This window comes from Aquarana catesbeiana, linkage group LG03 (genome assembly GCF_042186555.1).
Source record: "Aquarana catesbeiana isolate 2022-GZ linkage group LG03, ASM4218655v1, whole genome shotgun sequence".
Classification (NCBI taxonomy): Eukaryota; Metazoa; Chordata; class Amphibia; order Anura; family Ranidae; genus Aquarana; species Aquarana catesbeiana.
In genome coordinates, this window is record NC_133326.1 from 126,348,679 (window position 1) to 126,492,857 (window position 144,179).

At 42.2% G+C, this 144,179-nt stretch overlaps 1 protein-coding gene across 1 annotated transcript; it reads left to right on the plus strand.

The window, feature by feature from the left end:
* The first annotated feature begins 20,337 nt into the window (after positions 1 to 20,337).
* Positions 20,338 to 70,434, plus strand: SEC11A (SEC11 homolog A, signal peptidase complex subunit). The gene is made up of 6 exons (XM_073619186.1): positions 20,338 to 20,479; positions 38,811 to 38,920; positions 52,464 to 52,613; positions 53,647 to 53,766; positions 68,575 to 68,632; positions 69,887 to 70,434. The coding sequence occupies exons 1-6, from the start codon at positions 20,429 to 20,431 to the stop codon at positions 69,935 to 69,937; spliced, it is 540 nt and encodes a 179-aa protein (XP_073475287.1). The 5' UTR covers positions 20,338 to 20,428; the 3' UTR covers positions 69,938 to 70,434.
* Positions 70,435 to 144,179: the final 73,745 nt, after the last annotated feature.

A 144,179-nucleotide genomic window follows, 5' to 3' on the forward strand; every position in this document is an offset into this window, starting at 1 on the left:
TGTCATGTAGGCCAGCATAGGAGGATAAATAAGTATTTTATTACACACAGTATATATATATATATATATACACACACACACACACACACACACTAAAACCATGGATTGCGAGTATAACTTATTCCAGAAACGTGCTTCTAATCCAAAGCACTCGTATATCAAAGCAAATTTCCCTATAAGAGATAATGGAAACTCAGATGATTCGTTCCACAACCATTTATTCATATAAAAATGACTACAGCAATACAAAAAACAGTATAAAGTGTACTGTAAAATAAAACAAATTAACCTGCACTTCAGGAGCTACAGAGTATAAAAGAGAAGAGAGAGCTCCACACTGCCCTGACCTGAAAGTTGGCACGACTTTGCCAGGCAACTTCGATCCAAATCACATAAATTAAGATAAGGATCTGACTTGAAGGCAACTTCCATTAAAGTCTATAGGCACAAGTCAGATAGGAGTCGCCTTGAAGTAGTACAGGAACGTTTTCTAAAGTCTTCTTTCTAAAGGATTTCACATGTCACGCGACTTTATACTCTGCACTATATACTCTGCAGAAGAATTGGGCCTTAGGTGTTGGTGGTGCCAGAACACTGTAACCCCTCACAGTTACTCTTATTGGGCGCAGGAATGGGCCCTGCTGTTAAATAATATTTAAAAAATTGTGATTACATGCCTCAGTCAAACAGGTGCAGAAAAATTGGGCCTTGGGTGTTGGTGGTGCCTGAACACTGTAACTCCTCCACACAGTTACTCTTGTTGGATGCAGGAATGGGCCCTGCTGTTAAATATTATTTCAAAAATTGTAATTACATGTCCCAGTCAAATAGGTGCAGAAAAATTGGGCCTTGGGTGTTGGTGGTGCCAGAACACTAAGTCCTCCTCACAGTTACTCTTGTTGGGCGCAGGAATGGGCCCTGCTGTTAAATGTTATTTCAAAAGTTGTAATTACATGTCCTAGTCAAATAGGTGCAGAAAAATTGGGCCTTGGGTGTTGGTGGTGCCTGAACACTGTAACCCCTCACAGTTACTCTTGTTGTGCGCAGGAACGGGCCCTGCTGTTAACAATTATTTCAAAAATTGTAATTACATGTCCCAGTCAAATTGGTGCACAAAAATTGGGCCTTGGGTGTTGGTGGTGCCTGAACACTATAACTCTTCCTCACAGTTACTCTTGTTGGGTACAGGAAGGGGCCCTGCTGTTAAAAATTATTTCAAAAATTGTAATTACATGTCCCAGTCAAAAAGGTGCAGAAAAACAGGAACTTTTTCTAAAGTCTTCTTTCTAAAGGATTTCACATGTCACGCGACTTGGAGTCCCACAAGGCAGATCCCAAGTTGTGGCAGTATGAACCGAGCCTTTATACTCAATAGGGATGGGCCGAACACCCCCCGGTTCAGTGCGCACTAGAACATACTAACAGGCAAAATATTTGTGCGAACATGTGAACCCTATTAAAGTCTATGGGACAAGAACATGAAAAATTAAAAGTGCTAATTTGAAAGGCTTATATCAAGTTATTGCCATAAAAAGTGTATGGGGACCCGGGTACTGCCCCAGGGGACATGTATCAATGCAAAAAAAAGTTTTTAAAACAACCGTGATTTTAATAATGCTACCTTCGGATCTGGTATGGATATTAAGGGGAACTCCACTCCAAAATTAAAAAAAAAACAACCTGGGGTCCCCCCAAAATCCCTACCAGGCCTGATTTTAAGGGGAACTCTACGCCAAAATTTTTTAAAAAAATGTACCCCTACCCATTCCCTATAAAGTGCCAAAAAGTAAAAACAACAAAAATGTCCCACGATGTATATCCATCGTCAATCATGCAGCCCGACGGACCCGAAAAATAGAAAAAAAACAAAACAAAAATACTCTACCTCCATGGGAGGGATCCCGCCGACTGCTGTCTTTTCGCTGTGACAGCTCTTATATAGGCAAGGGCGGGTCTATCCACTGATGTAACCGGATGACCCCGCCCCTTCTGACAGCACATGTCGTCAGAAGGGGTGGGGTCAATCAGTTACGTCACTGGGTGGCCCTGCCCCTGCCTATATAACAGCTGTCACAGCCAAGAGAAAGCAATCCGCAGGACGCCTCGCATCGAGCGGAGGGTTTTTGTTTTGTTTTTTTCTATTTTTTGGGTCCATCGAACGACGTGATTGAAGATGGATAGACATCGTGGGACACTTTTTTTTTCTTTCTTTTTTAATAAAAAAGTTATCAAAAACTGTCTTTTGTGGTTTTTACTTTTTGCCACTTTTTTTGGTGAATGGGTAGGGGTACAATGTACCCCATACACATTCACATAGGGGGGTGGGATCTGGGGACCCCCTTGTTGAAGGGGACTTCCAGATTCCGATAGGTCCCCCCACCCGCAGACCCCCACCACCACCGGGCCAGGGTTGTGGGGATGAGGCCCTTGTCCCCCATCAACATGGGGACAAGGTACTTTGGGGGGGACCCCAAAAAACCCTCTCCATGTTGAGGACATGTGGCCTGGTATGGTTCAGTAGGGGCGCTCGCTCGTCCCCCCCTTTCCTGGCCTGCCAGGCTCCTTTTGGCATGGAGTTCTCCTTAAAATCTATGCCAGACCCAAAGGGCCTGGTATGGATTGGGGGGGGGGGGGGGCGCCACGCTGTTGTTTTTTTTTTTTTTTATTTTGGAGTGGAGTTTCCCTCAAAATCTATGCCAGACCCAAAGGGTCTGGTATGGACTGGGGGGGGGGACCCATGCTGTTTTTTTTTTTTCTTAATTTTGTCATAGCGTTCCCCTTAACCACTTCAATACACTATATTATATACCTTGCACTGCACTATATACCCTGCACTGACTGCACTATATACTCTGAACTGCAGTATATGTACTATACAGACTGCATTATATACTCTGAACTGCAGTATATATACTATACAGACTGCACTATATACTCTGCAGAAGAATTGGGCCTTAGGTGTTGGTGGTGCCAGAACACTGTAACCCCTCACAGTTACTCTTATTGGGCACAGGAATGGGCCCTGCTGTTAAATAATATTTAAAAAATTGTGATTACATGCCTCAGTCAAACAGGTGCAGAAAAATTGGGCCTTGGGTGTTGGTGGTGCCTGAACACTGTAACTCCTCCTCACAGTTACTCTTGTTGGATGCAGGAATGGGCCCTGCTGTTAAATATTATTTCAAAAATTGTAATTACATGTCCCAGTCAAATAGGTGCAGAAAAATTGGGCCTTGGGTGTTGGTGGTGCCAGAACACTAAGTCCTCCTCACAGTTACTCTTGTTGGGCGCAGGAATGGGCCCTGCTGTTAAATGTTATTTCAAAAGTTGTAATTACATGTCCTAGTCAAATAGGTGCAGAAAAATTGGGCCTTGGGTGTTAGTGGTGCCTGAACACTGTAACCCCTCACAGTTACTCTTGTTGTGCGCAGGAACGGGCCCTGCTGTTAACAATTATTTCAAAAATTGTAATTACATGTCCCAGTCAAATTGGTGCACAAAAATTGGGCCTTGGGTGTTGGTGGTGCCTGAACACTATAACTCTTCCTCACAGTTACTCTTGTTGGGTACAGGAAGGGGCCCTGTTGTTAAAAATTATTTCAAAAATTGTAATTACATGTCCCAGTCAAAAAGGTGCAGAAAAATTGGGCCTTGGGTGTTGGTGGTGCCTGAACACTATAACTCTTCTTTGCAGTTACTCTTGTTGGGTGCAGGAAGGGGCCCTGCTATTAAAAATTATTTCAAAAATTGTAATTACATGTCCCAGTCAAATAGGTGCAGAAAAATTGGGCCCTGTGTGTTGGTGGTGCCTGAACACCGTAACCCCTCACAGTAACTCTTGTTGGGCGCAGGAACAGGCCCTGCTGTTAAAAATTAGTTCAAAAATTTTAATTACATGCCCCTGTTAAACAGGGGCAGAAAAATTGGGCCTTGGGTGTTGGTGGTGCCCTAAACCAAAAATATTGTTGGAAGCTAGCATCGTCAAGATTCAGGAGGAATAAGATAGGCAGCATAGGCAGTCTTCAAGGGATCCCAGATCCCTAGCAAATTCAATCACATCATTTACATCACAATTACATCAGAGGCTTGATAGCTGCTGATCCAGGACTGATTAATTTTTATAAATGTGAGCCTATGAACAGAGTCTGTGGACAGCTGCACTCTTTGATCCATTACAAAGCCTCCAGCAGCACTGAATGTGCGTTCAGAAAGCACGCTGGATGCAGGATAGGCCAGTAGCTCGATTGCATATTGAGCAAGTTCTGGCCAGTGGTCCTGTCAGGTAACCTGAGGCCAGGTGACAGATCCACACCGTTGGGGTCAGGAGCGCACCGTTAAGGTAATGGACCCTATGGCTGACTGCTGATGTTGGAACTCTGGGTGGTTCAGAAAAGCAGGTCCACTGGAGCACCAACATGGATCCCACTGGGAGCTAGAGCATACGATTTCCCTGGGCGCGGAGTCTAAGAGCCAGCAGGTGTTCACCAAAGCCTCTAGTGGTGAGGATGGACTGCGCTGCAGCTGGCTCCAGGTCGCGGCCCCCAGGGTCTCCCAGCTCACGCTACAGGAGGATATAGAGGAAGCAGCAGCCCAGGACAACAAGGGATAGTCAGGAGAAAAGCCAAAGGTCGGGGCAACTAGCAGTCAAGGATAAACAGGGAACACGCCAAAGGTCAGGGTAACAAGCAGGCAGGTATAGTCAAAGAACAAGCCAAGATCGGTAACAGAAACAGACGTAGAGCACACGGCAAGCAGGAGACAGGAAACCAAACACACAATATTCCTCGGGCAAGGCAGGCTTGGACAGCACAGTGTTAAATAGTGTATCCTGTAGAGGCTAGGGTGGAGCCATGCTAAGGGAATATTACTGTCAGGACTAATACTCACCGAGGCCGAGATGCCGAGAGCGGCTCACCCTTACGCGCACCCTTACGACCACGCGCACCCACACCCCCGAAGTTGGTACAGGGCACGCGGAGGCACGGGCTTCCGGTATGCAGGAGATCCGTAGGTGTGAAACTGATGCACTGGAGTCCGTATATATTAGGCCAAAGGTCAGAACCGGGTATCAGGCAGAGGCAGGTCCGAATAACAGGCAGAGGTCAGATGGGTATCAGGCAATCAGGCAAAGGCAAGTCCGCTATGCAGGCAGAGGTCAGGGTATCAGGCAATCAGGCAGAGGCAAAGTCCGTTATGCAGGCAGAGGTCAGGGTATCAGGCAATCAGGCAGAGGCAAAGTCCGTTATGCAGGCAGAGGTCAGGGTATCAGGCAATCAGGCAGAGGCAAAGTCCGTTATGCAGGCAGAGGTCAGGGTATCAGGCAATCAGCGGAGTAGGTGTTAAACAAGCCAGGGGTTCGGTACACAGAGCAGTAGACAGGTCTCACAGGAACAACTAGGCACAGGGATCAGGAGGAGCTGATGACGAACCAGCAACCCGACTGGGTGCTGGAGCCGTCAGAAATAGTCTCCCCCCGGCGAGCGCGTCAGCATGACGCGCTACCGGGTACCCGCACGGGCGACGGCGCACACACGGGGACCGCCGTGCACGCCGCACCATCAGGCCGCGGACGGGTGTGCGGCGAAGTGCCAGTCCGCCGCGCATGCGCCCCGTAGCCCGGCGAGCGGAGACGCTCTCAGTCTCCTGACAGTGCCCTCCTCCTAAGGGCGGACACTGGACGCCCAGGCTAGCCATCAATTCCGGGTGATCTTGGTGGAAGGCTTGGATTAGCCGTGGAGCATGCAGGTTCCTAGCGGGTTCCCAAGAATTGTCTTCAGGTGGGTAACCCTTCCACTGGATCAGGTACTGTAGCTGCCTGCCCTTCTTTCTACAGTTCAGGATGGACTCCACCTCGAACTCATTTTCGCCATCTACCCTGATTGGCGGAGGAGGAGGCTCTCCTCTTCCCGGAAAAGGGCTAGGCACAACAGGTTTCAACAATGATACGTGGAAGACAGGATGAATCCGGTATGTCTTGGGTAGTGCTAGCTCAACAGCCACAGGGTTAATGATTCTCTTGACTTGGAAAGGACCAATGAACTTGGGTCCAAGTTTTCGAGATGGCAAAGGTAATTTAAGGTTAGTGGTGGATAGCCAGACCTCCTCTCCTAAGTCAAACTTTGGGTTCACCCTCCTGCCCCGATCGTACTGTTTTTTGTAGTCTTCCTGCGCTTTGTGTAATATGTCTTGAATTTTTTGAAAGTTGGATTGCAACGAGATTATCCTGTCCTGGACTGCAGGAACTGTCATTTCGGGGACGTCGTTAGAAAAGAACGTGGGGTGGAACCCACAATTTGCCCAGAAGGGTGTTTGGTTAGTAGAGGCATGAACTGAATTATTATACGCAAATTCAGCATATGGGAGAAGACTTGCCCAATCGTCCTGGGAACCTGAGCAGAAGCAACGGAGGTATTGCTCCAACGTTTGATTTGTCCTCTCCGTTTGGCCGTTGCTTTGAGGGTGATAAACTGAAGAGAGACAGACTTTGATGCCAAGGGACTTGCAGAGTTCCCTCCAGAATTTGGACGTAAATTGCACGCCCCTATCCGACACAATACTCCTTGGTACACCATGGAGCCTAACGACCTCTTTCAAAAAGATATTGGCTGTGTCTACGGCAGAAGGAGTGCCCCTCACAGGTAAAAAATGGGCCATCTTGGAGAGACGGTCGATAACGACAAAAATGGTAGAAAAATTTTCTGAGGTTGGTAGATCGACAATAAAATCCATGGACACATCGGCCCATGGCCGTTCCGGGATGGGCAACGGTTTGAGCAAGCCCCAGGACTTAGCGTTTTGGCCCTTGTTCCGTTGGCACAGAGGGCAGGACGCCACGTACTCCTTACAGTCCCGTCTCCATCCAGGCTACCAGAAGGAGCGAGAAAGTAGCTCAGACATCTTCTTTATCCCGAAATGTCCTGCCATCTTATGGTCGTGACACATCTTAAGGGTTAAAGGCCGTGTTTCTTGCGGTACGAAAATTTTTCCTCTAATCCAAAAAAGATCCTCATATTTCCTCAAGGAGTGTACTTCTGGTTCAGTACACGAGCTAGATGAGGATCTAATGGATGACATTAGGTCCGCCTGAGTTAATCCAAGAAAGTTTTGTGGAGAGAGGATAGTGCTTGGTGCTGGTGTTTGAGAATCTGTGGAGAACATCCGAGAGAGTGCGTCTGCCTTTCCGTTCTTTGCCCCAGGTCTGTAGGATATATGGAAGTTGAAACGGGAAAAGAAGAGGGCCCAACGGGCTTGTCGGGGTTTTAGTCTTCTTGCTGTTTGGAGGTATTCTAGATTCTTGTGATCCGTAAAGATCATGACCGGGTGTACTGCACCTTCCAGCAAATACCTCCATTCCTCCAAGGCGAACTTTATGGCCAGCAGCTCCCTGTCACCCACATCATAGTTGAGTTCCGGTGGACTGAGTCTCCTGGAAGCGAAGGCTACAGGATGTAGAATGGCTTTTGGTCCCTGTCTCTGGGAGAGAATTGCTCCAGTTGCGATCTCTGATGCATCTACCTCTAGCACGAATGGTTGAGTCGGGTCAGGATGACGAAGAATCGGGGCGGAACTGAACAACTTCTTCAATTTCAGAAAAGCTTCTTGAGCGGCTGGGGACCACTGAAAAGAACTGTGCTGACGGGTTAGTTGGGTGATAGGTGCCACAATAGCAGAGAATCCAACAAAAAATTTTCGATAGAAGTTGGCGAACCCTATAAACCTCTGTACCCCTTTTTTGTCAGATGGGGCCGGCCACTCTTGAATTGCCTGAATCTTCTGTGGGTCCATTGCGACCCCATTGGTTGAAAGGATGAACCCAAGAAATTGTATGGTCGATTTTTCAAATTCACATTTTTCAGCTTTCAGGTATAGCTTGTGTTGTCGTAGTATGGTAAGGACCTTTTTTACGTGTGCCTTGTGCATCTCCAGAGTGGAGGAAAAGATAAGAATATCATCCAGGTATACAAGGAAATCATCCAGGTATTCTCGGAATATATCATTCACCAGGTGTTGTAAGGTGGCCGGGGCATTACAGAGTCCGAATGGCATCACTAGGTACTCGAAATGCCCAAATCTGGACCTAAAAGCCGTCTTCCACTCGTCCCCAGCCCTGATCCTGACGAGATTATAGGCCCCCCGGAGGTCGAGTTTAGAGAACACTTTAGCTGATCGGAATCGTTGAAATAGCTCGGGAATGAGTGGTAGTGGATACCGGTTTTTAATTGTGATGTTGTTGAGCTGCCGATAATCTACACAAGGTCTCAAAGTACCATCCTTCTTTCCAACGAAAAAGACACCGGCTCCGGCAGGTGAGGACGAGGGACGGATGAAGCCTTTTTTGAGATTTTCATCGATATATTGTTTAAGAGCTTCTAGCTCAGTTTCTGAGAGAGGGAATATACGGCCGAACGAGATCTCGGATCCGGGCAGGAGGTCGATCGGACAGTCGTAAGACCGATGAGGTGGTAGGCGGTCAGCCATCTGTTTACTGAAGACCTCTTGAAACTCAAGGTACTCGGAGGGGACATGTTGGAGGTTGCCTGATGGAGCAGCAATCGTAACACAAACTTTGGGAGCCGTGAGAAGACAATGTTGAAAGCAATACTGAGAGGAGAAGGATACCGCCTTGGTGCTCCATTTAATCTGTGGGTCATGAGCCTGTAACCAGGGCAAGCCCAGTATAACAGGGAAGATGGGTGAATGAATCAGGTCAAGCCGTAGAAACTCCCGGTGGCCGGAATCAGTGGTTACCGGAATAGGTTGGGTTTCCTGGGTGATGGGTCCTGAGCGAGGAAGAGATCCGTCGGCCAGATGTACCCGTAAACCTTGATTTTTGGTTTGCAGAGGGATATTCAGACTGTGAGCCAAGGCAGCATCTATGAAGCAACTGCATGCTCCGGAATCAATGATGGCCTGCAAGCGGGTCTCCCCTTCCGGAAGCTGTAGGGAAATAAACAACATCACGTAAGTCTTTGGGATACTGTTGTTTGGATAGTTCAACACATTTGGCTGAGGGGACTTACTGGGCCTGATCGGACAGTTGCGCAAGAAGTGTCCGGCTCCTCCGCAATAGAGACACAGGTTGGACGGGCCCTGGACCAGGCCGAGCTGCATAGGTTCGACCTCAGGAACTGGTGTAGCAGCAGCCGTAGTTGAAGTCGGGGTCTGAGCTGAGTGGGGTCTTGGTAGCGCCCAGGTGGGGCGCGGGCCTTGGAAGCGCTCTGAGCGTCGCTCCCGCAGTCGCCTATCCAATTTCGTGGCTGCTTGAATTAGTTCTTCCAAAGAAGCAGGGGTTTCCATCCTAGCTAATTCGTCCTTGAGTAACTCGGACAAGCCTTGGCGGTACTGATAGCGTAGGGCCGGCTCGTTCCAATTTGTATCGGCCGCCCATTTACGAAATTCCACCGTGTAGTCCTCAATAGGTCTTCTTCCTTGGGACAGATGGTGCAAGATGGCCTTAGCTGTAGCCATACGCTGCGGGTCGTCATAGAGCTGGGACATACTCTCAAAGAAGGCATCGATTGTATTCAGAACTGGACTGCTCTGTTCCATCAAGCCGTGGGCCCAGGCTTGAGGTTCTTCAGACAATAGAGAAATCGCAAATCCCACTTTAACGATTTCTGAAGAAAAGGTTCTAGGCTGGAGGGCGAAGTAGAGGGAACATGCGTTTTTGAAGGCCCTGAACTTCTTACGGTCCCTTGAGAACCGTTCCGGTGTGGGGACCCTGGGTTCCGGGAGTGCCATGACGACGGTGGGGTTGGCGGAAGCCTGAGGAAGCGAGCCCCCACTGCTGGGTGCGGGAGCTGCGGCTGCAGAGGTCAGTGACCCTGTGATTTGCTGAAGGCGGTTATCAATTTGGGTATAGCCTTCCTGTAACTTCTGTACTGAGTCAGCGAGAGTGGATACCTATTGACACAGGATCTCCAGAGGAGAGCGCGCTCTGTCAGCCTCGGACATCTGGCTGGTTCGTACTGTCAGGACTAATACTCACCGAGGCCGAGATGCCGAGAGCGGCTCACCCTTACGACCACGCGCACCCAGACCCCCGAAGTTGGTACAGGGAGCTGGGGGCACGCGGAGGCACGGGCTTCCGGTATGCAGGAGATCCGTAGGTGTGAAACTGATGCACTGGAGTCTGTATATATTAGGCCAAAGGTCAGAACCGGGTATCAGGCAGAGGCAGGTCCGAATAACAGGCAGAGGTCAGATGGGTATCAGGCAATCAGGCAAAGGCAAGTCTGTTATGCAGGCAGAGGTCAGGGTATCAGACAATCAGGCAGGGGCAAAGTCCGTTATGCAGGCAGAGGACAGGGTATCAGGCAATCAGCGGAGTAGGTGTTAAACAAGCCAGGGGTTCGGTACACAGAGCAGTAGACAGGTCTCACAGGAACAACTAGGCACAGGGATCAGGAGGAGCTGACGACGAACCAGCAACCCGACTGGGTGCTGGAGCCGTCAGAAATAGTCTCCCCGCGGCGAGCGCGTCACACGGGGACCGCCATGCACCCGCACGCGCCGCACCATCAGGCCGCGGACGGGTGTGCGGCGAAGCGCCAGTCCGCTGCGCATGCGCCCCGGAGCCCGGCGAGCGGAGACGCTCTCAGTCTCCTGACAATTACTTAACCATGCAGGTGTGAGAGCACGGGCCCAAGGCTGACACACAGAGCAGGTAAGCAGACAGACAGGGCATGAAGGTATTACTGGCGATTCATGGCAGTACCCTCCCTCTTACAAGGCCTCCCCCTTCCCCTGCTTGGCACCAGGCTTGAAGGGGAACTTCAAATGGAACTTCCTCAGAAGACGAGGTGCGAAGATTTCAGATGCAGGAATCCAAGACCTCTCTTCAGGACCAAAACCTTTCCAATCCACGAGATATAGAAGAACACCTTTACAGAAGCGAGAATCTAAAATTTGACTAACCTCGTGCTCCTGATCATCCTTAGAGACTGGTAAGGAGAGGACGGGAGAACTTATTGAGAACTAAAGGTTTCAGAAAGGATACATGAAAGGAGTTTGAGATCCTGAGGCTTTTAGGGATCTGGATTTTAAAACAAACAGGATTCAGCTTTGAAATTATATTGTAAGGACCAATGAATCTCGGGGCAAATTTCAGAGAAGGAACCCGGAGTCTGATGTTTCTAGTGGAAAGATTGTCTCCTGGTCAGAAAAACCATTGAATTTGTTGGAAGCTGTCTGGAGGGATTCATAAACACCAACCCACATGGAATTGAATGATTCCTGAATGGTAGCCAAAGCTGGGATGTCGGAAGAACGGGTTATAGGAAGAGGGAGCTGAGGATGTCTTCCATAAACAGTGACAAAAGGTGTCTTCTGAGAACTGACGTTGACATGATTATTGTGAGAGAACTTGATCGTGATGAGCCAAAACCAAGGTACAGAGAAAGACCTATAACTCCTGATTAACCCTCTCAGTCTGACCATTGGATTGAGGATGGTAAGAGGAGGTAAAATCCAAGGTAATTTTGAGGGATTTGCAAAAGGGTCTCCAAAAGCGATAAAGTAAACTGAACACCCCTGTCCGAAACAACATGGGAAGGGACTCCATGAAGGCGGAAAATCTCTCGAACAAAAATGGGAATCAAGCCAGGAGCAGAAGGGAGACCAGGAAGAGGAACAAAATGAGCCATCTTGGAGAATTGATCAATTACCACCCAAATGACTGTATTCTTCTCAAAAGGTGGAAGATCGGTGATGAAGTCCATGGCAATGTGAGATCAAGGCTCCTTAGGAATGGGCAAAGGCATGAGAAGACCAGCAGGAGCTTGCATGGAGGACTTAAGGCTTGTCATGTCTGTGCCCAGTCTAATGTAGTCTTTAACATCAGAAAGAAGTGTAGGCCACCAGTAGTGGCGGCTGATGAGGAAGAAAGATCAGAGGGCTCCGGCATGACCTGCCACCTTGGAATCATGACCCCAACGAAGGATCTTAGTTCTTAGCTTGGTTGGAACAAAGGTCTTGCCAGGATGAATTTTTAAGTCCAGGGTAGAATGGGCAAGAACACATAAGGTAGGATTGATCGACTCAGGTTCAGAGGTGGGCTCCTCATCCTGAATGTCAAAAGACCTAGAGAGTGCATCAGCCCGACTGTTGCAGGAACAAGGTTTGTATGTAATAGAAAAATTGAACCGGAAAAGAAAAGAATCCGCCTGGCCTGTCTGGGATTCAGTCTTTTGGCATTCTTTAAGTACTGCAGATTTTTATGGTCAGTGAAAATTGTTATGGAGTGCGGGGAACCCTCCAAGAGATGACACCACTCCTCCAATGCCAAATTTATTGCAAGAAGTTCCCGATCACCAATAGCGTAATTTTTCTCTGCCTGAGAAATTTTTTGGGAGAAAAACGCACATGGTTGACGTTTGTGCTCAAAGGATTGCAGAAGCACAGCTCCCATCCCAGTCGAGGAAGCGTCCACTTCAATAAAAAATGGATCCCCAGGGTTAGGTCACCTCAACAAAGGTCCAGAAAAAAAGGCCTGTTTCAAGTCATGAAACGCAGAGACAGCTTCAGGGGGCCACTCCTTTGCATTCACACCCTTCTTGGTCAAGGCGATAATAGGCGCAGCAATGGAAGAGTAATTCCTAATGAACTGCCTGTAACAATTAGTGAACCCAAGAAAGCACTGTGTGGCCTTGAGGCTTGCCGGAAGAGGCCAGTTGGTAATGGCCGAGACGTTTCCAGGATCCATACGAAGATCCAAGCTAGAGACAAAGCATCCCAAAAACAGAACCTCAGAACAATCGAAAGAGCATTTCTCTAGCTTGGCATACAGATTGTTTTCTCTAAGGTGCTGAAGTACAATCCGGACATTGTTTTTGTGAACAAGCAGATTTTCTGAAAAGATGAGAATGTCATCCAGATAGATGACAACAAACTGATAAAGCAGATCCCTGAAGAACTCGTTGACAAAGATTTGGAACAGCTGGGGCATTACACAGACCAAAGGGCATGTTAAATGCCGTTTTCCATTCATCACCCCTCCGTATCTGGATCAGATTGTACGCACCCTTGAGATCCAACTTAGTGAAAATGGAGGCGCCTTTCGATCTGTCGAACAGTTCCAGTATTAAGGTTAAGGGGTATCAGTTTTTGATTGTCAGAGCGTTTAAGCCTCGATAGTCAATGCAGGGTCTTAAGGTCCCATCCTTCTTGGCTACAAAAAGGAACCCTGCTCCTGCAGGGGATGAGGATTTCCAAAACAACCCTCTCTTTAGATTCTCCACAACATACTCAGACATGGCCTAGGTCTCCAGAATGGACAAGGGATAAGCCTAGCTCCTGGGCAGGGTTGCGCCAGGAACAAGGTCAATGGCACAGTCAAAAGGCCTGTGAGGAAGAAGTACCTCAGCTAATTTTTTTGCAGAATACATCCCGGGAACTCACTATATGCAGCAGGAAGAGCAGGAGGTGCTGATGGTCACAGGAATTCTCTCCCTTGGGGTAACCTTGGGTAGGCAGGACAAGAAACAAGAGGTACCCCAAGCTAGGATCTGCCCAATAGTCCAATCAATGTGTGGAGAATGGAGCTGTGACCAAGGAATGCCCAATACAATGGGGGTTGAGGCTTTAGGTAGCACGAGAATGGATTTCCATGCCTGGTGGAGTACCCCTATAGACATCTTGACAGGGAGGTTCTTGGAGCAGATGGGCCCCCCAGGAAGAACAGTACCCTCAATCACCAAGATCACCAGCCGAGTGGTGAGAGGTGAAAGAGGAATTTTCAAGGAAGACGCCATTCCCCAGTCCATTCAGGTAGGCCGCTATGCATGAGGGGAAACGTCGACATGGAGGAGCACAGAAAGAAGGAGACGGGATGATGAAGGTGATTTTCCTGGGTCCAATATGCCACCTTCCAGATGTATTAGACCCGCATTTCTCAGACAGATAGAGCAGGTGTCCCGAAAATGACCTTTGCCCCCACAGTAGAAACACAAGCCCAGAGTTCTGCGCCTAACACGCTCTTCAGGAGGTAACCTAGTCCAGTCCAGCTGCATAGGTTCCACAGCTGGCAAGGGATGCCCCACGCATCGAGGAGATGGGAGCTTGGGCAGCTCCCTAGGGGCCTCTCCTGGAAGTGAATATTGATCTGATTGCAGAGGGAGATGACATCATCCAGACCTGAGGGAATGGTTCCTCCTGCCAACTCATCCTTCAATCTGTCAGAGAGGCCTTGTAAAAAGGTTGCAACTAAGGCCTCATTATTCCAGCTCAGCAGTTAAAATGCGAAAGTGAAGGGCATACTGTCCCACCAAAGAAGACTCTTGACTGAGACACAAAAGGGCATTGGCCATGGAAGAGACACAGCGTGGTTCCTCGAAAATATTCCGGAAGAGTTTCAGGAAGTTAGACAAGCTGGAGACCACTGGATCATTCCTCTCCCACAGAGGGGCAGTCCAGGCTAAAGCCTTGTTGATCAGGAGGGAGATAATATAGGCTACTCTTGCTCAATCAGAGGAAAAGTTTTGAGGCTTGAGCTCAAAATGGATGGTGCACTGACTAGGGAACCCCCCTGTAGGCCTTGGAGTCACCAGAGAAATGAGAAGGAGCTGGTAGATGCAATGAATTTGTGGTAGGGACCGTAAGCGGAGTAGGTACAACTGCCGGCTGCGATTGAGGTTGTTAAACCTGGGATCCAAAGGAGGCCTGAAGCTGTTTAAAGCGGGAGGCCAAACCCTGCAGGAATTGCATCACTTGGGTCCGATTAGACTCCCCTGTCCTGAGTCTGCAGACTATGCCCTGCAGCTGGTCAAGGGCAGGTAGCGCAACATCAGCCGGGTCCATGGCCCGAGCAAACTGTCAGGTCACCTGAGGCCAGATGACAGATGCACACTGTTGGGGTGAGGAGTGCATCGCTAAGGTAGTGGACCCTATGGCTGACTGCTGCGAATGGAACTCTGGGTGGTTCAGAAAAGCAGGTCCACTGGAGCACCAACACAGATCCCACTGGGAGCTAGAGCATAAGATTTCCCAGGGCGCAGAGTCTAAGAGCCTCTAGTGGTGAGGATGGACTGCACTGCAACTGGCTCCAGGTTGCGGCCCCCAGGGTCTCCCAGCTCACGCTCACGGTAGGCTACAGGAGGATAGAGAGGAAGCAGCAGCCCAGAATAACAAGGGATAGTCAGGAGATAAGCCAAAGGTCGAGGCAACTAGCAGACAAGGATAAACGGAGAACACGCCAAAGGTCAGGGTAACAAGCAGGCAGGGATAGTCAAAGAACCAGCCAAAATCAGTAACAGACGTAGAGCACACGGCAAGCAGGAGACAGGAAACCAAACACAATATTGCTCGGACAAGGCAGGCTTGGACAGCACAGTGTTAAATAGTGTATCCTGTAGAGGCTAGGGTGGAGCCACGCTGAGGGAAGAATACTTAACCAGGTGTGAGAGTAAAGGCCCAAAGCTGACACACAGACCAGTTAAGCAGACAGACAGGGCATGAAGGTATTACTGGCGATTCATGACAGGTCCATTCTCAAGACCCAGTAGATGCTCTGTTGGAAAGGTGTCCAAGTCTGCTCTTGCCCTTAGATATTCCTGCACCATATAATGCAGACGCTGGCGATGGCTGCTTGAACCTATCAGCCCTTGGCACTGAGGACTGAAAAATTGTTTAAAGGCATCAGTTAGCCAGCCACCTTCTCCACTGCTCTTCCTCTGACCGAACCAAGCCTCAGAAACACGTTGTCCAGCACCAGGAAATGGTAACCTCCCAGGGTCTGGAAAGGCGTTAAACAAACTTTTCTTCAAGGCCTCCTGAAGATGTTTCATCCTCTGCTCCCTCTGTGAAGGAAGGATGAGTTCTGCAGCTTTACCCTTGTAATGTGGATCAAGAAGGGTTGCCAGCCAGTAATGATCCCTCTCCTTAATACTACGAATCCTAGGGTCCTTTCGCAGGCTTTGCAGAATCAGGGAGCCCATGCAGCGTAAGTTTTCAGAGGCATGAGATTCTGAGTCCTCTGGGTCACTGAGGATGATATTGTCAGGCACTACCTCCTCCCAGCCATGTACAACTCCTTGGGTTTCTGGGGACTTAAAACCATCCCTTGAAGACTGCTGCATGTTATCCTCTACATCCATGCTGACACAATCCTCCTCCTCTTCTTCCTTTGTGTTTGGTGGCCCCACAGGAATGCTATCTGCATAAAGGGGGCCTTGAAAGGAGAGGAAGTCCTCCTCTTCCTCCCGCTGTTCTGCCCCAAGTGTCCTGTCCATGATTTCATGAAGCGTGTGCTCCAGCAGGAAGACTAGAGGCACAGGGTCAATGATGCATGCATTATCGCTGCTCACCATCCTTGTGGCCTCCTCAAATGGTGACAGGACAGTGCATGCATCCTTAATCAGAAGCCACTGGGGTGGCAAAAAGAAGCCAAGCTCCCCTGAGCCTGTCCTGGTGCAACACTCACGCATTTTTGGCCCTCTGCTGTGTGTGCAGCCGCTGCAGCATTGCCAATGTTGAATTTCACCTTGTGTCACAAATGAGGCGGTTGGTGGGCAGGTTGAATTTCTGTTGAATGTCAGCCAGCCGAGCACTGGCATTGTATTACCGCCGGAAATGGTCACAGACTTTTCTGGCCTGCCTCAGAAGTTCCTGTAAGTACATAGGTATATATAAAAATGGTATATTAATACAATCTATATATTATATTGTGGGACGTCCAATAATATATGCATACAGTTACACTACATCGTGAACAGCGGTGTTTACACATGCATGAAGTTGTTTGAATCAAAATACTCAAACGAATACAAATTTAAGAGAGTGTGTGTTGAAAGTGTCTACATATGAGAGTTTGATTTTCTATGTGTATCGATATGGACAGTTTTATTCCAAATACATGCATTTCGACTCACCCAGAGACTGTAAACGGAAGACGCCGGCTCAGAGGGACTTAGGTTAGGCCTTTCAGACATAGATTGCAAACAGCAACGGTGCGATCTACTGCATATGTGTCGAAAAAAGCCCACACCAATGACATTTTGGAAGTCAGTGGGGAGTCCGCAGCGCCCTGCACCTGTGGAGCTCTGTGGTGTGATGCAATAGGGTGGCTGCCCTTAAGCTGGCCCCTGGAGGACATCCTCGTTGGAGTTGTGCCTCTTCCTCCTCACTTTCCTCCTCTCTTCTCTCAGGCACCCAGGTACAGTCAGTGACCTCATCATCCCTTCCCTTCTCGTCACTGGAGCAAACTTGGAAGTATGCTGCAGGTGGGGGAACATGACTGCTTGTTTCTTGTCCTTCTGTGGCACCCCCTCTCTCTAGGCTCACGTTACTCTCTTTCTCAACCTGGGAACCAACATCAGAGCCTTCAAATTGCTGAGCATCCTCCATCAGCATGTAACCGTCACTATGGTCGAATAATACTGGGGGCTCCTCCATGCGTGGTGGTGGGGCTACGGAAGGAGTAACTGTGGACAAGGAGCCGGTAGAATAGGCCGCTTTGGCAGCTGCGTTGGAAGCCAAACTAATATGAGCCTGGGTGACAGAGGATGAGGAGGAGGAGGACAGCTTAGTTATCCACTCCACCAACTCTTCTGCATGTTGTGGCTCAATAACACAGCCAGCAGCAGAAAAAAAGGACCAGCGTGACCCGCCGACAGAGGCGTGACCCGCCTACAGACCATGTCCGCCACCACCACTTTTCACTGTAGACACAGAGGCTGCTTGCCCTCTTCTAGTGGCCTGTGAGCATCTGCCTCTCCTTGGTGGCCTTCCGGACATGATGGGGATTTTTTTTTCACACCACACTACACTGTATTATATACTCTGTACACCGCCTGAAGTGTATTATGTACTGTACACCGGCTGCACTGTATTATATACTGTGTACACCACCTGAAGTGTATTAGAAACTGTACACACTGTATTATATACTGTGTAGACCGCCTGCACTGTATTATGTACTGTACACCGGCTGCACTGAATTATAGACTTTGTACACCTCCTGAAGTGTATTAGAAACTGTGCACACTGTATTATATACTGTGTACACAGCCTGCACTGTATTATGTACTGTACACCGCCTGCACTGTATTATATGCTGTGTACACCGCCTGAAGTTTATTAGAAACTGTACACACTGTATTATGTACACCACCTGCACTGTATTATGTACTGTACACCGGTGTTCTGCCGAGAAAGTTCCGCTCGGCGGCTAAGTTCCCCCCTCTACTGCGCAGGCGCTGCGCCTGCGCAGTAGGATCCGGCGGAAATAGCCGAAGCGGAATGGCTGAAAATCAGCTGTACACGGCGCCTGTAAGAGGGCCCCTCGCGGGCTCGCTTCGCTCGCCACACTTCGGGCACGGCCTCGCTTCGCTTGGCTCTTTTAGATTCCTCCTCTAGGTCCACTTGGATGGTGGGGAAGGAACCTGGACCCAGAGCGCAGGCGCCGTGTACAGCTGATTAAACATTTTGAGCTTCGGCTATCTCCGGCGGCTGACAGAAGTCCGTACTGCGCAGGCGCTGCACCTGCGCAGTACAGGGGGGGAACTTATCTGCCGAGGGAACATTCTCGGCAAGACACCGGCTGCACTGTATTATATGCTGTGCTTGCTCGTCTATCAAGTTAAACTTTAGGAAAAAAAATTAAAATTTGCTGGTCTTGTAAAACGCTTGCAGACCAAGAGATACATGCACACGCACACACACACACACACCTAATCTATAGGCCATATAGGAGAGTAAGGTCCTCTCCCTATATATGATTTGAGAGCACTGTGGTAAAAATCCTGAACATAAGCAGCAGAGTTTAGGTCCACTTTAAAGGGGTTATAAAGTCTTGTTTAAAAAATAAAAATAAAAATAACAAACATGTCATACTTACCTCCTCTGTGGAAGGGTGGCCACTGATCCTCCTCTTCTGGGGTCCCTCCATGTGCTCCTGGCTCCTCCTCTTCTCCAGTGCCCCGACGGAGAAGCGACTTCCCTGGGTACACTCATGCGGGCGCGCTCCTGTGTCTTGCTGCTGTGTCCGTTAACACAAACAGCAGGATCTGCCCCCCCATTGGCTCCTGCTGCTGTCAATCTAATCCAATGGAGCGGGAGCCAATGTGATTTTTTGTGACATCGCATGTGATTTGCACCGCACTGCAAATCACATGCGATGTCAGTACAATGCGATTTCAGCCATACAGACTGTATGGCTGATATTGCATCGCATTCGGACCAAACTCGCACAGGACCCTTTTTTTGGTCCACACCAGAATCCAATTGCATGGGTGCGAACACCCATGCGATCCGATTCATGTCCGAACTGTCAGTTCATAGTGTGATATGCGAGCTGAAATGGGGGGTGTCATTAACAACAATGTATTAACTCCGGGCAGTTCGCATATGGCAACATGAACTGCTGTGCGAGTCCGGTGCGATGTGGGAACCCGCAGTGGATTCGCAGGGGTCCCCCATTGCACAAGTGTGAACCGAGCCTTAAGGGATGCAACCCTATGTGGAAGCAATTAGGTGGCAGCGAGAGAGAAAGTGTCAGAATTGGCCCTGTAGGCAAGCGGTTAATCATTTCTAAGATCCCTATCACACTGGAGGCGTTTTTCAGGCGCTTTAGCGCTAAAATAGCGCCTGTTAAAAGCCTCATCTGAAATCCCAGTTTGAAAGCCCGAGTGCTTTCACACTGGAGTGCTGCGCTGGCAGGACGTCAAAAAAAGTCCTGCAAGCAGCTTCCTTGAAGTGCGTTAGGAGCGGTGAATACACTGCTCCTAAAGCGCCCCTGCCCATTGAAATCAATGGGCAGCACCTGCAAAGCGCCGCTTTTAACCCTTTATTTGGCCGCTGGCGGGTGTTAAAAGAGCCTCGCTAGCGCTGAAAAAACTACGATAAAGCGCCGCTTAAACTAGCAGCGCTTTACTGCTAACGCCCAGACGCTGGCTGTGTGAAAGGGCTCTAAAGGGATGTAGATCTTGCAATTTTCCTCATTTGAAGACTGCAAGTGCATCAGCTGATTAAGTTGGTTCAGATCCACTCTGCAAACAACAAACAGCATTTTCTCAGAGCAGAAATAGGTAGCAATCTACAACAACGTTTGTTAAAATCAGTGCAATGTACATATATTACTCAAAGGGGATTTTTTTCTCAACAAAAGTGGAAGTACTCTTCAAGCTTTAAAAATGATAGCTAGATGCCAATTATTACTTGCTATGCACATCCCTGTCTGTAGGTCTAATAATATACATTGTCATCCACCTTGAGAACAGTTCTATGCAATCTATATAGACAGTAGTGTGTCATCAAAAGGAGCACTTCGCTATCATCATCATCATCATCATAGTACTGGCAGAGGACAGGAACTGCCAGCGACTAACATGGCGGTTTGATCCTTTCCGCTCGGAAGCGGAAGTAGTTTATTCTTAGGCCAGTTTCCGGTGCCGAGGTGCCTCCGGTTGGCGCCGGTTGAAGGAAGGTGTGCAAGATGTTGTCTGTGGACTTTTTGGACGATGTTCGGCGGATGAACAAGAGGCAGGTGAGGGATGAGAGGACTGTATACTGGATCAGGCTGTGTGTTCTGTACGGAGGTGACACTGGACATGCCACGTCCCATCCTCTATTATAGAGAACACAACCTTATCTCCAAGTCATACTGATCGGAGGAAGTCCATTAATAAGCAGTACAGGTGGAGTAGGGACGTGTTAGTACCCCGTATGTTTGTGTGTCCCATTGGTCAAGATTTCCCTTCACTTCCCCTCCTGGTGACACCACAGGAAGTGAGAGGAACTCTCCCCAAAGTGGGAGGAGTTCCCTTTATAACAGTTTTTACCAGAACAGGTGTACCCACTTGAAAGTATTTGTTTGCTCTACTTCTGTGAACTAAATTCCATCTCCATAATAACTGCCCCTGTGTGGGAAGCTGACAGCCATCATAGGTGGTGGAGGGATTCCCTGCTTGAATACGTGGCTGCAGGACTGGGAATGATTGGCTGACAGCTTTGACCACCTCCATGGTGGGATTGGACTCGTGTCTGAAGAACCCGCCTGAGCTCATCACTACTTCCTGGTCCATGGAGTTCAATGGGGGCTTCTTTGCAGCCAAAGTTTTTCATCACTGCTGTCTTTCTATGCAAGCAGGTTTGATACGCACACATGAGCCAAGAGATCCTTCATGTGACATGCTTCAGGTCTCAGCTTTGTATTTCAGGTCTGTGGCTTATCCACGCATCTGACGGATCTCACAGCACAATTCACTGAACACAGCCTCATGGAGGGGAGGCAAGCAATACGTCACCTGCACCTAGGTGAGGAATAGTGCTCTATGAATGGAGGAGGGGCGGATGAATGAAAGGGCCGCCTCCTTCAATCACAGAATGCTTTTCATTGATGGAAGCTGTAGTACAACCTCTATGAATGGAGGAGGGGCAGATGAATGAAAGGCCCGCCTCCTTCAATCACAGAATGCTTTTCATTGATGGAAGCTGTAGTACAACCTCTATGGAGGAGGGGCAGATGAATGAAAGGCCCGCCTCCTTCAATCACAGAATGCTTTTTCATTCATGGAAACTATAGTATAGCCTCTGAATTGAGGAGGGGGGTGAGTTTTAAGAGTTAGGACCGCACTTTACCGAGGAGCCTTGACAAGGCACTGCAGCTTCCATATATATTTGCAGATGTGTGCAACCAAAACCTCTGAATGTAATACTTAACTACTTGCTGACCAGCCTCTGCAGTTGTACTGTGGAAGGTTGGCACGGCTGCGAGAATCGCTGTCATTGTACGCTGGCCACACTAAGAATCTATAGGGGCCGCGTGTGACGTCAGAGCCGATGCGGGCGGCCGCGATGTCTGCCGGCCACCTGCGATCGCTCCACAGAGAGCCAGAACGGGGCTGTAAATAAACAGATCCTCGTTCTGACAGGGGAGTAGAGAGAGATCTGCTGTTCCTAGTGACCAGGAACAGCGATCTCTCCCTCCTCCAGTCAGTACACTCCCCCCACAAAAACCCCTCCCTAGGGAACACTTAACCCCTTTGATTGCCCCCTAGTTTTAACCCCTTCCCTAAACAATAGATAAAACAGTGTAGCGCTGGACTATTGAGGATACGCATATAATAATATATGCGAAAGAGCCAAGACCCATATGTTTGTGATTAAATGTGAAAAAAACTTATACCACCTAATCTGATACAATTACGTATCTATATATGTGTATTGTGACACTAAAAATTAAATCAAGTGCACCTATATATATCTAAACCGAAAGTTAATAAACAAATACAAATATATTGGACTAAAATAAATCCTGTAAATCAAACGTGACAATAAAAATTGGAATTACATCAACTTGTGGTAAGGAACTTTGTTCACTTATATATTATTAGTTGGTCTTTTGTGCTTGGTGATTACAATAGAAGTGGAAAAATTAAAGTGAATAATTAAAATAAAAAGTCCCAATAAATAATGAACCAAAAGTCCCAAATCGTGATAATATTCCAACACAAATTCCGGTTCAATATTCCACCGCAGCTGTTGCCCACCACCAAAGGAAGAGTTGGAGGCTTACCAGACAGCCTGCGACCACCCTTGTTCAGGGGGGTCAAAACAGGCTCAGTAGGGATGTAGAAATCCAGATGGTGTCCTCGCCCATGCTTTTCAGATGTTCTCCAGGTGTTCCTATGGCAAGCCAAGGGGGGCTTCCAAACAGGGTGTAGCAAGGATTTGCCCACCGGATGCAATAGGGATTGAATCAAAAATGCCCCAAAAAGAAAAAGAGAGAACTCCGATAGTGTAGGACAATCTGACTAATTTATTTAAAAAAGCATAGAAACAAATAAAACTTCTGACAGGGAGAAATGAAGCAAAAAACTCCACCGCCGTTTAAAATCCAATCGCGCATGCGCGATGCGTGCTCGCGTTGTGACGAGCACGCATCGCGCATGCGCGATTGGATTTTAAACGGCGGTGGAGTTTTTTGCTTCATTTCTCCCTGTCAGAAGTTTTATTTGTTTCTATGCTTTTTTAAATAAATTAGTCAGATTGTCCTACACTATCGGAGTTCTCTCTTTTTCTTTTTGGGGCATTTTTGATTCAATCCCTATTGCATCCGGTGGGCAAATCCTTGCTACACCCTGTTTGGAAGCCCCCCTTGGCTTGCCATAGGAACACCTGGAGAACATCTGAAAAGCATGGGCGAGGACACCATCTGGATTTCTACATCCCTACTGAGCCTGTTTTGACCCCCCTGAACAAGGGTGGTCGCAGGCTGTCTGGTAAGCCTCCAACTCTTCCTTTGGTGGTGGGCAACAGCTGCGGTGGAATATTGAACCGGAATTTGTGTTGGAATATTATCACGATTTGGGACTTTTGGTTCATTATTTATTGGGACTTTTTATTTTAATTATTCACTTTAATTTTTCCACTTCTATTGTAATCACCAAGCACAAAAGACCAACTAATAATATATAAGTGAACAAAGTTCCTTACCACAAGTTGATGTAATTCCAATTTTTATTGTCACGTTTGATTTACAGGATTTATTTTAGTCCAATATATTTGTATTTGTTTATTAACTTTCGGTTTAGATATATATAGGTGCACTTGATTTAATTTTTAGTGTCACAATACACATATATAGATACGTAATTGTATCAGATTAGGTGGTATAAGTTTTTTTCACATTTAATCACAAACATATGGGTCTTGGCTCTTTCGCATATATTATTATATGCGTATCCTCAATAGTCCAGCGCTACACTGTTTTATCTATTGTTTAGTTCATGTGCCCTTGTATTGGGGTTATTGTGTTTCAGCTGCAGGACTCACTTCACGTTTTTTACATTTTTCTTCACCTTTTAATAGAACACCGAGCGCAATTTTTTTTCCCTTGTCCTTAACCCCTTCCCTGCCAGTAACATTTATACAGTAATCGGCGGCTATTTTTAGCTCTGATCGCTGTATAAATGTTACTGGTCCCAAAAAAGTGCCAGATCTGTCTGCCGCAATGTCACAGTCCCACTAAAAATCACAGATCACCGCCATTACTTGTAAACAAAAACAAAAAATTAATAATAAAAATGCCATAAATCTATCCCCTATTTTGTAGATGCTCTAACTTTTGTGCAAACCAATCACTATACGCTTATTGCGATTTTCCCCCCCAAAATATGTAGAAGAATACATATTGGCCTAAACTGATGAAGAAATAATTTTATTTTTTTTTTTTAATTTTGGGATATTTATTATAGCAAAAAGTAAAAAATATTGTTTTGTCTTTTTCAAAATTGTTGGTCTTTTTTGTTTATAGCAGAAAAAATTAAAACAGAGGTGATCAAATATCGGCAAAAGAAAGCTCTATTTTTGGGAAAAAAGGACAAAAATTGTGTGTGTACAACGTCGCATGACCGCACAATTGTCAGTTAAAGCGACGGAGTGCCGTATCGCAAAAAAATGGCAATGTTTTCATTGGGTCATGTCGTCGCTCCGGTACTCCTAGATCATAGAGATTAGTAGAGGGCATCTTTCCTCCCCTCATCTGTTACCAGCCGCCGCAACCCCTGGATTGGTTCTTGGGGCTACCGATCATCCAGGTAAAAGATATAAAGTAAATATACCACGCTGTCTGCAATCAATGGAAAAAAGCAGCTAGCACAGCAATAGATCAATTGCAAAAAAATGAAAACCTGAACAATAAGTGCAGCGCTCAGAATAAATCTCAGAATAAACTGAAAAATATATATATATATATATATATATATATATATATATATATATATATATATATATATATATATATAGTGCACTTAAATGATCCAGGAAGAAACTCAAGCAACATATATATGCAAGCAATGTGTATAGACACTAAATATACAGGTGTGATATACTATGTGACAATCCAAATATGAGTGAAGGAAAACATTTTTATTTCAAAAATAAATTATAGTCCTTAGTGTTTGGACAGGTGAACCAAACAAATTGTAGATATCCAAAACATTGTTCAAAATAACTGACATTTGAACTGGATAACAATGTGACTAAGGAAAACATGCTCAAACTTGATAAGTGATCCACCACCAGAGAGTCAAAAGGCTATGTATATATATATTTTTCAGTTTATTCTAAGCACTGCACTTATTGTTCACATGATCATCCAGGTAATCCTGAGAACCACCGGTAAGCGACCCCTCCCTTGGCACGACGGGTTAAATTAGATCTACAGCAGTGGGATAAGGAGGTTTTCACCTGGTTTGGCAGAATCAAAATTATAAAAATGAATGTAATGCCAAGATTACTATACTTGTTTCAGACTCTACCTGTTAAGATTCCCCTAGGATATCTGAGAGCGAGGTTTGTGAGATTCATTTGGGCCTGAAATCAGTAATAGTGCGCAGGAACATTCTGACGTTACCAAAAGAGAGCAGGGGTCGGATTCCCAGATCCAGTAGGATATCACAAAGCGTCTCACTTAGCAAGGGTAGTAGAATGGTGCAAGCCCCATAGGTATAAGCCTTGGATATATCTGGAACAAGCAACGACGGACGTGCCATTGGGGGGGGGGCTTGTAATCTAAGGCGACAAGGAATCAGTAGGCTTATACATTTCTCGAGCAATAACCACGTGATGTCCAGGGAGGAGATTGAACGAGAGTTTTCAGTGGATTTGGACCCATTTAGGCGGATCCAGCTTAATGCTTTTCTACGGTCGGTGACATTGACACTGACTGTAGTACGTACTCTATCTAAATTCGAGCAAATATGCCTAAACGGGGAACCACAAAGACATCTACGCTCAATCCTATGTGCTTTGGTGATTGATTTAGAGGCCCCACAAGAACTCACCTTTTTACAAGCATGGGAAAGAGATCTGGGGGTAACATTTTCTCAGGTACAAGAGAACAGGATTTTATTGTTTACGCATAAGGCGTTGGTTTCAAAAAGGTATCAAGAAGGTGGATATAAAGTTCTGACTAGGTGGTATAGAACACTGGCAGTTTTGCATCGAATATATCCTCAGGTATCGAATGTCTGCTGGCGATGTCAGAAGTCTGAGGGTACATTACTACACATATTTTGGGAATGCACGGGGCTAAAATAATTTTGGACGATGGTTTCTGAAATAGTCAAAGAAATTACATATGTCTCTTGGAGAAAATCCTGCAGCTTTTTTATTGTTCGGCATTCCTTTATCCATCGAAAGGTACAAAACTCTCTCAAGACTTTTGCTGACCGCAGCAAAAGCATGTATCCCGGTTTTGTGGAAAACGAATGTATCACCAACAAAGGCACAATGGTTTACAAGGATAACAGAAATTCAACAAGTGGAAAATCTTACTTTATTGTTAGGAGAGCAAGATGAGAAATATAGGACAGTATGGGCTCCTTTTATGTTCTATAGGGAACAGAACCCCTAAAAATTCATAGCAACAAATAATCCTTGGGGGGGAGTGTTATTTTATTATTTATTTATTTTTTGTTTCTCTTTTTCTTTTTTTTTTTTTTTCCTATCTCTATTTCTTCTTGAAGATAATCAGAATTGATTCTGGTTAAGGAAAAATACCACAAAGGCTGCGTTGTTATAAATAAGATTAATTTGAAAGTATGAATAAGTAGGTTAAGTTGAAGATTAGGAAGCTGAATAACTGCAACTAATGGGAATTATAAGGAGGCCAGGATTAGAAAAAAAGAATGCTGTGTTGTATTGATGAAAATGTCTTATTACTTTTGTGAAAGGAAAAAAAAGAGTTTCCAAAAAAAAAACACCGGTAAGCGACCCCTGCCGCCGCTTCTAAAAGTGATCCAGCGGTGAATCCGCCGCTCGGACCACAATACCGGGGTTATATAGTTGGAGCCATAACCTTAGTATTCCACTGCCAGCTGAGGATGTCTTTTGTCTATGGCCCGGTCAGCAAGTGGTTAAAATACCTATTTACTATAAATATGTTTTAGTTTTCCCTGTAGGAAATAACCCTAAAATGCAAAGCAGACCATTAGTGGAAATGTTCCCTATTGTGAAAAAATAAATCATATTTTGTCTGAATTTGATGTGTTGAAAAATGCATGAGAGCGTTTCCCAAATGACTTGTGTATTGACATAATCGATATTCCTGTTTCTCCTTGTACATTCTGATTGTAATCCTTAAAATAAACCTGTCATGGGAGAAGTATGGGGACTGCCACTGCTGACCTCTTTGTGAAAATTCTGGTTTACTAGCCGTTAGCCGATTCACTGGCTTTAATAAAGTACTGTATGTTCAGCCGATGGTTGGCAATTCCTAGATCTATCAGTCTGTGATTATGGATTCACTTCACTAACAACCAGCTAGTACATTTACGTAGATCCTGTAAGCAATGAACTCAACCTTGCTGCCGTTTTTCCAGGTGGAATGTTTATAACGCAATACAAGTGCACTTTATTTAATCGGAGTCTAAAAACGATCTCTTAACACAGATCATATCATTATCTTGCATTTTTTTGAACTGGGTCCTTTTCTGATACTATATATCCAGTTCATGAGACTGTTTTGAGTAGAATTTATTTCGTAGGGTGGATGAGAGTTGTTTGGTTGTGGTGGCCACCTGTGTCCCATTAAGACTATTGTCTTAATTTTAATTAAATGTGTTGGAGATGTATGTGTGTGTATGTGTGTGTATGTATGTATGTGTGTGTGTATATATATATATATATATATATATATATATATATATATATATATATATATATATATATATATATAATCTCCGTATTACTTTTTTTCTACATTTTTCTAAATTTATTATGTGGCTATATGTGTATATTCAATTCACAATAACTAAGAAATTTTACTTTAATCCTTCTTCTTTCTTCTTCCTTTTTTTTTTCTTCCTCTTCCTTTTTTTCTTCCTCTTCCTTTTTTTCTTCCTTCTTCTTTCTTCTTTCTTCTTCTCCCTTCTTTTTTCTTCTTCTCCCTCCTCCCATCTTTTTTTCTTCTTCTCCCTCCTCCCTTCTTTTTTCTTCTTTCTTCTTCTCCCTCCCTTCTTTTTTTCTTCTTCTTCTTCTCCCTCTACAACATGAGGGCAGACAGTACACTTACAGTACAAATCAATACAGGAGGGATCAGAGGGCCCTGCTCCTTAGAGCTTACAATCTAGAAGGGAGATATATACAACCCCTGGCAAAAATTATGGAATCACCAGTCCCTGAGGATGTTCCTTCAGTTGTTTATTGTTGTAGAAAAAAAGCAGATCACAGACATGGCCAAAAACTAAAGGCATTTCAAATGGCAACTTTCTGGCTTTAAGAAACACTAAAAGAAATCAAGAAAAATAATTGTGGTGGTCAGTAACCGTTAGATTTATAGAACAAGCACAGGGAATAAATTATGGAATCACTCAATTCTGAGGAACAAATTATGGAATCACCCTGTAAATTTTCATTACAAACACTAACACCTGCATCAATTTAAATCTGCTTGTTAGTATGTAGGTAAAGAGGGTAAATCATCATGCAGTGTTGCACAAGATGTTGGTTGTTCACAGTCGGCTGTGTCTAAAACATGGACCAAATACATGGGAAGGTGGTTAAAGGCAAGCATACTAGTAGACCAAGGAAGACATCAAAGAGTCAAGACAGAAAACTTAAAGCAATATGCCTTGAAAACAGAAAATGTACAACAAAACAAATGAGGAACAAATGGGAGGAAACTGGAGTCAACATCTGTGACCGAACTGTAAGAAACCGCCTAAAGGAAATGGGATTTACATACAGAAAAGCTAAAAGAAAGCCATCTCTAACACCTAAACACAAAAAAACAAGGTTACAATGGGCTAAGGAAAGGCAATCGTGGACTGTGGATGATTGGATGAAAGTCATATTCAGTGATGAATCTCAAATCTGCATTGGGCAAGGTGATGATGCTGGAACTTTTCTTTGGTGCCGTTCCAATAAGATTTATGCAGACGACTGTCTAAAGAAAACATGCAAATTTCCACAGTCAATTATGATATGGGGCTGCATGTCAGGTAAAGGCACTGGGGAGATGGCTGTCATTAAATCTTCAATAAATGCACAGGTTTACATTTAAATTTTGGACACTTTTCTTATCCCATCTATTGAAAGGATGTTTGGGGATGATGAAATCATTTATCAAGATGATAATGCATCTTGCCATAGAGCAAAAACTGTGAAAAAATTCCTTGAAGAAAGACACATAAGGTCAATGTCATGGCCTGCAAACAGTCCGGATCTCAATCCAATTGAAAATCTGTGGTGGAAGTTAAAGAAAATGGTCCACGACAAGGCTCCAACCTACAAAGATGATTTGGCAACAGCAATCAGAGAAGGCTGGAGCCAGATTGATGAAGAGTACTGTTTATCACTCATTAAGTCAATGCCTCAGAGACTGCAAACAGTTATAAAAGCCAGAGGTGGTGCAACAAAGTACTAGTGATGTGTTGGAGTGTTACTTTGTTTGTTTTTCATGATTCCATAATTTTTTCCTCAGAGTTGAGTGATTCCATAATTTATTCCCTGTGCTTGTTCTATAAATCTAACTGTTACTGGCCACCACAATTATTTTTCTTGATTTCTTTTAGTGTTTCTTAGAGCCAGAAAGTTGCCATTTGAAATGCCTTTAGTTTTTGGCCATGTCTGTGATCTGCTTTTTTTCTACAACAATTAACAACTGAAGGAACATCCTCAGGGACTGGTGATTCCATAATTTTTGCCAGGGGTTGTATATGCTTATTATTCAGAGGAGCACCACCCCCGGAGGCTTTCCTGACTGCGTTAAATAGCTCCGGCTGACAGTGTGAACAGATTTGTTTTATTGGGTAGGCGTTTTTTATTCCCATTCGATCTGGACTAAATTGGATGAGCTTATAGTGTTCTCCCTTTTTTGTTGATGGTTGGCAAGGCTCTGCATTTGGAGTTCGAAGCTGTCTTCGTGTGGAGCGGGAGCAGAGCTGATCACACTTTTTTTTTTTTTTTTTTTTTTTTTTTTAAGGTTTGCTCAGAAACTGGAGTAGGGCAGAAATTTAGAATGGAGCTGAGTCTAGAGCTGGAATTCTTCCACTGCTCTTTTCAGTGCTACTTCACATGATTGGCATACATGTAAAATAGCATATGTCAGTATGTAATTTGTTTTGTGGTAGCAAAATCAATGGTTCAGTTTTTGAAAAAATATTCTACTTTCTTGGACTTATTTCTGTCTATGCAGTTTTGGTGGACCTCTTTTGTTATACCTTCGTGTGATTGTTAGGCCCCTTTCACACGGGTGGACCAATCGGGACATTCGTTTAGGCTGATTCACACTAGTGCGATGACAGACATCGCATGTGGTTTGCGGTGCAGATCACATGCAATGTCTGTGCGATGCAAATTCAGCCACATAAACTGTATGGCTGAAATCGCATTGCATTCGCACCAAAATAATGCAGGACCCTTTTTTGGTCCGCACTGGAATCATTTGACAGTTCGCACTGCAATCTGCGAACCAATCTGGGGGTGTCATTGCAGTAGTTTGCAGGCGTCAGTGTGAACCGCCGGCGCGTGACACGGTGCAGGAACCCACACTGGAATTGTGCTGGTTCCTGCATGGCATATGTGAACAGAGACTTAGTGATTGTAAACCATCACCTTGTAAAACAACCCATTCAGTTTAAAATGAAATACGAAACATTTTTGAACAGGTCTAAAAAATAATTATAAATACCTTTTTTATAAGTGATCGCATTCCCTCTGTTCTCAGCTGCATAAGAGCTGGGGGGGGGGGGGAGAAACAGCAGCACACTGATCTGCTCACTGAGTGGCGTGTCAGGACAAGTCTGATCATTGGAGAGCAGGCTGAGTTCCCAGCACAGCTAGAGAACTGACCACATTGTCCTCTCCTGCCTAGTGTGGTCAGTTTTTAATAGGAAAGCAGAGGGTCTGACAGGATCACCAGGGATTTCACATAAAGGAAGCAATACAGAGAGAACAGGATACGTTTTCATACAAGTACATGGTACAGCAGGCACATATCAGGAATATGAAGTGTTGGGGTAACAAACACTTTAATTCAATCACATTGACAACAGCATTTTCTTATCAGTAAGCCCCTACCAGTCTTCTTGAATCTGGCTTCTTTTTCTAATTGTTGTTTCCATCATACCCAGAGAAACACATCTGCATCTTTACAAGTTCACTTTTTGAGTCTTTTTTTTTTTTTTTTTTTTTATCTTCATAAGCATGTTATTCAGAAATGGTTGATCATATGTGACCAATAACTGATTCTAAGAGCTCATGCACACATGACGTTATTACAACTGCTGTTAGGGGCGTTTGACGTTTTTTTTAACTGGCTCTAAAAGTCCCTCCATGTTAACTTGTGTCCATGTACCCATAAACTGTCAGAGGTGTTTGGAGGCATCTAGGGGCAGTAAATAAAGACAGCCTGTGGTTCCAGGAGCAGTAAAAACGAAAAACGCTGCGTTTGTTTTTAGGCGTTTTTACATTAAGTATTTTTAATGAAAAAAGCTGGAAACCGCGCAGTAACGCTAATGTAAAAATGCGGCTAATCCTGAAAAACCGGGGGTTTTTAGCGCTGCTGTAGCGCTGACTTCGCGCTGACGTCCTGTATGCATGAGTCCTAAAGGTTGTAGTTTAAAAAATAAAAACCAAACATGTTATACTTGTTATGTTATATAATGGTTTTGTGCAGAGCAGCCCCAATCCTCTTCCTTTTTGGGTACCTGGCTCCCCCCAAATTATTAATTTTTTTTTTTATTAGTAATGGCGGTGATCAGCAATATTTTTTTTTAATTTATTTTTTTTTTTGTGACTGCGACATTATGGCGGACATGTCGGACATTTTTGACACATTTTTCGGACCATTGTCATTTATACAGTGATCAGTGCGATTAAAAATGCACTGATTACTGTGTAAATGACACTGGCAGTGAAGGGGTTAACCACTAGGGGGCGGGGAGGGGTTAAGTATGTCCTAGGGGCGTGTTTCTAACTGTAGGGGGATGGGCTCTGTGTGTGACGTCACTGATCTCTGCTCCAATGACAGGGAGCAAAGATCGAGTGACACTTGTCACTAGGCAGAACGGGGAGATGCTGTTTACAACGGCATCTCCCCGTTCATCCTCTCCGTGAGGCGATCGCGGGTATCCCCGCGGCGAACGAGTCTGCGGGACCCGTGACCCGGCTCACGGAGCTGGCGGCGCGCACGCAATGGCACGGCGGGGAATTCAAATGGATGTACAGGTACGCCCATTTGCCCAGCCGTGCCATTCTGCCGACGTACATCGGTGTGCGCCGGTTAGGAACCGGTTAGACACCGATTTAACCCTTCGATCGCCCTAGGTGTTTAATTCCTTCCCAGCCAGTGTCATTAGTACAGTGAGTGCATATTTTTAGCACTGATCACTGATTAGTGTCACTGGTTCCCACAAAGTGTCAGTGTCAGACTGTCGGCTGCAATATCGCAGTCCCACTATAAGTCGTTGATCGCCACCAATACTAGTATAAAAATTCCAGTATATACAGTGGATATAAAAAGTCTACACACCCCTGTTAAAATGTCAGGTTTCTGTGATGTAAAAAAGAAACGAAGATGAATCCTTTTAAAACGTTTTCCACCTTTTAATGTGGCCTATAAACTGTACAACTCAATTGAAAAACAAACTGAAATCTTTTAGGTGAAGGGAAGTAAAAATATAAAACTAAAATAATGTGGTTGCATAAGTGTGCACACCCTCTTATAACTGGGGATGTAGCTGTGTTCAGAATTAAGCAAATATAGTCAAACTCATGTTAAATAGGAATCAGTACACAACTGCCATCATTTAAAGTGATTAACCCCAAAAAAAGTTCAGATGTTCTAGTAGGTCTTTCCTGACTTTTTCTTAGTCGCATCCTACAGCAAAGGCCATGGTCCGCAACGGGCTTCCAAAGCATCAGAGGGATCTCATTATTAAAAGGTATCAGTCAGGAGAAGGGTACAAAAGCATTTGCAAGGCATTAGATATACCATGGAACACAGTGAATACAGTCATCAAGTGGAGAAAATATGGCACAACAGTGACATTACAAAGAACTGGACATCCCTCCAAAATTGACGAAAAGACAATAAAAAAATATCAGGGAGGCTGCCAAGAGGCCTACAGCAACATTAATGGAGCTGCAGGAATATCTGGCAAGTACTGGCTGTGTGGTACATGTGACAACAATCTCCTGTATTCTTCATATGTCTGGGCTATGGGGTAGAGTGGCAAGATGGAAGCCTTTTCTTACAAAAAAAAACATCCAGCTAAATTTTTCAAAACGCATCTGAAGTCTCCCAAAAGCATGTGGGAAAATGTGTTCTGGCCTGATGAAACCAAGGTTGAGCTTTTAGGCCATAATTCCGAAAGATCTGTTTGGCGCAAAAACAACACTGTACATCACCAAAAGAACATCATACCCACTGTGAAGCATGATGGTGGCAGCATCATGCTTTGGGGCTGTTTTACTTCAGCTGGAACAGGGGCCTTAGTCAAGGTAGAGGGGTTTATGAACAGTTCCAAATACCAGTCAATATTGGCAAAAAACCTTCAGGCTTCTGCCAGAAAGCTGAACATGAAGAGGAACTTCATCTTTTAGCATGACAACAACCCAAAGCATACTTCCAAATCAACAAAGGAATGGCTTCACCAGAAATAGATTAAAATTTTGGAATGGCCCAGCCAGAGCCCAGACCTGAATCCGATTTGAAAATCTGTGGGTTGATCTGAAGAGGGCTGTGCTCTCAATCTGCCCTCAATCAAGCCCTCTCAATCTGACAGATGTGGAATGTTTTTCCAAAGAAGAGTGGGCAATTATTGCCATGTCAAGATGTGCCATGCTGATATAGACTTATACCCAAAAATACTGAGTGCTGTAATAAAATCAAAAGGTGCTTCAACAAAGTATTAGTTTAACCACTTCCAGCCCAAGGACGTCATATGACTTTCAGTGGGGACATCTGAATGAAGCCTGCAGCTACAGGCATCTTTCAGATATCATCTTTTAGAGCCGGCAATTCTGTTCCACAGCTTGATCGTTCTTACAGGTGACGGGAGGGGACATCCTCCCGCCGCCCTCCAAGCTCTCCCGTGCCATCGGGGACCCGGAGAAAGAATCCGCCGCCGGATGAAGAGCATAGAGATTTCATCTCTATGACCGTCGGAGGCCCGGGCGCGACATTATGACTTCACGTCCGGGCCGCGGTTGTAAACAAAGCTGCAACCGCAGCTGGAAAGCATGGGATCGTTTCGTGTGGTTTTTTTTTTTTTTTTATCTGACGAATTCCAGTCTGGAGGAGAGATGTGGGGTCTTGTAGACCCCACATCTCTCCATAATGAGGACCTGTCCTGCACCATTCCTATTACAAGGGATGTTTACATTCCTTGTAATAGGAATAAAAGTGATGAAAAAAAAAATTAAAGAGAAAGTGTATAAATAAAAAATGAAAGTAAAATAAACAATAATAACAAAAAAAATTATTTTAAAGCGCCCCCGTCCCCGTGTGCTCACGCACAGAAGCGAATGCACACGTAAGTCCCGCCCACATATGTAGACGCTGTTTAAACTACACATGTAAGGTATCACCGCGTGCGTTAGAGCGTGAGCAAAAATTCTAGCACTAGACCTCCCCTAACACTAAACTGGTAACCTGTAAAAAAAAAAAAAAATTTCAATCGTCCCCTATTGAGATTTTTAAGTACCAAAGTTTGGCGCCATTCCACAAGTATGCGCAATTTTAAAGCGTGACATGTTGGGTATCTATTTACCCGGTGTAACATCTTTCATATTATACAAAAATTGGGCTAACTTTACTGTTTGGTTGTGTTTGAATTCACAAAAGAGTTTTTTCCAGAAAAAAGCATTTGAAAAATTGTTGCGCAAATACTGTGTGACAAAAAAAAGTTTCAACGATTGCCATTTTATTCCTTAGTGTTTTTGCTAAAAAAAAAACACATATAATGTTTGGGGGTTCTGAGAAATTTTTTAGCAAAAAAATTATTTTTACATGTAGGGGAGGGGTGCCAAAATAGGCCTGGTATGGAAGTGGTTAAGGGTGTGCACACTTATGCAACCATATTTTAGCTTTTTATTTTTACTTCCCTTCATCTAAATGATTTGAGTTTGTTGTTGTTTATAGGTCACATTAAAGGTGGAAAAAGTTCTGAAATTATTTATCTTTGTCATTTTTTTACATCACAGAAACCTGACATTTTAACAGGGAAGTGTAGACTTTTTAGATCCACTGTATAGCGGCGTTTGTAGACACTTTAACTTTTGCGCAAACCAATCACTATACGTTGGGATTTTTTTTTTACCAATAATATGTAGCAGAATGCATATTTGCCTAAATTTTTGAAGAAATTTCTTCTTCTTTCTTCTTCTTCTTTCTTCTTTTTCTTTCTTCTTTTTCTTTCTTCTTTTTCTTTCTTCTTCTTTCTTTCTTCTTTCTCTCTTTCTCTCTTTCTTTCTTTCTTTCTTTCTTTCTTTCTTTCTTTCTTTCTTTCTTTCTTTCTTTCTTTCTTTCTTTCTTTCTTTCTTTCTTTCTTTCTTTCTTTCTTTCTTTCTTTCTTTCTTTCTTTCTTTCTTTCTTTCTTTCTTTCTTTCTTCTTCTTCTTCTTCATTCTTCTTCTTCTTCATTCTTCTTCTTCTTCATTCTTCTTCTTCTTCATTCTTCTTCTTCTTCATTCTTCTTCTTCTTCATTCTTCTTCTTCTTCATTCTTCTTCTTCTTCATTCTTCTTCTTCTTCATTCTTCTTCTTCTTCATTCTTCTTCTTCTTCATTCTTCTTCTTCTTCATTCTTCTTCTTCTTCATTCTTCTTCTTCTTCATTCTTCTTCTTCTTCATTCTTCTTCTTCTTCATTCTTCTTCTTCTTCATTCTTCTTCTTCTTCATTCTTCTTCTTTATTCTTGTTTATTCTTCTTTCTTTCTTCTTCTTGGTTTTTTTTTTTTTTTTTTTTTGTTAAAACCCAATTGCCACCAAAAGAAATCTCTATTTGTGAGGAAAAAGGACATCAATTTCATTTGGGTACAGCGTTCCATGACTGCACAATTACCAGTTTAAGTAATCGCACAAAAATGCTTAGTTATAAAGGGGGGTAAATCTTAAGGAGGTCAAGTGGTTAAAGAGACCTTTGCTTAAAATAGATGACCACACTTCTTTAAACTCCTCTTTTCAGACCCTGGGAATCCTGTTCAACAGATATATAGATATATATATATATCTCTATTATAAGATGCTGCAGTCCTCCATAGTCCCATTTCTTTGAACACCAATCTTTGAAGATGTTTAAATGAAAGCAGAGCAGATTTCATTTGCATTCATCACCTTATCACCAAATTCTTGTTTACATGCAGGATATCTCAGTCTGTCGAAAGCTCCTAATGATCTATCTACTCATTTGTTGCAGGTTGTCACACATTTCTAAATCCAACAGCAAGTGACAATAGATGTAGCTTTTATTAAAATCTCGAAACTTCAGAGGAAAATAGGAACTGAGAGTAGCCGCTCAGTAAATGAATAACATCAGGGAGAAGACGTGTCATTTTTACATGATTGACTCGCTCACAGATTACCTCTAGCATATATTGGTTCCCCAGACTCAGCTGACACATTCCATTCAGATATTGCCTCCTAAATTTGAAATATGTGTATAGCTATAAGAGACATTACTTTATGAACTGATGAAACGTGTCGACATCTGACACCTCGCCCTCTTGACCATGTTGATATGGATATGTAGCTCTACCCTGTCTTGGGCCTGGTGCATGGCATTCCTTCCCTACCAGTAATTGAAAAAACAATCGGTGCACATGATGGGCAACCTGGGCTGGATGATCACTCAAAGCATTTATTCTTGGAAATACTGTTGCTGTACAGTTACAGTAAGCTTAAAGTAACTATTACATTCTCTGCCAGGGTATGCTGGAAGCGCCTGGATTTGCAGCTTTGGGCGCAGTAAAAGCATGGCACAACCTCCTAATTTTACAGCCCTCCAACCACAAGTATAAACTAGGCTAGAATGCTCCCTCATGCTTCCTTCGTCATTTCCGACAGCTTTCTCCAGGCCTTCTGGCACTTTATCTCCACACCTCATCTCTTCAGTCAGCCAATCCTTCTCTTTGCAAATTGCTTCCCTTTTTAAAGGGGTTGTGAACAGGAAAAAAAAAACCTGCAAGACAAAGGCATAATGAGCTAGTATGTATCGCATCCTTGCTCATTATGAAATATTTACCTTAGATTGGCTCTGTTTCAGCGGTCCCTGCACAACGCTGTTGCCGGCCACATTTCTCCCGGAGTTATTTCCGGGTTCGCGGGCTCCGGCGCTGTGATTGCACAAAAGAGTTAAGCCGGCCATAGATGGTTCAAATCTCAGCTGGGCCAGCAAGGATTCGAAACATCATAGGCAGGCTGATTTGTACCCAAGTTGATCCATTGATCGAATTGGGTGCAACCGGCATGTAAGATTTTTACATGCAGCTATAGCCACTAGCAATAATCATTGTGTTCTCCCGGCAGGGACAGCTCCCCATGCTTCCTGCCAGGAGAGCACAATAGTGCTGCAGTTAGAATTGAGCAGTTTTCTTTACTGCAAAATAGTGTCATCTATGGCCTGCAATTAGATTAGGATAGTGTCTTATCTCCCAGATATCCTCTCCTTTTTCTTTCAGTAGCAGCAGCTCTTGTAAAGCTTTCTGTTAGCTGTTCCCTCTAGCTGAGCCAAGACATACAATCAAGGCTGGAAATGCACACATTTTAATTCCAGAAAGTGACATATCGTTTTTGAGGCTAAACAATGGGGGAGAATTCTCATTAAGGAAATGGCTGCGCTGGGCTTCAACAAAATGGCAGCTTCCAACAAGAAGAAACTGGAGCAATTCTGGAGGAAATTACAGCACACACTAATTTTATCAAAATGTTATATAAAATGTATAATTCATGAAAAAATCCCTCCTAATATGAGGCCAAATAAATAAAATTAACAATTTTATGAAGAAAGTCCAACGTGCAAAAAAGGTCATATGTGCAGAAGGTACTCTTGAATGAATAAAAAGCAATGCAAGTGTTCACGTGCAGCCACAATCTTCACCACTGTGCACACCACTGAGAAAGATATTTAGGCTGCTTACCAGATATTTAGACCTCTGATTACAGGAGGTATAGCATCACTTTGGCTGACAAAACCACAATGGATGGAAGGCTTCCTCTGATCCCACAATTAGCCAGCAAGCTTCCATTAATACTGTATTGCTGTCATCCAAAGCTGCATCAGACCGACAAATCCCCTGAGTCAGTCACACCAAGGTATCGCGTGTAAGAGGAAGGGGTGCAGTATTTTAAATCAGTTTATTGGGGGGGAAACAAATAACTGCTCACATAGATAGAAATAACATCAGCATATCTCTGAGATCGTGTCCAGCGCCCCAGTGGGCACAATGACATAACTACTCTTCCCTATGCGTTTCGTCCAAACTGATATAGTTGCTGGGAAAATGGAGATTAGAGTATGTGTACATACGTTGGTCCAAGCTGGAGTATGTAACTATGTAAAAAAAAAATACCTGGAGTCCAGCTTCATTTATTTCTAAACCAGTAAGCCCAAACAGGCAAACATATCAGAAAAGTCACTTGACCTTACCTGTATACTTGTTCCAACTTTTGGGTTAAAAGTACTGAAGCAAGTGGTTAGCATGACACCCAGATGAACAACATCAGAGATAGAGGTCAGCAGTGACAGCTGGTTCATCTTAATACTGGTTTCTGTCATTATTTGCATTCATCTTTATTTTACTATATGAAAAGTATTTTGATCGGTGACCTCATAAAAGACAGTAAAAAGCATTGTGTTCTTTTCTTTTCAGCTGTACTATCAAGTGTTAAACTTTGGTATGATTGTATCCTCTGCACTGATGATCTGGAAAGGTCTCATGGTAGTCACTGGCAGCGAGAGTCCTATAGTTGTTGTTCTGAGGTATGTATAAGTATCAGTGCTTTTTATATACTCAGGGTGTTATGTTACTGTGAATTTCAGTTTATGATCTTTGTAAAGATGTTAGATTGCAACAATGCTATCCCCAATATTTGCCACCTTAAGAAAAAAAAAAAGATGTTGAGAAACATGTCTGGAGTTGTAAACGTTGCAAATACATTTTCTATTAAAGTGGTTGTAAACCATTACCAGTGAAGTAACTCAGGTGATACACAGAGATGAAACCTATCCTACATGAGTTGTACCTGTCTATTTGCAAAGTGCTGAATTATAGAGCTTGTTTTAAAGTTAAGAAAAAAGGGCGGAGAACTGAAGTTGCACTCTGCAGAGCTCAGTGAGCCGAGCTCTGAAAGCCGATTGGAGGCAATGGACCCTCTTCCCTCCACACAACACATAAAAACAGAGCTGAAGCTGTCAATCAGCTGGAGATCCCTCCCCTGTTACCTTTTATCTCTTGGTGTCATGAAAGCTTGTCAGAAGTGATTCCTGCTGATAGAGGAAGGAAGCAGCAGACAGGAATTACACTTAGTGCTCTGGATTCAGACAAGTACACACTATAGAGGAATGTGCTTTGTTCATATTTCATGTCTGAGGGTTACAACCACTTTATAGTTTTTTGTGTAAAATTATATCGGATCACTATTGTGCTGTTAAAGAGGAACTCCGTCTCCTATGTAAAAATTAAAAGTCAGCAGCTACATGAACTAGTAAACAGCCACTCACCTGTGCCACAGTCCAGCACTGTGCTCCGCCCAGCCGTTTTCACCCTGTGTTCTCTCTCCTTGGCTCCGGCATCTTTACTATGGGCACCCGGCTGTGACAGCTTGCAGCTTCGCAGGCGGGTGCCCACTGCACTGCACACTGGATGGTCCCTCAGTCTTCTGGGACCTGTCACGTGTCCGAGAAGACTGCAGGAGAGAGGTTGAGAGAAGAGCTTTCACTTCCGATCGCCTAGGTGGTCAGAGCAGAAGTGGGAGCGGATACACGCTCGCTCCCAAAAGCTCCATTTCATAAACCGGAGTGAGGTGAGGAAACCTTAGAGGAACTGCAGTCTGCTCACATAATTTGTAATAAAAACATCTTTGCCATTCTGAAGCTTCCCTCCAACCACTTTGCATATTATTATTTTATATATACTGTGATTCTGTACTTTTTACTAGACAAACAGGAAGTGGCCTGTAAGGTATTTACTGGCAGAAAAAAAAAGTTTTACTATCCAAAGTTAAAACAACAAGGAGAAGATTTAATAGATGGAAGGTTGAAAAAATGACTAAAGTTAAGCTTTAAGGCAGCACTTCCCCTTTTGGGTGGAGCGCCGCTTTAAAAAGATTTGTGACTGCAAAACACACAGCCTGAATAAATTGCAAAGATTTGATATCTTGGCCAGAACGGTGCATTTCACCCAGAAGTTTTTCTTAATTATTTTAATATTCTTCACTGCGAAGTACTGATTCCCTTATTAGTGTTTAGCACTGATGATATCAGTCATACAGGGAGAGATGGGGACTTGATGTTGCAGCCTTTTCAAATCTTGCCGATACACGAGGAGTGAACTCGTCAAGTCTAAGCTTGCTTACTACCTTCCCCTTCTCTGCATAAAAGAAGCCTGACATGATATGTGTACAGTATGTAGACTGCTATTGCTGAACTCTTCCTTTATTTCCTGGCTGTCGTCATGCTATGATATGACTAATACTTTGAGTAGTGACACTTCACAAGCATGAAGATAATGAATTTTGACTTTTCCCCTGTTGTGAATTGAGTGCCTGCTTTGGTTAGCAGATTGCAGTGGATTGTGGAGAATAAACTGTGTGTTGGTGGTTGAATTCAGGGTAAGATGCAATGCAGGATAAAGTCCCTTTTTCAATATATGTAGTGCAGTGAATCGACAGGCAAGTTATTTTTTTAAAGTACACTTGTCATATTGTGGTACAAATCAAAGTGGCACCACAGTTGTGTAGCAGGCTTCCTCTCCAGCCATGTCATACATTTTAATTTCCTTTGCTGCCTCTCTGGGCTGTCTCAATAGAATGTTAAAGTGAAAAGAAGTATTTCTATACTGCTAGGCCCTCCATACATTACCCAACACAGCATCATCCCCTGCCGTGCGCACACACCCCTGATAATACCTGGTCTTGTAAATAGAACAGGGAGGCACTGAGCACTGCATTCTAGGAAGAGGGAGCTGAGCACTTTGCCCCATAGAAGTTTAGCTTTTTTTTGGGCTGCCATGGTACAGAGGCATGTTTTGAGCCATGCATCTGTGCTGGTTTATTATAGCGCATGACCTGTTTCCTTGAAATGTTATATTCTATAACTCTTCTATGCCTCGCATGGTGTGACAGTCTCAAGTACAAATAGGCCTAAGGGAAATTTATTTTTATCAAAGCAGATAGTTCTCTCTGATACACTAATGTAGGAATGTTATCTACAATATCTCAGCACTGTATGTATATAACCTTGATGAATACCTTTACTAAAATTCTCCTAATAATGGAAACCATCTATGCTTTTCTAAAATACTGAAGAACTGTTTTAACAACCTCCGAACTGAGCCCGTAAACGGCTGTTTTGAAAGTATATGGCCCAGGAATCGTGGGACTGCTGCTCCTTGCATCTCCTTAAAGTGGAACTTCCACTCTTTCTTCTCCGCTATTTTTATTTTGGGGTGGGTGGGGAAGAGGTAACTAGTTTTCTCCTCCGTCCGCAACCTTCTGTGACTCATCGCTGGTCCCAGAAGGCTGCGGCACCATTCACTAAGCGCAGTGTGGCTCTCACATGCGCAGTGGGCTGTGAAGCCACAAGAAGTCACAGCTGGCTGCTCAAAGTTAAGATGCTGTGAAGAAACTGGATCGGGTGAGTACAGCGTTGGGTATCTGTTTATTAAAAGTCAGCAGCTACAGTTTTTGTAATTTTTAGGCTTCATGGTACACTACAGCTCATAAACTTGAGTTTTGGAGATCTTGGCATTTTTTTTCCAAAGTTCCTAAAGTCAACTTCATAAAAGCCTATGTGTCAATGTACACATAGGCTTTTAGTAGAATTTAGGAGCTGCTGCGGTTAGGGGAGCTTCAACCTCTCCCTCAACCTTCCTTTTCTGAACGCTGAAGAATCGTGTTCACGATAAGAACGTTTTGACTGCGGTCAAAGTAATCTATGTGTACATGAAGCCTTAAAGAAATGACTAAAGCTCCTCATTAACCTCTTGCCGACCTAGTAATGCATATGTGTGGCAGCAAAGAGAGTGCCGCACATATGCATCCGTTGGCAGCAGAGTTTCTCCACTTAGAGTGCACTTAACCTTGTATTCCCAGCACTTTGACCGAGCTGTCAACAGCTCCCAGTCTCTATTAATGATCAGGAGCCAGTGGGACTGGCTGCCAATCATGTGACCCCCTGTGACAGACAATCTCAGTGGTCCTGTGATCAGGCAGACCTTTGACTAAGGCGAGTGATGTGCATGGGATGGCGTGGAAAAACCCACCCTATTCCAGCAGAGAAAAGTAGGATGGGTGGAGAGGCGTGATCGTCCTCGAGAGGGTGAAGGTCCTCTTTAAGTTAGCCAATGCATGGTATCACTTTCTGTTACGAGTCAAATGGTTTTTTTTTTGTGTTCTAAAGGGAAATAGTTACAAAATAAAAAGCCAAGTAGACCATGGCAAAACCGTTCCAACAAAATACATAAAGGTAGCCAAAATAACACCTGGCACGATATATATATGACCGCTACATATCTTCCCAGAGTAAGGTAAATGGAAATGTTCAGTCATTGGGAAAACCAGCTTTTTAATAGCATAGGAACCAATAAACGGGTGTTAGCAAAATGCAGATAACTGACAGTATGGATATTGGCTCATAAAGGCCCAAAGTATAGCGGCCACTCTCGTTTGGTATCACCCCTAGGTACTTCAATACTGGGGTACTTTACATTTCTAAAGCAGGTTAGCCACACTTAAATAAAAAAAACTAATCAGAAATCTAAAGGAGAAGAAAGATTGGGGGGGGGGGGGGGGGCGTAGGGGAGGAAGAATTTGCCAGTCCAGGAATATTGTGCCATTCAATCAAGCATCCACTTTCATCCACTTTCGTTTAGTTTCTCCTGACTTCTGTGCTGCCTGTGCGCTACGTGCTACACACCTATGTGCTGCCTGTGCTCCATGTACTTCAGACCTCTGTGCTGCCTCTGCGCTACGTACTACAGGCCTCTGCGCTGCCTGTGCATTACAGTGGGGAAAATAATCATTTGATCCCCTGCCGATTTTGTAAGTTTGCCCACTTAAAAATTATAGACTCTTTTTTTTCTTTGTATCATAGGTGTATTTTAAATGATAGAGACAGACTATCAACCAAAAATTCAGAAAAAACACATAATACAAATGTTATAAATTCAGTTGCAGTTCAGTGAGTAAAATAAGTCTTTGATCCCCAAGCAAAACATGACTTGTTACTTGGTTGAATAACCCTTGTTGGCAAGCACAGAAGTAAGATGTTTCTTGTAGTTGGTTACCAGGTTTGCATACATTTCAGGAGGGATTTTGGTCCACTCTTTTCAGATCTTCTCTAAATCCTTAAGGTTTTTTTGGCTGTCTCTAGGTAACCCGACATTTAAGCTCCCTCCATAAATTTTCTATAAGATTAAGGTCTGGAGACTGGCTAGGCCACTCCATGACCTTTAATGTGCTTCTTCGCAAGCCACTACTTTGTTGCCTTGGCGGTATGTATTGGGTTATTGCCATGCTGGAAAACCCATCCACCACCCATCTTCAGTGTTCTGGCTGAAGGAAGAAGGTTCTCATCCAAGATTTTACAATACATGGCCCTGTCCATTAGATCTCAATGCAGCAAAGTCCATCTGCACCTTTAGCAGAGAAACAGCCCCAAAGCATAATGTTTCCACCCCTGTGCTTGACTGTAGGGATGGTGTTTTTCTTCCTCCAAACACAGCGAGTTGTGTTAGTGCCAAAGAGCTCAATTTTGGTGTCATCTGACCACAGTACTTTCTCCCAATCTTTCTCTGAATCCTTTAGATTTTCATTGGCAAACTTCAGACGGGCCTGGACATGTGCCTTCTTGAGGAGGGGGACCTTGCGGGCCCTGCTGTATTTCAATCCATGGCGGTGTATTGTGTTACCAATGGTTTGTTTGATGACTGTGGTCCCAACTGCCTTGAGATCATTCACAAGCTCCTGCCGTGTAGTTCTGGGCTGATCCATCACTTTTCTCATGACCATCCTTAACCCAAAACATTGCATGAAGCTCCAGACTGAGGGAGATTGATGGTTATTTTGTATTTTTTCCATTTGCGAATAATCGCTCCAACAGTCTTCTTCTCACCAAGCATCTTATTGATTGTCTTGTAGCCCATTCCAGCCTTGTGCAGGTCTACAATCTTGTTCCTAACATCCTTTGACAGCTCTTTGGTCTTGCCCATGATGGTGAGGTTTGAATGGAAGAAAGATTCTGTGGACAGGTGTCTTTTTTTTTTTTTTTTTTTAAATACACATAATGAGTTGTCGTTAGGAACACCTTCTTAAAGCTGAGTTCCACCCAATCCTTCCGCTTTAAGCACTCCTCGCCCCCTTACATGCCACCTCTGGCATGTCGTCATTTTTTGGGGGGGGGTAGTGGGTATCTGGTTCTGACAGGTACTTCCTGTTCCGCTTCCTCCTTCCGTTGACTCCTCTCCCCCTAGGCGGCCCCTCCCTCTCTGCAATCTTCTGGGACATGTCACAGGTACCAGAAGATTGCCTGGTCACTAAGAGCGCAGTGTGCAACCCGCTAGCTGGCACAGCTGGGTGCCCACATTAGCAATGACGGCCCCGCGGAGGGGGAGAGGAGGGAGGCTTCAGGCAGCTGCATCGCTGGATTCTGTTTAATTTTATTAAAAGTCAGCAGCTACACTTTTTGTAGCTGCTAACTTTTAATAGACTTGCAAACGAGTGGAACTCCGCTTTAAATTTACAGGACTAATCTGTGTACTACAGTCTGTGGGAGGCAGAATTTAATGTTGGTTGGTAGGGGATCAAATACTTATTTTACTCACTGAACTGCAACTCCATTTATAACATTTGTTTGTTCTGGATTTTTGGTTGATTTTCTGTCTTTATTTAAAATACACCTAGGATAAAAATTGACACTTCATTTCTTTGTAAGTGGGGAAACTTACAGAATCTGCCAGGGATCAAATAAATAATTTCCCTACTGTACATACAGCAGGCCCCTGCGCTGCCTGTGCGCTGGGTACTACTGACATATCCCTGCACTCTTCAAACGTTCCTTGATTTTTTTATGAGGCCAAATTGGATTGTTGGCTTTTAAAAGAAAAAAAAAAACACTGCACTCTGGTGAGTTTTTTTGATGTTATGCAGGTAAATCTCCTACTCCAGGGGTGCCTGCCCCTGTACTAGAGGGTGAAGCCAAGACCCAGATCAGCCTCAGAGTGTGTACCTTCAGAAGAATTTCAGCAAATGAGCAGCTCCCATACCTCTTGACAGGTTCAACTTAAAGTGGAGTTCCACCCACTTTTACAACTTTTCAGCATCCCTCACTAAACTGTGCACTATAAAAATTGGATATTTTTTTATTTTTTTTCTCAGCATCTACTGTATATCTGCTGTATTCATTTTTCACTTCCTCCTCCCTGGCCGTGGCCCATCGCATCATTTCCTGTTTGCAATGCCTTCTGGGAAGGGGCGGCAACTTCCTCTGACACTGCCGTTGCTATAGGAAACCTGACCTGAAACCTGTTACACTGCTTGTGCTGCACTGAGCATGTGTGAGATCTGCAAGGATGAGATCCAGGAAGAAATAGTCTGGCTTCAGATGCCCACACTTAAGATGGCCACGGCCTGCTGTAAGTTTATAAAATAACAAACTACTGCTATAAACTAACAAAACAGATCTTAGTTACAGACTAACTTTACTAGAATACATTAAGCTCGTGTATTATAGGGGTATTTTTATTTAAACTATCATTTCGGCAGGAACCCCACTTTAACTTCTGAGTAGTTGTAACCTTTGCTTCTATTACATATGGAAACTAAGCAAACAATGTCCTTAAACTTGGAGCTCTTTGGTATCTATATGCTATATCTTATTGTCAAATGCCACTGGTTCTGAGTTTGTTCATAGCCCTGTGAGCAGGAAATGGTACAATTAGTGACCGTGCTTCTCTAGGCCTTATAAATGTTAAATCTAGGACAGATTTAGAGAAGTTGGATTTATCTATGTACTTCTCAGATTAATAGCCCTGTGTTTATTATCTTTGCTTCATCGATGGTAGCTAATCGGAATTATGCAAATTTTCCAGATAATATGCATTCTGAGAGATGACTCGGTTCTCTCCTCTAGCTTTCATTGCTAATCACCTTACCCTTTACTTATCACAATTGGTCATATATTTATTTCTATTTCCTCCAGCCCCGGTGCATAGATCTATTTATTGTGATTGATGGCTTAATAAAGCAAATACTTGCGAAAGCTGACATCTCAAATTAGTGATTACCTTTTAAAGGTCAGTTAGACGTGTTGTCTGGTCTTGATATGATGTACCCTTCTGTTTGTGTAAATATCAGGAAGCATGTTTGTGAAGTGGCAGCATGTTCAGTCTATAAGAGCAATCAGGGAAGGTGGCTGTAAAATGCTAACAAAAGGTTTTATGTGTTTTTCCTAAAGCATGGATTTGAAAAGCAAATAGTCTGTTCTTCAAGATAGGAACCTGCTTGCCCTTTGACACCACAGACAAACCGCAGGGGTTATTTGATGTAAATCTATACCTTGCATTACTTTTTGAGGCAATGTGCAGAATACACAGTACTCGTTTGGAAAATTTGGTTTAAAACCTTTAGGCACTTGTGGAAAATAATGCTGTAACGGGAGGATGCTTTTATAAATAGTGTACGGGTGCAAATACTCGGTATTGGTGCAACCCTAGGGAAGCTCAAACCAGCCTGGCCAGCACCACATACCTTGAGTGTAGGGTAAGGTAATTGGGGAGTAGTAGACATATTTTGGGCATAATTTTAATGAATTACAGTAGTAGTTGGCCTACAGAAGTCTATGGTGCTTAGATACCAGATGTATGCTTGAACCAGGAGCCAAATGTTTTATCTGCAGACCTGTGGACAGCAGGCAAAAGTCATTTACAGCTTTAACATGGCCATACACTGCTTGAATTTCAATTCAGACTGTTGGAACCACCACAATTGTCAGCCGAACAGTGACTACATCCTATCAGTACAGTCACTGTTCAGGTATTTAAAGTGGTTCTTCACCCTGTAAACAAAAGCAGAACGTCCCCCTTTTTGGGTGAAGTTCCACTTTAAGCAGCCATGAGTGTTGCATTTGCTTCAATACACAGTGACTGTGTAGCATGGATGACTAGTCTTCGTTTTTACCCCCACCAACCCATCCAGACATCTGCTCTTAAAGTCTTTAACATGCAATTGCAGATCTTGTACAGCCAGCTTATGCATGTCATGCTGTTGAGGGACCAGAGATGGGATCTTCATAATAATCTATATACACTTACTGGCCACTTTATTAGGTACACCTTGCTAGTACCGGGTTGGACTCCCCTTTGCCTTCAGAACGGCCTTAATTCTTTGTGGCATAGATTCAATAAGGTGTTGGAAACATTCCTCAGAGATTTTGGTTCATATTGACGTGATGGCATCACTCAGTATCTGCAGATTTGTCAGCTGCACATCATGATGCAAATCTCCCATTTCACCACATCCCAAAGGTGCTCTATTGGATTGAGATCTGGTGACTGCAGAGGCCATTGAAGTACAGAGAACTCATTGGGGGTTATTTACCAAAGGCAAATCTACAGTACTTTGCTTTACAAGTGCACTTGGAAGTGTAGTCGCTGTAAATCTGAGGGGAAGATCTGCTGATTTTATCATCCAATCATCTCCAAGCTGAAATGCCATCTTTATTTTCCTTGTATGCCCCTCTCAGATCTACATCGACTGCACTTGTAGTGCAAAGTGGATTTGCCTTTAGTGAATCTCCCCCATTTTCATGTTCAAGAAACCAGTGGTGAGATGATTTGAGCTTTGTGACATGGTGCATTATCCTGCTGGAAGGAGCCATCAGAAGATGGGTACACTGTCTGTAGTCATAAAGGGATGGACATGGTCAGCAACAATACTCAGGTAGGCCGTGGTGTTTAAACGATGATCAATTGGTACTAAGGGGCCCAAAGTGTGCCAAGATAGTATTCCACCACCACCACAAGCCTGAACCATTGATACAAGGCAGGTGGGATCCATGCTTTCATGTTTATGCCAAATTCTGACCCTACCATCTGAATGGTGCAGCTGAAATGAGACACCTCAGACCAGGGAACATTTGACCAGTCTTCTATTGTCCAATTTTGGTGAGCCTGTGCGAAATTGTAGCCTCTGTTTCCTGATCTTAGCTGACAGCAGTGGCACCCGGTGTGGTCTTCTGCTGCTGTAGCCCATCTGTTTTGAGGTTTAATGTGTTGTGCGTTCAGAGATGATATTCTGCAACTTGTAATGAGTGGTTATTTGAGTTAGTGTTGCCTTTCTATCATCTCGAACCAGTCTGTCCATTCTCATCTGACCTCTGACATTAACAAGGCATTTTCCTTCACACAACTGCCACTCTCTGGATATTTTCTTTTTTTCAGACTACTCTCTGTAAACCCTAGAGATGGTTGTGCGTGAAAATTCCAGTATAGCAGCAGTTTTTAAATGCTCAGACCAGCCCATCTGGAACCAAGAACCATGCCACGTTCAAGTCACTTAAATCGCCTTTCTTCCCCATTCTGATGCTCGGTTTGGACTTCAGCGAGTCGTCTTCACCACATCTAGATGCCTAAATGCATTGTGTTGCTGCCATGTGATTGGCTGATTAGCAATTTGTGTTACCAAGCAATTGAACAGGTCTACCTGTGTATATTAGGCGATTGTTATTTTACAGTTCATAGTGAAACTCTGCTTCCTGCTTAGTAGTGCTGCATAATATACACCTTTGAACTTCCGCTCTATCTGTAAATCTCCCAAACATGTTTGGTGAGATTGTAGATCATATAATCTGACTGGAATAACCCAAAAGACCTTGTGATCTTTTTCTTGTGCTTTGGGCTGCCGGTCATGTATAACAAAGAGGTCCTCTTTCTTTTTTTTAATCAGAATAATGAATGGGTAATGATGATGACATGTTTATTGCACTTTGATAATGCGGGCCCGGTGATAACTATCACTTGTCTGATGTTTATGCTACAGAATCAGATCTTGAAACTTTAATAGCCACTTTTTTTTTTTTTTTTTAAATAAACTTACAGCTTAAGTCAGACCTACTTGCTTTGGGCATAAAATATATAGCTAGACTCTTCCATTTAGTGCAATTTGGCTGGGAAGCGGTAGAATACTGACTCCAAAATAGATGATACAAATTGAGATGCATTACTGCAAGGCAACTTCTACAAAAGCAGATTGTGTTGTAATAAGTTTTTAGCCTGGAAGATAATTCATACAACCCTTGTAGAGACGTATAAACAAAAATAACAAATAAAAATGCAAAAGTATTTCTATTGTGCATTAACAATTTAAGCAAATTTTTGTTAACGGTGTAAAGGTTAAGCCCATAGGTTGCTCTGTGATATTATTATTTATGGGGTTTGTTTATATGCTAAGGGGTGGTGTATTTATTTCCATTTTTGTCTGTTCTCTATCTGTGTTGGATTTACTTGAAAATAATATTTAAAGGAAAATTTAGCTACGTTATAGGAAACATTTTAAAAGTGTTAGTGTTAGCTGTACCTTAAGCCTAGGTTCACATATGTGCGATGCGGGAATCAGCGCAATTACAGCGCCGGTTCCCACATCGCATCTCTCCGGCAGGCAGTTCACACCGCCCTCTGCGAACCGCTGCAAGTGTCAATACATTGTTAATGACACCCCCAGATCGGTTTACAGATTGCAGTGCGAATTGTGAACTCGCACATGAATCAGATTGCAAGGGAGAGAGCGCCCATGCGATCCGATTCTAGTGCGGAGGAAAAAAAAAAGTCCCTGCACTATTTTCGTGCGAATCCAATGCAAGTTCAGCCATACAACTACGTGGCTGAACTCTTACTACACAGACATCGCATGTGATCGGCACCTGTGGTGAGAGGGTGTAGGGCTGCAACTAACGATTATTTTCATAATCGATTAGTTGGCCGATTATTGTTTCAATTAATCGATTAATCGGATAATATGGAAACGTGTCCCATAGGAAACCATGTGAATTGAACTGTAGTGCGTTTCTGCAAAAAGCACCAAAAAACGCATAGGTGTAAACCAGGCCTAAGACGTTTAGTAGCAGCAGCATGCTTTTTTTTTTGTATCACCTGTCATAATGGAGTTAAAAAAACTAAAACTAGTCCTTTATAGCACAAAAAGAGCAAATAATCACTACTATAAGGGGTTCATTTATACTGTGAAACAGTGAAATAATATATATTACTTATATCATATATATATATATAATAAATATACCCAGAAGTAGGAAATATGGGCATTTTAACTAGGGGTCAGACATGAAGGGTGGAAGGGAGATATAAATCTTTTATATTAAAGCACTACTAAAAGCTGAGACTTTTTTTTCATGGATATGATCATTTTAAATCTAATGCACAATACTGGTAAAAGTTTACTTTAAATGCACTTGTAATGCCTTCTATTATCTCTAGTCTATCAGCCTTCACCTTCATTGGGTTCAGATGCTGATCTTCCCTGCAGAGAGTCTTTAAAGTGACTTTTTTTTTTTAACGAACATATTATACTTACCTGCTCCGTGCAGTGGTTTGCACAGAGCAGCCCTAAAATTTTCCTTTTCTGGGGTCCTCCTCCTGGCTTCACAGTGCCCCAATAGCAAGCTGCGAATTATAGTATAGAGTGCCCCCTATAGCAAGGTAAAATAAAACTTCTGGAAACTACATGTCCTGGACAGGAATTGCTCCTCACACATTCACATGTTCTCATGCACTTGCATGTATGGACGGTGTACTGAGCTGTATGTGTGCTGCACTGTATTTGCTGATATGTAAACAAATAATGCATTCTGTATGCAGGCCAACTAATAGGCTGGCCGATTAATCAATTATGAAAATAGTTGACAACTATTCATAATCGATTCGTTGTCGATTGGTTGTGTCGGCCCTAGGGTGCGAATCAAATGCGATGTCTGAGATTGCACATATGTGAACCTAGGCTGAAAATGTACCCTTTTCTGTAATCCCCCACCAAAAAATGTCATCCCCTGGTAAGTGAAGGTGCCTAGGCAGTCTTGTGCCTACAGCCTCGTAGCTAACTTTATATCTGGAATATGAGATCAATGGAATTACTGCTTCTAACTGCTAGTCTCAGATTTACGTGGAGGCTAGAGATGTCAATACTGTGCTTCTTGCTGTACCCCTTGCTCTTTTATTTAAAGAAATGGGTACAAAGACACCACTCAGAAGAAGGCATAGTAAAGCTGGCCATACACTTAATTATGTACTTTAGCCTGCTAAATTGAAGAAAAACGAACTTCTGTCGAAGGGGGTGCCCATGCATTCACCAAAATTCAATGGATCCCTGTTGGACCATCAATGGGGTTTTTGATATAAATGTTTGTGCAATTTGTGCATATACTTGCCTCTGTGTGGTATCGGATGTAGGGGGACATAAGTTAATGGAGAAATAATATCAAAGGTATTTTTATCTTTTGATGCGTAATATAGATCTGAAGTAAGGACACAGGTTTACTTTATTTTTTTTCAAGATCGATATGGCAAATCCTTTTTTTGGTTATACTTTCCTGTTGGGCAACAGGAATACATTTACTATGTTCTTCTGTGACCCAGAGTTGGCTGATAGGCTATCATCAGCTGACGGGACAGAGCCGTGCCAAGTTTAAGAAGGATCCTAACAATACTGGCGGGATCCACCCAGCTACTTAAGTGACCACTGGCTCTACCTTTCATGATGCTGCTGAGAGTTGGAGTCAGCCACACCTGCCCCTTTCCCACCCTAATTCTCCAGCGAGTGCTGAAAGCAGTGATTGACAGGCACTGTTCTTTGTTGCGGGCAGACCAAGAACTCCCTGATCAGTGGTCATGTGATCAGTTAGGTTTTGGTCTTTTATTGCCAGCATGGGACAGCAGCATGGAGGGGAGTATGTGTTCTTGTGGCTTTTTTTTTTTTTTTTTATATACCCTATAATTTTCCTTTTAACATCTTTATTTCATGGCAGTCTTTCAGACAGGTCACTTCTTTATTTTGCTTTTGTTTTGCTCCTCCTTTTTCAGTTGGGTAGATGGAGGGAAGTGACACGACTGTCTTCTAATGGACAGTGTTGTCACCCTTCTTTTTGGCTCTGCAAATTTAGAATCTAGAATTATACCTGTTCAAAGGTATTAAATTGCTATTTAGTCAGATATCAGGTTGAATGAGCTCTGCTTTTGAAATGTTCTACCTCCAATTTCCTAATTCAAAATCATGTTAACTCTACATCATCTTCCGTGCAGTGGCAGCATGGAGCCCGCATTCCACAGAGGAGACTTGCTTTTCTTGACCAATCGCGTGGATGATCCTATCAGAGTGGGGGAAATAGTGGTCTTCAGAATAGAAGGAAGAGAGATACCGATTGTACATCGTGTTCTGAAAATTCATGAAAAGTGAGTGCCTGCTTAAGTTATTGAAATCCATGAGCCGTCAGATTCTTAAAGTGATCGTGTTCTGATCTTGATTTTCTTGGGTATTGATCCTACTGAAGTGCAGGCACTATGTGGAGCCAACTAGTACCTTGGTTGTTCTTTAGAGTGATCCTGTTGAGCCCCAGTGTGGCCATTTGTGCAACCTAGTCAGTGTTCATTGGCAGCACATGCGACTTAATTTTCGCAGGTAAAACTGTTCAAAGGTATTAAATTGCTATTTAGTCAGATATCAGGTTGAATATGCTCTGCTTTTGAAATGTTCTACCTCCAATTTCTCAACGTTTCTTCCCTTGTGAAAACAAAGAATCAGCATACCCAGTGATTTTATCACAATATAGTAAAAAGCCATTTGAAATAGTAATGGGAATCCCATCACACACCAGTCTACCCTTCCCAGACCTAACCAGGACTTAAAGTGGAAATCCATGCAAAAACTAAAAACCCTGCATCTACAGCCACAAACATTCTAACACTAACCTATCTAGCCCTGAAAAGAGAAAAAAATCAGTATACATACCTTTTCTACAGGCGATCCGACCTGATCTTCAGCGGCTGAAGTTCTGATCCCACGCTGAGCTATCAGCCAGTCACATTCGTCAACGGAAGCCCCATAGTAACTCTATGGGTGTCGTCACTTCCCATTCATTTCACAGCCGTTGTCAGACGTGTACTCAGCAGAGCTTCCGCCGCTGGAGATCGGCATGAAATCGCCTGCAGAAAAGGTATGTATACTGATTTTTTTTTTTTTTTTTTTTTTTCTTTTCAGGGCTAGATAGGTTAGTGTTAGACTGTTGGTGGCTATAGATGCAGGGATTTTAGTTTTTGCATGGACTTTCATTTTAACCAAATTGGGCATTGTACAGCCACGCTTTGTGGTGGATAAACCAGTGCCTTTTATAAGGAAGGACTATATGTGAAACACTTTTTTTTTTTTTTTTGTTACATCCTTGTTCTGCATTATATATTGTATTTATAATAAATGTTTCTGATTAAGGGAAAATGGAGACATCAAATTTCTGACAAAGGGAGACAACAATGCTGTGGATGATCGAGGGTTGTACAAGCAGGGACAGAACTGGCTGGAGAAGAAGGATGTGGTGGGAAGGGCAAGAGGGTAAGTCTATAAACCAGTAACCATGCTTTACAAGATTATGCCTAACGCTGTAAAAGGTACAGCATTTCTATGTAGGGTAAAGACCGTTGTGGGATGTATTCCCTGAAATCTGTTAGCCAATGGGATAAAAGAAATCTGCTGTACGGTTGCTGTCAATACAGAATACATAGTATAAGCAATAACTGTGTCATATTTTTTATTTTTTTTTTTTGTATTCCTTCTAGTAGTTTTGAAATAGGATTATTTTTAAAGTGTACCAACCTACTTTTGTAGCTCCTGCTCCTCAAGGCTGTTTTATACATGCAAGCAGTTCAGCCAACTTTGTTACAGAGTTTGAGGTTTTGTCAATTGGCCAATCATATGAGCAAAAATTTACATTTCTGAGGGCAGTCTGCATAAAAGGCATACTGTGAGTATTTAGTGTTGCCAATTTCACAAGTATTTGACATTTGAATTATTGGCCCTTTTATAAACCCATAGACAATGTCCCTTGTACTGTAACACTTATAACACACATTTTTATAGTTACCAAAAAACTATTGCCTAAGCATGGAAATCCCCATCCCTCAACTGTGAGGTAGTTAAGCATAGGTGCAATGTAGGGACCTCTGTATTTCCCTTCCCTCCTTTCATTTTTGTCCAACACTCCTTTCCTCCTCACCCCTAAACTTTTTCTGGCCTTCCTCTTTTTCTGGTATGGTATCCAATTTTTGTAGGCACACTGGTGTACTATAATTCAACCACTACTGTAGCCTCTGAGCTAATGTATATCTCTACATCGCAATAAAATCATTTTAGGTGACTAGAGACTGGAATAGGAATGTTTTCATGAATGCTCCAAAAGGACCTTGGACATGAAGGTTATCGTGCTTTACGTCATTAACAGTAGACAGTTTAGTTAAAATGTTGCTGTACTCGTAGAAAGCTCTTCCAGCATCAGCATATGCATTGCCTAAACATATATTATGGGATGTATACAGTATCTCACAAAAGTGAGTACACCACTCACATTTTTGTAAATATAATAAAATATCTTTTTATGTGGCAGCACTGAAGAAATGACACTTTGCTACAGTGTAAAGTAGTGAGTGTACAGCTTGTATAACAGTGTAAATTTGCTTTCCCCTCCAAATAACTCAACACACAGCCATTAATGTCTAAACCGCTGGCAACAAAAGTGAGTACACCCCTAAGTGAAAATGTCCAAATTGGGCCCAATTAGCCATTTTCCCTCCCTGGTGTCATGTGACTCATTAGTGTTACAAGATCTCAGGTGTGAATGGGGAGCAGGTGTATTAAATTTGGTGTTATCGCTCTCACTCGCTCATACTGGTCACTGGAAGTTCAACATGGCATCTCATGGAAAAGAGCTCTCTAAGGATCTGAAAAAAAGAATTGTTGCTTTTACATTAAGATGGCCTAGGCTATAAGAAGATTGCCAAGACCCTAAAACTGAGCTGCAGCACGGTTGCCAAGACCATACATCGGTTTAACAGGACACTCAGAACAGGCCTCGCTATGGTCGACCAAAGAAATTGAGTGCATGTGCTCAGTGATATAGTCAGGTTGTCTTTGGGAAATAGATGTATGAGTGCTGCCAGCATTGCTGCAGAGGTTGAAGGGGTTGGGGGGGTCAGCCTGACAGTGCTCAGACCATACGCCGCACACTGCATCAAATTGGTCTGCATGGAGGAAGCCTCTTCTAAAGATGATGCACATGAAAGCCTGCAAACAGTTTGCTGAAGACAAGCAGACTAAAGACATGGGTTACTGGAACCATGTCCTGTGGTCTGATGAGACCAAGATAAACTTATTTGGTTTAAATGGTGTCAAGTGTGTGTGGAAACAACCAGGTGAGGAGTACAAAGACAATTGTGTCTTGCCTACAGTCAAGCATAGTGGTGGGAGTGTCATGGTCTGGGGCTGCATGAGTGCTGCCAGCACTGGGGAGCTACAGTTCATTGAGGGAACCATGAATGCCAACATGTACTGTGACATACTGAAGCAGAGCATGATCCCCTTCCTTCAGAGACTGGGCCGCAGGGCAATATTCCAACATAATGACTCCAAACACATCTCCAAGACAACCACTGCCTTCCTAAAGCAGCTGAGGGTAAAGCTGATTGACTGGCCAATCATGTCTCCAGACCTAAACCCTATAGAGCATCTGTGGGGCATCCTCAAATGGAAGGTGGAGCAGCGCAAGGTCTCTAACATCCACCAGGTCCGTGATGTCGTCATGGAGGAGTGGAAGAGGACTCCAGTGGCAACCTGTGAAGCTCTGGTGAACTCCATGCCCAAGAGGGTTAAGGCAGTGCTGGCAAATGATGGTGGCCACACAAAATATTGACACTTTGTGCCCAATTTGAACATTTTTACTTAGGGGTGTACTCACTTTTGTTGCCAGTGGTTTAGACATTAATGGCTGTGTGTTGAGTTATTTTGAGGGGACAGCAAATTTACACTGTTATACAATCTGTACACTCACTACTTTACATTGTAGCAAAGTGTCATTTCTTCAGCTTTGTCACTTGAAAAGATATAATAAAATATTTACAAAAATGTGAGGGGTGTACTCACTTTTGTGAGATACTGTATATCGTCTCACAGATTGTTGCATTTGTTGCCTCTAGGGATGAAACAACTAATCCATTATGAAATGAATAATTACTATTTTCATTGATTAATCAGCCAGTAACATAATTGGGTTAAAAAAAAACAAAAATGAGCCCTTTATAGTACAAAAAGAGCAAATAATCACTACTGTAAATATTACTTTCACAGTTCTACAAAAAGTAAAAAAATGAACCCCTTACAGTAGTGATTATCTGCTTTTTATGTACTATAAAGGGCTAATTTCAGTTTTTTTTAACCCCATTATGTTACTAAACGTCTTAGACCTTAAACATCTGTGTTTTTTGGTGCTTTTTGCAGAAACGCACTACAGTTAATTTACATGGTTTCCTATGGGACACGTTCAAATCTATGCTTTTTTCAGCCTCTGCGTATTTGGAAAGGATCAGGGACTTTTTTTTTTTAAACGCAAAACGGTGCTTTTTTGTTTTAATATACTTCAATGGAGAAGCTGCAGAAAAGCATGTAATGTGTTTTTGCAGCAATTTGTGTTTTTTAATCTCCCCAACAACAAATTGGGCAAAAAAAAAGCAAAAACGCAAATCGCAGTCACGTGCAAAATCACGTGTGTAAAAATCAAAACGCACAGCAAAAACAGATCAAAAGCAAACCGCATAGATGCGTTCCTTAAGAGAAAATGTAGACCTTTCCCAGTGTGGCCATTTCCTGTCTTAAAAATTCTCCTAGTAAAGCTCGATTCACACAGGGGCAACACGATTTCAGCGCGACTTTGTACGGCGACTTCAACGCGGCTTCAGCGCGACTTTAGCCAATTACAACGCGACTTCAAGTCGCCTCCAGGACAGGCGACTTTGGCTGTGGCCAATCACAGGATAATCAGCTCTCTGGGAGGGAGGGGTTTGCCTGGGCAAACTAAATTTTTTTTTCCCTGCAAAGTCGCTTGACTGTAGAGAGAGATCCGACTTGGAGACGACTTCCATTGATTTCTATGGTACAGGTCGCCTACCAAGTCGGATCCAAGTAGTACAGGGAGTACGCTCTGAAGTCGGAGCGACTTCAGTAGTGTCTATTAAGACGCTCCCATTCACTGTAATGTGAATCTCTTTCTGGGGCGTCTTGAGGGCTTACAAGTCGGATCCCAAGTCGTCCTAGTGTGAACCGAGCCTTACTGTCAAGGACATTCCAGTCTGTAAAGATCCCGTGAATAAGACGGAAGCCCTTTCCAAGACCTTTATTCTTCTAGCAGGCCCAGCCGTGCAACTGGTCACTATTGTCATGTCTATCTGCCAGACTCTGATCATTTGGTTCTCCAGCAATTGAAACTCATGCCTCTTTTACTGTACTACTATGTTGAGAGGCATGGAGATATTGTACGCCTAATATCTAGAATGGGCCTCATGTCTGCACTGTGTGGAGGATTTTAGCTGAAATGTGGGTCTGTTTAATATCAGTGCAAAAAAAGGCTTTTGCGCACGCCTTTTGATGGCCATAGCCTTTATTAGTGCCTCTTTATCAAGGATATTGGGGGAAAAAAGCACCCTTTTGACCCACCTCAAAGTCCGAAGCTACGAAGAGTTATTTTTTCGTTTCTCTCAAAATAAGATTTCATGCCATAGGCATGCCTTTGTATATTCTATTTTATATAAGATACCGCATCCCAAAATGATCAAAATGTAAATTTACCATACATAGAAAAACTACAGGACTTTTGAAGTACCATCCATCACAGATTTTTAGGTAAAACCATATATTTTTTATTTATAACATGAAATAATAAATTCCTTTTTAATATGCATGTAATGTGCTGTTCATCACTTATCTACAAAATATAAAACGCTTCTCCCCAATACATCATTTTTACTGTACATATTTTGCAATCCGCATTTCCATTTTTTTTTGTTCAAGTATCAGTATACACTCTCTTCTTCATGACAAGATGGGAGATAAATATCTGTAATATAGATCATAACCTATTCATGTCATACAAAAGTCATATTTTTTTATATGGCAATTACCACCTAAGGGTCATGAAACCTACCTCATGAACAGCAGCAAATATACAATTAAGTTCATGTGCATGCTAAAAGCAAAACAATGTCCCTTGTGGCAAATGTGGTGATCATTCAAAAATTAACCAGAGAGAAGGGGCCTGATCAGATAAATGGTTAATTGCTGGATGGTGACACATTTGCCACCAGTGATGTGGTCTTGCTTTTAGCTTGAGGGACCTTTGCTGCACCTGGAGAATGCCGAGCTTTGGACCTCATCGCTTCCAGATTCAATTGCAAGTATAAATAAAAAACTAAAATAATGTGGTTGCATAAGCGTGCACACCCTCTTATAACTGGGGATGTAGCTGTGTTCAGAATTAAGAAATCACATTCAAAATCATGTTAAATAGGAGTCAGTACACGACTGCCATCATTTAACCACTTCCCTACCGAGCACTTACACCCCCTTCCTGCCCAGGCCATTTTTCAGCTTTCAGCGCTGTCACACTTTGATGCCCTGATTACATTCCTAGATGTCCCTTTGTGTGAAGATGCCGCTGATCGGTTCTCCTCGCCACATACTCTGTCAGTGTGAGGCGAGGAGCGACGATTAACCGGCACTTCATTGTTTACATGTGACCAGCTGTGATTGGACACAGCTGTTCACATGGTTAAAGAGCCGCGGTTGCGGCGTCTTCCACAGATCAGGGTTGCGCCCTGTCCTAGCAACACGGCAGCGATCGCCTCGCTGCACACCCACACGGGCACGCGAGAGCGACCGTTCTGGATGCCGTCATATGACATCATCCCAGAATGAGAGCCGCCCCGCCGTCATTTGACGGTGGGCATGCTGCAACCAGTTAAAGTACCTCCGATTAACCTCAAATAAAGTTCAGCTGTTCTAGTAGGTCTTTCCTGACATTTTCTTAGTCGCATCCTACAGCAAAAGCCGTGGTCCGCAGAGCGCTTACAAAGCATTAGAGGGATCTCATTGTTAAAAGGTATCAGTCAGGAGAAGGGTGCAAAATAATTTCCAAGGCATTAGATATACCATGGAACACAGTAAAGACAGTCCTCCATCAAGTGGAGAAAATATGGCACAACAGTGGCATTACCAAGAACTGAACTTCCCTCCAAAATTGATGAAAAGACGAGAAGAAAAGTGGGGAAAATGTGAATGTGTTATGGTCTAATGAAACCAAAGTTGAACTTTTTGGCCATAATTCCAAGATATGTTTTGCCCAGAAACACTGCACATCACCAAAAGAAACAGGTTGGAACAGGGGCCTTAGTCAAGGTAGAGGGAGTTTTGAACCGTTCCAAATAAAAGTCAATATTGGCACAAAACCTTCAGGCATCTGTTGGAAAGCTGAACATGAAGGGGAACTTCATCTTTCAGCATGACAACGACCCAAAGCATACATCCAAATCAACAAAGGAATGGCTTCACCAGAAGATTCGGGAATGGCCCAGATCTGAATCTGATTGAAAATCTGTGAGGTGATCTGAAGAGGGCTGTGCACAGGAGATGCCCTCGCAATCTGACAGATTTACAGTGTTTTTACAAAGAGTGGACAAATAGTGCCAAGTCTAGATGTGCCATGCTGATAGACTCCTACTCAAAAAGACTGAATGCTGTAATAAAATCAAAAGGTGCTTCAACAAAGTATTCATTTAAGGGTGTGCACACTTATGCAACCATATTATTTTATTTTTTTATTTTTACTTCCCTCCACCTAAAAAAAGATTTCAGTTTGTTGTTCGTTTGAGTTGTACAGTTTATAGGTCACATTAAAGGTGGAAAAAGTTCTGAAATGGTTTATCTTTGTGTTTTTGTTTTTTTCACAGAAACCTGACATTTTAACAGGGTGTGTAGACTTTTTATATCCACTGTATCTTTAGGATGTGCAGACAACTGTCAGGAGTATATCAGTGATCCCTTCAAATGGCAACCTGTTTTCATGAAAATAAGTTTTGTGAGCTGGGTTGCCCTGAAGTATTTTTAAATGAGGGACTAGATTGTATCGGTATGACAGATTCTGTATGTCATCTTAAGCAACAGAAACCAGACAGCATGCCCCCTGTTACACAGCGTCACAAATACCATGATATTTATTTCTGCATTTGTTATTCATTTTTTTAGTGATGTACTCAGATTGCCCAATTTTCAGTATGCTCATTTTAAAGTGATTAGCTGCAATAAATGAATACCCAATTGGATGAAGATTTCCCTAGAAGCCACCAAAACATCATAGATTGTAAACAAGAGTTCATTCCTGTGTACAATGTTTTGATTCTGAAATAATAAAATAGTGCGCCTTTGCAGCCAACCTTGTAGATAGAAATGGTAAACCTTTAATGGGTAGTTCCACTTTTGCTGTCAAATTTGGGGAAACCCCATTATGTAAATTTGTTTCCATTCACACTGCATACATAAAAAATTATTTAAAAAATCTTTTCTTTCTAGTTTATTTTTTGGAACAGGCCTTTGGGCAAGACTGCAAGCTAATTTGAAAGTAGATGGTCAAAGTGGAGACATTCTGAGTTTCTTCTCATTAGCATACAGTGTAGAACCCAAGTCCTGAGCTCTTTAACCCTTTGTTGGGTCAGACTATGTTCATATCTAGTTCACAAATGATGAGATGCAGACAAGGCTAATAATGGCAAGCGTTAACTCCCCAGCCTCCTCCTTAACATTACATTAACTTTACAATGCAGGGGAAAACTACAGTATATGTAGTTGATGAATCTGGAAAACTTAGTGGAACTAAAGGCTGAAAAAAAAAAAAAAAAATTAAGAACAGACAGGTTCTTTATGCACGGGATGGCCAAAGACCAGCACCTGGAAGAAGATGCCTGGACTTTACGGGCATGGATTGTTGGAGAATAGGTGGGTATCCCTCACTTTATTTCCACTTTAGGTTGTTAGAGTTTTCAGAAAAGAGTAAAAATGTAAGCATAAATGTTTAAATATTTTTTAAGTTTTATGCCTTGTGAATACGGGAACATGTAGGTATTATCCCAATCTGGTGGCAAATGTTTAAATACACTTTGAAACTGAAGTCTGGGGATATGAAAAAAACTAACCTAGACAGCACTCGCCTCTTCTCCCTAATGCTCCAGGTTGTGGGGTGGGTCTTTGATATCCTTACTTACAATGCAAGACCATCCATACTGCATTGTATGTGAAGACTTCCTTGATTTTGTGGACCTCTGTATATTGCTGAGGCAACACACAAGTTCGAAAAAACTGCATTGTACCACACCTCTTTTAAATCAAATATTACCAACTCTATCACTGCCCATTCATTTTGTTGAGAAATCACATTCAGAATCTGATCTTACGTTTATGGTGATTGCTTGAGTAAATTGGGTGCTGGTTCAGTGGATTTTGTGCATCTTTTCTGATTTGATTTTGATTTTTGTTGAGATGCCAAAGGTAAACATTTGTTTTAATTGTATTCGGCCATTGGATACCATGGGACTTCCTGAAGCCTTGTAAGATATCCCCAAGTCCATAAAGCAGCTTCTTCCCAAAGAGAACAGTTTAATCCTAGAATTTAAGTAGTGTTTGAACCCCAACACTCTATTAGACTCATATAGACAATGCACCTTCCTTTTGATGAAGGGAAGTCCTCTCACAGCTGGAAGGTAAACAGTCTGCAACCAGTAGTAAGTTGTGTGGGGTGGTAGGTGGAAGTGGGCACTTAGGGACCAGAAGTGAGTTTGGAGATCTGCGGGTCCTCTGAAGATACTTTTGAGCAGGCACCTGCTTTGTGAACATTGGGCCCTTTACACATACACCATTGTATCTATGCTTTGGTACAATTTAATAACTGTCTATCCCTTTTGGTTATTATTTTTAGTATATTAGGCAGTCATTCCCCATATTCAGTATGTTCATATTTTCTTAACCCCCCACTGTTCAGTACAGCATTTCACGTTACGCGGTCATGCAGTGCTGATGTATACCATTTGTAAAGAGAATCACAGGATTTATTAACAGTTCAGCACTGATGCATCCATAGGTCACTGTCAGTGACTCGCATCATTAACACACCATGAATAATTCTCACATAATACAAGCACATCTCTTACTCACATCTGCTGAGCCAAGGCATGATTTCAGAGTGTGCTCTTATCCCCAGAGTCCTTCAGACAGTTTAGGGTATGTCGTGTTTGTTTTTCAGTATTCTCTTGTTAAGCTAGTTTGTCTTGGATATCTATTAGCTAGTTTTGCATTAATGTTCATTATTTTTTATATCTTAATGACTGTTTTAATGACATTTTAATCAGCTTTGTTGTCATAAATGTACATACTTGTCCTTAACTGTGGTATGTCCTTGATGGAACAAGGTCAATAAAGTCATTACAGTTGTCCAATTGCATGTGAACTTGAAACCAGTACACAATGTTCTGTTCTATATGCCTATTTAATAGTCAATGCATGTTTGGAGGTTTAGTCTAACTAGCTGCTTGTAAACTCCTTTTCACTTATTTTTGCTTTACCGTGTGAGATGAGCAAGATGCGAGACATTTTCAATCCTTCATTATTTCTCTGCAGTGCAGTATTTTGTGTCATACATGCTAAAATCATTAAATAAAATCTTAAGTCTGTTCTTATACATGGCAGGCATTGTAGCCCGCATCTCATAGGGTGGGTTCTTGCATATTAAGTGCCCCCCCCCATGCCCAAACGAGAGCTACAGTAAAAACCTGTGCCTTAACCACTTCACTACCGCTATATGTTTAAGAACAATGGAGTAGTTTGTATGTATTTCTGAAGTGCCATTTATAAACAGTTCAGAAAAACCATGCAGCCAGTGCAGCCTTGAATGATTGACATTTGAGCCGTCGTTAGTCCTCTAAGATCATACACAATGTACAAAGCTGATTAGAGTGGCCCTGTAACATGATACCTGTGTTGACCAATCACAGCAGTCACAAATGTAAACATTCTTAATGTTTACATCTCAGAGCCCTTCCCTACCTGTCACAAGGGAGTAAGGGGAGAAATGATCACTTTTCAATACATGGGGAATAGGGGTGTGGAATTTAATCGATGCATCGCGATTCGGGGTCCCCGATGCGGCATCGATGCAAGCCCCCCGAAAAATCAATGTCGGGTGTGACATCATCCCGACTTGCCCCGCCCCTCCCGGAAGTGTACTCCGAGCGTTTTTTGTCAAAATGGCTTTTGCTATTAAATGCAATAGTAATCCATTCAGTGGTGATCGCTGTATGTGTTTTTTTTTTTTTAAATATATGTAGCTTCATACCTCGTTTTTAGTTGTATATAACTGTATATCCCGGCGCTCATGTGACTGCTCGGTCCGGCCCGCCCCTCTCCTCTTTGTCTCTCCTGACGTCAGCCCCGCCCGCCTCTCTTCTGATCCGATAGCTACAGTTGGTGGGCGGGGCTGAGAACTCCCACTGACGTCAGGAGAGTCAGAGAGACCTGAGACTGAGAGGAGAGAGATGCGGGCTGGACTGAGCAGTCAGTTTTACACACAGACTAAAAAAACGAGGTATGAAGCTGCATATATTTAAAAAAAAAAAAAAACACACACAGCGGTCACCACTTAATGGATTACAACTGCATTTATTAACAAAAGCCATTTTGACAAAAACACAGTTATATATATTTACACAGACTGAAAAATAAGATATGAGGGTGCATAAATTTTAAAATGCAGATACAGCGGTGGGCACTTAATGGATTTTAACTGCATTTTTTTTTTACCACACAGGTATTTTAACCACTTACCGACCGGCCACTGTATATATACGTCATTATTTTAAAGATGGATATCTCGGTAATGGCAGCAGTTGCTGCCACAACCGAGGTATCCATCTTTAGGGCCGGCGGTTCTGTACACGATAATGGTGGTCTCTGCGGCGGGTTCACCACGAGATAACCGTTATCGGCGGCGGGAGAGGTGCCACACACCCCCCCGCCGCTCTCCCGCGCCCTCCGCCGCTTACAGGAGCCGTCAGTAGCGGCGGAGGCGATCGGGTCCTTTCCCTTCCTCAGTATGGAGACGAGTGAGGCTAAGATGGCGCCCACCCGTCTCCATACCATAGGACGGCCGGAGCGACGTCATTACGTCAGCTCCGCCCACTTTTCTTAAGGGCACTTTTTTTGTGTCATTTATTTTTAAACGACTTTTTTTTTTTTTTTTTATATGCATTAAAGTCTAAATATGAGGTCTGAGGACTTTTTGACCCCAGATCTCATATTTAAGAGGACCTGTCATGCTTTTTTCTATTACAAGGGATGTTTACATTCCTTGTAATAGGAATAAAAGTGATCCAAATTTTTTTTTTTTTTAAAACAGTGAAAAAATAAATAAAATAAAGTAAAATAAATAATAATAAAAAAAATTTTTTTAAAGCGCCCTGTCCCGACGAGCTCGCTCGCAGAAGCGAACGCATATGTGAGTAGCGCCCGCATATGAAAACGGTGGTCAAACCACACATGTGAGGTGTCACCGCGACCGGTAGAGCGAGAGCAATAATTCTAGCCCTAGACCTCCTCTAACGCAAAACATGCAACCTGTAGAATTTTTTTAAACGTCGCCTATGGAGATTTTTAAGGGTAAAAGTTTGATGCCATTCCACGAGCGGGCGCAATTTTGAAGCGTGACATGTTGGGTATCAATTTACTTAGCGTAACATTATATTTCACAATATAAAAAAAATTGGGCTAACTTTACTGTTGTCATATTTTTTTTTTAATTCAAAAAAGTGAATTTTTTCCAAAAAGTGCGCTTATAAGACCGCTGCGCAAATACGGTGCAAAAAAAAGTATTGTAATGACCGCTATTTTATTCTCTAGGGTGTTAGAAAAAAAACAATATATAATGTTTGGGGGTTCTAAGTAATTTTCTAGCAAAAAAAACTGTTTTAAACATGTAAACACCTAAAATCTAAAACGAAGGCTGGTCTTTAAGTGGTAGAGTACAAATGTGTTTGTATTCTACTTACACTGTCTCCTACATGTGCTCTGTGACATTATTTCTCTGCCCCCCCCCCCCAGTTTGCACATTCCACTATGTTAACTCCTAGTGTGCTGGAAGGTGCAAACGGGGGAGCCCAGAAAAATGCCATCACAGAGACAGTACAGGAACTTCACAGGGCTGTTTGTCAGTTGTGGATTCTAATCCCTCCTGACCTGCCAGCAGCCGTGTGTGTGAATTCCTGTACCTTGTAGTGCATCAGATTAGTGCACTACGTAAAATGGAGTTCCACCCGTTTTTTAGTTTATTAAGTCAGCAGCTACAAAAAGTTTAACTGCTGACTTTTAATAATCAGAAGTTCACCTGTCCCACGGTCCATCGATGCGGCCACCCGGAGCCTCGCTCCTCTCCCTCTCCTCTGCGCCGTCATATCTACTGTGGGCAGTGACACCTGCCTGTGACAGCTTGTGGCTTCACAGCCGGGCGCAGACTGCACGAGCTGCACTGCGCTCTGCCATTGGCCAGCCAATCTTCTGGGACACAGAAGATCGCTGGCAGGGAGGGGCCGCCTAGTAAATTTTTTGTTTATTAAAAGTCAGCAGCTACAAAAAAAGTGTATCTTCTGACTTTTAACAAAGACACTCGCCTGTCCCACACTCCAGCGACGTGGCCACCCAAACCCTCCATTCTCTCCCCTGCCTGTCCACGGCGCTGGCAATACTACTGTGGGCATCCGGCTGTGACAGCTTGCAGCTTCACAGCCAGGTGCGCATGTCTCACTGCACTGTCCTGCACAGCCGGGCAATCTTCTGGGAACTGTGATGTGTCCCAGAAGATTGCAGGGAAGAAGGGCCGCCTAGGCAGCCCAAGCGGAAGTGGGAGCTCGTCGGTAATCGTGATGCATCGTGGAATCGAATCGTTGACCAGATAATCGTAATCGAATCGTGAGACCAGTGAAGATGCGCACCCCTAATGGGGAATGAATGAAGGGATCTGCAGCAGACTGATTGTAAGGGGTTTTAACTGATTGTGGCCGTCCCTTTTTTTTTTTTTTTAATTACAGTATTGTACGCAAGTGGTTAATGTGACAGTTAAAATAAATAAAATCTCTCTAAGGCTAGGTTCACATCTGTGTGAATAGTTTCTGCTGCGGCTCAACACCTGTTCCCGCAGCCACCTGCACAGAAAAGTGTGTGGTTACCATTAATCCTTATGGCACGCACTGGAGATCACACCTGCACTGGCAGTTCTCATGCGGGCTGCGATTTCTAAAATGCTGCAGGGACCTTTTCCTCGCATTTCAGGAGACACTGCAGCCCATTTAAAGGAATGGACTTCCATGCCTGCAGAAAATGCTGCTCGCAGAGCCTTAAAACTTCAAAGACCGGTTACATTCCTGGCATGCTGGGAATGCTGTCACATTTTGCTTCTCCTCTCAACCAAAAACTCAAACCATCTCATAACTGATCACATGGGCAGCATCATGGCAGTTGGAAATTAAACAGAGGCTTAGATGGCAGCTTCCCTGAATGAAAAGGATAGGAGGGGTTAGTTTAGTTTTAGAACAAGTACACTGCTCTAATCATTCATTCTCTGCTACTGCCAAAAAAATCTTGTTCATCCAATACTTCTGGGCATGTTGGATGCATGCTCCCCACTGCACATCATGGTTTGTTCCACTGGCCCCCTATAACACCACTATGTCTTGGACCCTTATAGTTAGGGCCCATGTTTACCATTTAAATTTGTAATAATCTCTGCTCAGCCACTATCTTGTCCCATTTCATAATAGCACGTGCTAAAATAATTTTCTAGTAGTGGATTTGAGACAAATTTAATATTTTGTTTATTTTGCACACAGATGACTGTCTTTCATTTTTGTATTGAGAGCAGGGCTTTTTTTTCAGCTGGAACTTGGTGGAACTCAGTTCCACCACCTCTGGCTCAGGCCCTCCGCTCCCTGCTCACCACTTGTATTGTAAACACAGAAGTTCAGCTTATGTTTACACAAGTGACCTCTTGTCTCCCAATGGCTCCCACAGATCTGATGATCTGAGTGGCTCCCACTGGGTGCAGGATGGAGACAAGGGAGATGCAGGTGCCTGGGGTGCAGTGCAGATGGGGTTCCTGCACCTATTTTCGGAGAAAAAAAGCCCTGATGGAGAGCCATTACTTATTGCATGAAACAGAGTGAGATTTTCTTTCAGATTTCAATAAAATGAAGTACACATATCTACATGCATTAGAGCTGCACGATTCTGGCTAAAATGAGAATCACGATTTTTTTGCTTAGAGGATAGATCACGATTCTCTCACAATTCTCGCGGCGTAACATCATCTTTCACATTAAAACAAAAAAAATTGCGCTAACTTTACTGTTTCTTTTTTTTTTATTTATTGAAGTGTATTTTTTCCCAAAAAATTGCATTTGAAAGACTGCTGGGCAAATACAGTGCGACATAAAATATTGCAGCAATTGCCATTTTATTCCATATTATAAAATATATATATATATATATATATATATATATATATATATATATATATATATATATATATATATATATATATATATATATATTATCTCTAATGTTTGGGGGTTCCAAGTAATTTTTTTTAGCAAAAAATATTGATTTTAACTTAAGAAAGAAGTGTCAGAAAAAGATTTAGACTTTAAGTGGTTAAACTTCCTGCATTTACAGGTTGTTTAAAGCTTGGGAGATTGCCCAGGTTATTTGTTTACACAGAGAAGTTCTATCCCTTTGATCTAAGAAGGAAGTTGGATACAATGTTTCAAGTTCTAAACTTGGCAGAATGCCTGGATGTTTTCTTTTGACAGCTGAGTGAGCAGATAATCTCTCCACTTGTTTATATGAAAGAATTGTCAAACTCAGCAGGAGAGATCGTCAGGGGAGGTGAATCGAGATCACGATTTTTTAACGATTAATTGTGCAGCTCTAACATGCATCTGCATCTACTGCATCTACATATGTTTTATATGAACAAATACTTATGGACTTGAGTGTGTGGTTCAGTAGGTGACACTGGGGATGGTTTACTAAAACCGGAGAGTGCATTTTATTGTCAAAGGTTAATTGAACAAGCTGAAGTTTAGAAATTGATTGGCTACCATGCACTGCTGCACCGGATTTTGCACTCTCCAGTTTTAGTAAATCAATCCAAATGTGTGAAGCTTCTGTTTTAGTAAACCTTTGTGAATTTGAATTGACAATATTTTATATACTTCTTTCCTTATATTTTAGGTTCGTGCCCTATATAGGAATTGTGACAATTCTTATGAATGACTACCCTAAATTTAAGGTAAGGTGTATTCCCTTAAAATAATTGTAACCATGTGTTTGATTTAAAACTACTTGAAGCCGTTAAGTAATCTGTTACTCTATTTTTATTCTATAGGCTTTCTACCTAGTTAGGTTATGCTAAAACGTTAGGATAGAAACTTGTTTTTACACTGGAGAAGACAAAACCATTTTGAGGCGTGTAGGTGAATGTAAAATTGATATCTGTAATTGCAGTTCTTTGGATATGCTATTAAAGAGCATGAATCTGTGTCAGATATCCATAACAATTTGGACATCATTTAGTCAGATGAAAAGGCAATTAAGTCCTGTGAAACCCTTGCGTTTGTGAAAGTTCTTATTTAACTAGTAGTGTAGCTAGTTGCATTTAGCTGGATTTGTTCTGTAGTGTTGAAGATGTTTCACCACTCCTCCTGAATGGCTTCCTTGGTTCAAATAAGTGTTTAGAAAATACTGTACATATAAAAAATGCTTAGGGTGTTTTTTCCGTTTTTTTTTTTTTTGTTTTGTTTTTATAGACCAACTTCTCATGTTCAGCAATGGGAAATTATTATACAGGATTTATACAGTGCCATAATTTTGCACAGTGCTTTACAAAAAAAGACTGTACAGTTGCAATACAGTTCAAGATAAGAATATAAGAAGGCACATGTGAGCTTACTATCTAAAAGGGAGGTGCAAGTGATACAAAAAGTGATAACTATTTGGGATGAGCTGACGGAGAAAGTAAAATGTACAGTTTATTAGGTAGTGATGAAATGGGCTACCCTGAAGAGATGAGCTTTTACAGAATGCCTAAAGGCAGGCTAGGAGAGGGCCATAAGGTAGTTTTTGCAGCTGCAATGAAATTGCAGGATAATTTAGAGCTACAAAAAAGGTGTTTTGGGGTGTAAAGTAGAGAGAGAGAGTGTAAACTCTCTATTGAAAGGGATCAAACATGCTATTTGGATACTTGTTCGTGGTCTGACTTCAGCAGAGTGAATTCTTGTTTCTTTGGGTTTAGTTCTTCTTTTCAGCCATTTAGAAACACGTTACTGGTCTGACTTCAGCAAACTGAATTCTGGGTTACAGCATTTAGAAAAAGTGCCTGAAATAAGCATTCTTTACTGAATAAGTCTGTGTATGTTTACTTTATATTCTACATTTGTTTGAACTTACATAAAGCTGCTTTCTATTTGCAGTTAGTTTTTTGAATGATCAAATATATTCCATTACAATAAATTAACCCTTTTTATGTTTTTTTTTTTTTTTTCAGTATGCAGTTTTGTTCCTGCTTGGACTGTTTGTCCTTGTACATCGAGAATAAAAACCTGGAGTTCAGAAACAATCAGCACAGATTCACTCTGTGGTTACCCATCTGTAACTTGTCAGAATGAGAATTCTATAAGGACAGATCTCATCTAGCAGTGTACAGTTTTTCATATGAAACCAGTATTTCTTTTTTTTTTTTTTTATACATGTGTATATGTGCTCACTTCTCATTAATGCAGAGACCAGAGAGAGAGAGATAAAAAAAATTTGGACCCAATCTCTGCCACGGTTTCTACCTCCGTGGCCTCATACGGGTCATTTATGAATATCTACTGCACTGTTTACATTTTTTTTTATTTTATTTTTTTTTACTTCGAGTGGTATTTTTTATTATATTTAATACCAAAGTCCCTCATTGTTAAAAATATAAAACCTTTCTACATTTTATTCGGAAGTGCCTATCAAAGAATTGTTGTGGTCTGCAGTAATTTGGCTTCAGTCAGAAAAAGCCTAATCTAGATAATGTTGGAGTAATAAAAAGAAGTGAATATATCGAGATGTTTTCTGATAAATTGAGGTTTTGCAAGCAAAAAGCTCTAGTTTCTTTTCATTATGTGTAAGTCAAGGCATCCGAATAAAGGCTTGATATACTAGAGAAACTCCTAGTAAATGCATTAAAAACCTTTAGAAATACCATAAAATTGTCCTTTAAAGTCCTGTTTCGCCAAATGCAGCCTAGAATGGGGATTGCTACAGATGCTCATGTTGGTAACATTTATAGTTGCATGACACTGTGTGATCTGCTCAGAAAAGCTGTAGGCAGTACAATCGGTGTCTATGGGCAGAGGGAGAGCTGCTGGTGTCGGAGAGGTTTTACTTCCAGTCTACATTCTGAGCCATGGTGCAAGCGTCAGGATTACTTCACATTTTATTGTGGTTCCACCACTACTGCCTAGAGGAGCTGAGCTGACTTGTCTAATATGTTAAGAATGCAAACTGCAAAGCAATAATGTGAAAGGTCGGGCACATTGATTAGGGTGTAAGGATTGATGCTGATGAAAACAAAATTGCCTTGACTTCCAATTTAAAATGTAGTTTGTTTTTAAAAGTTTGTCTTACTCCCTGGAAGATGGGATAATTACTTTCTTGTCTTTCCTGTCTTCCATCACTCTGTTGTCTACCCTTTCTTCCTGGGCAAAACATGATCTTAACGGAACGTTTAGATGATATCTAAATGACTGATCCATGCATTTTCTGTTAGCTTTAAAAAATGTAGTACATTGGTAAAACGTAATATAATTGGAACAGCATTACAAAAGTAGCCCTATATGCATGCATCATTAAAGCAATCCGACTCACCCCCACCCAAAAAAAAGGTTATTTCTTAGGATGAAGGACAATCCATTACAAGTCTTGTTATGATGCTGCTGTATGAGGAATTACTTCAGTGGAGGTTCTTGGACATTCTAACATCTGCATGGTTGGCTGGAGTTCCCTAATCAGATGAAGATTGACTTCAAAGAAAATTTTATAATCAGCCCAAATTAAAATAATAAAATCGTAAGATGCTAAAATGAATGGCAACAATCTGCCTAACCTTATGAAAAATTAGGGCATGTGTCAGCTGGCCTAGTTATGGAAGGAGAAGTTACATTTCATGCACTTACTGTATTGCTTAGGGCATGTGTCAACAGACTTCTGACTGACTTTGATGGCATCAGTTTGAGACACTTATGAGATCATTCAGAAATCACTGATAGGTGTATCTGGCCTGCAGTTGACCTCCTTCAAGTGGATGTTGCATTCCGATAGATGTGTATGGAAATGCAAAAACCACTTGAAGCAAATAAGTCTCATGCTTTTCAGATATGCAGTTCCTTGAAATTTCTTTTAAACAATTCCATGCAAGTTTTTTTTTTATTTTTTTTCCCCCCCAGAATAGCCATACTTGTGTTCCTTGTGTGCATTAATTGGTTGAATAGTTACACAACTCCCCAGGGTTTAACTAATTCCATTTTAAATGAGCTGATTAGTACAATTCTGGCATTTGAAATAAAGTACATTAGCCTGTTTGGGATTAATCTTCAGGGATGATTTGCACTTTTTGGTAGCCATTACCTATCACCCTCACTATAGCCTGCAGGTCAAAGCTTCTGTGTAAATACATATGTTGTACTGAAGAAGCATCTCAAGGGAGCTCTGGGCAAGATCATTATCCCCCTTGATTAGCTACCATGGACAGTTTCCTCTTGTGTATGGTAAGCTATACAGTGGATATAAAAAGTCTACATACCCCTGTTTAAAATGTCAGGTTTCTGTGATGTAAAAAAATGAGACAAAGATAAATAATTTCAGAACTTTTTCCACCTTTTTAATGTGACCTATAAACTGTACAACTCAAGTGAAAAGCAAACTGAAATGCAGGAATATCTGGCGAGTACTGGCTGTGTGGTACATGAGACAATTTCCCGTATTCTTCATATATCTGGGCTGTGGGGTGGCAAGATGGAAGCCTTTTCTTTATGAAGAAAAACATCAAAGCCTGGCTAAATTTTGCAAAAACACATCTAAAGTCTCCCAAAAGCATATGGGAAAATGTGTTCTGGTATGATGAAACCAAGATTGAACTTTTTGGCCATAATTTCAAAAAATATATTTGGTGCAAAAACACTGCACATCCCCAAACGAACACCATGCCTACCGTGAAGCATGGTGGTGGAAGCATCATGCTTTTGGGGCTGTTTTTCTTCAGCCGGAGCAGAAGCCTTAGTCAAAGTAGAGGGAATTATGAACTGTTCCAAATACTAGTCAATATTGGCACAAAACCTTCAGACTTCTGCTAGATAGCTGATCATGAAGAGGAACTTCATCTTTCAGCATGACAATGACCCAAAGCATACATCCAAATCAACAAAAAAATGGCTTCACCAGAAGAAGAATAAAGTTTTGGAATGGCCCAGAGCCCAGACCTGAATCCAAGTGAAAATCTGTGGGGTAATCTGAAGAGGGCTGTGCACAGGAGATGCCCTCGCAGTCTGACAGATTTGGAGTGTTTTTGCAAAGAATAGTGGGCAAATATTGCCAAGTCAAGATGTGCCATGCTGATACTCATACCCAAAAAGACTGAGTGCTGTAATAAAATCAAAAGGTGCTTCAAGAAAGTATTATTTTTAAGGATGTGTACAATTATGCAACCGTAATATTTTATTTTTTTTTATATATTATATTATATATATATTATAAGATATATATTTTATATTTTTATTTCCCTCCACCTAAAATTTCAGTTTGTTCAACTGAGTTGTACAGTTTATAGGTCACATTAAAGGTAGGTGGAAAACATTCTAAAATGATTTATCTTTGTCTCGTTTTTTTACATCGCAGAAACCTGACATTTTAACAGGGGTGTGTAGACTTTTATATCCACTGTATACAGAAGCTGGGACATGCAGGGATCCACCCGGAATAAGTGAACAGTCTCATCTTTTAAAACAGTTTCCAACTATAGATTTTTGTACAGGCTGCTGGGACAGTGACAACTACAGGATCTGTTCTGAAAGTGAAGTAACCCTGTAATCTACATATACACCTCCTGCATTTTTTTCCTGTGGTACAGTTGCAGAGCAGTGTATTTTACACTTTTTTTTGTTAATGCTCCTCATTAGAATGCAGAGGTGTGAATGTAGCCTTAAAGTAAAACCACTATCAGGAAATTTCATAAAACATGTTTACGGCACTCTTTAGAATTACATCATACCTCAGCACAACAAATTTTGGTGCGGGTGACAGATTCATGTACCTGTCATAAACCAGTACCTAAACTTGGTGCATTCACTCGTGTTGGAGGTGCACTGAGATTAGTGTCCATACTCCATCCTCCATGTAGATGAGCTCCCTCCCTGCAACTGCAGCTGTCATGCAGACAATGTAGCAACCAAGAATTTTTGAAGCTGGGTGCACAGAGTCCGATGGGGTACTCAAAGTAGTTTCCTTATCAGGTCCGTTCCCCTTGTGATTGACAGCAGGCAGTGGGCGGATCCATAACAATTGACAGTCTGCAATAGACTATGGAATCTGACCACTGTCTGCTGTCACAAGGAGAGAGCAGAACTGATAAGGGGGGGGGGGGGATTGGTGTCTCTTCTTACCCTTCAGCCTCTGCCCACTGTTGTCATTAGGAGTCAGTTGGCTGTGAAACAGCATCCTTAACCACCAGTGACCGTCGTGAAGGAGGGTGTGTAACAGCAGCAAACGTGCTATACAACATACAGAGACATGTACTTCATTATCTCCCAGTTTTGTTTTCTAAGAACTGGAGATAATTATTTTTGAATTTGGTGCAGTAATAGTGCCACTTTGTAAAAGTAGTACTCTTAAAGCTGAATTCCAGGAATTCAGCTCCTTTGTAAAAAAAAAAAAAAAAGTGAAGGTGCAATGTGAGTTGAAGTTAAAAGTGATATTAAAGGCTTTGTTTTTAAAAAAATAACAAACCTGTCATACTCGGCTGCTCTGTGCAATGGTTTTGCACAGAGCAGCCCCGAACCTCTTCTTTTTGGGTCCCATGCTCGTGCTTTTGGCCCCTCCCTCCTGCCAAGTTCCACCAGAGCAAACAGCTTGCAATAGGGGCACCCTAGCAGGCTCGTTCCCAAGCTGCAGCTCTGCGTGTCCATTCACACACAGAGCTGTCACTTGGCCCCGCCTGCCCCTTCTCTCTCCTAATTAGCTTACTGGCTGTGATTGCTCATGGCTCCCACTGCTGTCTCAGCCAATGAGGAGGGAAAGCCAAGGCTCTCTTGCACATCGCTGGATCACAATGGAGCTCAGGGTAAGTATTGGGGGGGCTGGGGGGACTGCTGCATGGAGAAGGGTTTTTTTTTTACCTTCATGCATGAAAGTAAAAAAAAAAACCTAGATCCTTTAGAACCACTTTAACTTCAAGGAACTGGATGGTAGCCATAAACTTGTCATATATAAATACAGATACGTTCAGGAGATTTCATGCACCTCCAACTTAATACATGGTGTACCTACACTTTTTACAAAGTGGCTGAAATCTTGGAATTCAGCTTGAATAACTACCTGAGTGTGCTGCATGTTTCAGTAAAGCTAACGAAGCTGGCAGCAGTGCGTTTTGAATCTGGTGCAGGATTATGTAAGGGGCCATACCACTGGAACAGTGGTGCTAATGCTTTATTGAATCCCCCTGTATGAATGTATCATCATGGAGTAACTATGTTAACTAGATTGCCATAATGTGCAGAAATAATATTGAATGTTTTCAAACCAAATAATGGGAAAGGGTGTACATGCATTCACAAGATGGATTTAATTTTCCTTCTGCAATTGTGTACTGTCTGTATTTTCATATCTCCACAGTTTGTGTTTGCAGGCAAGTCTTTCAAAGGGTACTTTGCCTAAAGTGTGTGTAAATATTCCTGCTGATCTGTACAATTGATATCTTAGTTATGGTCCTCAGTTATGAAATAAACTGTTAGAGGAATAATCCTCTTCCTTTTTATTCTAATTTTAGCTGTGGGGTTTTGATGGCAGCTTGCCAACTTGTAGATACAGTATAAAAAAAAGTCCATTATATCTGTATGGCTTTATTAAAGTGCAATCCTTTCTAAGTGGTCAGTTGTGTTTGTTTGTTTGTTTCTGCAGTCTTATTTTGGGAGATACCATATTTATCGGCGTATAAGACGCACCTTAATTTTAAGAGGGAAGTTTCAGCAAAAAAAATTACATTTTAAATAACTTTGAAGCAAAATAAGGGTCACTGCCCACTAATGAAGCCTCACCATTGCCCATCATTGCAGCATACTCAGTGCCCATCTGCAGCCTCAACATTGCCCAATTAGAGCCAAATCTCCTGTGTACTCGACTCGCAGTCATGCCCAGTCCCACCTCCTGGCCCGGCTCCTATGATGGACATAACACTGGACCAATGCCAAGATGTCAATGCTAGGAGGCGGGACTGAGCCGTGTGCACAGGAGATCCGGCTCAGTCTAATCTATCGGCGCTCGCCCCCTCCGAGGCAGCCCTATATTGGCGGATAACACGCACCCACAAATTCCCCCCTATTTTCAGGGGGGTAAAGTGCGTGTTATACAACGATAAAAACGGTACTTCAACCACCTCAATACTGGGCACTTTCACCCCCTTCCTGCCTAGGCCAATTTTCAGTGCTGTCACGCTTTGGCAATTGTGCGATCATGCAAAACTTGTACCCAAATGAATTGTTTAACGTTTTCTTCACACAAATTAGAGCTTTCTTTTGGTAGTATTTAATCGCCACTGGGTTTTTTATTTTTTGCTAAAAAAAAAAGACCACAAATGTTGAAAAATACGTTTGTCAGAAAATGTAAATAAGTAATTTTTCTCCTTCACTGATGTGTGCTGATGAGGTGGCACAGATTGGAGTCACCGATGGGCACAGACTGGCTGCATTGTAATCAGTGCCCTGATTACCTTTACACATCTCCCCTGTGAGGAGAGGCCGCTGATTGGCTCTCCTCACCTCACACTCTGTCAGTTTGAGGCGAGGAGAGCCGGTAAATGGCATCTCCTTGCTTTGTGATCGGCTGTAATTGGACACAGCCAATCGCGTGGCTAAAGAGCCATGGCTCTTTGCCGAGATCAGGGTCACGCCGTGTCCCAGGGACACAAAACGCCTGTGGTCGCTGCTAAACTGGGACGTTGTCCCAGAACAAAAGCCCCCCCCCGCTCTGCCGTCATATGTCTATACGGTGGACGGGAGGCGGTTAAAGATACTTTTTAGGAACCAGACCACTACAATTCCCATAGTTCTATTAACTCATAAACATATGATGCCTTTTAGGTTCAGTTTACTTTGTGCATTATTTAGCTATTCTTTGTGTTTTAATTTGTCAAAAAAGGACTGCAAACATTGATGTCTCCAAGTGAAACCAACCTTTCTTGATGTGTTTAACCACTGCTAGAAGTCCCCTATCATAGTGAACAAGCCAACAACAGTGAAATGAGTGAAGGTTTGATTTTTGGAAAGTTTTTTTGACAAATTAATCATAGAAAGAAGAGTTGAGCTTTGGGGTGCGGTTTAATTTTTTTTTTACTTTTGCCTGAGAGTGAAGACAGGCTATGGTAGCCAGCTCTCCGGTTGGCCATGTGGGATGAAAGGAGCAAGCCTGGAGCAGGGTCAAAGGTTTGGGTATATTCTTGTTACTTTGTGCATTTTTATGCTCTGTATTTGATATGGATGGGTTCCTTGGCATCAGCAGTTAAAAAAAAAAAACATTGCCCATGACCCTTTTCTCAGCAGAACACCATCCAGATGAATAGTGTTGGCCAGACTTGCATTATTACAGGGCCTCAAAGAGAAACAGAAACGAGGAAGACTGTCTTGTATGACAGATTAATGTGATTTTGGCTTTAAACAGAGAAGTCCATACAGAGTTCTATGTTTTCTAAACAATCCTCTTCTTTGCTGTATGAATCATTCTCTAGACTACCTCCCCTCGCTGTGCTGCAAATGACTTTCACTGCACTATTTTGTACACTGTGCAGAAGTTACATGCATCATTCCATTCTGAATGTTGTGCTGTAGTTTATATATATATTCCATACTGCTAATTATAGTATTGACATACATATGTTATTTGAATCAAAATGTATGTATTACCACTGGGTCTACCAAATTCATTTTTTTTAACCTATTTATTCTTATGCATGACCAAGAGTCTTTTAAAACTATCAATACTTCCTGGGGCGTGTCCAAGATGACAACCTGAGAGGATGCAGGATCCAGAGCTCTGCTGGTTATCTTACTTATATCCTGACTCCTGTTAGATCTTTTGCCTGAAAACTACTCTGCCTTGATCCGGATGTCCTACAGAACACAACACAGGGGAAAGAAGCTCCGTTTCCCGCTGATTCCGGAGGATACAGCCCTGCAAGTGGCTCCCCACGTGGCGGACCTCCCCAGGAGAGCAAGCAATATGGCGTCACAGACCGAGATGGAGGACCAGACTACTGAGACCCGGCTCGGCTTTCAGGAGGTGATGACGGTGATCGCATCCTGCCAGGTGGCCCTAACTAATAAAATAGGCAGTACAGCTGGATGTTGGTCTCATCCGTCAAAACCTCGATAAGCTCCGATTGAGAGTGATGAAGGTGGAGCAGAGAGTTGGACAGACTGAGGACGCTGTTGTGGACCACACGGCTTCTATCCGCACACTCTCCAAACTAAGGTCCGAGCCTTGGAATACAAGGTGGATGATGCTGAAAATAGAAACCGGAGGAACAACCTCCGGATCATGGACATGCCTGAGGGAGTGGAGGGGAAAAATTCGAAGGTGTTTGTGGAGGAGCTCCTGCGGGCCTTGCTGCCAGCTGCTCAGTTCTCCCCATACTTTACAGTGGAGCGAGCTCACCAGATTCCTCCTGTTCCTGGGCCGCCGGGCTCTAATCCCTGCACCCTGATCTTCCCAATGCTAAACTTCTGGCACCGCGATGAAATACACCGAGCAGCTCGAAGGGCAGGTGAGTTGAAGCATCAAAATGCTAGACTATTATTCTTTCCTGACTACTTCCTAGAGACCCAAAAGCTCTGCAGGTCTTTTGACCAGGTTAAAGTGGGGCTGCGGGCACGAAACATCAAGTATGGTGCCCTTTTCCCTGCTAAGTAAGTTGAGGGTCCAGAACGGGGAGACTGTTAAGTTTTTCACCTCACCTCGGGGTGCCGATGCCTGGCTGGAGTCATTACCTCCCCTCCGCTAATGAGTGATAAACCCAATTATTTTCAAGTTCCTTCTCGATCTCCTTGTTCTCCTCGTTTCCTGTGAGGCCTGCTGTGTAACTCTGTGCGATACAACGTACTAGCTGCAACCTTGCCGGAAATCATGCTCTGTTTGGCAACACCAACACCTCTTTGCTTCAAGTTCACACCCTCTACAAAATTGTAATAGTTGGGGTTGTGGGTTAATATGTATCATCAGTTTTTACCGGGGATGTGGGGTGGGAGGGAATGTTTTCTGCCGTTGCAGATATTGGGGAAATTTACTTTCTTGTTTTTGGAGTTGCTTTACTACTGTTAGAGGCCTATTGTCTCCTATGTGCACTATTTTTCTAATGCTGTATTCTCTAACTTGATATTTTTCATCTTATGGTTTGTCCGATTGGTGGGTGGAGTGGGTCGGGTATCTGCCCCTTGGGTCCCGACCAACAGAATTAAGGACATACGGATCATCGCCATTTATCTACCACCGAATAAGCAATGACTAACATATCCATTACCTCATGGAACGTTAGGGGTTTAAATTCAGCTACTAAAAGCTCCCTGGCCTGGTTTAAATTCCTGCATAGATCCAACCCACACATATGTATCCTACAGGAGACCCACCTGACCGGCTCCAAGACTCTTGGTCTCCGGAGGGCATGGCTGGGAGCCCACTATCATTCCAATTATTCAAATTATGCTAGGGGTGTAAGTATATTGATCTGTGGGTCCAGGGTGATCGCCTCTGTGGAGTGGGAGTATCTTTGGGGGGTGCTGCAACACACTGGTTTTGGCCCGAGTTTTCTGCACTGGATACTTTACCGGGCGCCGAGGGCTAGGGTGCGCACTAATGATAGAATCTCTGACCCCTTCCACTCCACAGAGGCACTTAGCAGGGGTGTCCATTGTCTCCCAGTCTATTTGCCCTAGCACTAGAACCCTTGGCGATATTAGTTAGGGAGTCTCTGGAGGTACAGGGATGCAGATTAAAAGAGTAAATATCTCTTTATGCGCTCTGCTTTACCTGAATGATGCTGGTCCCTCACTGACTGCTGCCCTAGAACTTTTTAACAAATTTGGAACTCTATCGGGAATCCATAAATTGGACAAAATCGGTCCTCTTTCCTCTGGACAACCAGGCCCCTGCTACAGCCAATCCTACACCATTGAGATGGGTCACTGATTTCAAATACCTTGGAGTCAAGGTGGCCAGGGACACTGCCCAGTACTATGGTCTAAATTATTCTCCCCTTGCTCTGTCTCCTCAAAGAGAGGTGCCAGTCCTGGTCCGGACTTCCGTTAAAAACCTACTGGGCCGCATTAGTATCTTGAAGATGATGATATTGCCTAAATTCAACTATCTATTCCGGAATAGCCCAATTTGGATCCCGGCATCTTTTTTTTGGGATGTGGACAGATGTATTATCTCCTTTATATGGAACAGATCTATCCCTCGCCTAGCGAAATCCAGGTATTTACCAACGCACCTGGGGGGGCTGGCCCTTCCAAATTTGCGGGTCTATTACTGGGCAGCGATGCTGGTTACGGCCTACTGGTGGTTTGAAGGGAGACGATCTAATGCTGCGGTCTGTGTGGGAGGCGGCTTGTTTGGGCTCCTTGCAGGCACTGCAAAACTTGGCATACAGAGGGGTGAGGGGTGAGGGCTTATGCGGAACTACCTGCTCCAACAAGGGTGACGGTACAAGTTTGGATTGCGGCTCAACATCAGTTTTTCCTAGCAGAGCGCTGGTCCCCTGTCCAGCCTCTCTGGGGGAACCCTAATTTGCCCCATTTTAGGAAGATTCTGGATTCCCTGGTCTGGGCGAGATTTGATATTAAGACCCTACTGTCTGTCCCTGTAACACCTGAACTGGCCCTTTTAGGTATTCATGAGGACGAACAAAGACTGCACCATAGCAAACTTTTAATCTCCTATCTTCTTTTTTATGCCAAAAAAGAGATTCTTTGCAAATGGTCTTCCCCTACTCTGTCATCTTGGGAAAATAAAATTAATGTTGCTTTGCCCGTTTATAAATTAACATATATTAGTCGTGGCTGCCCCTGGAAGTTTGATCAGGTCTGGATGCCATGGACAACTCAAAGCTGCCTTAGCCACCTTGCATATCCATTTGTCCTGTTGACTGTCAAGTGCAGACTTGCAGCTGTGTACCTATCCCCCCCCCCCCCCCCCCAACTGGATTGAATTCTGTATGTGATATTCTCTCATTGCACTAAATTCTACTGTTTCCTTGAACATCATGTGATTGGACAAAACCAAAGAAAGATATGTGTTAAAACTGATGCAACCATGCCTGTTATATAATATGGCTGCATATTTTATTTTATTGTAATGTTACTTTTTTCCTTCAATAAAGCACTCCTGATTGTTAAAAAAAAAATCAATACTTCCTGCTGACACCACCATTTGTGGAAGAGAGTTTCACATCCTTACTGCTCTGTGTTAAAACCCTATGCAGCTTAGGGTTAAACTGCTTCTCTTCCAGTCTCATTGTGTGGTACCGTGTCTTCTTGCACTCCCTGAGACTGAATAGTTTACTACCTACCCTGGGATCACCATTGAGTTATTTGTATATCACTATCATATCTCCTCTCAAGTGTCTCTTCTCCAGGGAGAATAAATGTAGTGCTTGTAATTGTTCCTCATAATTGAGGTCCTCCAGTCCCCTTATTAATTTTGTTGCTCTTCTCTGGACTCTCCACCTCCAGCACATCTTTCTTGAGGATTGGTGACCAGAACTGGGTGGAATACTCAAGATGTGGCCTAACCCCTGGAATGCGCCAGAGGTTTTCCCCATAGTGAATAACTTGCAGTGGCGGCTGTTTTTTTTTTCTTCTTTCGGGGGGGCAAGCAAACAACCCCCCCCCTCCCCCGCTGTTTACCGGTCCGTCCAGCACTTACCCCATCATGGTGGATGGCAGGCAGCATAGTGCAGCGACTCGGCTTCGAGTGTCCTCTTCTCCGTGGCGGCTTCCAGCTACTCCCCTCTTCCTCCTAGCCTTCCAATAGAATCACCCGTCCTTTCAACCATCGGGTGACCGGTGTCAAAACCCGCTTCCTGATTGGCCGGGAGAAGTATCAGTGTTACAACAGTAAATATTGATTCGCTGTTGTAACACACCTGGGTGGGCTCGGAGCGCACTCTCTGCGACCCAAGCCCACCCTATATTGAAGCCTATTAGAGCCTCTGGATCTAATCGGTGCTTCAAAAAAACAGCCCACCGCATTGGAATCCATGCGCTGGTGTCCTGAAAGGGACCGGACGCATTGGATAGGGGAGGTGGCAATGGAAATGGGGGAGCGGCGCCTGTGTGCCCTTAATGGAGGGGCCGCCCCTGGTAACTTGCATATCTATTTTTAACCCCTAAGTGCATTACTTTAAATTTTTCAATATTAAACCTCATTTGCCATCTAGATGCCCCCTCCATTCATTTATTCAGGTCCACTTGTAAGGTTTCTATATCCTGCTGTGATGTTATTGCCCTACCTATTTTTGTTTCGTGAGCAAACACTGAGATTGAGCTATTAATCCCATCCTCCTATATCATATGTAAATAATTTAAACAGAATTGGTCCCAGGACAGAGCCCTAGGGTAGCAATCAAAATGATACAAGCAGCGATTCTTCTGCACAACCAAAACAGTGTAAATTTAAAAAAATAGAATTGCGCTACAATATTAACTAAATAATGTAATCAGTCGATAATACTGTCCGTGAAACATAAATGTAAGTGACATGAAAGAGTTACCACAAGTGGATGTGGTAAAAAAAATAAAAAAACAAAATAATCATTAAGAACAAAATTTTTGAAAAATTGAACGAATAAATATATAGTGTTCAAATATATATAGTGATTCAACACCAGTGATCAAATAAAAACTATAGGTTGGAAAAGATCCATCAAATTGTGATGCATATGAAGTCTTCCATGGCGTGAACGATACTGGGTTAAATCCACCACCAATGATAAAAGTTAGCCGCTTACCAGAGCCCCATGACCCTCCACTACAGAGGGTCCGGGGAAGCTTGTACAGAGATAGCCCTCCGGAGCTAAACAGATAAACTCAGATCCAGGGTGCACAGGTAGTCATTGAACATCCACAGATATCAAATAGGACTAATGTAGCTCTGATCCCGTCATATCTCCCCAACTCATACGTAGCATAAGTGGCATGAAAAATAAAAAAAACTCCAATAGTGTAAAACCTTCGATTTATTATATAAAAGATAAGGATATAGTGCACTCACATGTGAATGGTGTATATATATATATATATATATATATATATATATAACGCCTTAAAATGTCTGGTGCTCCGGCCGTGAACACACAAGACAAACCCGTCCTACTGGAACATCCACGACAATGTGAGGTGACGCAAGAACGTTGCTCCGTCCTACGCGTTTCATAATAGGTTACGTCGTCCAGGGGCACGGGCGGCTTGCTGCGTCACCTGCCTAAATAGTAAAAAATTATAACCAAGCCTCGTTATGAGTTCAGTATGTCGGCGGACATGCGCAGCAGCAACGTAGGGATTCAACACCCAATGCTCCGCGCAGAAAGCCGGAAAAACACAAAGGCCAAGTAGATCATGTAGTGTATAAAAAAGGGAACTTGCAAAAGCAACAAATTATCTAAGATAAGTGTATACGCCATTGGTGGGTGTCACAATCAAACGTCAATAGATAAGACAGAGGTGTCATAATGAAAGTACATCTGCCTCACTACGCCCTAACTGGGCGGAAGTGGGCTAAAAGTGAACTGCAGTGTCACCTGTGGTTACTTAATCGAGTGACACCTACTGGTCAAAATGTATGACACATAAAAATGTTGAAATTACAACTAATGGGCAGATGATACTCTAGGAGCTGGCAATAATGACCAACTCTGGCAGTATATAGAATCCAAAAATTATAAATCTACAATCAAATAATGGTATTAAAATATGTAAAAAAATTTAATAAAAAAAACTAAAATATTTAAAAACCAAAAAGTTCTAGACCGTCTAAAAATACACATGTCCGAATATTATGATGTTTGCACCCCCATATAAATGTAAAAAAGTCCAGACAGACTTTATTTTTTTACCACATCCACTTGTGGTAACTCTTTCATGTCACTTACATTTATGTTTCACGGACAGTATTATCGATTGATTACATTATTTAGTTAATATTGTAGCGCAATTCTATTATTTTCTTTTTCTTCTTATTCTGAGTATACGTTCTTTATCACCACCCTTTGAACGTGCCCCCATAGCCAGTTTTCTATCCAAGAACAAACCCTATGATCCATGCCTACAGACCTCAGTTTGTAGATTAAGCGTCTATGGGGGACTGTTGTGATAATTGTCATTACCTAATTAGATCATGCCACTAGATTACAGAAAGTGGTCATTGGAGAAGTCAACATTGATACTGTAACTGCAATACTTTTGTGGATTCTCGCATTGTTAAAGCTAGTACCACTGATTCTCCTACACAAACTGATCCAGTCTCTAGGGAACTGCATATGTAACAAAACCATTTAGCAGTTTTTCTGCCCTCTCTTATCTATTACACTACTACAACAAAGTACTCCCTGCTACTACCAACTTTTGCAAGTTTTTTTTTTGTCAGAGGCAAGCTAGAAGTATATCATAGTGATGCCACAGAATATTATTTTTTTTAAGAGAAGAGACATCTGCTATGAGGTTGAGCCTCCCATACAGCATTTGCTTGAAACCATGCTTTTCACATACAGTAGACCACACATGGAAAAAAATCAGGAGCTGCTCATTTGGAGGGAAGGAGGCTATGGGTTTGGCATCTCTGCTATTGTTAGGTGACATTAATGGGAATTGTGTTTATGTTCGTAAATAAACAAAATAAAGCTTTAAAGTACTTCAGGTAAAAGCTTGTTCACAGCATAATAACTCTAAAATATGCTTAGATTACACATGGATGCTCTGTAGGGCTCTTTACAGACTTTTACAGAGAGAGAGAGTAAAAGCAAACTGCTTTTCTGTGTCTTTTCTGTATAAAACCCAACAACAAAAATGCAAAACAGTGCAGCTTACTAGTCCTTAGATGTGCCATTTTTTTTAAATTTTGGGTTTAGGGCCCATTCACACCAGAACGCAGTTCAGGAAACTCACATTCTGTGCAGTGTGCATTTGCCTGCATCGAATCACATGGTACTTTTGCTGCTGTCCAGCGTGATTCAGCCCATTCAAAATGAATGGGCTCAAATCGCATCGTGTGTGAACCGGCCCTTATTGAAGAAGGATGTACAGTGGGGAAAATAATTGTTTGATCCCCTGCAGAGTTTGTAAATTTGCCCACTTACAAAGAAATGAAGCGTCTATAATTTTTATCATAGGTGTAATTTAAATTATAGAGATAGCATATCAACATAAGTAATTGATTCCCAAGCAAAACATGACTGAGGCTTGATTCACTCCTAGTGCATTTTGCAGATTTGCACTACAGTCCATTTAACATGGTTTCCTATGGAACACATACTGTAGTGCAAATCTGCAAAATGCAAAAAGCACTAAGGTGTGAATCAGGCCTTAGTTCTTGGTGGAAAACCCCTTGTTGGCAAGCACAGAAATAAGACGTTTCTTGTAATTGGTGACCAGGTTTGCACAAATCTCAGGAGGGATTTTGGTCCACTCTTTACAGATCTTCTCTAAATCCTTAAGGTTTCTTGGCAACTCGAAGTTTCAGCTCCCTCCATAAATTTTCTATACGATTAAGGTCTGGAGACTGGCTAGGCCACTCCATGACTTTAACGTGCTTCTTCCTGAGCCACTCCTTGGTTGCCTTGGGGGTATGGTTTGGTTCATTGTCATGCTGGAAGACCCATCCATAACCCATCTTCAGTGTACCTTTAGTAGAGAAACAGCCCCAAAGCATAATGTTTCCACCTCTGTGCTTGACTGTAGGGATGGTGTTCTTAGGTTCATAGTCAGCATTTTTTTTCCTCCAAACAGGGCGAGTCCCCCTCCTCAAGAAGGCACATGTACAGTCATGCCAATGAACATCTGATTCAGAGAAAGATTGGGAGAAAGTGCTGTGGCCACATGAGACCAAAATTAAGCTCTTTGGTATTAACTTGATTCGCCGTGTTTGGAGATCAGCCATTTTATTCAAGACCGTAGACTGCCTATAGCAGTTTTAGTACAAACAAGGATGTGGAATTACCACACCAAGAAGACAACTTTGCTCAAATTCTTGGTACATATTGCCAGTATTTAGGAAGCCTTTAAACTGCGCATACATCCGACTTCTTACTATGCTCATGTGTTATTTTATGAGAAACCTTGCACAAGACAGCATCACTTAACACAGCTGGTGTCACAAGAGCAGAACTAGGAATTTAGTCATCTTGAAAAGCACCATCACAGTGAGACAGTAGTATATGGATTTTACTAATGAAAACTAAGCCGCTTTTCTTGGCATGTATGACACTTGTGGCCTTGTCATATGCAGTATATAATAATGCAAAAAATAAAGTGCAGCCCTAGATATAAACACAAGAAGATCCTGTGCAAAAAAGCATATATGAAAGTAAATAGATCACCGTATTATTAAAGTCCAATATGACCATAAACATTAAATAGCATAAATTCAAATAAAGTGCAACTATACAATGCACATATGATGAACTGTATTATACGCAGCCAAAATATTTTGTTTTAGTGTGCGATCCCATGCGACAAATACAAGATGAAAACGAAGTTGCATAAAAAACGCACAAAAGTGCAAACAATATGCAAATTGTAAAGTGCAACACTAAGTTTGGGCACAAAAGAAGAAATGGCCGCACTCTGTACTCGATCAAAATTCTTTTATTCAGAACATCCCAAAGTGTTGACAGAAAGCTGGTAGATGCATTTCACACACTCCAAGTGCACTTAATCATTATTGGTAATACAGAGTGCGGCCATTTCTTCTTTTGATTATATGGGGAGGCGAGCACCTGTCCAGATCATCAGGCTTTCAAAACCTCACCTGGAGCAGCGAGACTTCTTTTTTGGATATCTAAGTTTGGGCACAAAAAGACTGCATGTGCATGAGAACATATGTGAAGAAAATGTAACACAATAATATATGTGTAATGTGACCATAATCTTAAGTAGCATAAATTCAAATAAAGTGCAACTATACAGTGCAAATGTGATAGATTGTGTTATATACAACAAAAATATTTAATTTAGTGCAGTCCCATGCGACAATGCAGAAGGAAACCAAAGTCGCATAAAAAACGTACAGAAGTGCAAAACGACATGGATGAAAAAAATGTGTTCATAGATTGGTGAAATCCAATATGTGTCTTCACAGTGTAGCATATAAAGTAGATTGAGTGCTCATCACCACCGTGTTTCCCTTCACCTCATTAAGATAAAAGGCTTACCAGAAAGCCTGCGACCTCCCTTATTCGGAGGGGGTGGGGGTCAAACAGTGCTTTTAGTAAAAGATAAAAAGACTCCAATGTCTGCGACACTACGCACACACGTTCTGCACATGTGCGATTGGATTTTAAATGGACCTGTATGCCCATCTTTCCTTATAAGGACTATTACTACAATTTTTATACATTTGCCTTGGGAGTTTTTGTACTGCAACTCCTGTCTTTTAATAAAACGTCTTAAGAAGACTTTCTTTACTGTTGGAGCCTTTTTGTCTTTTTTTATATTATCCTGCTGTTCACATCATTGGGATTTGAGTGGATGTCCATGGATCTTTCTGGAGAGGAATGCTGAAGTCTTCCATCGGCGAATCTTGTATTTCACTAAAAGCACTGTTTGACCCCCCTGAATAAGGGAGGTCGCAGGCTTTCTGGTAAGCCTTTAACTTAATGAGGTGACGGAAAACACGGTGATGAGCACTCAATCAACCTGATATGCTGTACTGTGAAGTCACATATTGGATTTTAGCAATCTATGAAACAAAAAATTTCATCCATATCGGTTTGCATTTTTGTGCGTTTTTTATGCGACTTTGGTTTGCTTCTGCATTGTCGCATGGGACTGTACTAAATTAAATATTTTTGTTGTATATAACACAATCCATCACATTTGCACTGTATAGTTGCACTTTATTTGAATTTATGCTACTTGAGATTATGGTCACATTACACATATATTATTATATTTTCATCACATATGTTCTCATGCACAGAGTCTTTTTGTGCCCAAACTTAGTGTTGCACTTTACAATTTGCATATTGTTTGCACTTTTGTGCGTTTTGATGCAACTTTGTATTCATCTTGCATTTGTCGCATGGGATCGCATTAAAACTAAATATTTTGGTTGTATATAATACAATTCATCATATGTGCACTGTATAGTCGCACTTTACTTGAAATTTTGCTATTTAATGTTTATGGTCATATTGCACTTTATTAATACAGTGATATATTTACTTTTATTTTGCACAGGATCATCTTGTGTTTATACCTAGCGCTGCACTTTATTTTTTGCATTTTTATTTTGTGAATCGTTTAATTCATCTATCACTTAGTGCAGATATATAATTTTTTATTTCTCTGCAGTATATAATAGCCAGCTTTTGTGGTACTTTTGCCATTTGGGCTAGTTCACACCAGGAAGCGTGTTTCCTGCAGCGCGTTCAAAACTCACTACACTTGCGATCTGCAATGGGTGTCCGTGTTAACTTAACAGATTAAAAATGCAGTGCGTTTTCCTGCACCAGATTTAATGATATCGTAACCAAGCAATCTGTTTGCTGTGTGTTTTGTAAAGTAGTGCAAGCACTACTTTTGGTGCGGTCCGGCTCGATTTCAATGCATTCCTGTGCAATTCTTGGTGTGAATGGCTCTTAGTTCAAAACTGAATTAAGTTTTTTTGCAAACTCTAATCAAAGAAAATAACATACATTTTTTTAAATTTTTTTTTAATTTTTAATAAAGTTCACATCTCTCTTCAAAGCAGGAAAACATGTTCAAATATAATAAATTATGTATGTTAATTATGCACAAAAGATTACACCCAAACCCTTTAGGAAAAGTACATTTTAATGTCACACGCATCAACGGCTTATTTTCTTACACATTCATATTAAAAAAATCATTTTGTGCATCTTCATGATTGCATAAATAGAATATCAGTTTATTTCTGCATTTGCTTTACATTTTATTTCTGTTTTTTTCTCTACGATTTGCAATTCATAAAGACATCTGTTACCAGGAAAAGCGAAGAAGGATGTTTTACTTGGTGATAGATTTCATTAGTAGTTAATAGGATGGCTCATTCATTCTTTCTACGCAAATCCAACACACCTCTTACATGTATTTACTGTACTCTAGACAAATCACAAACTAATACATATTACCTTTTTACGGTATCATTTCTGAAACAACACAGCTATAAACGCCCTAAACGAGTTCATATTAAATTGAAAATTTAAATAGCTTTTCGGTTAATTTTATCTTAAGACTTTTTTCTTATGGAAGCATACACATTTTCACTGTCTTTTATGTCCTTTATATTGAAGTGATCCTTAAAGTGGTTGTAAAGTCAGAAGGTTTTTTTATCTTAATGTATTCTATGCATTAAGATAGAAAGCCTTCTGTGTGCAGCAGCTGCCCCAGCACCCCCTAGTACTTACCTAAGCCCAATCTTCCTACAGCGATGTCCACAAATTCCTCGGCCGTCCAGGGCTCCCTCCTGATTGGCTGAGACACAGCAATGGTGCCATTAGCTCCCACGCTGTCAATCAAAGTCAGTTAGCCAATAAGTAGAGAGAGGGGGTGGGGCTCTGTGTCTGAATGGACACAGGGAGCTCTGACTCAGCTCAAGAGCCTTGCTGTGGGGACAGGAGGGAGGGGCCAGGAGAGGGAGCCAAGAAGAGGAGGATCTGGGCTGCCCTGTGCAAAACCAACTGCACAGAGCAGGTAAGTATAACAACATGTTTGTTACTTTTTTAGGAGAAAAAAATTATTTACAATCACTTTAACTGGTCTAAAATGTTTCTAATGGTTTTACTCTCATATTGCTCTGAGATTGTACCTCACGTAAACAAATTAAATTGAACCTGTGGCCGGGGTAATGAGCATTCAGCATACAAAAGAAATACTGCGCTTGTGAAAAAAAAAATATATATATCATACAAATAAAATTAAACCATTACAGTGTAAATATTCAGCAGCACCACTAAAGTGAGATATAGTCACATTACATAACATGTACAAAAACGGCATGGGCCGGAATTCCTCTTAGCGACGAAACTGGTCGGGTAAAGGAGCTGTTCCTGCTATTGCGTTCCTGTTTATAGTATCAGTATAAGATGTTTTTATGGCGGCCGTCTATGTTGTATACAATGCTGGTTTTTATCTGAACAATAAGTGCAATACCTTTTTATTAAAGGAGTCTTTTGGGATTTTACACTATCTAGCGCCTCCTTCTTTTGCATGGTTAAATCTGGGGTGAATGGAGCCTGGTCTGATTATCCATTGAAAGTTCTTAATTTGTTCTGAAGACATATCTGCAGCTGATGACCCCTGCAAAGATTCTTACATCAAGCCTGTTTGACCCTCTGTAATAAAGGGTCCAGGCTCTCTGGTACGAGTCTATATGGCTTGAGGTGGCGGTATATGCACGAGGTTGAGGGTTTTCTGGATTCATCTGCAATTTCACAGATTTGTGTTTTTTTAATCTTTTTTTTTCAATTGGACTATTTTCTATTAACACTTTATGAGCAATATTTATGTTTATGAGCATTCAGGTATTTACATATTCTTTTAATAAACTGGGCTGTGTTTACAGATATCTTCACGTGGACAGTGATATGTATGGCAGGAGGTCACATCAAAATACTCCATAGGTTAAAGTGTAACAGTCTTGAGCCAATAGATTCCTCTATTACTCTACTTACAGGCTGACACAGACCAACCAGACAACCTAGAGATATATATATTTATTTGAGTAAGGCCACATGCACACAGGATGTTTTTTTCCTTCCCCGGATGCCATTGCTCCAGGGGAGAAAAATGCAGCATAAAAAAACATGCCTAGGGAAACTGATCTAAACCATACTTTTACACCAGATCAACAGAATAATATTATCAGATTCTCCCTTAAATCCTCAATTTTTTACGAAGATTCAGGAAACCAATTTTAAATTGCTGATGAGGTGGTATCACACACCGTCCCTACTACACAAATTCTTTACAGCCACTACTGACCGATGTTTGCGATGCCAGGTGGAGCAGGGAACGATACTCCACATCTTTTGGTCCTGCCCCAAACTCAATCATTTCTGGAAGGAGGTCCGGAGAATTGTTTAAAAATTCACTGACTACAAGGTCCCTGACGACCCAGCCTTTTTTTTTTTTTTCATGTCTCAACCATTCCAGCAAAAATCTACAAACGATCGATTATTCAACATATTTTGAATGCCACCTTGCATTCCCTCTAATTGGAAGTGTCCACAGCCACCAACCATTGGCCTCTGGCTCAATAAAATAGAAGAAATAAACAAAATATTTGATACTAACATCACAGCATAAGTATGAAAAATACACTGAAACTTGGACACTGTGAAATCTATTTGTCTACTCTGAAGAGGGAAAATCTCTCTTTGAATTATAATTTGCTAAGCTGATTGGCAGTTGCCCCTCAGTCCCACCTTCAGGGTGCCTCCCCCCCCTTTTTTTTCACCCTCAAGCTCCCCCCCCCCTCCCTCCTTCCTTTGCTCCCTTTTTTACCATCTCTGCCTTGTCTCTTTCTCTAGTCCTCTTCTTACTCTTCATCATCTTCCTAGGCTCTGTTTTTTTTTTTTTTTTTTTTTTTTTTAAATGGTAAGGTAGTCCTTCATTTAATCCCATGGTGACCAGTTTATCGGGAATCTTACTCTTTTTGTTTAAGTCTGGGAAGTAATGTTGAACACACGTGTGACATGTACGTTATGAAGCCTTGTTGGCGCTTGTTGTTCAATATCCATCGAATAGTTGATTTTATATCTACACTGTACACTGGTGTATGGTTTGTACTATGTTTTTACTACTGTCTGTTACTGGACATACCTTTTCCAATGAAAATAAAATATTTGAAGAAAAAAAAAACATGCCTAAAGCGGCGTTTTACATGCGTGTTTATGGCACATTCACGTGTTAATGCATTATACTGGCCACAATATTAATTAATTCTGGCCATTAGAATGCTTTCTAACTTAACCACTTCAATACAGTGCATTTTCACCCCCTTCCTGCCCAAGCCATTTTTCAGCTTTCAGCGCTGTCAGTTTGAATGACAATTGCGCGGTCATACAACACTGTACCCAGATGAAATTGTTATCATTTTTTCCCCACAAATAGAGCTTTCTTTTGGTGGTATTTGATTGCCTCTGTGGTTTTTATTTTTTGCGCTATAAACAAAAGAAGAGTGACAAGTTTGAAAAAAAACACAATATTTTTTACTTTTTGTGATAATAAATATTCAATTTTTTTTTCTTTAAAACAAATTTTTTCGTCAGCCAATATGTATTCTTCTACATATTTTTGGTAAAAAAAAATCGCAATAAGTGTATATTGATTGGTTTGCGCAAAAGTTATAGCGTCTACAAAATAGGGGATAGATTTATAACATTTTTATTTATTTATTTATTTTTTTACTAGTAATGGCGGCGAACTGCGATTTTTATTGTGACTGTGATATTGCGGAGGACATATCAGACACTTTTGACACATTTTTGGGACCATTCACATTTATACAGCAATCCGTGCTATAAAAATGCACTGATTACTGTATAAATGTGACTGGCAGGGAAGGGGTTAACACTAGGTGCTGATCGAGGGGTTAACTGTGTTTACTAGGGAGTGTTTCTAACTGTAGGGGGAGGGGACTCACTAGGGGAGGAGACCGATCGGTGTTCCTCTGTACTGGGAACACACCGTCAGTCTCCTCTCCTCTGACAGGACCGTGGATCTGTGTGTTTACAGAGTGACAAGGCGATCGCGCGCGTGCGCCCCCTGGTGGGCCGGGAAAGCGAGGCCGTCATATGACGGCCGCCCGCAACGAGAGCTGCGCCGCCTGGCCATCAATTGACAGCCGGCGGTCAGCAAGCAGTTAAACAAGCCTTAACACTTCTAGCATTAATGCGCATTTATGCTTATTTGGCGGGTTTTTTTTGCCCAAACTCTCCTCCTCTGAATGCGCAAGTGGTGATTTTTTTTCTCTACCTCAAAACACTCCTGCCTCTAAAAACATGTAAACACCTATGTGTGTATGGACACATTGAAATTGATTTGCTAAACTGGAGAGTGGAAAATCTGGTGCAACTGTGCGTGGTAGTCAATCAGCTTCTAAAGTCAGCTTGTTCAATTAGGCTTTGACAAAAAAAACATGGAAGCAGATTTTTTTTTTTTTTTTTTGCAAAGCTGCACCAGATGTTACACTCTCCAGTTTTAGTAAATCAACCCCATAGGCTAACATAAAGGGGCATTTAGAGGCAGAAAAAAAAAAACTAAACCCTGTCTGCATAAGGCCTTATTGTTGAACCTTAGATACAATTAAATAGTGTTAATTTGTTGAAATGTTATATACCTGCTATACGTCATAGCTTGTTTTTATCCTTGTGTTCCTGTCCTCCACCGCAGTCATGAAAAAGTGTCTGTTTTTTGTTTTTCAGGAGACCCCTATTCCCTGTGAAAAGGACCAGTATCCGTGCTGACATCTTCCTATGAGCAGAGTAACCTTTCTCCTTACAGCCCCTCTGCTCTTCAATTCAGGCAGTGCTGACGTCTTTCCCCACCTAGTACTATTTGCTATAACTTAATGCAGCAATGATCCTTTTTTACCCACAGGCTTCTCTGCTCACATCTAGGCAAGCATAGTAATGAGGTTAGAAGCAGCCATGACGGGAGCAGAGAAATCCCGCCACCACCCAACTGGCACTCTTCTTCTCTCCACACCCTTATATCCCTGTGCTATACTCTCTTTAGTTTTCTATCGATTTTCCAACTTGACGCTTTAAACTCCTGTTGCTGATCTGGTGCAACTAAAATTGCTGGACTCTCAACAAGATTTATTACAAGATCTCTTTCCATAACTAGGAGTTGGTATCATTTTTACAGAGAAGAAACTCTCAAGTGACTATAAGGCCTTATAAAAATGTCAGTAGCATTAGCTTTAGAAAGCTGCAGCTGTAGAATGAGTTTTGCAGCGTTTTTGCAGTAGTGTTTTTCAGCGTTTTTTAACGTTTGCATTTTTTAGCATTTTTTTTTTTTTTAGCAAAACTATACTCCACAGAAGCTTATGCCTCAAAAATGCTCATGAACACAGAATAACCTTTTTTTCTTTTGCGTTTTTAAGCTTTTATCAGAGTCCAAGCGTTTTTACAGCTGAAAAACTCCCCTCCAAACCCACCAGTTCTGGGTTTTTTTCCAGCCAGAAAATGCCCCTGCCAAAAAACGCTGATAACAGCCTATGTGTGCATGGACACATAGGATAACATGCTGGGGAGCTTATTGGCTGCAAAAAAAAAAAAAAAAACGCCTGAAGCCAAAAACAGCAACTGTAAAAACATCCAGCGTGCAAGAGGCCAAACGTCAAACCCAGATCACCTGCTTCTTGCCTAATTGTCAATACCTATTATTTGATTATTTATCTACTAGGACTATTAAATGTTCATTGTGTATCATTCCTAATTTTTTTCCCAGACTACTTTTTTCAAATGCTGTTTAATGTTGCCACCCCTCCCTTAGGTGCCAGTGCCGCCCTTCAGGGTCCCCCTTCAAGTCATCATATTTCTTAGAATGGCTTTACATTCTATGCATTACTGTACCAATATTCATACTAGCTCCTTTTATTTATAAAAAGATAAAAAAATAAAGTATGCCGTCATAAGCATACATATAGAACATAAGATCACATACATTATCCTTGTTTATACTGCTTTCCATTGTGGGAACAATAAGCATCTTCTCCAATAGAAGGAATGCAGCTGGGTGCTATAAGATCCATTTTGTAATAGGTTACACTAGCCTTTGTAAATAAACAAGTGAAGTCAGGCATTGAACTGTTTTCTTTTCATGAAGCTGACCACAGATAATGCCCATTTCCCCAAAGAGTATTGTACATATTTATTCAACTTTCATCTTGAACATCTTGCTTTTAGCCCTGGGAATGCAGAGTGGTTAAAACCAAAGTACAAAGATGAATAAAGCATTTTCACAATGAAAGGCTTTGATTGTCATACATTCTGAATGCTACCCGCAGCTTAAGTGATGTGTAGAAATGTTCTTAAAGCATTTTCCTCATGGCCCTATAATAAATACGTAAAATCAACTTTAAAGTATCGCTATTGTGAAATATAGTTTAACTGAAGCTCAGTGGGAAATGTACTGTGTATAAGATCTGTTAATGATGTAAATAAGATAGGATTTTGTCTTAAAGCACAATATTTGTCTCAAATTCCTTTGATGGAAGCAGTCATTCTGTTACTTACAGTCTGCCTAGTGGTTCCACATCATGGAAGCTGAGGCTGTCTTGCTTTATTGTGAGTGATGTCACTGTCCTGAAACTAGAATGTGATTTGCTTGGTCACTACAACATCGGTCTTGAAAGCATGACAATCCTTTGTAAACATAATGAACGGGAGTTTGGTCTTTATGGTCAACAATGTGTTTCCCAAAAAAGTGACCCCTACTACTTTCTTATCTACTTCTCACAACCAAAGGAATTATTTTATTTATTTATTCTTAAATAATAAGTAAGTGCAGTTACAAGAAGAACTGCAAGTAAAACAGGTAAATACAAAACAAACTAAAATTTTAAACTTCTCTTAATTCTGTGGTTATAAAATTAATTCTATTCATATTTGTTTGGAATGCCATAACATTCATTTATTACAGGTACTTATATAGTGCCTTGAATTTATGCAGCGCTTTACATATACATTGTACATTCACATCAGTCCCTACCCTCAAGGAGCTTACAATCTAAGTTCCCTACCTCACATTCATACATACTAGGGACAATTTAGACAGCAGCCAATTAACCTACCAGCATGTCTTTGGAGTGTGGGAGGAAACCGGAGTACCCGAAGGAAACCCACACAGGCACAGGGAGAACATGCAAACTCCAGGCAGGTAATGTCGTGGATGGGATTCCAGCCAGTGAACCTAGTACTGCTAGGCAGAATTGCTAACCACTTAGCCACTGTGCTGTCCCTTGTTATATCCAGTGTGGAGGACATGAGAGAAATATAGAATATTTGGAGAAAGGCTAACATTGCTGAATGTAATATTATGTACATGGGTAAGCTTCTTAGCAGTGTTAAAATGTACATCAGGGCAAATAAAATAATTAAAACGTGTGTAGTACAATTCTGCAATACATGAACATTTCTCAGTGTTTACTACCTTGAAAAACCCTGGAAACAGAAAAATATTCCAAAAATGCACTTAGCTCCTAAATCCTGTAGTGGGCTGACAGCATACGGCACAGCATTTTTGTGGACTGAATGGTGTCAGACCTGCCCATTTGGTTTTGTTTTTTTGTTAAACTACTTAATCCCTTGCTTTATTCTTACTTTCATAATTTGTTCTGTGGTCCAAGATAAAATCTAGGAGAGCTAACTAAAGTCCTTGAGCTAACACAGGACACAGGAAAGCTCTGAATTTCTAAAATCGAATAATCCGTCCTGCACTTACTCCTCATATGCCATAATTTAAATGCAGGGTACAAGGTGACGTTTCAGGGACACTCTAGTCCCATTTATCAAGATAACAGACAGAATAACCATCTACAGAGACAGAAGATAAATACACAGCCAAATATTTACCTGATGAAGTCCACCTGGGGCTGTGCTCATCCTGTGTGCCAGTATGCCTACCACTGGGTGCACAAAATACAGTGACAGAAATAAAAGAATATTCATAAATCATATCCTCCATGCACCAAGTCTAAAAACACAACAAAGTGGAAAGTATTGATCTTCCAGAAATGCAGTTGTAGCATGCTGCATCTGCATTCTATTGAACAGAAGTGTTGCACTGTCAGGGCCAGGACAGGGAGGTGGGGGGAGTGAGCAGAAGAGGTACATTCTCTGGCACCTCACTGACAGCAGTGACTGCAGTGTCACTCCTGTCAAAAGGAGCATTGAATTTTCGGCTCCCTCTAATAGCGGCCTATGTGCAGAGCAGCCGAGAACACATTTCTGTCACAGCACTGCTGGGGAGTGAGGGCAGACTGCTCTTCTTCCTGTCTCCCCTTGTCATGTGATATATCACATGACCCGAGATAGGAAGAAGGATAATCTGCCTTCATTCCTAGTGGGCGCTGTGCTGAGAAGAATGTCTGAACTGAATGAGTACACAGAGGGCGGAGGAACAACTCAGCCCAAGACTTCCCCTCTTCTCCTTAGAACCCTCCAAAAATCCCTTAACCTCCTCTCTCCCTTAGAACCCTTCATCCCACAGTGGGGACCCTGAAGGGTGGCACTGGCACACTAGGAAGGTAGCAGTATCTGAAAAAAGTAATAAGTACAGTATATACAACAAGGATTAGGAAAAAAACAAAAAGAACAGATAGTCCTTGTAGATAAATAATCAACTAAAAGGTATTGACATTCAAGTAAGAAGCAGATGAGCGACAACTTCATATTAAGGCCCCTGGCTATCATCATCTGCATATTTTAAGTTCAATATTTTTACAGCTACAGTTTTCAGTAAAAGGCTACATGCTATATAAAAGAACAGCCCTTACTTGTCCCGTGCTCAGTGTCCTGTCAAACTGCAGGAGCATGTTTTTTATGGATAGAGATATACCTTTTTATTTGAAGCATATCTATAGTCAAATTTAAAAAACATATATTCATTATTGTAGTTCAATTATTTCTAGCCTACTCCTGTTAATCTGAATGATCTTGGTTAGTTACTTTGTGAAGATCCCCACACATTTACTCCCTTGAATTCTGTGACAAGTATTCACTATGCCCTGTCACTGACACTTCACACACTTCACAGAGCCTGCCTTCAGAACTAGAGATGTACTGAGAGGAGGAGTTTCAGAAGGCAGAGTCTTGCTTTGCTTGCTGTCAGCAAAGTACCATGGGATATGTAGTCCATAGAAATCGAAAGTAAACCAAAGACATGAGCAGAGGGTAAGCTACAAAGCATGCAGGGAATCCAGGAACTCTGAAAGGGACAGTCAGAAGACAGGCAGCTCCCACAATGATTTTTCAAATAAGCTTATAATGCATTGTGAAAATAACAATTGTTTGTATTGTTATTACAATACTTATGTTATAAAATGAAAGTCTATGCTTTGACTATAGATTCCATTTAAAACATTTATTGTAGTTCATTTTACTAATTGCAGAACTGATATGTTTATTTAGGCTTTATTGTTTCATTAACTGTAACAGCGGTTAATACACCTTTGTCTATATATCTTCTAACACCTTCATTTGGAATCCATCTGATTTTGTTCATGAGCATTTTATTAGGCTGCTTAACACATTGTTAAGCATAGGCAGTATTACAGACCTTAGTGTAGGAGGTTTCTCAACTTGTCATTCTTTCTATCTGTTCTGACTCATCGGATATGCAAATTCTTCAACAGGATCACACATTTTTAAATTAACACTGAGGTGCTGATGGCTGGTGTAGAAAGATAATAATACAGACTCTGAAAAGTGTTGTGTTGCTGTGCCTGGTAGGATGACTCTGTGGACCCATTTATAGTTGACATGGTTACATACAGACTTTTTATTGTATCTGCTCTAATTTGTATTACACAGAGCTTGGAAAAGCAATGTTTATTGAGACTTTTACCGAACAGGATAACCTTGAAGCTTTTAAAATGGATTTTGCACAAAAGTAAGTTACCTTAAGGATTATGTGTTACAATAACTGCACAGTGCCGGGTTCTCCAACATCCTGCTCATTTTTCACCACATAATTATTGTTCATCTTTCTGTTGCTCAGGAAAGGAATACAGTATTATTTTTAGATAGCTTGTTATCACTGGGTAAATATTTACAGTTATTTGTATCAGAAACCACTTTAGGTCATTTTGCTTAAAGTAGTATTTAACCCGTAGCATTTTTTAGCTTAAAATAGGACTAAAGTCAAAACTTTATTTTTGATAGAGTAAGGCCTCATGTACACTGCTTCTCCTAAATGTGAGTTTAGGAGCTTTTGGCGTTTTTTTGCCAATGCCCCGGAATTCAACTCAATAAAAGCCTATGTGTCCATATACACATAGGCTTTTAGCAGAGTTTAGGGGCGGGTACCGGATTGTGTACTGTACAGAGGTGTTGTATGGTCTTGAATACAATATCTGTAATGTTTTTCCTGCAAATTTAATAAAAATCTTGTTGGATAAAAAAAAAAAGAGTTTAGGGGCGGGTCAATGTCCCTCTCCTGAGAAGTCTTGCGTTCAGGAGAGGAACATTTTGGCAAAAAAACACAAACGGGGCAAAATCTTGGTACTGCTTTTCTTGCATCATTTAGCATTTTTCTGCTGCTAGGAAAGTTACAATTAGGGGTGGCCAGTGTACATGTAGACTTCACTTCCTGTCCAACAGCCAAAACAAGAAGTGAGAGGAAATCCCTGGTTGTCACCATATATAGTGTCCTAATTGCAAGATTTTTTCCTCTATTACTGTTTTAGGAACATCACAAAATTTGATTTTTCCTTTCACTTTTGATGATGACAAGATAAATTGAGGGTGAATCTCCCCAATGGAGGAACAGACAGCAAAAAACCTGACAGGTGTTCTAGTCCCGTCTACTCCCTCTTCAAAGGCAGCCTAGTAAAAACACTTACATGATGTGCAATATTTCTGACTGCTGTCTTTGACACAGTACTCTGTAATTTTTATTTTTTGATAAAGCCGCCTTGTCTCTCCCACTTTAATTGTGCCCTAGTAAAACTGCTAGTATGATGTGCATTGCATGCATGCTATAATACTGACTGCTGTCTCTGACATAATACACTGTCACTTTTATTTCATAATAAAACCTAGTTTCTCTCTCTCTCTCTCTCTCTCTCTCTCTCTCTCTCTCACTCTCATCACAGCCTAGTAAATGCTCTTATCTCTGACATAATGGGGGTTATTTACAAAATAGCAAATCCACTTTGCACTACAAGTGCACTTGAAAGTGCACTAAAAGTGCACTTGGAAGTGCAATCGCTCTAAATCTAAGGGTTAGATCTGAAATGAGTGGAAGCTCTGCGGATTTTATCATCCAATCATGTGCAAGCTAAAATGCTGTTTTTTATTTTCCTTGCATGCCCCCCTTGGATTTACAGCGACTTTATTCCAAGTGCACTTTCAGTGCACTTTCAAGTGCACTTGCAGTGCAAAGTGGATTTGCCTTTAGTAAATAACCCCCAATATGTTGTAATTTTTATTTCACAATAAAACCTGCCTTGTTTCTCCCTCTTAAATTGCGACCTTATAAAACAACTTCACTTTATTTGTTAATTGTTATTTTTTTTTTTCTGTCCCGGTTAAAATGCATCCTAGTTTAACTGCTTACGTGATGTGCACCAAGTCTGTGCTATATTTATGGCTCTGACATAATACACTGAAATGTTTTCATAATAAAACCTGCCTTGTCTCTCCCTCTTACATTGAGGCCTAGTAAAAATGCTGACATGATGTGCAGTCTGTCTTTGCAATATTTCTAGCTCTTGTTTCTCATTTTTGTTTTTATTTCTTGAAAAACTGCCTCATTTGTCCCACTTTGTGGCGTAGCAAAAAAAATTTCATTCTTTGTAGTATGTCTGTGAAATATTTCTGGCCCTTGTCTCTGATATAATACACTGTAATCTTTTTTTTTTTTGCTTACAATTTACCCATTTCTCCTTGTTCAAATGCAGCCTAGTATAACTGCTTACATGATGTGCACTATGTCTGTGACATATATCTGGCTGTTATATCTGACATGATGCACTGTAATTTTTACTTCACAATAAAACCTGCCTTGTCTCTCCCTCTCACATTGCAACCAAGCAAAAAAGATTACATGATGTGCAGTATGTCTGTGCAAAATTGCAAGTTTTTGTCTCTCATTTAATACCCTGTAATTTTTATTTCTTGATAAAAAAGACGACTTTGTCTCTACCTCTTCAATTGCGATCTAGTAAGCTAGGTGAAACTTTACTTTGCTGTGTGAACAGACTGTACTCCTTTAGTAGATCAACCCCGCTTCCATACCAGCCAGTAGCGGCCCATCCAATGGGGGCACACGGGAGCTGCCCCCCCAAGCTATTCACACACAAAAAAAGAAAGAAAAAGGGGCCCTTTAAGAGTGTCCAGGTACCGGACACACAGCGGTCTATGTGAAGCTTCCCAGCTTGCAATCAACTGATTGCAAGCTGGGAAGCTGATTTGCTCCTGTCTAGGGAGTGTTCGGGGTGCAAGCAATGTGCCCCAAACAGTCCCCACTCTACACTCATTCGTCTCTGTCCTCCTTTCCTATCTTTTAATTAGCGGGGGACCGGAGGATGGTGCTTTTTGTGGCACCGTGCGGCATCAGTTCCAGTTTCCCAGCTCACTGCTGTCCTATGTGGAGTGGACTGACCCCGACTTAGACTACTTGAGCGACCGATGCGTGGAAGGCCTGAGCGGCGTGACTCCTCTTAATGGGTAAGCCCCTAGTAGAAGCGCAATGTTCCAGTCCACTCAGCATAAGCATCCCATTGGAGAAGCACAACAATCCCCCCTGAGGCCCTGACACAACCCAGTACCCATACACAGGCAATACGGCGCCCAGGCAGGCCTAAGGCTCATTGAAGTCTCTCTCTCTCCTCCTAGCTGAGCTCAGCTGACTGACAGCCACGAGATGCCCCTCCGCTCTGCAGTGTACCTCAGTCAGTTCCCTGCGCTTCTCTGCTGGATGAGGTCTCTCCACTGGCACTCAGTGAGTGCAGACTGGGCCCAGGCCAGGGCAGATGATTGATGTGTGGCTGGACTGGGAACTGGAGCAGCAGAGTGTCAGTGAGTACATCTGTCCTGTCGTATATACAGCTATATACACCCACCTTCTTCCTTCCTGTATATAGAGAGTCTCTATATACAGAAAGGAAGAAGGTGGGTGTATATAGCTGTATACACTACACAAATATACACAAATTGTGATTACAACTGTCCTAGTGTATACAACTATATACATCCACCTTCTTCCTTCCTGTATATAGAGACTCTCTATATACTCTTGCCCTTTTCCAACCCCCATGATCACCGGGAACAGTCAGTGTTTTCCCTGGGCTGTGTACACTGTCTTGGAGCACGTGGACTCCCTTCAACCCTCCTCCGACAGGCTTATTGACATGCTGAGATTGGGAACCTGATCGGCACCCCCTGGGCCTGCTATCCCTGGTCTTACACAGTGGCAGGGTGTGTGACAGTCATCCATCCCTCCGGGACTGCAGAGGACAGTGTGCTGGCTGTGAGTCACTTTGCTTCCTATGTACTTTCCACTTGATCATTTGTTCGTGTTTATGAATGGATACATCCGTTATTAAAGTTTGATACATTTTACTTCACTGACAGTGTTCATCATCATTGACTGCAGATATACATCATCTGTCCTGTTACTGTATATCTAGCTGTATACAGGACAGATGATTTATATCTGCAGTCAGTGATGATGGAGGAAGGTCTCTATATACAGGAAGGAAGGTGGGTGTAAATAGCTAGCTGTATACAGCACAGATGATGTATACCTGCATACCCTGATCTGTAATGCTGAGCTGTATACCCTGATCTGTGAGGCTGAGCTATATACCCTGATCTGTGAGGCTGAGCTATATACCCTGATCTGTGAGGCTGAGCTAAATACCCTGAACTGTGAGGCTGATCTATATTCCCTGATCTGTAATGCTGAGCTATATACCCTGATCTGTAACGCTGAGCTGTATACCCTGATCTGTGAGGCTGAGCTATATACCCTGATCTGTGAGGCTGAGCTATTCCCTGATCTGTGAGGCTGAGTTATATACCCTGGCACTGTGGGTGGAAGAAAGTAGAATACAGGGGATGGAGTGGGTGGATTCTGTAAGGGATGGGGCTTATGAGAAGTGGGAGGGGCCAAAAAGGAAGGGCGGGGTCTGGCGCCCCATCCTAAAACCCACTGATAACAGCTAGTCATGTTGCATATTTTTTACACTAGAGGTTTGTTTTGTCTGGCATTTACATGTAATCTGTAAGATATTTATTACTTTCCAGTTTTCTGGTATCAGGCAGTGTAACTAGGGTCATAAGTGGAAAGATCAGTGTGTCTCGTGAGTGACATTGCAACTGTTACAGTTTTACAAGGTTGAACACTCAGATCCCAATTTGACATTTTTGTATAAAAATTAGTTTTATCTTAGATTATAAATATAAACATATTAAATATTTTATATATATTCCATTAAAATCCTCTATCACACATAAACTTAAATCTCTGAAAAACTTTTCATAAAGACAATAGACCCACTCACATTACATCTTTTTCTCTGGGCTATTGAGAGGAGGCCAACTTTTGTGGCTGTATGAGAGCCTCTTTTAGACCAATACTTTTTCAGTGGGGAGTGTGAAAAGGATTTTACTTTTAATGTCCTTATTATTAAGAGAGTAGGGTTGTTTCTCTATGATACAGAACTCCTGCAGACATAAAATGTATATTTTTTATGGGCAATATGTGTTGGAGTTGTGAAAAGTAATAGGAGACTATATAGGAGATTATTTATTTGTATGTTGGACTTTACTGCTTACAATTCCATGGGCATTTTCTTAAGAAAAGCGTAATACACGATTGTCATCTTGCAGCAAAAGTAGTTATCTCAAAACACTGGAAATCAAGCATGATTGCCTTTGTTGGGTGAATGGGCCTCAACCCTCTTTAATATTATTAGAAAAAAATAGTGAGGCCTCAAATGGAAATCATCAAGTAATTTAAGAAGGGGGTACCATCATCCTATTATGACAATGAAATGATTCCAAAGACCACATCAATGGTCACCAGAGAGCAAAAGAGGAAATTAACTATCTCGGTACCCAAACACTGAATAAACCATTTTAAAAAGTATATTTTTATTAATACATTATTTAAAAATAGTAGTATTCAGATACAAAAATTTAAATGACATATGTTACTTTTGCAAATCAAATAAAGTGAAACATAAAAATCATAAGTGACACTCGATATTGCAACACCCTAGGTTGTGTATTATGGTCATGGAGACCTAAGATGCATCAGACCAGAGCAGGCTATCTCATACTAGGTGTTCTGGTCATACTAGAGAATGTTTAGAGACTTATTCAAACAAGTAATGTAGTATGACAGCATTTGATGCAAACCCATAACTCACAAAAGGAGGGATTCCTAATGGAGTATTAACATTTATGCTGCTCCAGATTGACCTCTCTGGGATTGAGGACAGCCTCCTTTGCCATTGTACTCTGGGAAATGGTCCTAAAGAAATGCTGGCCTAGAGTAACTCCCCACAATAATGATGTGCCACACTCTAACAGAGTGGATATGTTAGACAATTCTTGGACTAAATTCAATCCAAAAGATATTTATGTCTTGTTAATTAACCTTCCAGATGGAAGTTATGTACCTTAACCGTAGCTTTATTTTTTTTTCTTTTCCCTATGATCCCATCATATTATTCAATTTCTGATCTCTTTAACCTCTGTCTCCCATAAATGTACAATGATGTGACAGAGTGACTTATAAAACCTCAATAAAGACCATTTGACTAGAAAAATATGAAATTATTCTGTATGTTTCTCCATCAGATCATATAGATTATACTATACGCTCCATAGGAAACTATGGTAGTAGATTGTTTGTTGTTATCATATTAGTAAGCCTGTATATTTTTTATTGATACTAAATCCTTTTTTTGTTTTTCTGAAGTCATACTTATACTTTGTTTAACCATAGATCTCCTCTTCTTTCTTTTCCTTATGATCCCATCATGTTACTTACATTTCTGTTCTCTTTCATTTCTGTCTCGCATAAACGTCAATACTATGAAGTGACAATGTTACTTTATTAATAAAATAACATTAATAAAACCATTTGACTCAAAAAATATAAAATGATTCTATATGTTTCTCCATAAGATTGTTAAGACTATATAAATGCTACATACATTGTAGTAATAAGCTATATTAGTAGATGTTTTGTTGTTGTCATGTTAGCGTGCCTGTATATTCCTAATAAATACTAAACCCTCTTTTGTTTTACTGAAGTTATACTTATACTTAGTTTACATATTTGCAGCTAGCAAAGAGATTATGCACTTTATGGTACACATTCTACATTAAGATGTACATAAGCAGTTGCAGCATATCATTCCCTCCAGATAGCCTGACACCCACTCTGATACAAGCGGGTTGTTTTGAATCAAAGTAATTTTTCTGTCTTTGATGCTTTTAATGTTTTTGTGAACAAAGAATGAGTAACTTCTCAGCCTCCAATGTAACATAGCCTAATGGAGGGTGAGAGCTGATAGAGGAAGACAAGACTCTAAGGACATTGATTCTTGTTCTCAGTAGAAATTCCCCAAGCTGTACTGCTAGCGAAGTTGCGCTTGACTGACATATTTTTATTACATTTTTCTGCTATAGAATTGCATTAGTTGCTTAAGAGGTCAGTGTTTTATGTTTCTCCAAACTCTACATTACCATTATTTTCTGTTAATGCTCTTTTGGGTTTACTTCTATTTTCTTCAGCAACCTATTAAGTCTGTTTCAAAAGGCAAATGATCCAATGCATAAAATCAGAGTTGAAAAGAAAAAAATATATATTTATATATATTTGTTTAATTTATCTATATTTCTTGCTACTACCATAACCTCCCACCAAAGAACAACCCAAAATAAATTCTCCTGCTCCTGATGATTGCAGCAATACCACATATGTGTATGTTAGTTGTTGTTTGTACACGTAGTACAACACAGAAATAACAGTGCGCATTTTGCTTTTTTTTTTTTTTTTTTTTTTATATCCTACCTAAAACACACTGACACTAACTGACACTGATACTAATTAAAAAAAAAAAAAAACAGACCCTGACCTTTGGCCCTGACCTTGACCCAAACACTAACCATGGCACTGACCTAGATTAAACCTTGATCTAGTTTTGTTTTTTTTTAATTTATTATTATAATTTTTTTTTTAAAGATACTTTTTTTTTCTCTGTGCAAGGAAAGAGAGAGATAAGATGCATCTCTCTCCTCCATTCACAGAGAGAGAAAACATGGGGGTGGGCTGATCACTTTGGTAGTCAATCAGAGGCTATCACAGCGATCAGGTGACCCTGAGTCAGGTGTTCCAGGTCCCAATCGTTAGTACAAGGCTCAGAACTATTGGTGAGACCCCGGTCTCTCTACTGGGAGTGCGCTGTTTGGCATGCTCCCAGCACAAAGGAAGATGTACAAATATGTGGCCCCATGGAAAAGGGTCCAGTTTATTGGGGCCGCATATTTGTGTGAGGTCAGCGGCAAGCGTTAAAGTGGAACTACACTGTGAGTACCACAAACCAAAAGCGCTATTTAATTCATTTTTAATATTTAAAGCAAACTAACCCATCTGTCCATGTCTTGAAACACACCCTAGAATTTCTGATCATGGCCATCTTGAGCAAGGACAAATGATTCATGTAGCAATTACTTCTTGGATTCCATCTGCCCTTAGCTCAGGCATGCAGGCAGGAGGGTGTGCTTAGCTGAAAAGTGGCAATATCCTGTTATGGGGGTGTTTCTCTGCAGCAGGGACTGGAGCACTTGTCAGGATAGAAGGAAAATGGATGGGGCAAAATACCATCAAATTCTTTAGGAAAATCTGCTGCTGCCGTTAGTAGAGACAACAGACTAAAGGCTGTAATTAAAGCAAAATGTGGTTCAACAAAATATTGGCATAAGGAGGGTGATCCTTTTTCCTACTCAGTGATTCTGTTTTTTATTTTTTTTTATTTTTTTCTGACATGTTGGTGTTATATCTTTCACTTGGATGTTATAATTTGCACTAGTAAATACAGTGTCTGTCTTCATTTCAGGCAGGAAAGGTACAAAATGTGATTATTTTAAAGGGGGGGGGGTGATTCTTTTCTATACCCACTGTATGCTTTAACGTGCAATAAACATATCTAAATGCTTCATATTCTATTAATTTAACACAGTAGTAGTAGTTTTTTTTAGTTTTGGTTGGAGAAGGGAAGGCTTAAAACCTCTGTCGGGTTATTTATTGTTGTCTGTGTACCACTGGAAAACTTTCGCTTTGATTCCTGTCCCATAGACACATCAGGAAACTAAAGGAAATCTCCAAAGTAAGGGGCTTTCCCCATTTATAGGGTTATCATGGCCAGTTTTAATATTTTAAATTTCCCCACATTTTCTTTCTTGGTGATAATTGCCATCAAATAGAGGTAATTGAAATAGAGGTGTGACTCTCCCTAGTGGACACAAAGAAAGCAGATAGAGGATCTAGCCCTACTCCACTCTATACAAAAGTAATATAATAATATAAAAATAATGTGTATTTCCGGGGATTTAAATAATATGAAACTATATATATATATATATATATATATATATATATATATATATGGTTTTATTTGCAGTTCTGCGTGTTTATATTCCTTGTTGAAATATTCAATAAAAACCAATTAAACTACAAAACAAAAAAAAAAAAAGATTTTGCCTAGAGCACATGTAAGTGCAGTACAAACGCCAATATGTACATACCATTGTACCTGTAATAAACAAGATTTAAACTAATACATAGTTATCTCATCTGGCGTAAATAAGCCCCCGCACTGTGTATTTGGTTGTTTAAAAGGTTAAGTATTGTGTATTTTCAGTAACTACATATTTATGTTATCATTGCAGTGTTTGCGATAAAATAGTTTTTGAAATTTAGGCTCATTATTTATTTTTTCATTATTTTAATGAACATAGATATTTTAAGATTAACAACTAGTAGGGGCTCTCTCTGGCTTAGTGCAGTTACTGTCTGTTACAAATGTTAAAGTAAAGATAACTATACACTGACAGATTTTTTTCATTCAGCCTGAGGGCTGAACAATGAAAATCTAACAGATTCCTCCATCTTTTGGGTTTATAACACAATAAGATGGATCTCCTGCTGTGGCTATTGCATTTCAAAAATCTGAACAGCAGCTGCATCTGATTGGATTTAGCTGCTGTTCGTCTGACAATTTTTCACCCAACATCTTTGATTTTTCAGTTTAAGGATGTCAGGCAGGAATGGGCCAACAGGCTCGCCCACTAGGTGATTTTTATCTGGTTCATAAGGAACCGATAAAAATTTGTACAGAGTATGGCTAGATTTAGCTATCCGCCACTCAAAGAGTGCATGTCCTTAATGTGTTGACCAACTTATAGATCAAATGTAAGATAAAGCAGTAAAGCACAACTACTGTGTAGCACCACAAAACAGAACTTACATACTGAATGTAATGAGTAAATATGGTTGCCCCTATGTGCATATAGATTTCTACAGAGGAATCTGATTTTTAAAACAGAATATATTGATAAAATTATTTCCTTCAAGCTGACCTATTTCTTATGTGTGTCTTAAACAATTGGAAACACTATACATCCCCTTTAATATAACAGTACTAAAGAAGACAGAGCTGGTGGTTTAACAATTTATTGCACACTGATGAGGATAAAATGGTTGGGTCAGGTCTGGCCTCCTCCAGACTCCAAGCTCTTAGTATCAAGGTTTTCCTTAAAGCTCTTTTCTCTAAGGCTTTTCACTTTGTATGCAAGTTATGACAGCTAGATCTCTTAGGAAAGGTTGTCACTGCTTTCATCAGCTCCCGTCTCCTCTGACCACTCATTTGGGATCAAGGATTGGTATATTTATAGTTAGCTGATAAAACTGAATACGTCAAGACATTGAATACTCACTATACTAACCTACAGTCTCACAGCTCTAAAGATAAAGCTCCACAACCTTTCAATAAAAAAATAATCTAATAATGTCATAACAATAGATTATGTTAGTTTTACCTCCATTTCCATAAAACATGTGTTTTAGGATAAAGACTGGTTTGCTAATGAAGCTGTTTGGAGTTTATAATAAATGAGCCCACGCTTTTGCTCAAAAGTGACAGATCAATGCGCTAATTGGCTCTGAAACCTAAAATGCACATAATTGAATTCCTTGTATTTATATATCTGCTTTAACGTGATGAAAATGCACAAAGCAAAATTATCCAGGGCACCTTGAGCTAAATGAATAATGCAAGGGTTATACCTATTTATTTAAATCTAGTTTCAAACTTTTTGCATTTTTTTGTATTTATAAGTGTGGAAATGTATTGCTTAACTGTTGACTTGGTGGGCCATATCCCATGCAGCAATGTTTTTAGCAATGAATAAGCAACATACAAAATGCTTAGCATTTATTTTATTTTGTCATTAAAATATATTTGTTTTTATAATAGTCACATCTAAACATAAATATATTCGGAGGGCGTGGCCAGCACGGCTTGTGAGCAGACACTTCTACACAGAGCTCCCGCACATCACCCTGATTTAATCTGGTTTCCAGCACAGTGAGACGCCTGGCTTTGCCCCATTACTTACAGGGAACACCCGCTGTACCTCCTGCACGTCTATACGGCTGCAAAACAGCAATGCTGACCCGGGGAAACAAAGGAGATGGCCCGTGGCCTGATTTCCAACATGGCACCGCTCCGGCCTCTGCACAGAAGGCTCGTGGGGGAGACAAATCCAAGGACGGGGTGAGTAAACAACTCAAGTACCCCAAAGACTGGACCAGAGATCCCCGCCAAAGACATGCGCTACTATGTGCTTAAAATGACAGAAAAATCTGACTGGACGTGCTGGGCTGACCTGGACGCTGACGCAGGGCACTGTAATGAGGACATGGAGGATAGTGAGATAGAGCAGGGAATAGCGGCCATCTTAGCTCAGACAGACAGTTACCCCGTGACGATGTCCTATGGTGTGACGAAAAGTGTAGGGAGGAGCGACGCACTGACGTCACCGCAATTTACGCTAGTCCCGGAAGCTATGGGCTGTTTTTGAGAGCCGGCCGGCTTAACCCTTTTTAATGCGATTTTCACTCAACTTAAATGTAAGTGTCCATTTGTCTTTTGAAAGTATATAATAAATGTGAAGGTTTTATACAATGCGAGCCTTTGTTGTTTTATGGGGATCCACTAACGCTGCTTGACCCGTGTAAGGACCATTATAGCAGAAGCCAAGGAGTCCAGTGTTTGCACAGAGATCCCCGGCTGGGCTATTAGTCATCTGCGCTCTGTGGTCCCCTATAATAAGGGACTTTAGTGATCTGGTAAGTGGCAGTGTTTGCTGAGGTGGAGGCATTTACTACTTTTTCATGTTTCTTGGGGTGCTGTGTTTGGTGTCACCGTGGATGAATCAACAACCACTTGCACAGACTATTTATTTTTTACATTAGTTTTCGATCCTGTATGGTCATCATTATCACATATGGACTCATTTTCATTATTCTGTTACGTTTTTGGTATAGCACTTATTATTATCACTAAGTTGGCTAACTGACACTATTTGTGTACTATTCTATTCCAGTCACATTGTCACTTTATTGTGTTATTTAAATTACTTCACTGACACATTTGTGCATATTCATTGTGGCAGTGGATTTATGTGGTTTATGTATTGTGTTTTTTTCACATATTATTAATCAGTTTTTTGTTTTCACATACACTAAGTTTATTGTGAGTGCATAAATTCATTAGGTATTTGCCTCATAGGTCAATTTATATAGCGCAGCTTCCCCTTTTTTCTTTTCAAACTTTTTTATTGAGAGTAAGACATAAGGTTTAACAGGCAATATATATGTCACATAGTTGGATTTGTCATTATACATAAATACCCTAGTGGGGATTGTGTTATGACAATTTTCAGGAATAAATTATCCGGTACAGTCCAGTGACAAGTTTTTCACAGAGTTGAGTGAGAACAAAATATAACGGTTTCCTGTTACGTCTAGATGACAAAACAGGGTTTATATCAAGAAAAATTAACAAAAAATAAAATAGTAAGATTAATGTCAAGAGTAAGGTGATAGCATTTAAATATGGGTAGTAAGTCTGCGAACATATATAGGCTCAAAGTTGGTAGACTTTATATAATCTTCAATAAAGTTACCTGTAAAAGGAGCGCAAGAAGAAGGAGAGAGTAAAGAGAGGGAAATCGGAAAGAAAAGAAGGATAGGGAAAATAGAGAAAGATTAGAGAAGGATAGAGAGAGGGAGGAGGGGGGGTCGGGGGGAGCGCACGAGAGTCTGGCTCACCACCAGGTCCATCTATTGTGATATTAGGTCATTAGGGGTTAAGGAGGTTCTTATCAAAGTCTGGGGGTAGAAAATGTTCAGTCCAGGGATTCCAAATTTTCAGATGTTGAGGGATCCTATCAAGTATCGTGGCTTCTATTTTACTATGGATCATAGCCTGGGTGACCCTATTTTTGGCCTCAGCTAGGGAAAGTTTCGGGGTTTTCCAGGCCCTAGCTATCGTCTGTTTAGCTGCTGTTGTGAGCTGAAGAAGGAGGCGGGTCTGAGATCTGGTGAAGTCCGAGGGGATTAGGTTCAGCAACGCTATAGCTGGATCTGGTTCAATTGGATGTTGAAATAAGGTAGAGGCTATTTGAAAGATCGCAGCCCAAAATTCCTGTGCTATAGAGCATGACCACCATATATGCGCGTGGGTTCCTTGCTCGTTACAGCCACGGAAACATTTGGCTGAGTAATTTGGGAGAAATTTGGCAATCCTGGCAGGAACCAGATACCATCTCATAAGTACTTTATAATTTGCCTCTTGTGCAATTATGTTTTGGGAGGATATTTTCGTATTGGACCAAATGTCAGACCAGTCCTCTGTATCAAGGTGTAATGCAAAATCCGCAGACCACTGTGCAGTATATGGAGGGAGGTTGTTTGGGGGAGAGGTCAGGTGAGCATATAAAAGAGATATTAGACCAGGGGCGTGAGGGTCAGAGTTGCAAATTCCTTCAAAAAGAGATAAGTCGTCTAGTGACGTATGTGTACCAATCGTCGTTCGGATAAAATGGGATATCTGTAAGAATCGAAAGATTTCTGTGTTGGGAATATCAGTTAGGTTTTGTAGAGAGGCAAACGTCTTTATACCTGATCCTGAGACAAAATCGCGTATGCGACATAATCCTGCCCTGTGCCAGATTTGAAACGAGTTCGGACTGACTTGGGCTGGGTAGAAGTTCGGATGGTCTAGAAAAGAAAGAAGTGGGGAGTGTGGGGATTGTAATTTAAAGGGACCTCGGAGTTTGTCCCACAGCTTAAGAGAATGTCCCGTTATGGGGTTACTAATTGGGCCACGAGTTGTGGGGGGCAACCATAGTAGGTTAGATATGTTAAGCGGGTATAGATCAATAGCTTCCAAACTGACCCAAAGTGGTATCTCATTCTGTGCATGAAATAAAGTAATCTGGGCCAGTTGGGCGGCGTGATAATATCCCATGAAATTAGGTAGACCCAACCCGCCCTTGGTTTTACTACGGAGGAGTACCGTTTTGGAGACTCTGGGTCTAATTGGGCCCCATATGTATTTGGATACTCGCGTTTGAATGATTCGATGGTAATATGGGGGGATTGGGATCGGAAGGACTCTATATAGGTAAAGCAGTTTTGGAAGTAGGGACATCTTTACAGCCGCTATCCGGCCTAGCCAAGAGGTACATATTGGGCGCCACGCTTCCAATAAGGCTGTTAGGTGTTTTAACATGGGGAGATAGTTGGTTGTAAAAAGCTGGTCTGGGTCACTGGTTAGTTTAATACCAAGATAAGGAATAGAAGCTGGGGCCCAAATGAAAGGGAAGAATTCCTTTATGTGTACCAATTCAGGTTGTGGTATGGATACGTTGAGAGCTTTTGATTTAGACTGATTAACTTCTAGGCCTGATATTCGGGCAAATTTGTCAAGGAGATGAAGTAGGTTGGGGAGTGTAGTTCTAGGTGATGTGACGAATAGCAGCGCGTCATCTGCAAATAAGCATAACTTATGTGATGTAGAAGCTATATCAAGGCCTTTGATATTTGGGTTTGCCCTTATGAGGGCTGCAAGGGGTTCTATCGCCAGTGCGAATATAAGGGGAGAGAGGGGGCATCCTTGTCTAGTACCTCGTAAAATTTGGAAACAGTCCGAACGGTATCCTGAGTATTTGACATAAGCTTGTGGTTGATGATATAGGGAGTTAACCCATTGCAAAAAATTTGGTCCAAATCCCCATCTCTGGAGTACATAGTTAATATAGGGCCATAAGACTGTGTCGAACGCCTTACGAATATCAAGAGAGAGTAGGTGCATGGGGATCTGGCGTGTTCGGGCTAGGTGTTGGAGCAGAATGACGCGTCGAATATTGTCACTGGCTTGACGTTTAGGTATGAAGCCAACTTGGTCTTTGTGAATTAGGCTACCTATAATTGGATTGAGGCGTAATGCCATAATCTTGGCTAATATCTTTATATCCAAGTTAAGTAAGGATATAGGCCTATAATTGGACCATAAGGCGTTGTCTGTGTTAGGCTTGGGTATCATGGAAATAATAGCTGTCAACGTATCTCGACCAAAGGAATATTGTTTAAGGAGAGAGTTAAAAGTATTAGTAAGAAGGGGGGCTAAAGTGGGGGCAAATTTTTTAAAATAAGAGCTTGATAAACCGTCGGGGCCTGGTCTTTTATGGGGTTTAAGAGATTTTATGGCAAGAAGGACTTCGTCAGACGTAATGGGGCATTCCATAGACTCTCTGTGGGCCTCTGATAGATTTGGTAGAGTGATATTTTGAAATAGTGACTCCGCTTGAGTTGTCGAGAATGTGCGTGTCGGGGTATATAATTCAGCTAATGAGCTTCCCCTTTTTTTACCATTACTGTCCATGTTGTATAACATGTTAAAATTGCAGCTTGAATATTTTTAGCTATTAGTGCAGTTTTCCTTTTTTCCAGACAGTTACACTACAAGAAAAACAGAAATGGAAGGCGCGCGCACCTAGTGCATTACCAAAGATAATTTAATAATAAAAATGTTTTATATAAAAGTGGGTACTCACAAAATATAACAGACAAAAGGCCAAAAAAACAATGCATGGACACAGACACAGAACACAGGGTACAGCTAACGCGTTTCGGGGGCGCACCCCCTTCCTCAGAGCTAGGATGACTTGCCCATAGAGGTTAATAAACAATATGCAGAGTGCATACTTCCTAGACTGCTGAAGGCACTTAATGATGCTAGGGAGATGGGTGTTCTTCCCCAATCTATGACCAGAGCCAATATTGTATTAATATTGAAGCCAAATAAGGATCCCCTTGATCCAGGATTTTATAGGCCTATTTCCCTTTTGCAAAATGATGTCAAGATTTTGGCAAAAGTCCTGGCTCTGCGCTTAAACAAAGTAATCTCCTCGATTGTCCACTCTGATCAGTCCGGATTTATGTCCCAAAAATCGACGGCCATCAATTTGTGACGACTTTTCCTCAATATCCAGTCCCCAGCGGATAATGACGGAGACCGAGCATTACTGTCCCTTGATGCCCACAAGGCTTTCGATAGCATTGAATGGGAAAATCTCTGGGCATTCAATGCGCAAATTTGGGTTTGGAGACCGGTTCCTTTCCTGGGTACAGCTACTATATAGTGCCCCAGTCGCGACCATCCGGGAGGGTGGCAGGATATCCTCGGGCTTTAATCTACACAGAGGTACAAGGCAGAGCTGCCCCTGTCCCCTCTTTTGTTTGCCCTGGCCATAGAGCCTCTGGCTGCCCTTATCCGTGTTAATACTATTATACAGCGATTTAGGTACGGGGAACTTCATGAAAAAATAATGATGTATGCCGATGATACTATGCTGTTTCTTGGTGATACATCTACTTCTCTGCTAGAGGCTATGATGGTGATAAGGGAGTTTGGGGAGTTCTCCGGTTTGGTCATAAATTTGGACTAAGTCTTCCATTATGTTGCTGGATGTGACACCAGACCCCTCTTTACTGACCACACAGGAGATTCCGCTTTCCGGGTCTTTTAGATACCTAGGCATACAGGTTACCCCCTACCCGCTAGACTATGTCAGACTTAATCTGTCCCCCTTACTCAATTACTGTTGCGATCAGGTTAAGATATGGAGCAGCCTAAAGATATCTCAGGTGGGATGGATAAATCTTATAAAGATGTTTATGATGCCACAGTTGCTCTATATACTACACAATACCCCCATGGTCATCCCGTTGAAAAAAGTTCTGTATTATAAACTCAACCTTTAGATCCCTAATCTGGCAATCTAAACCAGCTAGAATAAAATTAGAGCAGCTGCAGCATCCGAAAGAAGCTGGTGGACTGGCATTGCCCAATCCCTGGCTCTATTACTCACAGTTACAGCACATAGCGTGGGTAGTGCACCCCCCACAAGAGCTGCAATTAAACTTAGTAGACTCTTCTGCTAAACTACTTAGCTTCACAACGGGGTCGGGGGTGGTGGATGGTCTGGAAGCCCTGCGCTTTAGCAAATCTAATAAACTTTACCCTACCTATGTTCTTATGCAGAAAATTTGAAATAAGGTCAGGATGATGCAGGGTATACAGGGATTTACCAAATACAGCCCCATCTGGGATAATAACTGCTTTCCGGAAATAGCGAGACTGCACTATGGCACAAAGTGGAAACACTGGCATTTCTCACCTGACCCACATCTTCCGAGATGGGAAGCTGAGGTCATTTCCGAAACTTAGAGAGGCCTTTCGACTCCCCTCCACAATGCACTTCTACTACATGCAGCTTCAGCATGCTGTTAGGGCGCAAGGAGGAGGGGATCAATGGGTCTTGGATTCTACCTCCGTCTTCAATTACTTGTTTGAGGTCACCAACTATAAAGGATTTCTCTCCTGCATGCTCCTCAACCTTTTCCATGGGGACTCGTCTCATAAGGCAGTATTGCAGTGGGAGCAGGATGTTGGGGTCTTTGAAGAGGAGTTGTGGGAGGAAGCCTTACAGGCTGTTTCCCAGTGCTCTCTGAATGTGGCTCAGCGCCTGTCACCACTATATATCCTCCTGAGGGTCCACTACACACCGGCCAGGTTGGCCCGCATGGGGGTGGGCTCTGACTCCACCTGCACCAGATGCAGTAGAAATCACGGGGATTTGATACACCTCCTATGGAGATGCCCAAAGCTCCATTTATATTGGAAACAGGTCTTGGACACGCTTAATAGGGTCTTCCAGATTATGATCCCAGCTGACCCCAAGCACTGCCTGCTGGGTATTCTAGACATGCTTCCGATTGAAGATATCCCTAGACAGGCTGTAGCAAGAGCTCTCTTCCAGGCCTGAAAAATGAATCTGAGACACTGGAAATCTCTGGAGTCCCCCGCTTTGCAGGAATGGATTACCCATATGGGTGGCACTATTCGATTGGAGAAGCTCATTTATCAACACAGGGGTAAAAGTGACAAATTCGATAAGTTATGGGCCCCATGGTTGGATGTCCTGGGCCTAGCCCCAGTAGATCTGGTGTATGACCAAGTATTCTAGCGCCTATAAACACTTTTACCCTGCCTCTCTGAAGACCTGTACGATTGGTTGTACAGCTGTACTTTATGTTGATGGATAAGGTTTTATTTGAATGCATGGGCAGGTGGAGTGTCATTCTGCAGAATGATTTGTATAATGTATCGAATTTACAGTGCCTTGCAAAAGTATTCACCCCCCTTTCGCTTTTTACCTATTTTGTTACATTACAGCCTTTAGTTCAATGTTTTTTAATCTGAATTATATGTGATGGATCAGAACACAATAGTCTAAATTGTTGAAGTAAAATTAGAAAAATATATACATAAAACTATTTTTTAGAAATAAAAAACTGATAATTGGCATGTGCATATGTATTCACCCCCTTTGTTATGAAGCCCATAAAAACCTCTGGTGCAACCAATTACTTTCAGAAGTCACATACTTAGTGAAATGATGTCAACCTGTGTGCAATCTAAGTTTTACATGATCTGTCATTACATATACACACCTTTTTGAAAGGCCCCAGAGACTGCAACACCTAAGCAAGAGGCACCACTAACTAAACACTGCCGTGAAGACCAAGGAACTCTCCAAACAAGTAAGTGACAATGTTGTTGAAAAGTACAAGTCAAGGTTAGGTTATAAAAAAAATCCAAATCTTTGATGATCCCTAGGAGCACCATCAAATCTATCATAACCAAATGGAAAGAACATGGCACAACAGCAAACCTGCCAAGAGACGGCCGCACACCAAAACTCACTGACCGGGCAAGGAGGGCATTAATCAGAGAGGCAGCACAAAGACCTAAGGTAACACTGGAGGAGCTGCAGAGTTCCACAGCAGAGACTGGAGTATCTGTACATAGGACAACAATATGCCGTATGCTCCATAGAGTTGGGCTTTATGGCAGAGTGGCCAGAAGAAAGCTATTACTTTCAGCAAAAAACAAAATGGCACGTTTTAAGTTTGCGAAAAGGCATGTGGGAGACTCCCAAAATGTATAAAGGAAGGTGCTCTGGTCTGATGAGACTAAAATTTAACTTTTTGTCCATCAAAGAAAACGCTATGTCTGGCGCAAACCCAACACATCACATCACCCAAAGAACACCATCCCCACAGTTAAACATGGTGGTGGCAGCATCATGCTGTGGGGATGTTTTTCAGCAGTTGGGACTGGGAAACTGGTCAGAGTTGAGGGAAAGATGGATGGTGCTAAATACAGGGATATTCTTCAGCAAAACCTGTACCACTCTGTGTATAATTTGAGGCTAGGACGGAGGTTCACCTTCCAGCAGGACAATGACCCCAAACACACTGCTTAAGCAACACTTGAGTGGTTTAAGGGGAAACATGTAAATGTGTTGGAATGGCCTAGTCAAAGCCCAGATCTCAATCCAATAGAAAACTTAAACTTAACTTAAAGATTGCTGTTCACAAGCGCAAACCATCCAACTTGAAGGCACTGAAGCAGTTTTGCAAGGAGGAATGGGCAAAAATTCCAGTGGTAAGATGTGGCAGGCTCATAGAGACTTATCCAAAGCGACTCGGAGCTGTGATAGCCGCAAAAGGTGGCTCTACAAAGTATTGACTTTAGGGGGGTGAATAGTTATGCACATTGACTTTTTCTGTTATTTTGTCCTATTTGTTGTTTGCTTCACAATTAAAAAAAAAAAACATTTGGGGGCATGTTCTGTAAATAAATGATGGAAATCCTCAAACAATCCATGTTAATTCCAGGTTGAGAGGCAACAAAACACAAAAAATGCCAAGGGGGGGGGGTGACTACTTTTACCAGGCACTGTATATATGCTGAAATTTACAGATCTTGTGTACCTGTTTTGCTCTGGACCATGTATGTACAATTTCTTTCTATGCTCAATAAAAACGTATTGTTTGAGAAAAAAAAATATATATATATATATTCAATTAAAATATTTATCAAAGACTCCAATGTATTAAATTATTACTGCTGCCCAATATTTTTCAGACCTTTTAAATTTAATTACGAGCACTCCAATATACATAGCCCACAGGAGTCCAAATTCACTTATTCTTGGAATACATATGGATTAATATTTGGTGAAAAGGAAAAAAAAACTACCTTAATAATACTTGTGTTTTAATTACATACATTATAAATAGTGTGAAGACCTGTGCTCTAAAATTCTAAAGTGTACAGCTCTGAAGAAAATTTGCTCAGACACAACAGCCTTTCTGGCAAGTGCCATTGTGTTCAGATAAACAATCCAAGTGATTACTGATTACTTTTATTATTTATTTATTTTTATTTTGTATTATTTTTATTATTTAGTGATTACTGTGATTACTGCAAATGCAAAATGTGTTTAGATCTAATAACACTAAAGATAAATTACATTTACTATTTTCATAGTAGAATAGCTGTTTGCATCTCTATAACCTGCTAACAATTTTTCTCCAGTTTCTGGTATAACTGCCAGAGTGCCAGTATGCAAATTAGTTCATCTACTAATCCAGACACCCGTAATAATTTGTCGGCTGTGTCTTTTGTGCTATAAGATCACTTGGAGTCAGCGGGAGATATGCCTGTTCTTTCCACTTACAGCTTTTACATGCTGAGATGGAGAAGTTTTAAAACAAATTTGACAGCTCCATTAATAATGGAATATTTTTTACAGAAAGTGTTCGTTTTCTGACGTTGCATGGAGTTGAAGTATGTGGTCAGTTAGGATGCAAATACAGATTACTTAACAGCTTGCTGACCAGCCGCTGCAGTTATACTGCGGCAGGTTGGCTCGGCTGCGCGAATCGCCGTAGAGGTACGGCGGTCCCTTTAATGGCCTCTGGCGGCGCATGCTCGTGGTGTGTCGCCAGAGCCGATGCGCGTGGCTGGCGACTGCGATGTCCGCCGACTACCTGCAATTGCTACACAGAGAACCAGAATGAGGATCTGTCAATGTAAACAAACAGATCCCCGTTCTGACAGGGGAGTAGAGAGTGATCGTCTGTTCCTAGTGATCAGGAACAGTGATCTCTCTCTACTCCCAGTCAGTCCACTCCCCCCACAGTTAGAAACACCTCCCTAGGGAACACTTAACCCCTTGATCGCCCCCTAGTGTTAACCCCTTCCCTGCCAGTGACATTTATACAGTAATCAGTGGCTATTTTTAGCTCTGATCACTGTAATAATGTCACTGGTCCAAAAAAGTGTCCGATCTGTCAGTCGCAATGTCGCAGTCCCGCTTAAAATCGCTGATCACTGCCATTACTAGTAAAAAAAAAAAAATTATAATAAAAATGGCATAAGTATATTCCCTTTTTTGTAGACACTATAACTTTTGCGCAAACCAAACAATATACGCTTATTGTGATTTTTTTTTACCAAAAATATGTAGAAGAATACATATTGGCCCAAACTGATAAAGAAATTTGTTTTAGATTTTTGGGATATTTATTGTAGCAAAAAGTAAAAAATATTGTTTTTTTTTTCAAAATTGTCGGCATTTTTATGTTTATAGCGCAAAAAATAAAAACCGCAGAGATGATCAAATACCACCAAAAGAAAGCTCTATTTCTGGGAAAAAAGGACCTCAATGTTATTTGGGTACAGCGTCGCACAACCGCGCAATTGTCAGTTAAAGCAACGCAGTGCCGTATCGCAAAAAATGGTTTGGTCATTAAGGGGGGTAAATCCTTCCGGGGCTGAAGTGGTTAAAGGGTAACTCCATTTTCATGGGGGGAAAAAATTGCAAATAAAAAAATAATAATATAGCATATACAACTGCGACACAAGTCATATTGTAATTGAATATTATTAAAAATTAACTTCCCAGATACAGTGTAGCAAGGATAATTTGCCACAAATTTGTGGCAGTGTTGAATTGTAGGTCTATTAACTTGCTGCACATTTTCACTGGCGAGTTGTACACTTGCAGAGCACTTGAAGCACAAGTTCTAGTTGACACTTTTCCAATTTGTAGCAAATATACTCGGTAAGTATCTAGCAAGAGCAAAGTTGCAGTGGTGAGTCTACAGCAAGAGCTCTGCAAGTCTACAGCATGAAAATTTGGCCACAGTGACCCCTGTGGTAGGATGACTATTGCACAACATAACTGAACCAGAACTTGCAGCACACTTGCAGAAGGTTTGCAAAGAAAGTTGATCTGGAGTCATGCCAGTGGCGGAACTAACAGGGTTGCAGTAGTTGCACTTGCGACTGGGCCCTGGCATTCCGCCACTGTCAGGGGCCCCAGCGTGGTTTATAGTCCCACAGCACTGAGAGGAGAGCATATCTCTCTTACAGCCAGCCGATAGTTCCCCCCGCTCCCCCTTCCTCTTCCCTCCCTCTTTCCTCTTTCGCACAGCATGACACAGCCGATCTGCTCCTTCTCCCTCCACCGCTTTCCTGTGTGTTCTCTGCGGGAAGTCAAGTGTGAAGCTAACAAGCTCACACCTCCTGCAGTACACACACAGGAGAGGGGAGGGTGAGAAGGAGCAGATCGTCTGTGTCATCCCGTGCGAGAGAGGAAGGAGGGAGGGAGAATTGAGGGGGAAGCAGGGAGAACTACTGGCTGGCTGTATGAGAGATACGCTCTCCTCTCAGTGCCGTGCTGAGGAGGCATCCAGCATTCATGAGCACTGATAGGCAGTGATGATAGGAGGCATTGATGAACAATGATCTGTGGCATGGATAGGCAGCGTGGCACTGATGGGCATTATTGAGCTCTGATAGGTGGCACTGATAGGTGGTACTGGTAGGTGGCACCGGTAGGTGAAACTGATAGGCAGCACTGATACGCAGCACTGATAGGTGGCATTGATGAGCAATGGTCTGTGGGATGGATAGGCAGTGCGGCACTGATAGGCGGCATTTATGAGCACTGATAGGCGGCAATGATGGGCACTGATAGGCGGCAATGATGGGCACTGATAGGCGGCATTGATGGGCACTGATAGGTACTGATAGGCGGTAAGATAAGCTGTGATAGGTGGCACTGATAGGCATCATTGATAAGCACTAATAGGCAGCACCGATAGGCGGAATTGATGGGCACTAATAGGTGGCATTGATTGGCACTGATAGGCAGCACTGATTATCAGTGTAAACAATTTACTGACATTCTTGGTTAACGTCTCTCCTTTCCTTACGCAGACACAGTGTGGGAGAAAAGGGTTGCCGATACCCAGCAAGTCTGTTTAAATGTGATCAGCTAATCACATGGTAAAGGACTGCCGTGATTGCGTTGGATGCATGTCCCAGGGGTCATACGGAAGGTAGATTTCCGGCAGGATATCCATTTACACCCTCCCAAAATTGGAAGCTCGGGGGTCGGATGGAAGAGGGAGGGTCAGGGGGGCCCATCTTGGTTTCTTGCACTGGGGCCCTGAAGGTTCTAGTTACACCCCTGAGTCATGCAATGCGGACTTGCTGCAGCTGTGCAGCAAACTTGTGAAGCCTGGCAAGTCTAGCAATAGCTGAGCAAGTCATTTTTAAACTTGCAGCACAATTGCTTGTTATCTGGGTTTCCTTTTCAATCTGCAACCGTTGTAATTTTCTGTAAAATGCAATGCAATATGGATACCTGGAGGTGTTCTGTACACAGATGGTGTACAGAATGCCCCCTAGAAATGTCATTTCCTGCTTGTGTGATTGGCTCACTGATTTTCCCAGAAATCTACACTAATGCCCTGTACACACGAGCGGACTCTTCGACCGCACTGGTCCGACGGACCGAATCTGCCGGACAATCCGACCGTGTGTAGGCTTCATCGGACCTACAGCGGACTGTTTCTGTCCAAAATCTGACGGATTTTAGATTTGGAACATGTTTCAAATCTTTACGTCGGAACTCCACCGGACCCAGTTCCTATTGAGAAATCCACTCGTCTGTATGCTAGTTCAACAGACGAAAACCGACACTTGGGCAGCTATTGGCTACTGGCTATCAACTTCCTTATTTTAGGTAATGTGGTTTCCACCGCTCAGGTAGGTCCAAGCCAAGGTGCATATGTCCTTCACCTCCAGGAAGAAAAGAGCCCCAGGTGCTGGCTAATGCTAATGCAGGTGGAGATGAACAAAGAGATCTGGACAGCTGCACAGCGGAATAAATAAAGTTTGTCTTTATTGGTTTTCTTGTGAAAAAAAAAAAGGTTGTCTTTATTCGTAAAACAGGATCATGGAATACACAGGGCACCACTGCGGGGTGGTACAAAACAACAGCTGACGCATTTCACACTTACACTAGGTGCTTACTCATAGCTCAAGCTATGATCCTGTTTTACGAATAAAGACGAACTTTATTTATTCCGGTGTGCGGCTGTCCAGATCTCTTTGTTCATCTCAACTTCCTTATTGTAGTCCGGTCGTACGTCATCACGTACGAATCCGTCGGACTTTGGTATGATCTTGTGTAGGCAAGTCCATTCGTTCGAAAGTCTGTCGGAAGTCCGCCAAAAGTCTGTCGAAAGTCCGTTGGAAAGACCGTTGGACCTTTGATGCTGAAAAGTCCACTCGTGTGTACACGGCATAAGACACAAATCAGATTTTTGGCAACAAAAATGACATTTTTGGTAATATACTACCTATAGGAAATCACGTCTAAAGGGATGCAGATCCTGCAGTTTTCCTCATTAGAGCCCTACAGCTGCAGCAGCTGGTTGATAATTATGAAACCACTCCCATTAGACGTACTCAGCACAGAGGCACAGAGGAGCAAACAGTGATTTATTCAGAATAACAAAAGGTAGGAATCTGCAACAAAGTTTGTTAAAATCCTTGCAATATACATAGATCACCCAGAGGGGAATGTTTTTTTTCTCAACAAGCTGATTTACTAAACGAATACAGTTTTTTTTACATTGGGAAGTGAATGCAATTTTGCAAGTGAAACTGTGTTGACTTAGTATCTAATCATGCGCAAGAAATAGAAATTCTCTTTTTTGCAAATGATGGTGTATATAGCGAGACTGTAGCTTCACCTTATCCATTCAGCTATGGGGCCATTGACTTTACAATATGAACATCCCGTTTTCCTTTAGTAATTAACCCCAGAGTATATAGGAATATAGGACAAAGAGCAGACTGTTACCCAAAAAGTACTTAATTTATTTATTTTCAGACATTTTTATTTTAATTGCTGTTCTCATTTTTTAGGGAGCTATGAACATAGACTGCATTGTAAACTGTATCTTCAAATATTTTGCTGCAAAAATAAATATGACTTACTTATGTTACCTCATTCATGTTTTCAGATCAACCTCTATATTTAAGTGTTACATCCATGCAAGGTATAAAGTAGAGAAAGGTTCTAAAATCTGGAGAATCACACTTTTACTTACTATTGGGGTTGGGTGCATACCTGATATGTTACCTGTATTTCCCCTAATGCCGCGTACACACCACCGGTCTTTCCGACGGAGTTCCGATGGAGTTCCGCTGAAATGGACTTGCCTACACACGATCACACCAAAGTCCGTTCGTTTATAACGCAATGACGTACGACGGGACTAGAAAAAGGAAGTTCAATAGCCAGTAGCCAATAGCTGCCCTTGCGTCGTTTTTGGTCCGTCAGACTAGCATACAGACGAACGGTTTTCCCGATAGGAATTGAGTCCGTCAGAAAGATTTGAAACATGTTCTATTTCTAGGTCCGTCAGAATTTTAGAAAGAAAAAGTCAGATGAAGCCCACACATGAATGATTCCGTCGGACCTTTTCTGCTGGAAAGTCCGGTCGTGTGTACACGGCATAAATGTTGCTGCAGGTCAAAACTAGTATTGGAGTCAACCATTTAAATCTAATTAAAGTGAATATGTGAGGAAACAATTATAAAGGTAACATAAGTGGTAGGTAGCTGGCAGGTGAATTGGGAAACACATAACAGTGCCTGAGCCTGCTAACAGCTCTTTAAGGTATCAGGTATTACACTGTAGGCTGGGAGCAGCGGCAATAAAAAAACTTGAAGCGTTCCTAGCAGTGCGGTGGTTAGAGTTTCTATCAGGGAATTCCTGTTAACCAGCTTGCTAACACGTTTCACGATGTATGCGTGGATAGTGTGCAGGACCAGAATCGACAATGGTGCTATATGGCCTATTAAGGGATGCTCTAACACCGTGCCAATGCTGACTGATCTTCAGCTGTAGCCTATGCCCTGATTGTGTCTTGTATTTGATTTCTGATACCCACCTGGCTTGCCCTGACCCGATCTTGGATTCTGCTTTTGCCGCTGCTTACCAGTTCCTGACCTTGGCTCTGTCCGTAACTTTGATTTGGCTTATAATTCTGGAGCTCACTGTCCAATCGCTGCTGACCTTTGTTTCCTATATGGCTATGCTTCTGCCCTTGATTCAGCTACATGCTATTATTGATTGACTGCATTGGCCACATCCAGTATCAGCTCCAGTCACCCCTGTGTGCTCCTCTTACAAGCTCACTGGGAGTGCTAATAGACTCTACCTTCTGACTCTGCAGTGCAATTGGAGTCCTACTTTAACCCCCCTGGTTCTTCCTCAAATCATCGACTACAGTGTAGTGCATAAACAACAGGAAGATTATTCAGTCTACCTGTACAAACCCAAAGGAGAACATAAAATACCAGCTAACTACTCATATATTCAGTGGAAGTCGGCGGTGTTTGCCGTTTCCATTGAAGCGCTATCAAACATCTGCCCATTGTTAAAATGTGACTGGTCAGTTTCTTGGCTAGCCTAGGCAACCCTGGGGGAGTAGCCCTAATAGAAACATTTTTGAGAGGAAATGGATATCTTCATCAAACAGACGGTGAAGGAGATCTTGGACTGAACGCCAGTATGGTTGCAAATGTGGGCATTGCCAGTAGATATGATGCAAAGTACCACGGCTTCCATGGCACCTCCAACAACGATCTAAAGCTCATGGATATATGATATATGGCCCATGGGCGGGTAGGAGTCATGTACCAAAAAATAGCACTTTATATGTATTTTCTTTATAGAGAGTACAAATAGAGCTTTTAGCTGCCCAGAACCATAAAATCTGCCACTGTTCAGTGGAAGGTTCTTCCCCAAAAGCCTGCTCCCATTTAAGCATATACTTATGTTTACCCTGAATATCTATATTGTACGCATTTATTCATTTATAGATATCTGGGACTAAACTTTTTTGCGACGGGCGAGGAAGAATTAAGTGCTCAATTGGGGACAATTTAGAGGATTAAAGGTTAGGTGCAAAGAATAGAGCGTAATGACGTATTTGGAGGTAGCCAAGGTAGCCAAAAACATATTTGGAGGTAGCCAAAAAAAGCTCCACGGGGCAGATCATGCCTCTCCCTGAGTTCCTCAAGGAGAAGACTTACGAGATTTACTAGATGGCCATAGTGAAAAAGATTTCTCGCCAACCATGGGAATATCATCTGGTAAGTCAGACTGTCTGGCATTTTACGGTTATAGAGAAAAAGCTGTCAGTAAGGAAGCTTCAGATTGGAAGGAGTGTTTTTGTTTAAACCGTCTCCAAATATTGCGTAACAACACCATAGTGTGCAAAAGATAGGCAGAAGTCAAATCAGCATCAGTATTCCACAATACGGGTGGATCGGGGCTAGACATAGTTTGTCTATTCAAGTCCAGCAATTGTACGCTGGGGGAGGAACCCATGAGGTGATGGCCCTCAGTTGTGCCGCATAATAATAATGTATAAGATTAGGGAAAGTTGAACCCCCATCATTCCTAAAGGCAAAGAGGACTGAATGAGCTATCCTATGTTATTTGTAATTCCATGCAAAATTCAAAAGATCTACCTGAAGTCTCCGAAGCTGCACCAGGGGAACAAGTATTGGTAAGGTCAGGAAACAATACAGAATCTTAGGCAAGAACGTCATTTTAACCGATGCTATATGACCTAGCTAAAAGATTCGGTAGTATCTCCATTTATTTAAAAAGGGATCTTATCGACGTGAAGAGAAGTTTGAAGTTAGCTTCATACAGAGAGTCATATTGTGCGTGATGTAAACCCCCAGATATATGATGGCAGTCGTTTTCCACGTATAGGGAAAAGACCCCAAAAGATGCTGCACCTCATGGGAGGAGATATTAAGCGGCAACGCTTATGACTTAGAGGGATTAATCTTATAACCAGACAAGGCCCCAAACTCTAGAAGCTTATGAAGATTAGAAAGGGTTACTCAAAGTGGCGTTAGGGTGAGGAGGATGTCATCCGCAAACAACGAGATTTTAAACTGTCGTCCCCTAACCAAGGCCCCATGAATGTTGGGATCATAGTGGAACTGGGTCGCAAGAAGTTCAATGCACAGAGCGAAGAGCAATGGGGAAAGAGGACAGCCCTGTATCTTCCCTTAGAGATAGTGAAGGGAGAGGAAGTAGCAAAAGGAGTTTTAATGGAGGCAGAAGGACCCTTCTATAGATGTTTAATCACTCTGAGAAATAATCCCCCGAAAGCCCAAATGCTCAAGGGTTGTAAACAAAAATGGCCATCAGAGCCTACCAAAGGCTTTTTCTAAGGCTTTAACCTAAGTAAGAGCGCTCCCATTTTTTTGTCTGTTGACTGTATCTACTAGGTTAATTACTCTTCTAGTGTTGTCACTTGTCTGCCTCCAAGGGCCAAACCCCACCTTATCCTTATGAATTTAAGAAGAGAGGACCTTATTCAGGTGCAGTGAGAGCAGTTTTGTGAAGATTTTCAAATCTAGTTTAACATGGCAGTAGGCCTGTAGTTCCTGTATAAGGTGTGGTCCTTGTCTGGCTTAGGTATTAAGGTTAGGAAAGAGGTCTACATATCCCTGGGGATCTCACCCTCACTCATGAAACCATTAAATAAACAAGTCATGTGGGGGAGAAGAATAGGTAAAAAATCTGTACAATACTAGGGGAGGCCATCTGGTCTCGGAGGTTTACATTTCGGCAGGAGTTTAGGGGTCCCCGAGACCTCCTCTTCTGTAATCGGAGCATTGAGGGACTGTAGGGCAGACACAGAAAGTGTAGAGACACCACTGCATGTAAGATTCCTTGATGGGTAAATGCAGGAACGTTGGATTATTGTAAAGGTCGGAAAAGTATCTGCGTAAAATTTGGGTGATGCGTTTGGGGCGAGAATGCAGGACACCGCGATCATCTCATAAGGCTTGAAGGGCTGTCACGTAAGTCCATTTGCGGAGTTTATGCTTGTTGCTTTTAAAGAAATCAAGTGTGCTAGCTACCATCCTAACTTCCTGCCTGAGCTGACATCACAGTGTCTTTGCTGCAATGAAATCCCAAGCAGTATTGTCAGCCCTGCCTGCTGGATTACAGAACTCTGCCTATTCCTCACTCCTCTGTCTCTTTCTCCAGATGTACACATAGATTTTGCTCCCAGCCAAATAATTCTGCTGCACTGACCCCTGAGAGACTATTCACTTTTTGTATCTAGGAAACAGCTTTTGCGAGATGCGCTCCCATCAGTAGGAACTAAACTCCTAACTGCTGCCCCTGCAAGAATTTTACACCCTGACGGTGATGTCACTGTTAGCAATTTATGCTTTTTATCTCTGAAGGACAGCGTTATGGTGATATTAAAGTCTTGTCTTTTATTTAAAAAAAAACAAACATGTTATATTTACCTGCTCTGTACAGTGATTTTGTACAGAGCAGCCCCGGTCCTCCTCTTCTCGGATCCCTCGCCTGCGTTCCTGGCCCCTCCTTCCTGCCGGGTGCCACACAGCAAGCAGCTTGCTATGGGGGCACCGAGCTGAGCCGCTGCTCTGTGTGTCCGTTTACACACAGAGCCACGGCTCAGCCCCGCCCCTCCGTCTCTTGATTGGCTCACTGGCTGTGACTGACAGCAGCGGGAGCCATTCTGCCAAAAGCCAATCAGGAGTGCGAGTCCCCAGAGAGGCAAGGCACTCCTGGACATCACTGAATCAAGAGGGGGCTCAGGTAAGTATTGGGGAGCTGGGGGGGCTGCTGCACACAGAAGTTTTTTTACCTTCATGCATATAAAGCATGAAGGTAAAAAACCTTGTGCCTTTACAACCACTTTAAAGAATAAATAAATGGTGGCAAACACTATAGAGGGGAAGAGATGGGTTTGGGGGTACATTTGGGTAATGCCTACACACACCCTTTACATTTAAGGTGAAGGACACCAAAACTGTCAGTTAACAAGTCTTTACTTTTCTTTCACTGGCAACACTTTTGTATAGGCAGTTTTATTAGTGTCTGTTATCAGCACTGAGCTCAAGCAGGACATATGGCAGACTTTGCAGGAGACTCCATCCTGGCACTTCTGTCCTGACACAGACACAATAGAAATAAATATTAAAGAATCAAGTATTCCCCAAAAAGTAAGACTGCACTATGGTAAAAATGCAAGACTGGAGATTCAGATAACAGCAATCTGTGAAAAAAACTCCTTAAGCTTATTGAAGGTATTGTAGCCAGGCGCTACAACATGGAGAAGGAGACATTGCTCTTTATTTGCTCCTCTCTTTACTGTGATATTATTGTTATGCTTCACCACCCTCCTTCAGCCAGCAGGGGGAGAGCTAAAGCCAAAAAAAGCCCATAGACTTCTATGCAGAGTGCTGAGAATCCTAGGAGTTGTAGTTTGAGATGGGAGCCATATAATGGCTACACTATAATGGTTAGACTACAGATCCCAATAGGCACTGTGCAGTAGGAGGAGTGGAGAGAAGTTTTTTGTTAAACTACCGGGGACAGTTCTTCCTCTTGGCACCGGGGAACTTAGAGAGAGAGCACCTTTGTCTGGTATGGTCTCCCTGCAAGAAGTTTACAAGAGTAAGGCAGACAATACATGAGTCATTTTTTTTTCCTTTTGAACAGCACAGATTCAGTTTTGAAAACCCAGAACCAAGCATCTGCAAAGTTCAAATACACTAAATTTGGCACAGAAATTACATTATAAGCCATGCAGAGTGCAAAATTATATAGTGGTAAATATGTGCATACAATTATACATGCAGCTCTTTATAGTTACCAGGGGTCTATTTACATTGTTAAATTATAAACTAGTAGAATGCTGGATTATAAGATAATAATATTGTCACCAAAATGACATATTAGGGGGATATGTAGTAATTAAAAAACGGGTTCCCCTTGATATGCAAACTAGCCTTTTATTTAGGCATGCCACCTGGGTGGGCAGGAAAGGGAGAGCAGTAAACACGCAGCCCACCCTTTGTATAACATACTAACTATAGTAGAATCAGGAAGCCCCCTTCAACCAAGGGAACATTAGTATCCATTCTCAAATGTAAAAAAATAGCAATATCAAATTAAAAATCCTTTTAAAAATATAAAACACAAACATCTACTTGCTGGCCTGAAACATAAAGTTTCAGATAATCCATGTCAATCAGGATGATCTGCACTTCTAGCATTAAATGACAGATTCCTGCATCTAGTCATTTAAATTTACTGCCAGGAATCCCAAGTGAAGCCATTGACCAATTTTGGTCAATAATGCCACCGGTGATTTCCATTGGTATTAGCAGCTGTCATTTAGCAGTGGGAGTGCAGCATGTACAGACAGGCGGGCAACAGGTTATCATGACTGATATGGATTACCTCACTCATAGACTTAGGTATACAGATACATCATTAGATGCTGTGTGATTGACACTGGATTTACTTCTAGGGTCATTGATAAACGTTATTTTAAAAGCCAGTATTTGTTTGTGTTTTATTTTGATAAAGGATTCTTAACCACTAGACCCCCTTCATGACCGGGCCATTTTTTTGCGATACACCTCTGTGTTATTTTAACTGATAATTGCGCTGTCATAGAATGCTGTATCGAAAAAAAAAATTATGCCTTTATTCCCCCACAAACAGAGCTTTCTTTTGGTGGTATTTGATCACCTCTACGCTTTTTATTTTTTGCGCTATAAACAAAAAAAGATCAACAATTTTGAAAAGCAAACACAATATTTTTTTTACTTTCTGTTATAAAACCTATCCACTATTTTTTTTTAAATCTAATTTTTTCATAAATTTAGGTCAATGTGTATTCAGCTCCATATTGTTTTTTTTCCCCTCAAAATAATATTAATTATTATTATAATATTAATTATTATTATTAATAATAATAATAATAACAACAATATTTTGAGTCACCATTACCATCAATCCTATACCCACTGTATATGTATAATTATAATGATAACAACAACAACAACAATAATAACAACAATAATAATATTATATAACAATATTCTGGCAATATCCTAAGTCATTGCCATCACTAATTGTACACCTACATGCAGAACAACAACAACAATAATTCTTCTTCTTCTTATTGTTGTTGTTATTTTCATCATTATACACACAGCTCCACGACCAATGACAACAGCAACTCAAAATATCATCATCATCATTATAATCACTGTTGTCATTGTTATTATCATTCACATACAGTAGGTCCACGATCAATGATAATAGCAGCTCAAAATATCACTATCTTTCCATCATTACCATTATCATTGCTGTTGTCGTTGTTGCCATTGTTAACATCATACAATAGGTCTATGACTAGGGATGAGCCGAACACCCCCGGTTCGGTTCACACCAGAACCTGCGAACGGACCGAAAATTCGCACGAACGTTAGAACCCCATTGACGTCTATGGGACTGGAACGTTCGAAATCAAAAGTGCTCATTTTAAAGGCTAATTTTCATGGTATTGTCCTAAAAAGGGTTTGGGGACCCGGGTCCTGCCCCAGGGGACATGTATCAATGCAAATAAAACTTTTAAAAACGGACGTTTTTTCGGGAGCAGTGATTTTAATGATGCTTAAAGTAAAAAAAAAAAAAAAAAGTGGAATATTCCTTTAAATATCATACCTGGGGGGTGTCTATAGTATGCCTGTAAAGTGGCACGTGTTTCCCGTGCTTAGAACAGTCCCTGCACAAAATGTCATTTTTAAAGGAAAAAAGTCATTTAAAATTGCTTGCAGCTTTAATGTAATGTCGGGTCCTGGCAATATGGATGAAAATCAGTGAGACAAACGGCATGGGTACCCCCCAGTCCATTACCAGGCCCTTGTATGGATATTAAGGGGAACCCCGCACCCAAATTAAAAAAGGAAACAGCAGTATACAGGCTCTGTACTCTTAACAGCAGTATACAGGCAGTGCAAACAAGACAGGGACTGTAGGTTTGTTGTTAAGCAGAATCTGTTTGTAATTTTGAACTGGTACATTTTTAACCACTTAACAACCGGCCCATAGCCGAATGACGGCTTCAGGGTGGTTGCTTAACTCTGGGAGGACGTCATATGACGTCCTCCCGGAATTCCCCTCTCGCGCGCCCCCTGGGGCGCGCGCCCGAGCACATCCGTGACCACCGGGTCCAGAGGACCCGGCGCATCACGGATACCGGTAAATGGCCGCTGATCGCGGCCGTTTACCATGTGATCGCGCCGTCAAATGACGGCGCGATCACATGTAAACAGACCGGCGTCATCCGATGACGCCGGTTCCTCTCCTCCCCTCCTGTGTACCGATCGGTACACTGTGGAGGAGAGGGAGATGGGTGGATGGCTGCAGCGCTGTGGGCTGCATGTGTAGTGCCCACAGCGCTGCACAGAGACATCCAGCCATCCATCCATCCATGCTCAGCCATCCCTTCTGCTGTGCAATACTCTGCAAAGCCCACAATACTCTGCAATACCCCCACAATACTCTGAATACCCCCACAATACTCTGCAAAGCCCCCATTACTCTGCAATACCCCCACAATACTCTGCAATACCCCCACAATACTCTGCAATACCCCCACAATACTCTGCAAAGCCCACATTACTCTGCAATACCCCCACAATACTCTGCAATACCCCCACAATACTCTGCAAAGCCCCGCCATACCCCGCCATACTCCGCAATACCCTGCCATACTCCACAATACCCCGCCATACTCCGCAATACCCCGCCACACCCCGCAATACCCCGCCATACCCCGCCATACTCTGCAATACCCCGCCATACTCTGCAATACCCCGCCATACTCCGCAATACCCCGCCATACCGAGCCATGCTCTATTTCGGGGTGTCATTTTTGCTATGTACATGTTATGTGGTAGAAATATTGTATAAATGGACAACTTTGTGTTAAAAAAAAAAATGCGTTTTAACCACTTCCCGCCCGCCGGCCGTCATACAACGTCCTTGACTTTGTGCGGGAATATCTGAATGATGGGTGCAGCTACAGGCATCATTCAGATATCAGCTTTTTCAGCCGGCGATTCCCTACACCATAAGAATGATCATAGTGGCTGTTACACTGCTTGATCGTTCTTACGGGAGGCGAGAGGGGATGTCCCCCCCTCCCATGCTTCTACCGACTCACAGCTACGATCGAAGCCAGGATAGTTTTTTTTTTTTTTTTAAATTTCAGGCTTCCCAGCCTAGAGGTGAGATGTGGGGTCTTATTGACCCCATATCTCACTATAAAGAGGACCTGTCATGCCATATTCCTATTACAAGGATGTTTACATTCCTTGTAATAGGAATAAAAGTGGTCAAATTTTTTTTTTTTTTGGAAAAAAGCATCAAACTAAAATAAATAAAGTAAAATGAACAATAAAAAAAAAAATAAAAATTTTAAAGCGCCCCTGTCCCTGTGTGCTCGCATGCAGAAGCGAACGCATACGTAAGTCCCGCCCACATATGAAAACGGTGTTCAAAGCACACATGTGAGGTATCGCTGCGATCGGTAGAGCGAGAGCAATAATTTTGACCCTAGACCTCCTCTGTAACTCAAAACATGTAACCAGTAAAAAATTTTAAAGTGTCGCCTATGGGGATTTTTGAGTAGCAAAGTTTGGCGCCATTCCACAAGCGCGTGCAATTTTGAAGGGTGACATGTTAGGTATCTATTTACTCGGCGTAACTTCATCTTTCACATTATGCAAAAACATTGGGCTAACTTTACTGTTTTGGTTTTTGTAAAGCACAAAACAGTTTTTTTTCCCAAAAAAACGCGTTAAAAAAAATTGCTGCGCAAATACCATGCGAGATAAAAAGTTGCAATGACTGCCATTGTATTCTCTAGGGTCTTTGCTAAAAAAACATATATAATGTTTTGGGGTTCTGTGTAATTTTCTAGCTAATAAATGATGATTTTTACATGTAGGAGAGAAATGTCAGAATTGGCCTGGGTGCTCCAGAACGCCTGAAGGTGCTCCCCTGCATGTTGGGCCTCTGTATGTGGCCACGCTGTGTAAAAGTCTCACACATGTGGTATCGCCGTACTCGGGAGTAATAGCAGAATGTGTTTTGGGGTGTAATTTGTGGTATGCATATGCGGTCTGTGAGAAATACCCTGCTAATATGACAATTTTGTGGAAAAAAAAAAAGTAAAAAAAAAACCTTGATTTTGCAAAGAATTGTGGGAAAAAAATGACAACTTCAAAAAACTCACCATGCATCTTTCTAAATACCTTGGAATGTCTTCTTTCCAAACAGGGGTAATTTGGGGGGTATTTGTACTTTTCTGGCATGTTAGGGTCTCAAGAAATTAGATAGGCCGTCTGTACTTCAGGTGTGATCAATTTTCAGATATTCGCACCATAGCTTTTGGACTCTATAACTTTCAAAAAGACCAAATAATATCCACCGATTTGGGTTATTTTTACCAAAGATATGTAGCGGTATAAATTTTGGCCAAAATATACGAAGAAAAATTACTAATTTGCAAAATATTATAACAGAAATGAAGAAAAATGTATTTTTTTACAGATTTTTCGGTCTTTTTTCTTTTACGGCGCAAAAAATAAAGAACCCAGCGGTGATTAAATACCACCAAAAGAAAGCTCTATTTGTGTGAAAAAAAGGACAAAAATTTCATATGGATACAGTGTTGCATGACTGAGTAATTGTCATTCAAAATGTGAGAGCACCAAAAGCTGAAAATTGGTCTGGTTAGGAAGGGGGTTTAAGTGCCCAGTGGTCAAGTGGTTAACGTGTTTTGCTCCAGCCAAAAAATCTATTTTAAGCTTTTTGGAAAACATAGGGAAGGGTTATCACCCCTGTGACATTTGTTTTGCTGTCTGTGCTCCTCTTCAGAAGATTTCACCTCACTTTTTTTCCCAATGACAAATGTTTTTTGAAAATTTGGGTTTTTTTGTGAAACAAGGATTGGTGATAAAGCATCAGTATAAAGGAGAAATGTTTTTCCCATATTAACTCTTACAGGAGAGAATTTCCCTTCCTAGGGGTAGATTTCATCTCACTTCCTGTTGTCTCCTTCCGTTTGCAAGTAGGAGTCGTTTGTAAGTTGGATGTTTGAAAGTAGGGGCCTGCCCTATATACTCAGCAGAAATTTGGGCCTTAGGTGTTGTTGTGGCCACAACACTGTAAGCCCAGGGCCCTGCTGTGCAATATTAGATCAAGAATTGTAATTACATTCCCCTCTTGAACAGGGGCAGAAAAATTGGGCCTTTGGTGGTGGTGGTGCTGGTGCCACAACACTGTAAGTCCTCACTCGCTCTTGGTGGGCGCAGAAATGGGCCCTGCTGTGAAATATTAGATCAAGAATTGTAATTACATGCCCCTGTTGAACAGGGGCTGAAAAATTGGGCCTTAGGCACTGGTGCTGGTGCCACAACACTGCAACCACTCACAGATACTCTAGTTGGAATGCAGAAACGAGCCCTGCTGCAAAGTATTGCATCAAAAATTGTAATTACATGCCCCTGTTAAACAGGGGCTGAAAAATTAGGCCTTAGGCACTGGTGCTGGTGCCACAACACTGCAACCCCTTAAAGATACTCTAGTTGGAACGCAGAAACGAGCCCTGCTGCAAAGTATTGCATCAAAAATTGTAATTACACGCCCCTGTTAAACAGGGGCTGAAAAATTGGGCCTTAGGCACTGGTGCTGGTGCCACAACACTGCAACCCCTCACAGAAACTCTAGTTGGAATGCAGGAACGAGCCCTGCTACAAAGTATTGAATCAAAAATTGTAATTACACGCCCCTGTTAAACAGGGGCTGAAAAATTGGGCCTTAGGCACTGGTGCTGGTGCCACAACACTGCAACCCCTCACAGATACTCTAGTTGGAATGCAGGAACGAGCCCTGCTGCAAAGTATTGCATCAAAAATTGTAATTACACGCCCCTGTTAAACAGGGGCTGAAAAATTGGGCCTTAGGCACTGGTGCTGGTGCCACAACACTGCAACCCCTCACAGAAACTCTAGTTGGAATGCAGGAACGAGCCCTGCTACAAAGTATTGAATCAAAAATTGTAATTACACTCCCCTGTTAAACAGGGGCTGAAAAATTGGGCCTTAGGCACTGGTGCTGGTGCCACAACACTGCAACCCCTCACAGAAACTCTAGTTGGAATGCAGGAACGAGCCCTGCTACAAAGTATTGAATCAAAAATTGTAATTACACTCCCCTGTTAAACAGGGGCTGAAAAATTGGGCCTTAGGCACTGGTGCTGGTGCCACAACACTGCAACCCCTCACAGATACTCTAGTTGGAATGCAGGAACGAGCCCTGCTGCAAAGTATTGCATCAAAAATTGTAATTACACGCCCCTGTTAAACAGGGGCTGAAAAATTGGGCCTTAGGCACTGGTGCTGGTGCCACAACACTGCAACCCCTCACAGATACTCTAGTTGGAATGCAGGAACGAGCCCTGCTGCAAAGTATTGCATCAAAAATTGTAATTACACGCCCCTGTTAAACAGGGGCTGAAAAATTGGGCCTTAGGCACTGGTGCTGGTGCCACAACACTGCAACCCCTCACAGAAACTCTAGTTGGAATGCAGGAACGAGCCCTGCTACAAAGTATTGAATCAAAAATTGTAATTACACTCCCCTGTTAAACAGGGGCTGAAAAATTGGGCCTTAGGCACTGGTGCTGGTGCCACAACACTGCAACCCCTCACAGATACTCTAGTTGGAATGCAGGAACGAGCCCTGCTGCAAAGTATTGCATCAAAAATTGTAATTACACGCCCCTGTTAAACAGGGGCTGAAAAATTGGGCCTTAGGCACTGGTGCTGGTGCCACAACACTGCAACCCCTCACAGATACTCTAGTTGGAATGCAGGAACGAGCCCTGCTGCAAAGTATTGCATCAAAAATTGTAATTACACGCCCCTGTTAAACAGGGGCTGAAAAATTGGGCCTTAGGCACTGGTGCTGGTGCCACAACACTGCAACCCCTCACAGATACTCTAGTTGGAATGCAGGAACGAGCCCTGCTGCAAAGTATTGCATCAAAAATTGTAATTACACGCCCCTGTTAAACAGGGGCTGAAAAATTGGGCCTTAGGCACTGGTGCTGGTGCCACAACACTGCAACCCCTCACAGAAACTCTAGTTGGAATGCAGGAACGAGCCCTGCTACAAAGTATTGAATCAAAAATTGTAATTACACTCCCCTGTTAAACAGGGGCTGAAAAATTGGGCCTTAGGCACTGGTGCTGGTGCCACAACACTGCAACCCCTCACAGATACTCTAGTTGGAATGCAGGAACGAGCCCTGCTGCAAAGTATTGCATCAAAAATTGTAATTACACGCCCCTGTTAAACAGGGGCTGAAAAATTGGGCCTTAGGCACTGGTGCTGGTGCCACAACACTGCAACCCCTCACAGAAACTCTAGTTGGAATGCAGGAACGAGCCCTGCTACAAAGTATTGAATCAAAAATTGTAATTACACGCCCCTGTTAAACAGGGGCTGAAAAATTGGGCCTTAGGCGCTGGTGCTGGTGCCACAACACTGCAACCCCTCACAGATACTCTAGTTGGAATGCAGGAACGAGCCCTGCTGCAAAGTATTGCATCAAAAATTGTAATTACACGCCCCTGTTAAACAGGGGCTGAAAAATTGGGCCTTAGGCACTGGTGCTGGTGCCACAACACTGCAACCCCTCACAGATACTCTAGTTGGAACGCAGGAACGAGCCCTGCTGCAAAGTATTGCATCAAAAATTGTAATTACACGCCCCTGTTGAACAGGGGCTGAAAAATTGGGCCTTAGGCACTGGTGGCGGTGCCTAGAACCAAAAATGTTTTTACAAGCTATCAGCGTGATCATTGAGGAGGAAGAGGATAATTACTCAGGATAGTCACTCAGCATCAGCATAGGCAGTCTTTGAAGGGATCTGAGATTTCAAAAAAAATTATTCAGTTACATCAGCATCAGGTGCTTGGTAGCTGGTGGTGATCCAAGACTGATTCATTTTTATGAAGGTCAGTCGATCGACTGAGTCGGTGGACAGACGCACCCTGTGATCGGTTACAAAGCCTCCAGCAGCACTGAATGTGCGTTCCGAAAGAACGCTGGATGCAGGACAGGCCAGTAGCTCAATTGCATACTGTGCAAGCTCTGGCCAGTGATCCATCCTCAAGACCCAGTAACCCAGAGGATTTTCGGTGGGAAAGGTGTCCAAGTCAGATCTTGCCCCTAGGTATTCCTGCACCATGTAAAACAGACGCTGGCGATGGTTGCTGGAACTGATCATACCTTGGGGCTGCGGACTAAAAAATTGTCTGAACGCATCGGTCAGACAGCCACCTTCTCCACCGCTCCTTCTTTGACTGACCGAAGCCTCAGCAACACGTTGTCCAGAAACAGGAGTTTGTAACCTCCCAGTCTCTGGGAACGCGTTGGACAGACCTTTCTGCAAGGCCTCCCGAAGATGTTTCATCCTCTGCTTCCTCTGCGACGGCAAGGTAAGGTCCGCAACCTTACCCTTGTAACGTGGATCAAGGAGGGTTGCCAGCCAGTATTGGTCCTTCTCCTTGATACCACGAATACGAGGATCCTTACGCAGGCTTTGCAGGATCAGGGAGGCCATGCAGCGTAGGTTTGCTGAGGCATTCAGTCCGGAGTCCTCTGGGTCACTAAGGACGACATGGTCCGCAGCCACCTCCTCCCAGCCACTTACAAGTCCATGTGTTTCTTGGGACTGATCCCTTAAAGACTGCTGCTGATGCTGAGTGCCAGGCTCCACCTCCATACTGACGCAATCCTCTTCCTCCTCGTCCTCTGCCTGTGTGATCGGCGGGCACGCAGGAACACTGTCTGGATAAAGGGGACCTTGAGAGCTAAGGAAGTCCTCCTCTTCCTGCCTCTGTTCTGCCTCAAGTGCCCTGTCCATTATTCCATGCAGCGTGTGCTCCAACAGGTGGACAAGGGGGACAGTGTCACTGATGCATGCACTGTCACTGCTCACCATCCTTGTGGCCTCCTCAAATGGTGACAGGACAGTGCATGCATCCCTGATCATGGCCCACTGGCGTGGGGGAAAAAAACAAGCTCCCCTGACCCTGTCCTGGTGCCATAGTCGCACAGGTACTCATTGATGGCCCTCTGCTGCGTGTGCAGCCGCTGCAGCCTGGCCAACGTTGAGTTCCACCTGGTGGGCATGTCACAGATTAGGCGGTTCTTGGGCAGGTTAAACTCCTTTTGGAGGTCCGCCAGCCGAGCACTGACATTATATGACTGGCGGAAATGCACACAGACTTTCCTGGCCTGCCTCAGGACATCCTGTAAGCCCGGGTACCTGCCCAAGAACCACTGCACCACCAAGTTAAGGACGTTAGCCAAACAGGGCACATGGGTCATTTGTCCCTGTTGGAGGGCAGAGAGGAGGTTGGTGCCATTGTCGCAAACCACCATTCCTGCCTTAAGTTGGCGTGGCGTCAACCACCTCTGTACCTGCCCCTGCAGAGCTGACAGAACCTCTGCCCCAGTGTGGATCCTGTCCCCCAAGCACAACAGCTCAAGCACCGCATGGCATCTTTTGGCCTGCGTACTTGCGTAGCCCCTTGAACGCCTACGGAGCACCGCTGGTTCCGAGGACAAAGCACAGGAAGAGGCCATAGAGGAAGAAGAAGAGGAGGGGGTGGAGGAGAGAGGTGTGTCACAATCATTAGTAGTGGCATTTTGGAGGCGTGGTGGCAGAACAACCTCCAACACTACTGCACCTTGTCCTGCATCCTTCCCAGCTGCCAGCAGAGTCACCCAATGCGTGGTGAAACTTAGGTAACGTTCATGTCCATGCCTGCTGGACCATGAGTCAGCGGTAATATGCACCTTACCACTGACCGCCCTGTCCAGCGAGGCAAGGATATTGCCTTCCACATGCCGGTAGAGAGTCGGAATCGCCTTCCGTGAGAAAAAGTGGTGTATGGGTACCTGCCACTGAGGAACCGCACATTCCACAAACTCATGGAAGCAATTTTGCCAAGCTAGCATTCAACCGCTGGGCATGTGGATGGCTGGGAGCGAACTTTTTTCGGCGGTGCAGCAGCTGGGGCAGGGAAATTTTCCTGGTACAATCTGATGTCGGTGTACCAAAAGCAGATTGCCCACAAGTACTTGGCTGTGACACACCTAATTCTACACCTTCATTCCTCTCAGTGCAGGTCTCAGAGAGGACTGAAGGTATAGTGGGGTTGGAGATCTCAGCTGATGAGGAGCAAGGAGAGGTCCTCTTTGTTCTTTGGTGTGGGTCTTTTAGATACGCTTGCCAACGAACTGCATGGCTGGTCAACATATGTCTGGTCAAGCATGTGGTGCCACGCGAGATACGCTTGAGACATATGTTGCAAATAGCAGCGGTGTGATCTGATGCACTCGTCTCAAAAAAGGCCCACACCAAAGAACTTTTTGAATAACGCGCAGAGACTGCAGCACCCTGCACATGCGGAGCTTTGGGGTATGATGCAGTCAGTGTGCTGCCCTTAGGCTGGCCCCTGGAGGGCATCCTGCCTCGTTGGTGATGTGCCTCCTCCTCCTCCTCTCTCCTATCAGGCACCCACGTTGAGTCAGTGACCTCATCATCCCCTCCCTCCTCATCACTGGAGCAAACCTGGCAGTATACTGCAGCAGGGGGAGCATGACTGCCAGATTGCTGTCCTTCTTGGGCACCCCCTCTGTCCGTGCTCACGTTACTGCCTTCATCTAGCTCAGTATCATCATCAGAGCCTTCCAAACGCTGGGCATCCTCCTGGAGCATGTACCCAACACTGTGGTCAAACAGTTCGAAGGACTCCTCAGGAGGACATGGTGGGGCTAGGGAAGGAGTCACTGATGCCATTGACCTGAGGGAAGAGGCCGCGTTGGCAGCTGCTTTGCCAGACAAAGTACCCTGAGCATGGGTGAGAGAGGATGAGGAGGATGAGGACGGCTTGGTCATCCACTCAACCAAGTCTTTCACATGTTGCGGCTCAACACGCCCAGCTGACGAAAAAAAGGCCAAGCGTGTCCCACGGCCACGTGCTGATGAGGATGCACCATCTCCACGACCAGCACTGTTGCCTCTAGACACAGAGCCTGCTTGCCCTCTTTTATTGGCTTGTGACTGTCTGCCTCTCCTTGTTGGCCTTCCAGACATACTAATGGCCTGTAGCTGCACTAAGCTGGGATATATATATATATATATATATATATATATATATATACTGATACTGCAGCTAGCAAAATCAACTGCCTGCCTGTAGTATGAGAACACCACCAACCTTCTACAGGTAGCTTTAGCTGAACACTATGCAGAGCTCGCAAAAAAATAACTTGTAGGTTATTTAGCTGCCTGCAGCAGTGATAGGATCAGGAAAACACCACCAACCTTCTATGGGTAGCTTTAGGTGAACACTGTGCAGAGCTCACAAAAAAATAACTTGTAGCTTATTTAGCTGCCTGCGGTAGTGATAGGATCAGGAAAACACCACCAACCTTCTACAGGTAGCTTTAGCTGAACACTGTGCAGAGCTCGCAAAAAAATAACTTGTAGCTTATTTAGCTGCCTGCGGTAGTGATAGGATCAGGAAAACACCACCAACCTTCTACAGGTAGCTTTAGGTGAACACTGTGCAGAGCTCGCAAAGAAATAACTTGTAGCTTATTTAGCTGCCTGCGGTAGTGATAGGATCAGGAAAACACCACCAACCTTCTACAGGTAGCTTTAGGTGAACACTGTGCAGAGCTCGCAAAAAAATAACTTGTAGCTTATTTAGCTGCCTGCGGTAGTGATAGGATCAGGAAAACACCACCAACCTTCTACAGGTAGCTTTAGGTGAACACTGTGCAGAGCTCACAAAAATAACTTGTAGCTTATTGAGCTGCCTGCGGTAGTGATAGGATCAGGAAAACACCACCAACCGTCTACAGGTAGCTTTAGGTAAACACTGTACAGAGCTCGCAAAAAAATTACTTGTAGCTTATTTAGCTGCCTGCGGTAGTGATAGGATCAGGAAAACACCACCAACCTTCTACAAGTAGCTTTAGCTGAATACTGTGCAGAGCTCGCAAAAAACTAACTTGTAGTTTTAGCTGAACACTGTGAGGAGGATGCACTACACCAACTTGTAGCTTTAGCTGAACACTGTGCAGAGGTCACACTAAACTAACTTGTAGCTTTAGCTGAACACTGTGAGGAGGACGCACTACACTAACTTGTAGCTTTAGCTGAACACTGTGCGGAGGTCACACTACACTAACTTGTAGTTTTAGCTGAACATTGTGAGGAGGACGCACTACACCAACTTGTAGCTTTAGCTGAACACTGTGAGGAGGACGCACTACCCTAACTTGTAGCTTTAGCTGAACACTGTGCAGAGGTCACACTAAACTAATTTGTAGCTTTAGCTGAATGCTGTGCAGAGGTTGCACTACACTAACTTGTAGTTTTAGCTGAACACTGTGAGGAGGACGCACTACACCAACTTGTAGCTTTAGCTGAACACTGTGAGGAGGATGCACTACCCTAACTTGTAGTTTTAGCTGAACACTGTGCAGAGGTCACACTAAACTAACTTGTAGCTTTAACTGAACACTGTGAGGAGGACGCACTACACTAACTGTAAATAGTCTAGCTGCCTGACTGTGGTACTAATAGGATCAAAAGAACACCAGCAATTTTCTTCAGGTAGCTGTAAATACTGTAACAAGACAAGCCTGCCTATCAGTAGGAAGATAACAGGAACGGATCTAGCTAAACTGAATACAGTATATATATATATATATATATATATATATATATATATATATATATATATATATATACACACTACACCTGGGATGCATATATATACACAATACACTGTAAGTGCAGCTAACTCACTGACTGTCCTGCCTAATCTAGCTAACTCAAATGAAATGACACTGTCTCTCTCTCTCTCTCTCTAAGCACGCCGGAACACACTACACAGGGCCGCTGTGCAGGCGGCCTTATATAGTGTGGGGCGTGTTCTAAACCCCCTGAGCCATAATTGGCCAAAGCCACCCTGGCTTTGGCCATTTACAGCTCTCTCTACCGACGGCGCTGTGATTGGCCATGCATGTGGGTCATAGTGCATGCTTGGCCAATTATCAGACAGCAATGCACTGCGATGCCGCAGTGAATTATGGGCCGTGACGCACCACACAAATTTGTCACGAACGGCCCATATCGTTCGCAATTCGGCGAACGATCGAACGGACGATGTTCCAGTCGAACATGGGTTCGACTCGAACGCGAAGCTCATCCCTATCTATGACCAATGACAACCAGTAACTCAAAACATTATTATTACCACTACCATTATTGTTATTATCATACATGTAGGTCTACAATCAACTACAATAATAACTCAAAACATTACCATTTTATCACTATGATCATTATTATTATTATTTTTTAAAAATTATTATTATTATTTATTTTAATTACATACGCATACAAAAATAAATTCCATAGATTCCAATATGGTTACATTTAATGCATACATTTTACATCCCCCCCAAATCCGCCCCGCTCCCCCCCCTTCTCCAACCATCTCCGTCCATCCCTTATATAAATTCTACATTTTCCCCTATTTCTCCCAGTTCTCCTGATTTACTCTGTCTTATCCTCCTACAGCCTCCACATATCTCGTCGTCTTCCACTCTTTACATCTATTTTGTCATTCCCTCTGTTCCCTCCTCTCCGCTCAGATATATATTTCAGATATTCCATATTATATGGCTCTTCTACCTTTCCTATCTTGGTATCTGACTTTAGCTGCATTAATCAGATGAGGTATCACAGATTCTTTATATTGTTTTATTGAACTTTCTATTCCGTGGAACAAGCACATCCAAGGTTCTTCTAATATTTCTCTGTTGGTAATTTATTTTATTAACTGTAAGATCTCTTTCCAGTAGCTTTTTATTTTTGGGCAATCCCACCTTAACTTTGCCATCGTTCCCACTACTTTACATCCCCGCCAACAGTATGGTGATTTACCTATTTTATCTGGGGTCATATACCACCTAATGAGGCATTTATAGTTTATCTCCGCTGTATTAGAGTTAACTGCAGAACTATGTACCAATCTCATAAGGTTTCCTAATTTTTGTGTAATCCCTCGTGTTCCCAATTCTTTTTCCCATATTTTTATGTATGGCGGGAACTCCAGCCCTTCCTCTGCCATTGGAATTTTAAAAATCCGTGATATACCATTTTTTTTTATTTGATGCCATACTCGGCCGCTCAAGCGGCCTTAGATCTTCTGCTGATCTTATTGGTTGTGGCAGAGTGTTTCAACTGGAGGTACCACCATTCATTAATCACCATCTAATCTGTCTTGTGTTTTAATTCTTGAAATGTGCATATTTTCCCCTTATCCATTATATCCTTTAATTGTGCATTTTCATTTTTTATCCAATCTCCAAATAATTTCCCTTTCCCCGGTGTAAAGTAATTTGTTTCTTTCATTTATATTAGTGGGGAATTATATACCCATTTACCTTGTTTGTGTATTAGATCCCAGATTCTAAGTACATTTTGTGTCATAACATGTGTGTTCTCACCAAGTGCTCTTTATTGTGGTGGGATCCAAATGATTCTACCCAAGCGTGTATTACTCATTATGCTCTCAATTTGTACCCATCTTTTTCATTTTTCTCCCTAGTCCACTCCATTACTCGTGATATTAATACCGCATTATAATATTTTTTAAAGTCTGGTACCTTTAGCCCACCTTGCATTTTGTCTCTCCTTAAAACTGAGAATGTAATTCTCTGTTTCCTATTC

Bases quoted from the DNA above. Each gene is read 5' to 3' on its own strand.
- SEC11A (XM_073619186.1), top strand. From the start codon at position 20,429: ATGTTGTCTGTGGACTTTTTGGACGATGTTCGGCGGATGAACAAGAGG. The intron at 38,921-52,463 runs GTATGTATAAGT...TCTTCCGTGCAG, and splicing joins CCTATAGTTGTTGTTCTGAG to TGGCAGCATGGAGCCCGCAT. The intron at 53,767-68,574 runs GTAAGTCTATAA...CTTATATTTTAG, and splicing joins GTGGTGGGAAGGGCAAGAGG to GTTCGTGCCCTATATAGGAA.